We start from the raw sequence: 144,179 nt of genomic DNA, 5'->3' as shown, positions 1-144,179 counted from the left end.
AGTGAAACAGAATTCATGGGCTCTCTTAAAAAAAAATGAAATTCTGAATCTAAATTTATAATCCAAAATTTACTGGCCTGGGTTTCTTCAAAATATACACTTTCTAAATTTGTATTTAAATATGTATGCAGTGGCACATATTCCTATTATAGATGATATATGTAATATATTTATTTTTCAAGGCAGTAATATTTTCCCACTCAACTTTGACTTTGTTGAAATATGCAGATAAGGAGAAGTGTTATCTCAAAGCTGTTGTCACTTGTTTCTATGTACGTATCTAGATAGTTCAAGCTCCTATTTTAAGAGGCAGAATTTTTTAGTTCTGTGCTCCAGCCAGCCAGATTATGTTGATGATTTATTGTTACTCTGTTTTTTTCCCCTTTAGTTTGGGGGTAGCTTCAAATATTTTTCTGGGTACCCCAACTGTATTTACGTCACTTCAGCTGGTGGGGAACAGTTTGTCCTCGATTTTCCTGGTAAATAATGCTTTTCCTTCTAAAAATACAGGGCCACATTTTCATTTACACTAAGTTCACTTTGTGCCATTCTGTCATTGTAAAGTGGCCTTGAAGTTTGTGTAAATGTACTTTATATCCACTTTACAGAATATTGTATAAGGGACTTAGCCCAACTGAGACTCTAGCCCACAGCTTCAGTTTTAGGACTACCCGATTATTTTAAAGACGTCGTCAGAAGACCTGACACCAAATCCTTAACTGGTCCAAGTGGACATAGCTCCATTGAATTCAGCACAGCTACAACTGTTTACACCTGCTGAATCTGGGCCCAAAGTCCCCTCCCTTGTCACTCAGTGGGTTTTTCATTCCTGTGTTTTGAATTCATGTTGAATTTTCTTTTTACCAGATACAATCACTAGGTGACATATGGTGACATTTGTTTTCACTTTATCTGTTTAGAGCTACAGGGAGCCTGGATAATTTATCTTTCATCCCAGGTCAGTCTTGCTTTTTCATTCCCTGCCTCGCTCTCACCCAACGGTACAGTAAAAGAGGGTGCCAGTGGAGTATTTCCCTCTCTGGGATACCAGTGGAATAGGCTTCTTTTGTGTTCCTCACTTTCTTAGTCAATAAATTCTGAAGACAAAATGTTATCTGTGTGACTCTCCCTTCCTTTTTTCCACACAGAACAGCGGTAGGGGAATTAACCTGGCTACCAGAGTGCTTCTTGTGTAGCCTTTTTAAGTGAAAAGGAAGAGGTCTATGAAAGCTGTTCTACATTGGGACCTTTTAGTGGAAAGACCATCATCAATTACAAAAGAGAAATGTGACTTCTAAACAGATTCTTGGCCTTATCATCCCAATAGCAGAGAGCTTATGTGGCCTAATTTTCACAGGTGCTGGATTTCCAGAGGTAGCTTCCATTGGTTTTCACTGAAATCTGGTGTGTTCAACACCTCTGAAAATCAGGCCCCAAATTGTCCTTGATGTAGAGAATCCCCAAACATGGCTGAATATCAGGATGTGTGTCCCTTACAATGCCATCTCCTGGTTCCATTGACCATATATTGAATTCTTTATCCAGGAGCTGCTCTGTGATGAGACTCTTTTCCATCACCTCTCCTAAAAGGAGAATATCTCATACATTGACTTTGTAACAGGAGCATTACTCTGTCAATACAATTGCCCTTGGGATGCCAACGGGAAGAATTAAAAAAAAAAAATCTGAAGGAGCTGTTACAATGTCAAGAGAAGACCATAATGCAGTTGCTCTGACATCATCTATGCTTTGAATGAGCCATCACAATGTCAATCAAGTGTCTAATACCAAGAAAGTTTACAGTGTCAATGCAAGTGGTGTGCGAAAGTCAATGGAAGAGTTTCTATTAGTGTTTGGAATTTCTCTTTTCTTAGATCCTTAAAGCTATTTTCACTTTTTTTTTTTTTGAATATTCAGTAATGCCCATAAGAAATAGTGCTGCTGTTTGGTAATCTTCCTGTTTTCTGCATTAGAAGTGGAGTGAAAGTGAACGACTTTTATAAATCTGCTTGCTGGTTCCTTTGGAAATAAGGACATTGTGAAGAGATCTCTGATCAGCTCTGTGCAGTTACACTACGGCCCCTTTACACCACTCCGGCCATGTAAAGTGTGTGGAAATGCCCCCCTGAGAATACACTCAGTGCAGGTCCCCTCACTCCCGCCGGCAAAGGGTTCTGTGCCAGCACTGCTCCCTCACATAGGGATAAGACTACATGCAGTGCACTATTCCCTGTTTTCCTGGACCCACAGGAAGCCAGTGTGTAAGTTAAAGCACCCCAAGGCTGCTCCAATTTGCAATGAAGACTGGGCAGGCATTGGAATGGTGTCAGATTGAAGTCACATTGGATCCACCTTTGTTCCCCAGTGTATTCCAGCACCAATCACATGGAAAGAATAACTGAGAATCAGACTCTAGGTCTCTCTTTTTTTCTTAAGGAGATACAATTCATATTGCTGTGTTTCTGAGCCTCTCTTAGCAGGCTGCACCCAGTGCATAAACGTATTAGTGTGGAACTACCCAACTTCCCCTGCAATTTTGTAAACTACAGGAGGACTTGTCAACAGATTTAAACCATCATCCACTGCTCCATTAAATCCCTCTACAGTTGAGTTATAATCCAGGGAACAAGATGTGGCAAGCATGGACTATCATTCCTCTCCCCGGTATAGCCACCTACTGTACCGAAAGAGAAGGAGGCAAAGCAAGATCGGGTTTTTGAAGATAATGCCAGCACATCAGGGCTAGGCAATAATGGAGACTGTATTCCTCATTCTTCTTCTCTTTAAGACGGCCTTAGGTGATACATCTTTTGGCACTGTCAGCCTAATCTAGGTCATTCCTATTGTCAGGCTCCTCAAATAGTACCTGTCCACTGTTAAAATTTATGTCGGAAAAGCATTAATGTAAGCTTTTAATAAGATGAAGAATTTAACAGTATGCTGTGATCTGGAGATGATATATTTTATACACAGCAGACATATTTAATTAGCTTTGCAATAGTCAAATTGGCTTGTGCGGTAGCTGAGACAGCCTGCCCCCCTTTCGTTTCCTCTCTCGTAATTATACACTGCAAATGGAGAGCACATATTAACTTTTCAGGGAGCTGAGCTGCCTTGCACAGACCTGTGTATACATTACTGCTCAAATATAATTTAGCTTCTAGAAATCATGCTTGTTAAGTAAATAAAAGAGGGCTTGTGCTTTCCTAAAGTTTTTCTGTTGTTAAGTAACAATACATTGAGAAAGAGAGGGTCATGTATACTCACGTCCTTTTGCACAGCAGGGTGGGGAGAAGGAAGAGTCTAATTGTACACAGGGAGGGCTGTGAAGAGAGAAAGTGCCCGGCATGTCGTCTTGTGCCTTGCAGTCACCCATGGCTATTACATTGGAGTTGAGCTCTGCATAGCAAAGGGGTTGTACTAGAGGAGTAGCCACAGGATCCGCCTAATACTGTAGGAGCAATTTGGTTACTCCGCCTAACCTTGCATGGTAAGTAGCTCTCACTTTGAATACCGCTAACTCCTCCTTTGCAGCTTGTCCATACCATGGAGGGGTATGGACGTGAGCCAAGTAGGAGGGGGACAGACAGTGGCAGCATTGCTTATGGAGGTAAGCCAAGGACAGCAATGAGGGATGTCCCTGTGGAGCTTGAGGTTCAAAAGGCTTTCTCTGGGCTCTGTCCTGTACCCTTTGTATGCACAAAACTTTCACTAGTATCAATGGGAGTTTTGGGTGTGGAAGAAGTCCAGGGTCAGCCCACCTGTGTGATCTAAGCTATTCAGGAAGACCTGTCCATGTCTTTCTCCTGCTCAGCAGAGTGGCCAGCCAGTCTCCTGGCAACTATGGACAGACCAGTGGCCTTTCAAAAGCTTTCCCCTCCTGTTCATATGTATGTGGAAATGGGTAATTAAAGCAAAGAGGGACATGACACTTAAATACAGAACATACAATTCGGAGCCACCGTTCGTATTTACCTGATAGTATCTGTGATGCTGGCAGAGCAGGTGCCAGCTCATACCTAGGCCTCACTGGACACTGACAAATGCATAGCTGGAAGCCAGTCTGGCTCACCTGTTAGTATTGTTAAAACAGGTATTAGATTTATAAAAATGGGTTTAGATTTTATGAAACGCTTGTGAGTTGCTGACTGCATTAATCTCACTTATGATATCTGTATCCCAGGTTATAAGGCAATATTTAAGTATTTGCTCTGTAACTATGAAAGTGTTTGCTCCAAAACTGTATACACCCACAGTCAGGAGAGAAGCATTACCAAGTGTGAAATGCTAGTTGACCACAAAAGGTGTCATCTCCTCTCCATCAAAAGAAGGCCCAGAGACACCAGACAAGCCACTGTGGAACATCAGTGGCCAAAAGACTTTGTTGATTGGTCTCCCCACACCCATGAGATGAGAGGTGCACACAGAGGCATAGCGAGTGCCCTCCGTACCCTCCTACCGGAGAGGGCCCCGCAAGGAAGGGGGCCCCTAAAAGTGGCAAAATAAATACCGCATTCCAGTTTCTGCATTGTAAGGGGCCCCGCCCGGACATATGTTCGGAGGGGGCCACGTTCGGAGGGGGCCACGTTCTTTGTTGCTACGGCCCTGGGTGCACAAACACTCATCCCATCAGCTTGAGCTCTGGGGGAAGGGAATAAAAATCCATGTCAAGAAGAAATGTTATCTCTGTGCTGCTTGGACTTCAGAAATAGGACAAGACTTCTAAGCATACGCAAGGGGTCCCTGGCTGTTTAGCTTGGGTTAGCTCTAAAGGACATATAAAGCTTTCACATAAGCAGCTTCTATTACTTTTGGAAGCCTAAGACGGTAACTGCTTTAACCTTGTGAATAACTCATTCTTCTTTTTCCTTGTTCTTAAACCTTTAGTTAATTTATTATAAGATTGTCTACAAGTGTTGTCTGGTGAGAGATCAGGGTGCATTGACCTGGGGTCAATGACTGGTCCTTTGGGACTGAGAGTAACCTGAATATTGTTGTGATTTTTGGTATAAGGGACCATCTATCACACAGGCAAACTTGCCTAGGTGGTGAGATAGATCGGAGTATCCAAGGGGACTGTTAAGGCTGCTATAGTGCTTGAGGAGTTCACACTTGATACTTGGTTGGTGAAATCTAATTATAGAACACACAGCCAATTTGGGAGTTGTGTCCTGTTTCTTAACAGACTGCCCTGAGGTTGGCACTCACAGGCATGAGCCACGCCAGATATCTTGACACTATGTGCGCCATTTTAAAATCCTGCATTGACTGATCATCATTCTCCATCAACCTTCCTCTCGCTCTTTCTTTCTGTGACCAGAGTCTGTCACCACCACCCACATTAAGTACTTCCCTACTCCCCAAACACAGTGGGACCAAGGCCTTTATCCAGAAAAGCACTTAAGAACATGCTTAACTTAATTCAATGGGAGCATTCACATGCTTAAAGTTAAGCTTGTGCTTTAGTATTTTTCTTGAGTAAGTGCCAGCTGTAGACCAAATTGTAACTCAATATTAAGAGGATTGGGGTGGGAGCGTTAGACTCTGATGCTATAGTAGCTTCTGCAACCAGGTTATAACCCATTGTCTGTTTCTGCCTTAGAGAAACACCTTGCCAATACCAGCACACCTCCTTGTCTTAGTGGATTATACTTCAAAGACTTACAGTATTCTGTGGGGGTGGGGAGTGCATTTACCATTTTTTATATGCCAGCACTGTTTAACCACTAATAATAAATAGCGAGTGATATTTGTTATTGCCTAAAAATCAAACATCGGTAAAAAGAAATGACATGTAATTGCTTTAGTTCTCCCATAATATTGATATATCTGAGGTTAAATAGGTAAACCGGTTTTATAAATATAGCCTTTTGTGCCATTAATGATGCCTTTCCTGGCTAAAAAAATATAGGGAATCATCACAAACTAAGTTTAAATATCTTCTTTCCAAAAAACAATTCACTATTAAGAAGTGGTTGAACAACAGGCATTTAAAGAAAGACATAACTATGGTATTAAACTGATAAATGTAAAATACTCTGTGTGCATTTAGATATGAAGATTGCATTGGGGTAGAAAATTACAAAAATGTAAATACAGTAGGTATTAGTGTTGTTATGTAGGTAGTCTATAAAAAAACAGGCAATTTGGAATTCCTCTAATGACCATAAACCCTACATAGAGCTGCTAGTTCCTTTGATAACGACAGGTCTCTGGCTGAAGGTTTGATGTTTAAACCTCCCAAAGGTCTGAGCTTTCTTTTCTAAAGGATTATATAAGATAAAAACTTGCACTGTAACTCCCTATTTTAAGAAACAGAGTTGCTATGAAGTTGCTAATATGAAAGGCTAATTGAGCATGCAGCAAAAGTATCATTTCATTCACAAAACTAAGCGCTAACATTTTTATATGGATTGAACAATTTCAGCTCTGTAGCTACCTCCAGATATATTTCACCTAGAGACCTTCCTAGCATTCACCTCTAAATTGGGGTGGCCAATACTATTCTGGTTATTTTTCCAGGTACCTCCTACTACAATCATCTCTACAACTGATGTTTCAACTCTTAGCAATACGGATGGTCCAACGCTGTGACATTCTTAGCTGTACCACCTTTCAGCGATGATTCACATCTTCATATCCCTGGTGTAGTTGCCTATTTATTGTATTCACTATACTGCCTTCAATCGTGACATTTAAGGGTTTCAGTAACAAAAGTAACATCACTTGCAACAGGAGGCATCAATGAAACTAAAACTGCCACTGGTGGCAAGATTACTCTGAAGGGCAGGCTACCGAGCTGTTAGGAAGAAAACACGACTCAGACCATAACCAGAAACAAACAAACACAAAAAGCAAAACCAGCCAACTAAATGCTAAGCTAAACTTTAAAAAAAAAAAAAAAGAGCCAGACTGTGCTGGAGCTTGCCACTCTTTGGCCTAGTGGGACCTCCAAAGGGTGAGCTTTCCATGTGAAAGCTCTCCCATCAACCCTGGGAAGATCAGCCCCAGGAACACAAAACATCTCAGCCAATCTTAAGTGTCCCAGCAGGTCATCGATGATCTCTCAGATCGTTGCTTGCCAGACTGAGTTACCTTGGATTGTACCCGGAAGCCAGTGCCGAATCTTGAACTCAGATTAGCTGTGTTGTGCCCCAGCTAGAATTTCAAGGTGGATTTCAAGGCTAGCCCCAAGGAGATCGTCTTAGAGTACTCTAACCTAAAATGTGTATGGCCAGAAATATGAAGGGACACTGTCATCTGAGAGTGGAGGAGCAGTAATGGATCCAATGGGACCCTGAGACTGTGGGCATGCATCTTCAGTAGATGGTGAGAATGCAATCCTGCCAACAAGCTTCAGTGCCAATGAATCTGTGCTGAACTGCAGTTAGTTTGCTTTCGTTGAGATACTTGCCTCATTCAGACACTGGGGGGTCAAATCCACAGCTGGTATAAATTAGTGTCGCTCCACAGGCTTCAATAAATCTTTGCCAATTTACACCAGCTGAGGACTTGGCTTTGGGAGAGTGAAGAGAAGGTGGAATCTGAGATGGAGGAAAAAGAGAATGAGACTTGAGCATCATCTGAAAAATGATCATCTTACAGACTCTTCTAGCAGGAAGGGTGGCCAGCCGTCTTACCTGGATACTTTCATCCTCGTGGGATAATGGAAACACCCCAGTGGAATCCATATAGTAAATTCTTCTTATAAATGGAGTGCTGAGGGGTTTTTTTTTTAAATGTTTGTGTCACTGATATTTGTTTCCTGAGACTATTTTGTCTGTATCTTCAGGAACTTGCATAACAATTATGGTTAAGTTTCTGCTGTTGTATATCAGTGCAGCTTCATTGATATCCGTGACCCAGTGGCATCAATAGTACTACACCGCTACCTCACTATAACGCGGCCCGATATAACACGAATTCGGATATAACGCGGTAAAGCAGGGCTCCGGGGGGGGGGGGGGGGCTGCGCACTCCGGTGGATCAAAGCAAAGCCTTTCAATATAACGCGGTTTCACCTATAACGCGGTAAGATTTTTTGGCTCCCGAGGACAGCATTATATCGAGGTAGAGGTGTATTTTGATTTACACCGGCTGAGAATCTGGTCCTATAGCTCAAGCTTTGTTTTACTAAAACATATTTGAGCTGTAAAATGAAGTAGAGAATAAGGAGGTGATGGCAGAAGGGGATAGCCTGCTCTGAAGTACCCTGTTCACCAAGATTATAAATGATATGGAAATGCAGTTGATGTTTTGCCTTTAAAATATTAGTTAAATCATTCTGTCAACACATATTTTTAATACATATTCTTCCTGTCAGATTTCACACTTAATCTTGGAGTCTGTAGACAGCTCGAGCAATGCTTTCTGTGGATGCTTCTGCATCAATGTCTCCTTTTCTGTTACGTGCCGCTTGCATCCTTTTAACCACAAGACGCTTGATAAATGATAGTGTCAAGCTTAAAACATTCATAATCAGGACTCTGATTTTGAGACCGAGGAAACTACAGGCCAGGTGGTGGAGCACAAAAATCAAATGTTACCGTTTGTCATGCAAAACTCTGGTCCACTCTCCTAGAAATGGACTTTCCGGCACATTTGGTTGACCATCTCTCTCATAACAAAAAAGCACCAGCCAAAACAAGAGATGTCACAAAAGAAGTACAAAAAGGCTGCATTCCCACTCTGCAGCTGTTCAAGCTTTCAAAGCTGGGCATTGCCTTTTTATAGCTACAGTAGTGGATTTCATTCTGGAAGAAGCACATTTCAGGTGCTGTTAATCCTGTCATTATCTCTGGGTTTGAAGAATGACTTTGAGTTAGTAAGAGTCACTGAAACTATTGAGTTTGGAGAACAGGATCACGAACATACAATAGTCATGGTGCTTGGGTATCAACATATTCAAAGAACTAATTTCTTGGGAAACACATGACAGATCAAGAAAGAAAAGGTGGTCTGTCTCCTAGGTTCTGTGATGGTTAGTACAGAGGGGAGATGTGGCTGCTGTCTGAAAAAGACAAGACCCTGGCTATATTTATGGGAGTGAATTGAAAGGTGAGGGATACATCAAACAAAAGTAAGCATACTAGCTTTGGTTGAAGTCTTTGGTCTCACTTTGTATTTGTCAGTTTAATGGACTGCAGAATTTGGTTTACTGTATGTACTGTACATTCTCTACCTGATGGTTCTGAGATCATAGTTTAAAGAGTTTATATGAATCTCCCATAAATGCAAGACCCTAAGTTTCTCTGTGCTCATTAGTAATCTTAATATAAATATTCTGGGCTTGATTCACCACTACAATGCCCCATTGTAACTCCATGTTGGAGTAACTCCACTGAAACGTGATAGTGATACTTCAAGTTCCTTCAACAGCTATTTTCTCATTTACATGTACAAGTAGCGGGTCTGTTAATCCAGTTTTACAACTCTTGGAGCTACACCACTGTGAAGCAGGAGTAGTGCAGTGACAAATCAAGACCTCTATTGTTAAAGGCATGTGAGGAAATAGCCTTTGAAGGAACTTGGAGTATCAAATATGTTGCAAAAGCACCAAATTTAGAGTGCTGTTCCCAGTTATCAAAAGAGTAAATGATGCACTATTCAAGGCAGGTTTGTTTGTTAAACTCTGTAGACTGAAGAAAAAAATGTTTGCACAGTATATATGCTGATTTAGCAAAATAGGTTTTAATAGTAACACATCTCCATGTATATTTCACTTCGTGCTAGAAAAGAAAATGTCTGAACGCTCATAAAATACTGCATTTAACTGTGTACAATTATTTTTTATCAAGCGGTGACTGGAATGTAGATGGGATTTCAAAGTAGAACCAGGTAAAATTGTGATATTTATCCTGGGTCTGATTCCACCATCCTTACAATGGTTGAAATTCACTTCTGTGCAAATGGCCAGTATGAGACCTATGTACTGATAAATCCTATGTACATTTACCAGACAAATCTAATTTAAACCTTCAAAGATGGGGCCTAAGTGAGATGTAAGTGGTACACAGGACTAGGGCTTGCTCTCTGCACAAGGATCTATTTCACCCTGTATGAGCAGCCCCACTGAAATTAATGGAACTACTTGCATAGTCATGTCCTACTCAGTGTGAATAAGGACTGTAGAATTGGGCCCTGAATAAAAAATGTAGCGTGATTGATTTTGGTTCTTTGCTTTGATAAGAAGGGAAGACAATGTTTTTCCATAAAAAACGTTTTTGTTGGCGGTACACATTGACTATCCAGTAATCTTGCCGGAACAGGGCAATAAATTCAGAACTAGACTATTTTGGAAGTGTAGATTTAGACTCAAATGCATTTTATGGGGGCACAACACCAGGAGCCTGTTGTTGCTTTACAGAGCTTTGATTCGATAGGTTATTGATTTTGGCTCCAGGGTATAAAGTTCATGTTCAAAAAATATCATGCTCACACTGAATAAAATACAGTCCAAAGCTTTAAAAATAGTAGGGAGCCATTGCTTGTAGCTGTGGTACTTCAAATGGAGTGGGGAGATATGCCTTATTGCCTTAGACCTCTGAAAGCAGTTATGTGTATTAAATACTGGAATAACTTGATATTTTAAAAGCTTATATGCTGATCCAAGTAAAATGGTTTTAGAAGGCTTCTGGGAGTTTCATTATTTTATGACTAAATCAATACCCAGATTTATGCCTTTTGGACATAGAAACTTGAATTTAATTGAGAAAATGGATCTAATGAGGATGGACATATTTTGTGCAGAAATACTTTTTTTTTAATTTACCATTTGAAAAACGAACCAGTTAGTTTTGATAGTCAAATGGATTTAACTTTGGAAAAGAATGGCAAATGTGAAAGAAAGAAAGAAAGAAAGAAAGAAAGAAAGAAAGAAAGAGCTGTGGGTCCTGATGGGAGTCTGAGATCCTAGAGAATAGCTGTTGCGTTATTTTTATTCCTGAATCAAAGTTCCATTAATTATATAGAAAAGCATGTTATATTTCAATGTATACAGCTCAATCAATGGCATTAGTCGTGTTACAACTAGTAAGAACAGAAAGAAATGCTGATTCAAATACAGCTTTAGTACTTGCATGTATTATGAGGAATAGGAGGTATTGTGAGTTTGTTACAGTCTTCCTACAATGGGCAATTGGTTATATTGGTACAAAACAGACTCACAGGGCAACTATAAGAATTCATTTGAATAGATTTCTGTGGAATAAAAAAATATTAACTCCCAGTTCAGCAAAGCACTTAGGCATGTGCTTAAGTTTATGCATGTGCTTAAGGTCCCACGCTAAGCCTATAGGCAGAAACTCTTCATAATACATATGTCCTGTTCTTCTCCAGGCCCTTTTAGCATATTGAAAGGCAGAGGAGAGCTGGGAGGAAAAGCTAACAAGTGTAGGAATGTAGATGGAGGGAAGGTATTTACAGTTCATTTCTTTTAAAAACATATTTCTCCACTGGGGACATACACTTTTGCAGAATGAAGATAATGGATTTCGAGAAGGCAGACTTTAGCAAATTCAGAGAATCAGTAGGTAAGGCCTGGTCCACACTAACCCCCCACTTCGGACTAAGGTATGCCAATTCAGCTACGTTAACGTAGCTGAATTCGAAGTACCTTAGTCCGAACTTACCGCGGGTCCAGACGCGGCAGGCAGGCTCCCCTGTCAATGCCGCGTACTCCTCTCGCCGAGCTGGAGTACCGGCGTCGACGGCGAGCACTTCCGGGATCGATCCCAGAAGATCGATTGCCTGCCCTCGAACCAGGAAGTAAGTGTAGACGTACCCTAAGAGTCCATGGGAAGCAAGTCTAAGGGGAAAAAAGTTAAGGAGAGCGGGCAGTTTTCAAAGAGACATTATTAAGGGCACAAGATTAGACTAAACCAGTGCACAGGAAAGATCGGAAGTACAGTAAAAGACCACCCTGGCTTCACCAGGAGATCTTCAATGACCTGAAACTCAAAAAAGAGGCATGCACAAAGTGAAAACTAGTTAAAATTATGAAGGATGGATATAAAAAAAGCAACAAAAGCATGTAGGGACAAAATTAGAAAGGCCAAGGCCCAAATGTCCCAAATAGCTAGGGACATAAAGGACAAGAAGAAGACATTTTACAAATACATTAGAAGCAAAAGGAAGACCGGGGACACGGTAGGCCTATTACTCAATAAGAAGGGAAAGACAATAACTGAAAACGCAGCAATGGCCAAAGTGTTAAATAACCTTTTTGTTTCAGTTTTCCCCAAAAAGGTTAGCAGTGATCAGATGACTAACAGAATGTAAATGGGGTAGGACGTGAGGCTAAAATAGCAAAAGGACAAGTTAAGAATTACTTAGACAAGTTAGATGTCTTCAAGTCAGCAGGGGCTTATGAAATACATCCTGGAATACTTAGGGATCTGTCTGAAGGGAATCTCTGAGCCACTAGCAATTATCTTTGAAAACTTGTGAACAGGAGAAATCCCATAGGACTGGAAAAGGGCAAATATAATACCTATCTATAAAAAGGGGAATAAGGACAACCGGGGGTGGGGTTAGGAGGACAATCAGCTTAACTTCCATTAAGATAAAGGAGCAAATAATCAATCAAATCGATTTGTAAGCATTTAGATAATATAGTGATAAGTAACAAGTCACATGGATTTGTCAAATCAAATCTGTCAAACCAACCTAATATCCTTCTTTGATAGGGTAACAACCCTTGTGGATAGGGAGAAAGCAGTAGAGTGATAGATCTCAAATTTAGTCAGGCTTTTGATATAGTCTCACATGACCTTCTCATAAACAAACTAGGGAAATATAGCCTAGATGAACCTACAGTACTATAAGGTGGGTGCACAACTGTTTGGAAAACCGTACTCAGAGAGTAGTTATGAATGGTTCACACTCAAGCATATTGGGTGGAGGTCTCCCAGAGATCTGTTCTGGGTCTGGTTCTATTAGATATCTTCATAAATAATTTGGATAATGGCATAGAGAATACACATACAATTTGTGGACAATACCAAGCTGGGAGGGGTTGCAAGCACTTTGGAGGACAGAATTAGAATTCCAAATGATCTTGACAAACTAGAGAAAAGGTCTGAAATAAATAGGATGAAATTCAATAAGGACAAATGCCAAGTATTACACTTAGGATGGAATAATCAACTGTACAAATACAAAATGGGAAATAACTACCTAAGAAGGAGTACTGAAAAAAGGGGATATGGGGGTTATAGTGGATTACAAATTAAATATGAATCAACAATGTAATGCTGTTGCAAAAAAAAAGCAAACATCTTTTGGGATGTATTAGCAGGAGTAAGCAAGACATGAGAAGTAATTATTCCACTCGGCTCAGCACTGATAAGTAAGGCTAAGATTTAGTCACAGGTATTTTCAGTAAAAGTCATGGACAGGTTATTGGCAATAAACAAAAATTCATGGCCCATGATCTGTCCATGAGTTTTACTATAAATATCCCTGACTAAATCTTAGCTTGGGTTTTTCAAAAATTGGGTTTGTTTAATCTGGAGAAGACTGAGTGGGGACATGATAGTCTCCAAGAATGTAAAAAGTGGTTAAAAAGAGGAGTGTAATAAATTGTTCTCCTTAGCCATAGAAGACAGGACAAGAAGAAATGGGCTTAAACTGCAGCAAGGGAGATTTAGGTTAGATATTAGGAAAAACTTCCCAACTGTAAGGGTGGTTAAGCACTGGAAAGAAATTACCTAGGGAATTTGTGCATGGATGGCGGGTCGCATAGGCTGTGCCTCCCCAAACAGCCAGGCGTGGCCCCGTCCCCTGCCTACCACCGCTCCCTGTGTGCGGCTCCAGTCCTCCAGGCCCCAGTGCTCTGGCTGGGTCTGGGAAAGCTAGGGGTTGTTTTCCCAGAGCTCCAGGGCTGGGGCCATGCGCCGCCCCCCTTCCCGGTGCTCCAGGACTGTGGGGGCTGGGGCTGTGCACCCTCCCAGCACTCCTTTGGGGCTCGGGGGCTAGCCTGGTGTGGGACTGGGTCGGGGTGGGGGGGCCTCTGGGCCCTGGCTGGGGTGGTGGTGGAAGGGGCGGAGCCTTGGGCGAAAGGGGTGGGGCTGGGGGCTAACCTCCCCCAGCCAGCGGTTCACTCGCCTCCCATGAGTTTGTGGAATCTCTGTCATTGGAAGTTTTTAAGAACAAGTTAGCCAAACACCTTTGAGGGATAGTCTAGATAATATTTAATCCTGCCTCAGTGCAGGGGACTAGACTAGATGACCTATCGAGATCCCTTCCAAGCCTACACTTCTATGATTTAGTGAGAATTTTTCAGGCATATAGTTGTCAAGAAATTATCATGTACTGAGATATACTATAGAGAGAAAACATTATGACTGTATTTTACCCACTGATATCAATGGGAGTTGTGTGTGAGGAAAGAAGGTAGGAGCTGTCCCTTTAACTATTGCAGATGATAGCCATAAACAATAGTGATAGTCAATGATTTTTTATCTGTAGTTACACAGTGACAATAAACAATATCTGTGTCCTTATTGTTCTCTAGCCACAGTCAATAGATTTTTATTTTCTCCTATTACCTTGAGCAGGAAACTTCTGTAAATAAAACCTCACATACCCTCCTTATTAAATGTAATTTAAACGAGCATTTAGAAACACACGATGGCTTCTGTTACAGGAGGTAGGAAGGATGATCCCCTGGTTAAGGCACTGAGCTGGGAATCAGGAGATGTGGGTTTAATTTCTGGCTTTGCCACAGCCTCCCTGAGTAAGTCATTTGATTTCTCTGTGCTTCAGTTCCCCTTCTGTATAATAATACTGCCCTTCTTCATGAGGGTGTTGGGAGAGTAAATTCAACAATGCGTGTGAGGGGCTCAGAATGTTTTGTTGATGGGGCCATATAAGTTCCAGACATATACACTGCATGAGCCACTGAGCCAATGGTCTTACCCAGCTGTAACTGAAAACCAAATGTAGCCCATAGAACAGGGGTCGGCAACGTTCGGCACGCGGCTCGCCAGGGTAAGCACCCTAGCGGGCCGGGCCAGTTTTATTTACCTGCTGACGCGGCAGGTTCGGCTGATCACGGCCCCCACTGGCTGCGGTTCGCCGTCCCGGGCCAATGGGGGCGGCGAGAAGCGGCGCAGGCGAGCGATGTGCTGGCCGCGGCTTCTCGCCGCCCCCATTGGCCCAGGACGGCGAACTGCGGCCAGTGGGGGCCGTGATCGGCCGAACCTGTCACGTCAGCAGGTAAATAAAACTGGCCCGGCCCGCTAGGGTGCTTACCCTGGCGAGCCGCGTGCCGAACGTTGCCGACCCCTGCCATAGAATATAGAGAGACAATTCATAAATAGGAGTCGCATCGTTCCTCGGTAGATTCTCACTCACTATGAACTCTCATGCACACCAGTCAATTATTTCCCTTACAATGTGTGCCTGGAATGCTAATTAGCATTAATGGGATTTATGTATGTGCATCAAGACCCTATAATATTGGACAGTATGTGCTCCACCCCATATTAGCCCTGAGCTTGCATTCACTGTACACTCACATCTTCCGCTGAAGTAACTGGAAGCTTTAGATGCATAGGGAATGCACAGTCTTCCCATAACAATAACATGCAGTGCACAGACTGCAGCATGTAAAAATGAGGAGCACAACATGCCTGCACGTGTGTTCATGCTTGGGGAAACGTTGGGTAGGTTAAGCTGGCCCTAGAGAGAGCCCCAAATGTGCAGCTGCAGATACTTCTTTAAATACCGGTCAATAAAAATCAATCTTGGGAATGAATAACTTCAGGTTGTGCACTTTGTATCCATTGCCGCTTATCTGGGATGACAGAAATTCTGGAGCAAGTCCTGCTTGTTTTATTCACATAAGTGGTGTCCTATTGAAGTTAATGGGATGACCATTAGCTAAAGTGAGCAGAATTTCTGCATAATTTTGGCTGAAAAATTTGTATAGGAAGGGACCACTTTGTTTATCTAATCTGACCTCCTGCATAACACAGGCTACATAAATAAAAATTATAAATTAATGGAGATATCCTATCTCCTAGAACTGGAAGGGACCTTGAAAGGTCATCGAGTCCAGCCCCCTGCCTTCACTAGCAGGACCAAGTACTGATTTTGCCCCAGATCCCTAAGTGGCCCTCTCAAGGATTGAACTCACAACCCTGGGTTTAGCAGGCCAATGCTCAAGCCACTGAGCATCAAGCTTCACATCTGCTCCTGACTAATACCAGAAGTGTAGGGTGCTTTACTGGGGAGTTAGTTGTATTAGATAAATAGATTGTTTTCTGACAAATTATTGGTGCTTTTGTCCCACTAATCTTTGTAGTGTCTTGCTGTTCCTAATATTTCTTAAGATTCTGTTTCTTATAAACAAGGGCTATGATACAAATTGGTGGCTAATCTCTATGAAAATTGCCAAATGTCCACAAAGCAATTTGAAGTGCTGGAAATGGGAGCGTTTTTGCATGTTGTTGTGACTTCAAAATTGGTCTTATTTTTCTGGAATGTTTGCACTCAAATGTGCAGAGCAGGACAGACCAAAATAGAGCCTAGATGTGGACCTTCACACCACCTATGTATTGCAGAGTTTTGCTCTATAGGCACTCTATCCCTGGAAACACAGAGGAATGTTGTTGTAGGAAGGAGCAGGAATGTAGCCAGTAGATTTGCAATAACCCTCACATTAACATTTGTATACAGGACCTTTAGTTCAAAAGCCCAGGCTAAAGGAGCAATTCCATTAGGTGACAGTAGTAGCAGGCTGTTACCTTCTATTTTTGACTATCCATTAGAATGGAATGTGGCACACACTTCATAAGCTTGTTACCAGTACAGCCAACTCCAAGCATTCTCAAATCACGAGTCAAGCCCCTCCAGAAATCATGGGATTAATTTAAAAATCCGGAGATTTTAAATAATAGTAAATTTGGAGTTCTGGGTTTGGAGCCTTTAAGGTTTACATTTTTAAGCTTTTCTCTTCAACCTTGAGGGCTGGAAATATCTATTCTTTAAAAAAAAAAAATATGAAAGCTAACAGTCTCATGTAATAACATGACTCCAGGAGCTGAGGCTTTAGGAAAAACACCAAATACCACAATCATGAGTGTTGCCAACACTGCAATAGATGAGCAGAGTGGCCACAAATCAGCATGAGATCTGCAGAGAACAGCTCTAAAATGTCTATTCATTTGACCTTTCCTCAGAGATGCAATCACTTAGAGCTAAATCCTCCTTCTATCTAGACTCTATTTAAAAAAATACTGCACTTTTATGCCAGGGCAGTTTGAGTTAGACTTTTGCCAAATGAATTTTTGCAAGCATGTTTTTTTTTTCTCTTTATTTTGTATATGAATGGGGTCCAGGTAAAATATTTTTAAATTCACTTCAGGCTGGATTAGTTTTGGGGTGGAGGGGGGGGGGAAGCTATTTTATTCTCCTTGTTGCTACTTTATTTAATTAGTGTTCTGTTTTTAAAGTGGCAGGCTCAGCTTTGCCAAGTCTGGTTCTCTGACTCATGCTAGAACAGTTTTATGGTCCCACCTGCAAGTAGGGAAGTTTAAATAAAGCCAACTAGCCCCTCAAAGCTTTATTTTTAAGTCCATGGACATACATAGTCCATTCCATTAAATTAGTACAACTGCCAGATCCTACTGTTTATATACTTCTGTTCTATGAGGACCCTATTCAAAACGCATAGACGTCAGTAGGCTTTGGATCAGACTTCTGTAGAGGGGGGAAATGTTCACTGAAGCACTTGGCTTGTTCATAAATATGTGCTCTTCTCATCGGGGGCTTTTTATAGGAGCCATCTCTACTCATCCCTACTGCTAGAATGCCCTTTCTATGGAGCAGAGAGCTGTCAGCAAATAAGCAGCCAAACCCTGTTTTCCATAGTCACAACAGTTGGCCTGTTGAATTTAATGGGTTGAGTTCAGCTTCATCTCCAAGAGGGATACAACGTTTAACTCACCTTGTAATTCTGTGCCCTTTTTCTTTCCTCTTCCCCATTCATTACACCCCTGGGAGCAATCTGGGAGACTACTACTGCATCCTTGGTACACCTGACATGAACATTGACCTCCATGGAGGATTGGGCTCTAAGCGTGTGTACACACACACACACACACTTAGCCAACCACACAGCAAAGTGTGTGTGTATGAGCCTTTCAGAAATTTTCTTTCCTTTGTCCACATTGGCTTCCCCGTGGAGTGTTGCATCATCATATGATGTCATCACCGACAACAACGTACAGCCACCAGGATTGGTTAGCTCCCCCTTGTATTTTTATCTGCATTAACCGCTCCTGGCTGGCTGGACCCTTCCTGTACGTGCATAAACATGAGCAGATAACTGAAAATCATGGAGCCTGCCCTACTACTGTGCAACATGAAACTGAGTAGAGGGCTTAGCTCCTGGAACACACATGTGCCCCACAATCTATGCAGAATGCTTGGGGGATTCATGGAGGCATCAAGTTGTGGCTTGGAGACCCTGGGACTCTATGCTGCCTGCCTTTGCAGATACCTCACAGTTCACAGGACTTCCCCTGCCAACAGTTGCCCCTCAAGTCTTCTTGTAAACGGGATTAGGGGGTTCTGCCTGTGCCAAGCATCTCCCTGTGAACAGTCAGTATAGCCCTTGTAAGCTCCCTTGTAAGCTCCCCATTGGTTTTTTTGGGAAGGGTAATGGAGGAATTATTATTATTTAATCTTTTATATGGTTACTGGAGACCCCAATCTTGATTGTTCTACGTGCTCTGCAAACACTGAGGATGACATGGCCCCTGCCTCAAAGTGCTTGTTAGAAATGGAGACCATGCTCCCCGTCCTCCTTCCTGTGCATGGGTCCCCAGCCCTAGATAGGACTCTCTGGAGCACCAAGGAACGAGGAGGATGGTGCCATGAAGGCAGCTGACCCCCTCAACCCCCACTTTTCCGTGTAGTCCCAGGCAACCTGTACATGGCGGCTGGGAAAGAAGCTAGTCCCTTCTCTGCTTTGGGATGACACGGCTGTCCTCACTCACTTTTTTTCTCTCATTTTGGTTATATCTGACCATGGGTGGGTTTTTAAATACAAATGTGTAACAAAACATTAATAGTAATCTTGCATAGCTCCAATGCCCCTGATAGGGACCCAGTCCTGTTCTTATCTCCGTCGGTAGTCAAATCTCCCTTTGGCTTTGGACAGAGTGGGCCTTTATGTGTTGATTTTCCTGTAAACTGGTTACTTGGACATCACGGTGTCAAATGTTACCAAATGCCCTTTTTGTTTGTAATTTAATTCTGGGCACAAAATGCTGGGTTCAGCAACCAAAGGTTTCTAGAGAATATATCATTAGTCAATTCAATCAGCTTGTAGTTATGCTTCCTGGTACCAGATGGCTTTGATTATGATGCCACCAAGGACGCTACATTTAGGAAGGGACCATGAAGGAACTTGGGCCCTCCAAGGCAGGGTGGCTGACTCAAGGCAGGTTGGTGCATCACCTTTTCTCATCATACTCTGGGATCAGGAAAGTAGTTTCTCCTAAACAGGCTGGGATGGGTGGTTCCCTTATGAAATTCTCCATCTGAGATGACAAATAAAGCTAGGGTTTGCCCTGCTTCTTGGAACTGTCTTACTGCATGAGCAAATCAGCATTTCTTCAGCTGTAACTTCATTCCTGGAAATATTGTTACATGATGTGCCCTGGCTGCCTGTCTCAGGGAGAATGAGAACACAGTCACCCTCATGTTTTCCATTGTTGAAATACTAGCATAAATCTTTCACTAATGCACTGCTGTCTTTTATTATAACAGTCACTGCAGCATAGAAAAATACGTCAAATCCCTCCTTGGTGGTACAGTCACTTGTTGGCACAGCGCTGACATGTTGTTTCTTTCCTTAAAATGGCTTTGTAAAGGGACAAAAAATGAATTACTAATCCTCTGGCAGCACCAATCATGTTTTGACAAATCTGAGTCTTAACTGTTGTACATAGGAAGGTTTAAAACAGTGGGACGAACAAAGTCCTATTGACAGGTTTTGACAAAATTCAGTCCACTAACAATCTCAGATCACACTACTGGGGCAAATTCTGTTCTCACTTCTGCCTGTGCTACACCACAGAGGTTGCACAGGCAGAAGTGAGCGATGTTGTACAGGAAGGAGTGAGGGAAGACAGAATTTGGACTGGTGGAAGTAAGCTCTCTTCAACCTGCACTGGTAACTCTGCCTGCCTTGAGACGCCACTGACCCTGTGACTCTTGTCAAATCTATCTTTTGTGTAGGAGCAAGGTACTTATTGGTCAATGCTTCTCTCACCCTGGCACAGTGCCTCATGCCCAAGGAGCTTTCACAAGGTGGCATACATTAGAGGAGTCCGGAGGTTGTTCTAACTTGCGTATGGAGCCAAAGCAATCCCCAGCACTTGGGTAAGCACAAAGAGCCAGGTCCTCAACTGATGTAAATCAGCACAGCTCCACTGATTTCAGTGAAGTTGTGCCAATTTGCCCCCAGTGAGGATCTGGCCCGCTGTGTTCAAATCAAAATTGGATGTCTTTCTAAAAGACATACTCTAGCTGAAACCTGAGTCCTTGGGCTTGATGCAAGAAACACTGGGTGATATTCTATGGCCTGTGTCATGTAGGTCAGACTAGACCAGAGGTTCTCGAACTGTGGTCCGTGGACCACCAGTGGTCCACAAGCTCCATTCAGGTGGTCTGTAGATAGTTCCTTCTAAGGTGCGCACCTGGGCAGCCGCACGTGAGAGAATGAACAGGTGTGGCTCCACTAATTAGGTGCCTAGCCCCTGAGAAGATGCACATGTAAGATGAGGTGGTGGCTTTGGGAGAATACGGGGTAGGTGGGAGGGGGAAGGGGGGTGAGAAGAAGGGGTGGGGGGAATTTGGGACATGCAGGGCTACAGCGGCCAGAGAAAGAGATGACTTCCCCCAGCTCCAGGGTTGCAGCTGCCATGGAGAGATCCCCCTCCTTCCCAGCCCCAGCTCGGGGGCTGCCGCAGCAGGGGAGAGAGGGAGAGACCCCCCCCCTTCTTCCCAGCCCCAGAACAACCTACAGAGAGAGGAAAACTGCAAATAAAACACACACACATGACGGCCAAAGAGCTGCTGAGTTAAAATGTTCCTTTTTCTTTACAAAACCTTCCATGTCAGGACAGGGTACATCTGTTTTTAGACCCTTAGCAATAGCTGTGATCACAGCGAAGGCGACCACCCAAACCTTCAGCCTCTTGTTTCTTCCACATTCAAGCTGCTTGCCCTCACCTTTCTACACACCTCAGACTGGATCTTAGCTGGTTACCGTCTCTTTCTTATGTGCTGTGCGTGTCACTCCTCTAGTCTTCTTCTCCCAGTTATGACACCAGCCTTTTTATCATGCTGCCATCAGTGCCTAAAGCTGCCTTGTTCACCCCTCTTCTCACTCGCCTCCTTTAAATCTCTTTAAACTTGCTCCTTCCAGTGAGCTTTGCATGTAAAGACGGGGCACCCTTGATGGCCATGCCCCAGCTGCTGACGTTACCTATCACTGTGCAGAAGTCTGGAGAGCAGGACGGTTGCTCCGAGGCGTCCTGGTCTGAATTTCTCATCAGCCCTTTGCTTGTCTGGGGAGCAAAGATGAGCTGTCCCCCAACCATCATCTGTGCTTCCTCTTACCTGGCTTCTGTTGTTCTCTGGCTCTGCACAGGAGTCCCAGGAAAAGACTCCGTTCTAGACACAAAGTGAGAAACAGCAGCCGTTCTGCGACTGTAGCTGCAACAAAACCTTGTGGTAGGCCTGGGGAAGAGCTTGCACCTGAGCTCCCTGCAGAGCTGTGTATAAAGGTGATGTCATCACACCACTGCGAGATATAGGAAGTGCCAATAACCAGCATCAAAACAGCAACACTGACTCTTCACAAAGTGCTGCCCGAAGTACAGAGCAAACAAACTAAAACACCAGCCATTTTTAATCCCTACTACCTGCTTTCTAGTCACAGGCCCTGTAGCAGTTAGGGTTGCAACAACAGAAGAGATGACTATTTCAGAGAGAAGTGGGGTTTTTTTTTTAAGTTGATTATGTTCCTTTAATTAATCCTCAGGACAGTTTTGCAAAGTAGGTATTAGTGCTATTTGCCAGATAGGGAAAATGAGGCAGGGCTGTTAAGTGACTCGTCCTAGGCCGCAGATGGATTTGACGTCATAGCCAGGATGAGGACCCTGGAGTCCCTGTTTCTTAGACTGCCAGAGAGACTAAAACTTTAACTGAGCTTCAACCTGCCAAAGTTGTATGCATGTAACCCAGAATTAACCAAGTCGTAGGAAGAGGGCAGCTCTGTTTTGGTCCTGTCTTGTAGAGAGCTGACATTGGAGAATGTGATAGTTGGCCATCTGGGAAACACTTTGACTTCCAGGGTATATGCAGGGTAACATTCTGGTGCCCCCTGAAAGAGGTTGCCAATCGTTTGGCATGGGTGCAAATAAGCACAAAATGTCTGGCAGAGCTCTCAGGCAATTTTTTCCCTTTCCCCCCCCCCTCTGCACCAAACGTTTTACAGTCTTTGTGAGACTATATAGATCCTGGGGTCTGGCAAGTGAGGCTGCAGACTGTAACAGCAGCTGGCCTTTAAACTCTGTTTTATAGACGGGAAACTCTCTGGTTCCATAAGGGGTGGGGGTATGATCCTTTGGCGCTCGATGGAACTAGAACAGGTTTGGTGTGGTGGGAGGGGAAGAATTCCAAGGCCATACTGGTCTATTAATTGTTTTCCAAATGCAAGTTAAGTCTGAAAGTTTTTGGCTGAATCACCTGGTTTTTCACAAGGTAATTTGTGAGGAGAGCCCAAGATACAGATGCAGGGCAATCTAGTTCAACCTAAAAAATAAAGTTAACATCAATCTGAAGTGTATTGTAGCACAGAGAGCCGTAAATTTTGTTCTCAGCTATGTAGCTATTTCTTATTAAGGCTGCAGATGGATTTGGTGTTAGAACCAGGATTACAGGGGTCCCTGTTTCTTAGCCTATCCTAGGCTGCTGGGGCTTGACTCCAGACTTAACTGAAGTCCATATTGAATAACGCCTGTGTATCTAACCCTGCCCTAAGAAGCAAATGGCTCAGGTCTGCAGAATGCAGGGGGCAAGGTCTAAAAACGTATCATATATCAAAAAGAATTAGAACCAAGATCCCTTTTGAATTATTGCAAGGATGTTTTAAAATGATTTGTGTCTCCTGCTGTTCCTTCTCTCTCCTTTCTATAGACATGTCCATCCTGAATTGTGCCATGTCTTGCAATTAAGGCCCTGGGCTGGGACTCAGGAGCTTGGGGCTCAGTTCCTGGCTCATCCCAGATTCCAGGCAAGTACCTTAGGGTGGAGTTCTCAATCTCTCTGAGTGTGTCTACACTGACTGGGGATCGATGCTGCGGCGATCGATGCACCTGGGGTTGATTTAGCGGGTCTAGTGAAGACCCGCTAAATTGACCCCAGATCACTCTCCCATCGACTCCACCGGAAAAAGAAGCATAAGGGAAGTTGATGGGAGACACCCCCAACGTGGTGCAGACACCGCAGTAAGTCGACCTAAGTTACGTCGACTCCAGCTACGTTATTCACGTAACTTTAGGTTGATTTAACCCCGTAGTGTAGACAAGGCCTTAGTCTCAGATTTTCAGCTGTAATAATAATACATCCTTTGTCTATTTAAATGGTAAGTTCTTCAGGGCAGGGACAGTCTCTTCCAAGGTGTATATACACTGCTAGCACAATAGGGCCCTGATCTGAGTCACAGCCTCCGGATGCTACTGCACTACCAATAATTAATAATAATAAAGCAGCTTCTTAAGGTTATCAAATGACACTGATCTTGGCTCTGCCTGATTTCAACAGTTTCCTCATGCATAACCTTTATATGTGCCTTGGCCTCCAATCATTTCTTACTAGATTGACCCACTCAAAAGGAAAAATATGTAGCTCTTTAGTAAGAAAATAAATTTTTCTGGCCCGACTAGGCAATCAAGGTGAAGCATCAAAGGTTAATTTATTTCCACCTGGAATATGTAAGGAGCAAGTTATATTTGACTTTACTGTGCCATGATAAACTTTGTGTAGTATAACTTTTATAAAGGTAAAACTCATTTTCCATGACTTAAACCTTTGTGGAGCGGTGCTATGCTATGGGCAATTAGATTTAACATCTCTGGAAGCTCTAAAGGCATTTTAAAGGACTCGGTCTTTTGTTCCAACTCTAGCTCTCAAAGAGACTGAGACATTTTTGGAATGAGTTTTGATGGACTTATATGAAAATTTATATAACTAAGAATTGGATTTGTTCCTCTGGAATATTATGGATTATTTTTTATGTTGGAATTACACAAGTGTGCAGAGCTGCATACAATTGGCTTAATGTAACTAAAAATATACCTTGTGCTTTCCAACTGGATGTTTCCAGTTTTCCCTCTCATATAATGACTTTATGGGTATGTATGGGTTATAGGCTATACGAAACTCTGAATTTTATATTAAAAGTGAGGGTTTGGAAATGGATTAATTGTTGGTTATTATATTTTTGAAAAGACGAATCTTGATGTGTGTCCCTGTTTTTAAGCTCTACTGAAATTAAATATTTAGAAAACTTCTTTTAAAAACCGTAGCTACATGTAAACTCGGAAATGATTGAGCAGGTCATAAAATAAGATAGTGAGAGAAGAAAGTGAAAACTACAGGGGTTAGTGAATAGTACATATCCACAGAATAAGACGTGGCTTTGCAAATTCTTCTCCAGCATATAGCATTGCACATTTGCCTCCAATATAGCAGAAAAGAGTGGAGGTTATACCAGCAAGAGAAAATTCCAGGAAAATTAAAGATCACTTGCCATTTTTGTTACTGGCTAATATCTATCTATCTATCTATCTATCTATCTATCTATCTATCTATCTATCTATCTATCTATCTATCTATCTATCTATCTATCTCTAATCTGTGTTTGTGTATATTTAATAGAGCTGGCCAAAACTTCTTTAACATTTTTTTTTGGTCGAAATGTGGTGTTTTGGCAAAGGCAACATATTCTGCAGAGGCATTTTGATTTTGACAACGTTCCTGAGGTTCAGGGTGGACTGTCCAGTCCCTTCCAGAGAGAGGGAGACCCAAAGAGAAAACCTGACCTTTTTAATCTGAAAAACAGATATCCTGATACAATTCCATTTTGTGAAAACATTGGAAAGGTTTTGTTTTCATTCCAGTGCAGAAATAAAATGTCGGAGAAAAACCACAGTTCTCACTCTTTTCAAAACCTGTAATTGTCATTCTCCAGCCAGCTATAATATTTAGAGAGAGTGTGTGTGTGTGTGTGTGTGTAATTACTTTATCTACTGATAAAGAATACTAAAACTTTGGGGAGATGGATGATACACATTTACTGGAATAAAGACGAACCAAGGATGTTCCTGTAACTTAGCTGTGCACTTATTACATAGCGACAGCAGGTACAGTATAAAATAGAAGCATTAACAGGATGTTCAAGCCAGGGAGTTGTAAATACTGTACAAGACGAAACATACATTTGAACACTATAAAACTAAATTCTCAGCTGTCTTCTTACTCCTTTCTCTGTGCTCTGTCTTTTCTAAACAGGACATGTCACTTCAGTTGTATAATTTTCTCATATTTATATTAGACTTAAATCTTGTCCTTTCTCAACTGTGCTGTGCTAATGGAAGCCATTCATGCTTTTTATACAGTTGATCTAATAAAATCTCCCTCTCTTCTTTGCTGTTATTTTTATTTCATAGAAAAACATGGCAAAGCTGGCAATATACATTGTGTATACAGTTTAATGACATTGATGATCATTTTCTTGTGCACTCATATGATTCTTTTTCCTTTTGTGCCATGTTCATTTTAGTATAATGTTGTCCGGGGATGAACATAACTATGTTTCAGTTGCAAGATTGTCTAAGACAGAAGCATAGTTTTTCAATATTATTTTGTCGTTTAACCCATTCTGTTCTGGCATGCCTTCCCTAGAATGTCTGTGAACAGCTTTTTTTTCCTTTCAATTTTATAAGGAGGCAGCATGATCCACTGGGTAGTGAACTGGCCTCGAAGTCAAAAGAACTGGGTTCTATTCCCAGGCCTGGTGCCTGTGCAAATCACAATGACACTGGTGCCTCAGTTTCCCCATCTGTAAAATTGGGATAGTAATGGATGCTCAAGCATTTTGAGATCTAGATTAATTCTGATGCATAAGTCCTAAATTATGTCCCCATTTGCCCCCCAATCTATCCCATTGAGTTTAGAGGGGAGGCCGAATTTGATCCCTAGATTTTGGAATTATATTATTACACCAACTGATGTTTCTGGAGATCAAAGCCCTTTATTAAGGGAGCTGACGCACCACAGGCAATGCTCTTTACATTGCGCCTTGACCCAGGGCATGGAGGAGCTACTGTAAGGGCCAGGAAGGGCTCTGTGTACACTCAATCCTTGGCATCTTTGCTCAGGGTGCCTATTATATTGGTGGTGCTTATGATGTAGGCACATGCCCATTAGGAGTTGGCCTGGGTCCACCAACTCATTTTATATAGGCCACGGAACACAGATCAGATGCCAATGTTTCTTACTCACATGCAATATTTAGAAAATCCAGGTCATTATGTGGGGTTCATTATTTTGCCTGTACTTGTTAGGCTGTACAATTTATATGCTGTACGATGAAATAATGAGCAATTTCTCAATAGAAACCTTATTTTAAAAAACAACACAGGAATGATATAATAATAATTAATAGTAATTTATCTATATTACAGCAGTGCCTAAGGATCCTAATCAGAGTCATGCCACCACTGCCAGCTTGAAAGACATTGGTCATCCTGGTTAAGCTGAGATTGTGTCAGAAGGTAAAATCAGCCCCGGAGCTCTCAGAAGCTGGAGGATATTGAAGGGGGCCAATGCAGCCTGCTCTCCTCTCTATACCTGGCCATCTTCTTGGGTTGAGGACATGGGTCCTGGGTTCCTCTCCTGCACATCTTGAGGGATTCAGATTGCCATGGAGAATCAGACGCCAGGCCTGTGGTCTGTGGGAACAGAACTGAGTTTCAGTGCAAAGCCTGGATTTCCATGATTATTTATTTTGTTGTTTAACATTTATATTGCAGCAGCAGTGAGAGACCAATCATGTCAGGGCCACCCTGTGCTAGGAGCTGTAAAAACATATAGTGAATGGCAATCTCTGCCTTTAAAGTGATTACAGCCTAATCCATGTTGTGCCCCATGCGCCTTCTGTGAAGTGCAAGGCCATTTTCTCCAGGGTGGGGTGGGGGAGAGGAGGATGCAGAGGAATCTTCATGAGGAGACTCTCAGAAAGTTTGCAGTGGACGTTATCCTTTTCTGTAGGAGGGGAACAAGTGGCTCGTTGTGATTGGCTCTCTCCTCCACCCAATCTGTCAGTGTTTTATGGATTAAAAATAAAGTTGCTGAAGAAAGGCAGAGTATCAGGGAGATGTTCCCATTTACAAAATGGTGATATTTTATTCCTTGTCTTAAAGAGTTGAGGTTTCACACATTGCAGAGCTGACATTCACTTTGGCAGCACAGCTGATTCTGACAGCATGGACCAATGATGCCACCCAAATGCCTCCCACTTGGGTGAGTAGGCCTTTCTCTAAGGGAAACAAAAAACACAGCTCTGAATTGCTTCTAGTACCTGTGCTTAACCTGTCTGTACAATGTCTGTCTAAGTCTGAATCTGATGAATGGTTTTTGTCTGACTTGTGAAAGTCAGGTATGTGTGGGAATAAGATGGATCTCTAAATAGAAAAGCTAATTTCTGGAATATTTCAGGGGGGGAATTATTCTAGCCCACTTGTTCTGCTGTCTGATCTCAATGTGCTAAATAGTTCCTCTGTGTCATGAACATGCAGTATGCTGTATTTTACAATTAACCATTTTATGAGGGAAGACATGAACTGTTAGTCCTTTTGGTGATTAAGGTAACATAAGGATGAAGAACATTTTCCAGGGTTTCTTAGTTTATGCTGTAGAGCACAAAAATATCCATCTGCATTATAAAACAAGAAACCAAATAGCATGCCCCCATAACCATTAAGTGAGGAGACACTTCTGTACTATTTAAAAGACCATCATTGATTGCTGCAGTGGTTCTCAACTTTTTCTATGTGCTGACCGCATGTCACAGCAGAAAAAAGTGTTGGGAGACCTGACCCATCTAGCCATTGTTGTGGTTGTGACTCTCCTGGTCCTGTTCTCACCATTTCTCCACTCCCCTACCCACAGGTTGAGAACCCATGTTTTCCAATATGAAGAAAAGCTGGCTTTGAAAGGTAATAGGAAATATGGGCCCAATTCTACAAAGGCTTAGTCAAATAAACCCCGATCCTGCTAGGCGATGCACGTGGACAGACCTCTTTGCTCCTGATGAATCTGACTGAGGCCAACTGGGCAAAGGTCCTCCAGAATGCATCACATTGCAGTGTCAGGGTCATGAGTAATCTTCCTTATCTTTTCACATACGTGCATTGAAATCAATGAAACTATTTGCATAAATAAGGAAAGGAGAACTAATGTGAATAAAGGTTTGAAGGATGCAGACCTCTGTGTCCAGTTCTCCACACTGAAAATTTACTCCCCAGTAGGACATCTGGCACAGGATAGACAATTTGGAAACACACATTTTAATCCTTAAACTGGCTGAAGTTGAGAAAAGCTTGACATTGTATGGTACGTAATACAACAAAATGTAAACAGACCTATTCTACTCCACCCCCCCAGCTCAACAAGAGGCACAGAAATCAGGTACAGTTGAGTCTACTGCGCCTTTTGCCAGATGCAATATATATTTTTATTATAATAAAAAGTGTTGAATATGCAAAGGAGACTAAAAGGCCTTAAAATATTTATAAGAAGAGTATTCAAATCTAACATTTTTACTGTATGGTCTTTTTTTAAGAAAAGAAATACACGAATAGTTGTTGCATCTTTTTAAATCTCTTGTAAATTTCAGGGTTGATGCTCACATGGTATAAATCAGGGTATGTCTATATTGTAATCCCAGGTGGTATCTGTACTGCCATGGGTTGTGATTGCAGCTCGAGTCGACCTACCCAAATTAGCTTTTACTGGAGTGGAACCCTGGGTAATTATTTGTGGAGCTAACCTGCACCGGTCCGAAGCATGTGCTACCAGAGCGTCACTGCTCTGGGATCTGAGCTCGCTAGATTAAAGCTAGTTAGGAGATGTCTACTTGAGTTGCAATCACAATCCCTGTAGTACAGACGTACTGTGCATTATAGCTGCACTGCTTTCAATGGAACTATATTGATTTGTACCCGATGAGGATCTGATCTTGTACATTTTCCACAAGGATGCCTGTTTTGGACCCTATAGGCACTATATTTCTTCCGTACTGAAATCAGTGGGCTTGCTTGGAAATCTGTGAGTGCACATAGAAAGCAAATGCTGCCACAGAGCAGGCCAGCTTCAGTATGTAAACCTCCCACATGAACGAGCAACTTACTGTATTTTCCTTTTTGCTCAATATGCAGGTTCTCCGCCCCTTGGTAGCTGAATTTCCATCCTTTTGTTGTCACACGTGTAATGTACAATGTTCATTTCATTTTTATTAATCAGACCCATTATCAGAAAAGAAAAATACAGAGAGTGTTACAGACTGTAGTAAGTGCCTCCAAGTTGGATACTGTCATTTTTTATCTTTTGTGCATTTTTTTTATCTTTTGTGCACTCATGTCTGTTTTCCAACACTGTTATTGCTTACAATATTCTGCTCTTTACAAAAAAAATCACACAAACAAAAATTGGGAAAAAGCGTTACTGGCTATCCATAGGGAAATTCTCCTCTAGAAGTGTGCATTCAATTTCTATTAATGCTAATTAGAATGAAGGAGCTCTTTCCTAAACTAATGAACAATAGGCATAACCTGATATTACATAATGATAGGCACACACATTAATACACTGTTGAATTGCAGTACCCTATTAAAATGCATCCTCTTCAAAATTCACTGGAGATTTTGTAGAGACCTTTATTGTAATTACATCTAGCATGGTTTCTAATTCACTTAATTTTCTTTTCTACCTAAACTGAGCATATAAGTGTGTTTTAAGAGATTGTATAAATACATTTTTAATTATAAAATGATGTTATAGCATACATTATTAATAATACCCCACAATATGTAATACATGTTTATATATGAATCCATTAGGAAGATGACTTAATATATATTATTCCTAAAAGGATATTCTAATGTGTCTTATGTTTGTGGATGGAGGGAAATCCATGTTGAATGCAATAGAGAGATTTTTAAAAGCATGAGACTGACCCTGGGCAAAGCAATTAGCACAGCTGGTATTTAGGAATTTTGTTTTCATCTGTGGCAAGGTAGGAAACAGGTTTTCATTCTTTATTGGCTTCAGTGGCTTGTGAAATCATACAAACAGAATTTTCTTTGGTAATGCTATACAGTTCTTCCAAAGGGACATCAGAGAATAAACACAGCCCTGGTTAGCAAACACTCCAATTATTTAAAAAATCTTATATCCTTTTTACTCTGTCAGTTTCCATTCAGACAGTTTGTGGGAATTCTGTCAATTGTTTCCTATTAGCGATAACAGACTTCAGAAATCTCCAAGGCAAGTTCCAGACATTCACTGGTTTCGTGACAGGATTCAAAAATGCTGCAATCAATGTCACAGTCACAGTTACAGTCATTGTTGGAGTGGTTTTCACTGGAGGTATGGTGATATCTATAGGATGGACAGCACATATTTATCAACCAATTTTCACAGGTATTAGGCAGCATTATAAGAAAGTCCCAAAATTGGCAGAACAAGCAGGCCAGGATAAGAGATGCACATTCATCTAAGAAAAAAGAAAAAGAGTGAGATACAGGAAAGAAAGAGGGCTTGATTCACTACCATAGTACTCCAAATTTAGGCAGATGTAACTACATTTAAATGAGACCCAGAAGTCAGAGATCCCTGCAGACTACAAACTAAGCTTAAAATATAATTTTGAAAAATTACAGCCGTAAAACATATTCCATAAAATGATGTCCTGTGTTGTTTGGTCTGGAAAGAAAAAAACCCACCATCTTTTGGATGAAAGTATTCCATATGAGTGAAACTCACCTTTGTACAGAGGGATTTAAGTAGGGCTGATGCCCTGGGCTGGCCCTCTGCACAGGCGTGAATTTCACTCAATGAGGATACTCTCCATTGTACTACATTATTACAAAAAAGCACAATCATATCTCTAGCGTGATGCCAGTAATTCCACTCATACACAGCATCTGCCATAGGCTACAGCAGGGGTCGGCAACCTTTCAGCAGTGGTGTGCCGAATCTTCATTTATACACTCTAATTTAAGGCTTCACGTGCTGGTAATACGTTTTAACGCTTTTTAGAAGGTCTCTCTATAAGTCTATAATATATAACCAAACTACTGTTATATGTAAAGGGTGGCCTGCTGGGACTCCGGGCCCGAAAGCAGGATGAGCAAGGGCTGGAAACCAAGATTGGCAGCTGAGGTGAGTGGAGTAGGTGGCTGGTAGGCCTGAGCAGGGCTGGAGGCCTGGACCCTGTCTGCAAGAGAGCATCCAACCGGAAGCAAGGTGAGTGGAGCTGCACGGTAGAGACCCCTGCTGGCGAGGGGCCAGCAGCCAGAACCCCAGAGCAGCGACTGGCTCGGCCTGCTGCCACTCTGGGGTTTCTGCCCCGAGCTCCTGCCAGCTGAGGTCTCAGCCCGCTGCCAGCCTGGGGTTCCTTCACCCCCAGGCCAGCAGCGGGTGCTGAGTTGGACCTGCGGGGACCCGGCTGGCAGGAGCCGGCAGCGGGAACTCCAGAGCGGGGAAGGCTGAGCGGCTCAGCCCGCCGCGGCTCTGGGGTTTTCACCGGCGGCTCCTGCCAGCCGGGGTCTCAGCCCGCTGCCAGCCTGGGGTTCCTTCCCCCCCAGGCCAGCAGCAGGTGCTGAGTTGGACCCGCGGCGGGTCCCGCAGGAGACGGCAGCTGGCAGCGGGAACTCCAGAGTGGCGGCGGGGCTGAGCGGCTCAGCCCACGCCGCATGCCAGGAAAAATCGGCTCGCATGCCAACTTTGGCATAATTAACCATTGGAACAACTTACCAAAGGTTGTACTGGTGTCTGCATCACTGACAATTGTTAAATCAAAACTGAGTGCCGTAGGTTGCTGACCCCTGGGCTACAGAATAGATTTTAATTTTTTCAGATAGGAATTTTTAATTCAATGTAGAAATCCTCAGTCCCAATCTTGTACCCCTTCTGCAGGCAAAACTTCCAGTGGGGATTTTGCCTGCATGTAAAGATTTCAGGATTGGGCCCTTGGTTTTGAAATAATATTTTTCTGGGCTGTCAGCCCATCAAAGCATTTTAGGGCCTGACCTAATGCTCACTAAAGCCAACAGAAAGAGTTCCACTGGCTTCAGTGAGAATTGGATCAGGCCCTTAAAGTCTGCTAAAAGCTTAGTTATTAGTTGTTCAGATGGAAAGGGTCAGTTAGGATGCATATGATGCTGTATAGCTGAATCACAGAATTATGGCAGATGGATGAGGATTTAGATGAATTTATGGGTGAGAGCAGAACTCACTTGTGGAGTGGTGTAAAACAGCACAGATTAATCACATGCTTCTAGTCTGATTTTTATAAGGAGTCTGATTTAATAGATTCACAGATTCTAAGACCAGAAGGAACCATTGTGATCTTCTAGTCTGACCTCCTGTATAAAACAGGCCATAGAACTTCCCCAGAATAACTCCTAGAGCAGATCTTTTGGAAAAACATCCAGTTTTGATTTAACAATTGTCAGTGATACAGACACCAGTACAACCTTTGGTAAGTTGTTCCAATGGTTAATTACGCTTACTGTTAACAAATTATGCCTTTATTTCCAGTCTGAATTTGACTAGCTTCAATTTTCAGTGAAGTTCAGTGAATGCTAGTTTGCCACACTTACCAAAAAGGGGGCGGAAAAGGAAGAGTACAGAGTAGAGTTAACACATTGCAGTTTGGTATTCTATGCTCTGCCCGGGGTCACAGTTCACCCTCTCTCTTAAATAGGCTTTTCATCTTCTAATTCACATGCTCGTTAATTTTTAAAAGGGAAAAAAATGTAGAAAAAGAGTATCAACTAGGAAAGATACATTTTAAAGGGAAGTCGTTTTCTTTCCAGCATTGTGTAAGGGAGTAACTCTTACATATCAGCAAGCATCAGCCCCAGAAGAACTAGCTCATGACTAGAGTAATTGTCCTGTAATAAGAACAGGAGTACAGACTAACACGGCTGTTACTTTGAAACCTGTCCTGTAATGTTGCAGGTGCTTTGGCAGCCACTTCATACTTACAATATATATAACATGCCCCAGAAGGTTGCCTTAATGTGCTCACCCAGGCTCTGATTTCCCCGTGCTCGGCCCCTAGAATTGGAGCCAGATTTTCCAAACAGCTCAGCTCCCATTTGTTAGCTGAAGCAAGATAAGGTGTTCAGAGGCAAATCTGAACTATTTGGAAATTGGCAGAGACGCAGTTTGAAGTGTGGTGGATTCTGCCAATGATTTGCACTTCCAGTGCATTCACTTATTTCAGAAACCCTAACATGACCTTTTCCCTTGCTCATTCAGCTTTTTGTTTCTCTTTCTCTGTTGGTTGTTATTCTTCAGCTATACTTGTGGTGATACCATATCAGAAGCCACACTTGACTGCACCTTGCAATGCCTATCAACAAAGGTTTTTGTCTTCCCCCCCCCCCCCCCTCCTGAAGGATCAACGCAAGTAATTATCAGGGCCCAAATCTTTTCAACTGTTTTTTTTTTCTTTATTTTTTTAAGGAAAATATTTCTCAGTAGTGAGAATTGTTTCCACTGGTACTTTCAGGAAAAAATATTGGATGTTATCAAATTGCTCGCTCTGGTATGACAAACTGTCATATCTTACTCAGCTGCATTTGTTCTGTTGTGGCATGATATATATCATGTAACATAATGCAACATGACCAGTGAAGTTAACTGAGAAGTTCACCAGAAAGTTTCCAGAAGAATTTTTTTTAAAGCTTCCTTGATAAAAAAAAATCAAATAAAAAAAATCACTCCAACTTCTTTATTTGTTTAAAAAAAATCTATTCAGCAGGTAGAATAAAGCATAAATAGCATGTGATTGAAATTCTTTCCGTAAGTAGCATATCATTGGCAATGTTATCAATTTTAATACTTATTTCAATATGTCAAGATCTATTTAAGTTCAGACAAGCACAACTAACTTCCCAGTCAGTTCTGTAGAATGAGAATGACTAGATTTTGGTGATACTTAGTAAATTCATGCTTATATTTTTTTCTGAACAAATGAACTGAAATAATTAGAAAATTGAAACATTTTATAAGGTGACACTGCTGCATTTAATTGTATGAAATTTACAGTGTAGAAAATGTAATCATTTTATCCAGTAGTCCATGGTGTAATTAAGACTATTCTTTTTAGGTATCTTATATTTATGAAATTTCCCCCTTGCACCTTGATAAGATATATCAAATTCAAAATAATACAGCAATTAGGGATCTTTTCAGCTTTTTCTAAAATAAAAAAATAAGATTTGTTTTCTAATAACACAGATTTTCCTGAATTTATTAACCTTACTGGTGCTCACATAATCTTCTGAGAATAGATATAGTTCTTAAGGGTCTACCCAGGAAAGGGACCACAGAAAAAGCACAAGACTTTAATAATAAAGTAATGTTTCAGCACAAAGTCTGTGATGTGCAGTAAAGATGCTTTTAAATTCCCATCAGAGCACACACCATGAACTGTGCTAATGGATGTAACACATCTTGCAAAATCTGCATGTGTGAGGCTTTTTTGTTCTGTTTTAAGTGGAGTAATGTATATAAATAATAGATATTAGCAATTAAGCATCCATTCCTATGCATTCATTTATATATTTGAAAATAAATTAGCCACAAACGGCACAAAAGAAGATGCAATCTCCTGTTTTCTCTTCTGTTTTCCCTGCTGCTTGTGAAAGGCATTATTGCATTTATCTCAGTGAGAACAATGACCTCAGCTCTCAATTTCTACATTATTAGATTAATTACCACAAAAGAACTATTTTTAATAGTGTTCCGGGTCTGCCTTTGCTCTACATTTTCTTGCTCTTCGTGGCTTGTGGATGTCAATCCATCCTTAATTCATACTGCTGAGTCTCGGTATGGGCCTGATCCAAATCTCATTGAAGTCATGGGCATCTTCTCCATTGACATCAGTGGACTATGGATCAGACCCTCCTAGAGCAGTTTCTGCAAAGTGAGCCAAATTCTTCTCTCAGTCATAGCCAGGTAACACTGCTGGCTTCAGTGGGGTTCACTGGCTTTAGGGTTTTTCCAGGGCTGTATCAGAGAATAGGAATTGGCCATATGTGTGCCTAATAATCAGCTACAATAACTAGTCAGAATAGATTGAATGAAGTGTTCAGTGACAAACACAAATCTTGAGTTTCCTTGGCTTTCTTGGCTTAGGTCCAGTTCTTAACATTCTTAATTGAGCACAGATTGTTTTCGTTAATTTCCTTTGCTTTTCGTTTTTTAACTGTGTGAAATCTGTTATTTACTTCACATATGTACCACTCCTGTGTACCAGTAACAATTTACGAGACCAATCCTGTAATCACTACACAGGTAAAACACCCATTTGTGTTGGAACTGCTGGATCAGTCCCCCTTAATGGAATAACTACTTCACCTCTTTAAAGAAGATTGAATGCACTCTGATATCGCTAGAAGTATATGAAGCACTACAATTATTACAGAATCAGTGATACAATATATCATAATGGTTCCTTTGGAGCATTGTGGTTTATTGTGTTGATCTGTACTTAGTAGTTCTTAATGCAAGGATCATTAACATGATATAGCTGACACGTTTCAGCTTTATTATAAAATGCCCACATAAGGAACTTTAGTCTATGGAACAAGAGCATCACAGATATGTCTATGAGCATATTTAGGACTAGAACCTCAGCTGCTGTAAATCAGCGTAACTTCATTGACTTCAGTGTCGTTATGCTGGTTTACACAAGATGTAGTCTGTACTAAGTCTACAGAACCTGGGTGTTCTGCTTTGGTGCATGGATATATGATGGTTAGTGAAATTCTTATGAAAGCCAATGATTGTGTTGGCACATTAATGACTTGTGTAATAATGAAAGAGAAAGAAATAACTTGTTTTGTTCATATAAAAGAAAAACAACCCCAAATAATAGCCACATGCAAATTTTGGACTAGCAGCCAAATACATTTCCTTTTAGAAAATGCGAACATTTCTTTGGGTTAGAGGTGCACTCGCAAAGTATGCAAAAGCCATGCAAGTTCTGTATTTTAACAGCCTTATATAGCATTTTGCTTTCAAGTTGGGAGAAAACAGGTTTTTAAAAACCCAGTCATGTGACGTACTGAGATAAACATTAGTATTTTGCATATATGGGGTCATATTGGCTAGCAAAGGCAGGCCAGAATCAAAAGCCTTAAGGCCATGCTTCACCTAGGTTCAGTAGCACATGCCTATATTTTAGCACATTGAAGTCAGTGGTGCTATTACCAGGCTTAAAGTTAGGCAAATACCTTGTCGAATCAGGGCTTAAAAGCAGCATAAACTGGAGGCTGGATTCTGCATAAGTAGGGGCAGAATACGAAAAGGCCTCTTCACTGAGATCCTCTGTGAGTCTTTGCAGCAGGCTCACAGCGGCAGAATTGGGACTGGGTGAGGGGAAGGGAAGGGGGAAGGAATGGACCCACAACTATATGGATCCAGCAGGCAAGCCACTGTGCCTAAGGGGTGTTCCATGCTCTTAGGCGCAGCTGCGGTAGCAATAACAATGCTATTCTGCTGCCTGGGGAGAAGGAGTCTGTCCCTCCAATGCCTACTGAGCATCCTTATGCAAAGACTATTTCCTAAGACCCATGCACAGGCACAGACATGTCCCCACTGGACTTAAATTCTCGTATTGTGGCCCGGCAATAGGAACCCTCATGTCATGGGCACTTTAAAGCAATCTTCCTTAGATTCCCAAGTCTAGAGTAAACAATCTCTAGGACATCTCACAATTGCTTAGTTTCGATTCTTTAACTTCCTGTCCAATGTTTAAGCAGGTGTTTCAGGGCACTCTTTAAACGGATATTATCTAGAAATCTGCTTACACTTAATCTGTTTTACAAAACATACCATCACTGTCTCTCTGATGAACTGATGCATCATTTTCGATGTAGGTGAATTGTGTCCTGCACTTCTCAAGGGAAGATAATGATGATGTACTAGAGTCTGACAATTTCTTCTCATTTTTGGTGTCCTTGGATGGAGCGTCTGTGATGCTGAATTCCGACACTGAACTCATAATACCTTTCATAGGTTTCTTGTCTTTATGTTTTTCACTTGTAAGCTGGTTATCTGGGGGAAGGGAATAAAAGGTCTACATGTAGTACTAAGCCAATGGACCAAAGGAATGACATTTTCAGATTTTCCCAACCTGTGGACCCAATCCTATAAGCCCTTACTCCCCAGCCTTGGCCTTACTCATCATAGTTGTCCCAATGACTTCAATGGGAATATTTGCCTGGGAAAAGTGTATTCAAAAAGTAAGGGTTTGCAGGCTTACAGTTTAAGGTATTCTCCTACACCCAGAGAATTCAGTGGAAAAACTACCATCGACTTCAATGGGGCGTGATCAAACTAGGCTATACAGACTTTTATTCAAATGGAATCGAATTGGAGTGGCATGCTAGCCGTTGCAACTATAATTCTTGGTAGTCAACTAGGAGGCAAAAAAGTTATCTTACTACTTTTCAATTGCATCACTGTTTTCTTTAGACTGGCAGCCAGCTACATGATGTACAACTGCATGTAGGTGGTACCTGTGTGCAGTTGGGACAGCACGGATTTTTTTTATTTTTTTTTTGCCATGGTTCATAATTTTCTTGCAAAGAGAGCCAAGTGGTTTCTGATTAGAACCCTTACGCCGTGTTTCAGGACTTCATTTTCATTTGTGCCTTGGATGTCCTAGTTCTGGGGACTAAAAGATGGGCTATAGTAATGTGAGAGATGCAGCTTAAAAACCAGGGGGAAAATTATGACTTTCCAAATAGGTCTTAATTTTAAGGACCAATTAGGGAATGGTTTAAGATAATTTCGAGCTCAGTCTTGCCTTGAGGAATGTCTCAGGCACTAGTAAACTTGCTCTGATATCTGCTTTCTACCTACTCTCCAAAGTGACTGAGAGGCCAAGAAACATAACTGATAGTCAGTCTCACTGGTACTGGGATGATATAACCTCATCAACTCTTATCTCCAGTTGATTAATGCTGGCACCTCACATCACACAAAGCCTTACTTTTTATCTAACCTAAATCTCATGATATGCTTCCTCTTAAGCTATATACAGAAAATCAATCTCTACAAACAGCTCAGTTTTGCAAACATTTAATTCTAAGAAGAGCCATAAAGGTTTTCAAGAAGCTGGGCTGCCTTCTGCGGCAAGGATCCAGAAAGAGATCCTGCATATCATTTTCCCCCTCCCCCCCACATACTTTTGCTCCGTACTGTATAATAAGGAGCAGCTAAGGAAAAGGTTGATAGCTAGAGAAACCTTGATGATTATAGAGATTGCAGTAGCTATTTACTTACAGAATTAATTAACAATCAGTTTAAATTATCACACATAGTCAGCCTGCATGTAATTTAAATTGCCTGTACACGAAGTAATTCACAGAGACCAAAAAGTTGGCTAGAGGTTAGTGAAGTATAAGAACATGGGGAGAATATAAAGTTGAAGTACGGGGCTGTATATTTTACTTTTTAACTTTGAGCCCTTTTTTAAAGAGTTTTTTTTTTAAAAGAAGACAAGGTACGCTACAAAGGAACTCTGGAGTGAAAATCCCTCCTTTGTCCACATAGGCTTCTAAGGGAGCAGAGCTGTTGTTGGTAAAACTATTTTTATTATTACTAAGGGGTGCACACTCCATAGCTTCTGTAGCTCCTTGCCTCCCTTCATTCCCTCCACCAAATTTCCAGTATGCACCCTCCCATCCCCCTCCATTTCAGGAACTTCCTGCAACTCTCCTCCCATCCTCTCTGCCAGAGGTTCCGTGTGCCCCTCATTGCCCCCTCCTGACATACCCAGGGTCCCCCATTTCCCCCCCATACCAGCTGCTCTGTGTATACCCCATTCCCACTTCCCTCCATGGCAGGGGCTGTGTGCCCCCATGCCATGGGCTCTGTGTGCCCCCCTTTCCCCATACCATGTCCCCCCCAATCTCCCTCCCCCCAGAGGTTCTTTGTTCCCCTCAGTCTCTCCTCCACCCATTCCCGGGACCCAATTTCCCCCCATGACTTCATGTTAACCCCATTCCCCTCTTTCCTGCTGTGCACCCCATTCCATCATGCTAGGCACTGTAGAAACACAGAACAAAAAGACGGTCTCTGCTCCAAAGGGCTTACAATTCAAGCAAAAAACAAGAGACAACTGGTGAATACAGGCAGACAAAGGAGCACAAGGAAACAATAAGGCAGTATTGATCAGCATACTAGACAGTGCTTGCAGCACACCCAAGCTTGGCTGTTGTCAAGTTTTTTGCGGGCATCAGGGCAAAAGAAAACGTTAAGGAGGGATTTGAGGAAGGACAATGAGGGAGCTTTGCAGGTGTTTAGGGGGAGCTCCTCCCGAAGTGTGAGGGGCAGCACAGGGGAGGGCTTGTTTGAAAGTGGGATTTTGCTAGTTTAATAATATACCCTTCCTGAAGATAACCATCTCTTTCACATCAACTGCATAAAATCGAACATATATTGATTCATTGTCCAGCCTGGTCAGTCCAGAATGCAGTAAAATTGACTATCTTGGAGTGTATTTACAAGTGCACGAACTGGCATTTTCCACCTTACATAGATGAGGGACTAATCAAAAATGTTTCTGCCATTTTTATTTGATGACACTGTACTATGTAGTATCTCCAAGTAGGAGAGGCTTAAAAAAAAAGAGGATGCACAAATAGAGGTATCAGATCTCTGGAGGAAGCAATTTACTTCTAACATATCAGTAAGCTTTTCTCTGACCTGGGTTTTATTGCATAGTCCACACTATAGTTATCTGACAAAGCAAATAAAAGACGTGCGCCTGAATATTCGTTGATAAGTACTGTGATAAGTACTCTCTGGTATCCAGTGTGTTGACTTAAACTGGAGTTGCACAGGTGTATCTGAGCAGAATTTAGTTTTCTGTGGGTTACAGAAATGTTCTGAAATGTTAGAACATGTTCAGGAAAGTGAAAGTGTTACAGGCAAATATGGAAGTTTCTACACCGGCAACCTGATTGTGCTTCGATAAAAGTTAAAGGCAATGCTCCCATTGATTTCAATCAAACTTAGAATCAGTGACTTTTTCCCTCAGGTCATATTTTGTTTCAACTGATATGTTAATCCCAGTTACAAGTATTTCAAGAAGCAGGTTGGTTTACTACCATATACATCTTGTTCAAACTATAATATAGGTGTACAGATATAGATATAGATACAGATATAGATATGAAAATGTGGATGTGGGTACATATGCGGGTGAATCTATTTTTATGAGTTGCTGATGATAGACCCACCTACAATTGAACAAATATTGGCTCTCTTACATTAAAGTACATTTTGTTTCATTTGAATTCTAAAACAAATTCTCACTTGAAAGCCCGGTTTTCAAAAAAGGCCAGTAATTTTTTTTTTTAAATGAAGATATCCCATCTCCTAGAACTGGAAGGAACCTTGAAAGGTCATTGAGTCCAGCCCCCTGCTTTCACTAACAGGACCAAGTACTGATTTTGCCCCAGATCCCTAAGTGGCCCCCTCAAGGATTGAACTCACAACCCTGGGTTTAGGAGGCTAGTGCTCAAACCACTGAACTATCCCTCCCCTCCATCAGACACCATCAATGTTTCCCCCTCAGTTGATGGTCATGACCAATTGCAGGCACAAGGGATAGAATTTTGACAACTACCTGATTTGTGGGTGCAAAAGACATTCACTCTCACAGGTCACTCAGGTCCCAATCTTGCAAACAGATCCATATGGGCAGACCCCTCCGTACCCACTCTGAGACCCACTGATTTCAGAATGTGCAGATCCAGGAGTCCATCCTATGCAGAGCTGCTTGCAAGATGGAGCCTAGTTAGAATTTGATTTCTATCATTTGCACCAGCATTTGTTGGTGATCACAAACTAGTGTTTGACTGCAAATATAGAGGCCAGGTTGAGAATTGGACCCTTTCAAAATTTGCCCCTAACATCTGAGCAGGATTTTACTTTTAATAAGAAAACAAATATGTCAAGTGCTCACTTTGCCCTGTTAAGTAACAATGCACTCGCCCTCACAATACACTTATTCCTTCAATGGAACTAGACTGAAAAATCAGATGGAAATAGTCAATAAGTGCCAGTCTAACATTTACTGCATCCACAGACGGCTAGTATTCGTGCTTCAAGTCAAGTTTTATCCTTGAAGTGTGTTTGAGGAGAAATCAAAACTAGAAATATAAATGCATAGACACAACCTGAATTTCTCAGTACAGCACCGTCAAACAAAAGAGTAACAAAAGATGCCACTCAAGGACTTCTCTGTTTTTTGAAGAATACGACATCTTTGAAAATACAACAGAGAGTCCTGTGGCACCTTTAAGATTAACAGATGTATTGGAGCATAAGCTTTCGTGGGTGAATGCCCACTTCGTCGGATGCAACCGATGAAGTGGGCATTCACCCACGAAAGCTTATGCTCCAATACATCTGTTAGTCTTAAAGGTGCCACAGGACTCTCTGTTGCTTTTTACAGATCCAGACTAACACGGCTACCCCTCTGATATTTGAAAATACAGTACATTTTTGGTGTCAGACTCTCCCCCTAAGTAATGTTATACTTGCCTTGTACAGCTAGATCGAGTCATGATGCAGTCACCATAGCAAGCAACTTGCTATGACCAGCAGGATCCTTGCTTCCAGAAAACAATGCAATAGGGGAGAATGCAGTGTACCGTTATAGATCTCCATTTCATTTTTATGTAATTACCTTAAGTTCAGCTGTGGGTCTATCTGCATTATGTCTTTTATCAATTTAATGTTTGCACAAAGTGTCTAAAGAAATAAAGATTATGCTAGACCAGCATAAAAAAGTGGGTAGCATTTTTTTAATAGTTTGATACTATAATGGTCAGTAATCGGTTTAGTGCTTGGAAAAATAAATGAAGCCAAATAATCTTTAAAATATATTATGTACAGTTGATATTATTTATCATCAATTTGAAATGTGAATATAAAAAATAACTTACAATTAGAGATTGGCAGGAGGTCAAACCCCATTGCTACCTTCTAACTATGTGTGTAGCATAGCTATCATATACCCATATATGCCGTGATTTTAACAGTCAAATCAACTTCAACAAACTATCCACTGAAGCAAATCAAGAGGGTGTGGGGAAAGAAATGCACCCTGATGAAGAAGTCTTTGTCTACTCATATACCTCCTCAGGTCCGTCTGTGCAGCCATAGACTGTACCAGAAACTTCAGAGGAAAGTGTTAACTGCCCCCACCACCAATGTGCAATCTTGCAATAACATCCCTATGGAGCAAGTTTCTTCTTAAGCCCAGGAAGTTAGTGGTTGGCCTAAGTCCTGAAGCATAAGGGTTGAAATCTCTCATACATTTTTAATATTAAAGCCGATATTGTTTTTAATATCCCTATGAATGTCCAATCCTTTTTAGAATCAGACTAAGATCTTTGCCTTAATATCATGTGGCAAAGAGTTCCACTGGTTAATTATGTATTATGTGAAAATTTCCCATCAATTTTAAATATTTTGCTTTTTAATTTTATCGAGAGTCACCATGTTCTTGTATCAGGAGAAAAGGTTAAAAAGGGAATGCCTGGCTGATCTTCTTTATCCCATTATTTCATTATTTCATATATCTCTGTCATTCTGTCTATCTAATTTATCATGCACCCATCACTGTAATAGCTATGTGCCATGTCCATTCAATCCCTAGATGAAGTAGGCAGGACTACATTGGACCTGAAGGAAAATAACTCTTGTATTTTTAATGTTTTGAATTGAGCTCACTTGGCTTGAATAGAGTCACAGCAAAAGTAAAACCAAAAGCCAAGGTTTGTGTTGCCATGTGAAAAGGTGGAACTTTCTAGCTCTTTTAACTGACTTCAGTTTGGTCTGTTTTCCCACCAGCCACTGCCTTACGGAGGTACAGGGAATTTGAAGGCTGGGAAAGGAGTGGAGTCCGCGGAATTACAATGAGAATATGGGAAGGTTATGGAGTCTTACCAAGAATCTAAACATACACGTCCTCAGTACCAAACACCAGGTGAACTTCACTTGAGGTTCTGAAATGTTCAGCAAAGAAACCTTTCAGGGGAGATGGGGGAGGTCCTGCAATTCTGCCACCAAGCCCCCTGCCTCCATATCTTACCTGCTGTGGCAGGTCTTCTGGGGGACTAGAGGAGCAGGCCCATTATCTCTGATGTCTTCCAGGGGCCAGTCACTGCAGGGGCAGCTGTATGGAACTCCTCCCCCTCTGTGCTGGATGGGCATCATCTCCCCCCAGCGCAGTGTAAAGGCTGGCTAGTGAGCATACTCCTCCCAGAGCAACAAGACCTTAGGTGAGGAGGTCCTGCTGTTATGGTCCTTTAAATCTCACTGTATTTTGGTGCATTAAGAACTCTGAAATTCCATATCTTGCACAAGATCATTCCCTGTTTACTCATTGCCACTGTGAATACTTTGAGGGAACACACCTTAATAGAACTGTTCTGATTAATTTCAAAGAAAGAGAGAGCGAGAGAGCGAGAGAGCTGCAACTATTCTAAACCCAACTGTTAAAGAAGAGCATATTCATGGCCATTTTTACTGTCTCAGGCCGACCATATTTTACTGGGCGCAGGCTTTAGGATACAAGGGATTTACATGCTTATTTTTGCAGCATGGAAGCAAGGCTGTAAATACATGTTGGGCTTATCATGACATTGTGAGAGCTCCTCTCTTCTGATTTATGATGATGGATTAGTAATGCACAGAAGCTTTGGGTTTACTGGGTTTTGCTGTTGGAAGGGTAAAGCTAATGATGTGATCTCTGTAGGGGGGATTTTTGACCCCATCACATAAATTCTTAGTTCATGAATCAGTGACCCAATAGACTGTAAAGTCTTCTATTGACTCATTATAAGTCTATCACCGGGCTGGCCAAACATTTTGGCCCAGATCCTAAAGTCTGACAGGAATGTGTTGATTAACCCCATCCCATCCAGTTCCATTAATACTTCTTACAAATTATACAGATATTCTAAAAAATAATTAAGCCAATATATGTATATAACTTTAACTGGTTTTGAAATAAGAAACACCCAACGCCCCCCCCCCCCCATTTTTCCACCTTCAACATTTTTTATTCATTTTTAATTTTAATGTGATGAATGAAATTGAGGTTTTGGGGTTTTTTTAAATATTGAAATCTGTTCAATGAATGGTTTAATTTACTTCCCTTTACTAACCTAGATTCAGGAAGTGAGAACAGCTGGGCACAGAAACAGGCGGGAGGCAAATGCAGAATGCAAAAAATGTGTGAGGAATAGATGGATATAGGAGGGAAAATAAAGAGGAAAGTCAATTGGGTTAGTACCAAAGCCTTCCCACCTAGTGACATAAAAATACTTGTGCACCATGGGTCAGATGGATCGCTCTTTATAATATATCCTTTCCCCCTCTCCCTGGCCCTTATCTTGCAGAGGCTTATTATGCATGTGCTTAACTTTATGCAGTGTGATTTGATTTGATGACAAGGTCTTTGCAGGATCAGGCCTACCCCACCACCCCGCTGCAAGGCAGGAGGTCCTGAGCTTCTCCCCTGTCTGGTAGGTGGAGAATGGGGGTCGGGGAAAGGTTCTGTGAGCTGCACTTTAATGGTAAAAGAGCCGAATATGGCTTGCAAGCCACAGTTTGGCCACCCCTGTCAAGGCTATCCACACTATATGAATATTTATACTGCCATCCTTACAGCGAGTAGTGCCTCTCTTCTGGAGTAATCCCCACTGAAGTCAATGGGACTAATCAAGGAATAAAGTACAACTCTCAGTGAGTAAAGGTGGCAGAAGCTGGTCCAAAGAGTGAAATTCATGCCAAGAAGGAGTCACAATGAGAGCTACGATACAACAGGGGACTACTGCACTGTACTCCACGCTAGCTCTGCCTATGCTGGCACGGTGGCATGTCCAGTTCCAGTGGGCAGAAGGAGCCAGTTAATAGCGGTTTGGCAGGGCTCCCAAGCCAGTCCAGAGATTGGAACTAATAGCCACGAAGGGGCTTCCCTGCACCTTATTCTTGTATTGGGAATAGATTCTATGGCCAAGATTTTCAAAGTGGTTAGTGATTCTGAGTGCCCAAAATGAAACATAGAAGGGGTCTGATTTTCAGAAAGTGCTGCACACCCACCCTCTGAGATTTCTCAAGTTGGGCACCCAAAATCACTAGTCACTTTGAAAATCCTGTTCTATGTCCCTAACTCCTTTAAATTGCCTGCATTTAGCGTATTTACTCTGGCTCTGTGCAGGCTTAAAGGTGGAAGAGGTGAAGGTCAAATTCTGGTCATGTGCGCAACTCCCTTTGAAGTAAATGGGAGCCATGTGCATATATCTAAGCATAAACTTAGGCCCAAACTATAATTTTACAGCTGGCTCCCAGCTTCATGAATGCCAAGACAGTAAAAGGCTCCATCCGAGTGATCTGATCAACGCTATATTTTTATTCTTAATTTAAGGCACACATGCAGTGGGAGCAGACTTTGTTTTCCTCACTCTCAAAATCACCCTCCTCCCCGGAGTTGATAACATCAGTATAAAATGTTGCTCTCATCCCACAAACGAGAGAGACAGCTGAAAATATATGTCAAATAAAATACACAACCTTATGTCTTTCTGACTCTTCAGCGGCTGTTTTTAAAAATAGATTTGTTAATTTTGACTGACTAAAAGGTTCCTTTTAGGGATTTCAGTAGGTGACATGAAAAATGTTAATGCAAGTGATCAAGACAATGGAGGTTAAAACTGTTTTGAAAATATGTTTCTTTTATAGATCTCAGCTGTTGGAAGAGTTACAGAATAAATATATGGTAGAGCTGACATTCAGTGCTGTTTCATCTTAGCAAAAGAGTTTTTTCATAAAGCAATTTCTTTTCAAGGAACATATTTTGCAGCCAGTCTTAAAAAAGAAAAAAAAGAGAGAGTGCCCCCCCTCCTAGTTTAATAAAATTAAAGTAATTTATGTCATATTGATATGTCGATATGTTTTTCAATAAACTTTTTCACAGAGTTTTTTTAATTCTCTTCACTTTAAAAATTATAATTATACGTCTTCCTCCCACTTTGAAAATGGCATAAGGTGCTCATTTGCAGAGTTCTACTGTTCAAATCTTCACTGAGAATAGAAATGTCATGACTCAGTTAACAATGCTTTATTATTCACATTGATCTTTTTTTGTAGTGTTCTTTATCTCAAAAACATTGTAAATTAGATATCTTCCTCCCACTCTTTTGTTCATTTGCAAATTTTTATTATTCTAGTTTAAGAAAGCAATGGAGTGTCAAGAGTCAGTGTATATTGTTTATGTTCTTTTTTGCTTTAAAATTACTTTTAACTATAAAAAGTAAGGCTGTACAGCCTGCAAAAAAAATAGCTGAATTTAAAGATGCTTCGAACCATGCTTGGAAGGAACAGTGTGTTTCTATTTTGTTTTCTTACACAAAAGATAACTGTAGTTGTAACGGACCTTGAAAGAAGGTTGACCAAGCATTTTATAGAATATTTTTGGAAGTGTTAATCCAAAAACACCCCTATTACATTACCTATCTTATCCACTTCAGTTCTTAGGTATAATTTGTCCTCAGAATATAGATCTCGGCAAAACAGTCAAATGCATTTACAGTGTGTGAATCTGTCTACATGCATGTGTGTATTCAGAGGGCCACGTTTTGAAATGCTCTGCACTCACAATATGGGTCAGATTTTCAAAGTATTTAGTTCCCCGGCTGACACCAAAATAAGTGGCCAGCTATTCATGCAATCAGGGAAATGGCTCATGCAGACAATCATTCAATGGTGTTTGCCAATTTGAGGTGGGGTGGGGGTTGAAAATACATCAATGGTGATCATGTTTGAAAAGTTGGTCCTTTGAGTCCAGCATTATGTACTTCACGTGTACTTGGGCCTGAGCCGCCGAGTTTTGTTTCTGGCTCAGAACCTCTACACTGTTTGGAGGTTCTAGTCTAGAATTCTGGTTCCGGCCCATCTCTAATTCCTACCAGATTTCTTTCTGGTTTGCATTGTACATTTTGGTGGTTGTGGTGGTGGCCTGAGGTTTCTGACTATAAACTCTTCCTCATAATAATGAATCTGGCCACCTCAAGACCCCCTTTGACCCCCTATTTTTTTACTCTGAATTCTGTTTGGTTCAGCTGGTGGCAAGAAAATCAGTGTGAACTTTTCTACTTGCTAAGTCTTGAGAAGCAGATAAGCTCTTTGGGGCAGGGATGGTCTTTCTATTCCATGTTTGCACAGGGCCTAACAAAATGGAGTCCTGGTCCTTGATTGGGGCTCCAGGTGCTACCATAGTACACAATAATAATAATAATAAATAATAAATAATGAATTAAAACTATCTTGCTTGGTCTTTTGGGTAGGGATATTGTTCTCCAATTTGTCTATTAAGCAACATCTACGTTTCTTTCACTTTAAAAAATAAGCAAATAATTCTAATGTGGGGCTGGTGCAGAGAGCAGCAGGTCTTTGTGGCATTTCACCTTTGTGGTAGCTAATCTTTTTTCCCTGTTTTTAATTAATTCCCTCATGTCTGTGGCCAAGGCACACTGGCATCATGCCATGACTCTTTCTGCATTTGAGAAGGTGAGAGTCCCCTCTCGGAGACTCCTAGAAGGTATGTCTCTGTTTCTGAGCCTGAAGTTAAGCTCCAGGTTGGATCACCTAAATGGCATAGCTGGTATGTTCTGGAAGGCAGCCCCACAGGGCTTTTGTAAAGAAGCTGTCCTGTTATTAGTTGTGGTTAGTGTTTTTTTTACACTGCTCTTTTCTGATCTTTTTGCCACTAGGGATGCTTGAACCAGTTCAGATCAACCCGAGCCTTTGCCTGAAACCACAACACCATCCTCCCTCTTCTGAACAGAGAACTGAGGTTTTGTATTTATATTTATTCTTATTAATGGAGCATGTTGTGGCCTGTCCTGGGCACCAGTGCAGGGGAGAAAGAGGGCTTGAAGCAGTCCTCACACTCCTGACCTGGCTACTCATATTGTGGGCAGCAGCATGGTCAGAACCACTATTACCCCTGTACGTAAGTGGGTTGGGGAGTGGGCTAGTAGGCACTGCCCCATAAATCTACCAGACAGCACAGCTACACCAGTATGCCAGCGGACATACACTGCACTGAATATAGGGCTGAGGCCAGGTAGGTCTCCTTTTTGGAGCGGGGAAAACCAAGAGGTGAATTCAGTCACAGTATGCTTCCCTGGCTACTCCTGCAGTAATGCAGCTATGTGCTGTCCCACACATGGGGCTTGTGGCAAAGCCACCAGTGAGTATTATTATTTATTACAGTTAAAGAATAATTGGAAATGTCTTATCCACAGTATTCTTCACTGCAGATTGTGAAGCTTAAGAGTACGATGCATCTTTCTACCTGTATTGCTCAGCTTGTTTGGTTTTAAAAAATCCCTTGACATTCTAGCTTTTGCTATGTTAATTCAGTCTTCCCGCATTGCTCTCAGGGTTCATTGTTCACCCCAAGTGAGATGATCTACCAATATGATCAAGTTTCCAAAACAAAATTTCTGATCAGACGAGAGGAGCCAAAAATGGACATTGTTTTATTAATACATTGACACTATTACTAAGGGTAAGTCTCCATCAGATACACATAATCATAGAAATATCGGGTTGGAAGGGATCTCGAGATGTCATCAAGTCCAGCCTCTCCAACTGCAGTAGGACCAAGTAAACCTAGACCATCCTGCGCAGGTCTTTGTCCAACCTGTTCTTAAAAACCTCGAATGATGAGGATTCCACAATCTTCCTCTGAAGCCTATTCTACATGTTAGATACCTGTACAGTTAGAATTTTTTTCCTAATATCTAACGCAGGGATGGGCAAACTACAGCACAGGGACCGCATCCGGCCCTTCAGATGTTTTAATCTGGCCCTCGAACTCCTGCCTGGGAGCAGGGTCGGGGGCTTGCCCTGCTCTGGTGCTCCAGCCAGGGAGCGGGGTCAAGGACTTGCCCCGCTCCACGTGTGCCGTGGCTCCCGGAAGCAGCAGCATGTCCCCCCTCCGGCTTCCACGGGTAGGGGCAGCCAGGGGGCTCTGCACGTTGCCCCTGCCCTAACTGCGGCCCCCGCAGCTCCCATTGGCCATGTTCCTGGCCAATGGGAGCTTCAGGGGTGGCGCCTGTGGACGGGGCAGTGTGCAGAGCCGTATGGCCGCGCCTCCACGTAGGAGCCGGAGGGGGGACATGCTGCTGCTTCTGGGAGCTGCTTGAAGTAAGCACTGCCTGGAGCCTGCACCTCCGACCCCCTCCTGTGCTCCAACTCCCTGCCCCAGCCCTGACCCCCCCTGCCCTCCAAACCCCTTGATCCCAGCCCGGAGCACCGTCCTGCACCCCCAGCCCCTCATTCCCAGCCCCAGCCCAGAGCCCCCTCCCGCACCCCGAACTCCTCATTTCTGGCCCCACCGCCCACACCCCATCTGGAGCCCTCACCCCCTCCCACACCCTAATCCCCAATTTCATGAGCATTCATAGCCCGCCATACAATTTCCATACCCAGATGTGGCCCTCAGGCCAAAAAGTTTGCCCACCCCTGATCTAACCTAAATCTCCCTTGCTGCAGATTAAGCCCATTACTTTTTGTCCTACCTTCAATGGACATGAAGAAAAATTGATCACAGTCCTCTTATTTGAAGACTGTTAGTAGGTCTCCCCTGATTTGTCAAGGTAGTTTTGAATTCTAATCCTGTCCTCAAGAGTGTTTACAAACCTCCCCTCCTCCACCCGGGCTTGGTGTCATCTGTAAATTTATAAGCATACTCTCCAGTCCATTATCCAAGTCATTAATTAAAATATTAAATAGTACCAGATCCAGGACTGATCCCTAGGAGCGGGACCCCACTTGATATGCCCTCCCAGTTTGACAGCAAACCATAGGTAACAACTCTTTGAATATAATCCTTCAACCAGTTGTGCACCCACCATACAGTAATTTCATCTAGACCACATTTGCCTAGTTGGTTTATGAGAATGTCATCTGTGACTGTCAAAAGCCTTACTAAAATCAAGATATATTACATCTACTGCTTCCCTCCATCCATAAGGCCAGTAACCCTGTCAAAGGAGGAAATTAGGTTGGTTTGACATAATTTGTTCTTGACAAATGCATGATGGCTAGTCCTTATAACCAGATCATCCTCTAGGTGCTTACAAATTGACGGTTTAATAATTTGTTCCAGTATATTTCCAGGTATCAAAGTTAGGCTGAATGGTCCATAACTCCCCAGATCCTCTTTCTTCCCCCTTTTAAAGGTTTTATGTTTGCCCTTCTCCAGCCCTCCAGGACCTCACCAGTCCTACATGAGTTCCCAATAATAATTGCTAATAGTTTTGAGATTAATTTAAATTGTTTTGCTCTGTTTAGTCTGCTAGAATATTTTTAAAAAATTAAAAAAGGGGGGAAAGACTAATGCTGAGTATATTAGGAGGGAAATGTTTACAAAAGTCATTTAATGAAACCTTATGAACCACTTAAAGCTTTAAGTTTAATTTTTGTACAGTGCTATCTATTGAAAAAATGAAACATTTGCATGGATCAGAGGCCAGAATTTGGGGATTTTCCAGAAGAAAATTAGCACAGCTCCCCCTTCCTGTTCCTTATTCTTTGGCAGTGGTTTACTTTCTGAATGACAAAGTATCCAAACCTTTTGAATATGCAAAAATTGAGCTGGAAATCACAGGAGAATCAGCTTTTCTCAAAATAATTTAGCCTTGGAGGTTCCAAGTTGTAGGTTGAAAAAAGAAGTGATTTAAAAGAAAAAAAATCCAAATCTCTTACTAATTAAAAAGCTTTGGTTTACATTTGATCCTAGAAATGGATGAAGATTCTGTGGTGTCTTGTTCCTTCTGCACCGCCCAGTCCTAACCACTATTCTTATTTTTGCATTCTCAACTTCATACACTACTTGAACATATTCTATATGTGGGAGATAGGAGGAGGAAATTACTTTATTTTGAATTCTGAAGCATATGACAGTATCACCTGAACCAAAGCCCATTGAAGCCAATGGAAAGACTCCCATTAATTTCAATGGGCTTTGGATCAGGCTCCAAAACAACTTTTGCCATTGTTCTCTCCAACTGATGTTCTCATTCAGTCATAGTTCTTGTTATCAAGGGGCTTAACAATTTTTTTATGGAACAGACAAGGATGAACCATGTTATCGAACTTTTTCCAAAACTCTCTTGTATTCTAGGGTGCCCTTACAAGCAGAAGTTCTATCATTGGGGCATTCTAAATCCATTTAATGCACTCATCTATAGTGTTTTCTTAATAAATGCATTATTACACAGTCAATCCATGTCTGCACTGATCAAGGAAAGCATCACAACACCCTGCAAGATCTCTGGTTAAGAAAGCTTCTGGCTAATGTGGTTCAAATACTATACGACAGTGTAAGGGTGTGGGTTTAACGACCTCCATTTTATCACAGTTCTAGAGGAGAGTAGGGGGGGGGGCAAAGGAATGCAAGTTTAAGTGGGATTTCATGATGTATTAAAAAAAACTCCATCAGGCTAAAAGAATGAACTAGGGAGCCATGAATCCCTGGTATCGGATGCAAGCTTCTTTGATAACTACCTTGGAGGCTTCATCCAACTGTAGTTCATCCACGTGGAGTCATACAATATTTTGTTCTGATTAATTTGATATATCAAAGTGCCAAGAGTGTGTTTGGTGCTAGAGAAACAAACAAACAAAAAAGACAATCCCAACCGCAAGGAGGTTACAACTGAAATAAGAGCAATTCTTCCTCTTCCCATAATGCCTTTTGCTGCCCCTGTTCCTGCACGGTAATCACATCAAAAGTACTATTGGCTTGATTTGTTAGCTTTGTGGGCTTTGAAAGGTGCTTAAGAGAGTAAGGTTCCCAAAATCTGATTGATATTCAGTGGAATTTGGGTGCCTATCTCCCCTTAGGCAACTTTTGCAAATCTCATCTATAACTGCTGTGACGGTACCTCCCATAAGGTTTTATGGGAATATGACATAACTGGAATATATTTTGTGCTGCCTGTGCCATGTAACATATCTCTGTAAAGGTTATGGTCTACTATATCTATATGGTCTACTATATCACTTTGTACTTGAGGTTAAGAATATTGGCTGTATACTTGCTTGATTTCTAAGTAAGCTTTGTGAGGCATTCGGTCAGCTTCTTTAGGAAGGAATTCGCAAGGTTAAGTACCTGATCAGGAAGCACTTGGGGAACAATGAATTTTGGAATGCTCCAATCCACATAAGAAGTCTTCCTGGAGACATACAAGATACCATGTGGACAATGGCTTCTGCCTGTAAAGACTGTGAGTCATGCATGGCCATGTGACTTGCCCAGCTGACTCCAGAACTCCATCTTGGAGCTGGACTTTGCATAGGAGTGAGGAGGGGGGGTCTCCACCCACAAGAGAAAGTTTATTTAAACCCGTGGGAGACCCCTCCATTTTGTCTTCAGCTGGCTAAAGAGGAGCCTCTCCACCCCTCGGGATACTTGAAAAAAACTGGAACAAAGGACAGTAACTACAGGGGGTGTGAGTGATTGCTGGACCCAGGCTAAGAGGAGATTAGTCTGTAAAAGGGAGCATTCTGGAACTGGTGAGGATCTTATCTGTATTCAGTTTGATTAGACATAGATTTGCGCATTTCATTTTATTTTGCTTGGTGACTTTGTTCTGTCTGTTCCTACTTGGAACCACTTAAATCCTACTTTCTGTATTTAATAAAATCACTGTTTACTTATTAATTAACTCAGAGCATGTGTTAATACCTGGGGGAGCAAACAACTGTGCATATCTCTCTATCAGTGTTATAGAGGGCGAACAATTTATGAATTTGCCTTGCATAAGATTTATACAGGATAAAACGAATTTATTTGGGTTTAGACCCCATTGGGAGTTGGGCATCTGAGTGCTAAAGACAAGCACACTTCTGTGAGCTGCTTTCAGGTAAACCTGCAGCTTTGGGGCAAGTAATTCAGACCCTTGGTCTTTGTTGGAGCAGACGGGAGTGTCTGGCTCAGCAAGACAGGGTGCTGGAGTCCTGAGCTGGCAGGGAAAACAGGAGCAGAGGTAGTCTTGGCACATCAGTTGGCAGCTCCCAGGGGGGTTTCTGTGATCCAACCCGTCACAACTGCTATTTGTGCAAATTAAGAGCTTGATCCTGTAAATAATTGCACACGAGTAACTCTGCTAACATATATAAGAGTTTCTGTAATGACTACTGTTGGCCCTGGGGATTGAACTCAGGACCTCCATGGCCAAAAGCATGACCCACAGCCACTTTGGTGTCCATTAGCTGGTAGGTGTAGTAGACTAAATCTTGTATGGACCAGCCACTTCTGAGGGACATGTAACACACACAGAACAGACTCAGGCACACTCAAGTTTGTCAACGTGCATCCCAGTATCAGTATTCTTTATTCACTTATACTGATGCCACTCTTCCTCTGTCTTCCTTAGGACTTGTTCACCATTTTATGGATGTATTATAAGATTGTGTTTGAAAGATATAATACAATCTGGAACCTAACTGTAAACCTAACCATGAATCCATGATCCACATGAGTAATCGCACTGCAGTCACCATTGAAGACTCGTGTGAGTAACTCCTTCCCAGTGGGAGTAAGAAAGTCACAGCCTGGACCATGGAGATGAATTTAGACATCAACTAAATGAAAGAGGTACCACCACTTTTACACCAAAATCAGGCAAATATCCAGTGCTAAGTCTGGCATTAATCCTTTCAGAACAGGGCCCTTGGTTTATTCCTCTTTGAATCTATTCTGTATTCAAAGCAAGTACGTTTTTTCTGTCACTATACCGCTATTGTTAACAACTATAAATGTATTAAAAACACAAGGGCATTTCAGTATGTGTATTGTGCATGAGAAATATTGTTACATGACAAGCTCCAATTGGCAAGTGAAAAGAGGTTTTATTGAAGGAAATAGCAGAAGCAAACAGTGAACTATGCAGAATAATGGTAATTGTTCCTTTAACATTGGCAGCACACGTTCACTTAATATGACTGCTCCTCTGTCTCTGCCTCATCCAGACCCAAAGGACCTGTTAGACAAGCAGGCAGCCACCTCTCTCTGGGATCAAGCTGTCAATGCAAACTTGCTTTCTTTCTATTTCTCTGAGCTAAGCTATACCCCCAGAGCTCCAGAAGCTTTTCCTGAGTGAAAGCTTTAAAAAAGCTCTATTCTAAATTACATCACACGAGCTGTTCTCTTCAGACTGACAGAACAAAAGAGGGGGAAAAAATGCCAAAAGTGCAGTCTGAATTACTTCTTAGTTACACTGAACGATTTGCATCATCGTGGTTTAGCAGCACAGATTAATGTCGCCTTGACCTTGCCCAACTAACCCTCAATGAGCTTCCTGCTAATTAGTTTCTGATCAAAGCAAGCTCAATCAGTGGGGGTTGAGGGGAACAATACAAAAATGCAGCACAGAACTATTGTATTCAGCTCAGTTCAATGCAATAGCAGAACATTCTGAGACCTATTCCAATGGTTACTAGTATGATTTGTTTATTGAGTGCCAGAAGTGTGCCTGATACTTTACAAACATGTTAGATGCAAGCAGCCTATTATTATAAATCCCAAAATGTGCTTGGTGCACAATCTTATAAGCTCACAATCTAATGCAGAAACAGAAAGAAGGGCAGGTCAGGGGTGGGGTGGAGTGAGTCATGGCAGTGATCTTAACGGCCTCAATAGCCAGCTTTGTCTGAGGCATCTCATGCTAAAGGCTATTACAGAAGTAGAGGGATTGGACGGACATTTTCCAATCCTGCTGCTGCTGAATGGGGAGAGGATAAGCAGGCAGACATCCCACTCCTTTAAGGGGCCTTAAGTTGGATTAAAGAGGTAGAGAGTCCCCTAAAGCAGCAAGAAGTGGCCAGATGTGAGGGGAGTTCTTTTGTGATCCTTTCCACTCCAGCAGATAAATAAAGGTAGGGCAGAGGTGCGATCTTTTGGGATAAGAGTAAGTTAAATTCTGGTTTAAGCAAAAAAACAGCAAGATTCATTAGGCAGCCAGCGATAGTTGCCCGGAATTTTCAGCTTTGCATCAACCCAAAGTAAACCGCTGGGTTTGGGCAGCTGAAATTCTGCAAACTGAAACAAGCTGGTTTGATGCAGCTCACCTTCTGATCCTCGCGGCTATTTATCAAAAGATCTGTCATAAGGTGCTGTTGCAATATTCACAAGAGAAAGAGTGTTTAACCTAGGCATCCAAGCAAAGTGCCCAACTAAGGTAAAGTGGGTGAGATAATATCTTTTACTGGACCAACGGTCTAATAAAAGGTGTTACCTCACCCACCTTTTGTCTCTCATATCCTGGGACCAACACAGCTACAACAATATTGCAAACAGCTGACATAAATAAATACAAAGTGCAATTGAGCTCATTCTGATGGTATGACGGCCTACATACATTTCCTTCGTAGTTCTGAGTTGGATACATTATTTTACACATCTTAAACTGTTGCTGGTTCTAATAAATATGCACACACCTTCTAGAGATGGGCTGACTTGAATCAGATGACAGATCAATAAATAAAGCCAAATGATATGGAGACCAGGTTCCCTACACAATAGTAAATTATATATAATTAAATTCTTTCTTCTGCATGACAGATGCTATATAAATGGTTATAATTACCGTAACACCATTTAATATTCCTCACAGAAAGGGGTGGCTCAGACAGGTGGGGAAGCTTACCTGAGTCTCCAAGAGGCTGTAAGATAGGACTGGCCAATTCTGAAAAACAAGAATTAAACAAAAAGCATCATGAGGCTGGATTTTGTAGCAGCACTAGTATGGCCTGGATATCAGAAAACCAATATATGTATCCTAAAGCCCTACTATTTTAACTGAAGAGACAGAGTCCTCTCTTGTACCACTGGCATGCCATATGTGCAGAATTCCCATTGATCAGAATGAGTTCAATTGCACTTTGTAGGCTATGTCTATAGTAACTTTCACCCTGAATGGTCCCAGAGCACTTTACCTACAGAGGGATCATTTCGCCCACCAGTGGAAAACAAAGAGTTTTGCGGATGTGTTTAACCTCCACTCTACAACACTGTACAAAAATTTAGGACAGGTCATCAAGAGGAATATCTTTTGAGATGGAGTATAGCTAGGCAGAATGAAGTGATATGTGCCCAGGACACCTGCTCTAATACTCTGCGTGTGCATTGGGATCGCAGGCAGGGCCGGCTCCAGGCACCAGCAAACCAAGCAGGTGCTTGGGGCAGCACATTTTCAGGGGCCGCATTCCAGCCAGCCTCTTTTTTTTTTTTTTTTTTTTTTTGGTGCTTGGGCGGCAAAAGCCTAGAGCCGGCCCTGGCAGCAGCAGCGCGTCCGGCACTGGTGGCGCGCTGGGGCCGCTGCGGTTCGCGTCGGGGAGCAGTGCCCGCACCTTATGGCCGGGCAGGCTCCGAGCACGGGACACTCAGGCTGGGGGCCGCCACTCGGGGCACGTGGAGCCACCTGCAGGTGTTGCAGGGCGGCCGCCCCCCAGCACCACAGCCGGGGCTGGGCGAAGCAGCCAGAGCCGCCCAGGGACTGCGGCAGGGCCAGGGCCGGCTCCAGGCACCAGGCAACCAAGCACATGCTTGGGGCGGCACCTGGTAAGGGGCGGCGGGGGGAGCGCGGCGCGGCATTCCGCGGTGGGGGGCGCTCCGGTGGGGGGGGCGGCGCGGGCACGGCGCTGGGGGGGGGTGTCCGGCGGCGCTCAGCGGGGGGCGGGGGGCGGGCTCCGGCGGCGCGGCGCTCAGCGCAGGGGCGGCGCGGGGCTTGGGGCTCGGGGGGGGGTTCCGGCGGCGCTCGGCGGTGGGGGGGGGCGCGGCGCTCGGCGGGGGGCGGCGCTTTTTTTTTGCTGCTTGGGGCAGCAAAAAAGTTAGAGCCGGCCCTGGGCAGGGCGGCCAGGAGCAGGGCCATAGAGGGCGGGGCGCTGCTGTGCAGGGCCCGCGTCCCGCTCTCCAGGGCTCCGCTCCCTCTGGGGCTGCCCTGCCCCGGCTCCTTAGCCCCCTGCCGGGGCAGTCCCCTGGCTCTGTCCTCCCTGGTCCTGGCCGGTCCTGGAGGCGGGAGCCCCGGCTAGAGGGACCCTGGGCTGAGGCGCGGCCTGGGAGCCCCGCTGCTTACCCCGACCCTGCCAGCGCTGGACCGGCTGGAGGCGAGGGGGGAGCCCAGTGCTGGGGCGGCGGGTGGGGTGGGGGGGAAGAGCCCATGGTTGGGGCAGCAGGGGGTGCGGGTGAGGGGCAGCCAAAATTTTTTTTGCTTGGGGCAGCAAATAACCGAGAGCCGGCCCTGATCACAGGGACCTGGGGAGAGGAACCACCATGAGCAGCAGGTAAGGCATGAGTGTGAAAAGGTGGCTTCCCCTTTCCTTCCTCAGTGACTCTAAGATGGTACAAACAAGAGTGCCTCTAGCCAAGGATTACATAGTGAAGTCCATTTCCAAATGGATGCTGAGAGTCTTCTTAAAAGTGCAATTGAGAATTATGATGTCTTAAACTCTGACAGTTCCTCAGAGGTTAAATGAACATGGGCTATTTATTCAATTTCTTTGTGCCCCAATTTATCTTCTGTAAAACGGGGACAACTCCTGTCTATAAAGTGATGTTTTGGATATGCCAATTCAGCTGCAGAAAGTTTAATCTGTGGTGAATTATGTTGCACATAATTAAATTTCTGTAGCTATTCAGTTTATGGCCACTAGTTAGCTCCAATAGCTAGGATAAACTTGATAGGCTTGCAAATGTCTTTCCAGCCTGCAAGTTTCCTGTTTTTTTTCCCCCTCAGTCTCATTTCTACACTTGCCAATACTCCCCCTCTTGCTTCAGAGCATTAGTAATGCCAATAAAACTCAGTGTGCCCAGTATATTAGCTAAGTTGTTTCCATTTTAACCAGAGAAAAATCTATTTAATTTAGTATATTTGGCATGAGGGAGTTGTATTTGTATCTGGGTTGGGCCACGATAAGCCAATTGTCTGTCAGAGGTATAGTGCATTATGTTTAATTTTGCTTTCAGCAGTACATTTACTGGAATCTTCTGTTTGGAAAGTTGGTCTGAGCTTTGGTAATCTAATTTTGGTCTGGTGGGTGGCGATGGAAATATGAACTATGGGAAACAAAATGTTATTGCCACATGTGCTGGATTGTGGTTTGGTAGCAGGAGTTGCCTGTAATCGAGTGGTCATCAAAGCATTTCTCAGGGGATGCAATATATATATCTATCAGTTTTCAAAGAGTAAAGAAAGGTACAACGGTTATTGTGACATAGGTTTTCAGCATGTTTCTGATTATCCTTTTGGCTGGAGAGTTGGGATTTCTAATTGTAAGGTTAAGGAATCCTTTTTATCTATCTCTTGCCTCCTAATCCTACACTAGACAGTATTGTTTTCTGTGCCTTTTGTCTTCTGCCGAAGGAGACAATCTCTGGCTCATGCGAACATCTTGTTAAAGTCTGTTGAGGCTTAGGGGGTGTGACAGTTTTCTTTCTGAGCCTTTTTATTGGGGATTTTTATGCCTGATTTTCAGGGAGGTCTTTGAAATGTCTTTTATGTAGCAATCATTTCCCTGTTTCTTTGTTGTCCCAAGAAGTTGAGGTTGTATTTTTCTCATCTGTTCCTGTTTATATTTGGTTCTGGTTGGTTGTAACACTTTGGCTTGAAACTCTGTGCTATTCTATCATTCTACACCGTTCTGAATCTCAAAAATGTTGCTAACTGCCTTAGAACTGTAGCAGAGCTGATTTTTGTTTAGAGCAAATTGAGTTTTAAAATCCCTGTTGTCACTTTAAGAAAGGATTGAGTGAAAAGTCTGAAATGTTATGAAAGGATTCCCACAAAAGACTACTGAAGAGAAGAAATACAAAGAAACCAGACAGATTTTCAATAGCGATCTGGGTCTGATTTTCAAGTAGGCCAGGTTTGCAAAAGTGCTTCGCATCCAAAAGCTCGCATTGTAAGTGTGATGCTTATGACCAACTTATCAAAAGGCCTCAGTAAAAGGGTTGGTTGAAAAATTTCTAATTTGACATGTTTCTTTGAAAACTAGAAACAAGTTTTTCCTCACAAATTTTCATGACAAATTGAGCCCATTTTTTGACTAGCTGTAGAGATGGCCACAAAAATTTTCAATAAAAATGCATTTTTTGCTAAAATGTTCCCATCTTTTTTTTTTAAACCACATCCACTCAGCATGCACCACATTTTTGAAAATTGGCCAATTAGTTTGATCTGAAATGACAGCTGAGCCCTCCTGAAAAATCTGGATCTGAATGTGGGAGCTGATGTTGGGAAAATCTTGCCAATAGGGCACTTATTGCATAATCCCAGTTTGCAGTGGTGAGCACTTACTCATACTAGTAGTCCCAGAGCATTGATTACGGCTACAACCCCGCAAGCTACGAGGGATCCATGCAGACTCTGGGGTCCATCCATGCAGATTCAGGATCAGGGATTAAGTGCTCGCTGACATGAGCCAGAGCTGCATGCTCTAGTCGATAATGAAAATGAATACAATGCTTCTCTGGTTTTCATAATGGGAAAATGACTGCACCACTTCTGCCTCGCAAAAGAACTGGTGTAAAATCTTGACTCCATTTAAGTCAATGGCAAAACTCCCATTGATTTCACTGCGGTCAAGATTTCAGCTCAGATTTTTTTCTATATAACTTACTGCAAAACTCCCATTGATGTTAATAGGAGCAGGATCACATCCTTATTAATTGAAGAAGAAAGGGCCACCGTTTAGCCGCTTTCCTTTTGCTCTAGTAATTACCTGCACCTATTTTTGTCTCCCCTACAAGCAACTTGGCCCATGTAACACATTGTTTCCCTCCCCCCCCCCCATGTTTCAATTTCAGCTTCCCCAATTTTTTTCAAGGTGTTATGCCTTAAATAATCTTGTTTCATTCCCCACTGCCCTTAAAACACTCTGTTCCAGATCTGATTTCATCTTAATTTATATTACCAACTGTGTGTGTTTTGTTAATGGGTTTTATATGCAGCATAATACATATTGGTATAGCACTGATGTTTATAAAAATCAAGTTTCATACTGTACTTATTTCTCTTTCGGTCATATACAATGCTCAAACATGGCACTGTTGCAGATTAACAGTCATTTAAAAAATAGGCTTTATGTTTGTATTTTTTCTCACTCCCTTCATTACATCCACAAGTTAGTTACTTGGATTAGAGTAATGGAAATCTTGTGGGACCATCAAAAGGGCATTTATTTGCTATTGAAATATCAATTAAGATAACATGCAAACTAATATAGTAATCAAATAAACCTGATGGATAACATAAACTTTTTTAAAAGCTGCAGAGGCACGCTAACAAATCTATTTGATCAATATATGGGATGCAAAAAAAGGGAAGACAAGATTGACTGATGAATAAAATGAAACTGACACAAATAGGCTGACAGCCAGTTGTAAGTCTCTTTAGGGCAAATGCAATTAACTCAGAATAATAGACTCAAATTTGATGGTTAGAAATGCATTTTTATTAACAATCACAGCCTGAATCATTATGCACTCCTATGAATAAAATTGTACTTATATTGCGTATGTGTATGTATATATGTATGTACGTATATGTACAAAAATAGACCTCACTGGGTGAGAGCGTTGTTTTTGAGTGTCAAAGAGAATAACAGGATTTGATTTAAAATAGAAAAGCATAAACAACTGTAAATCTAAATATTTAAAACCATGACATAAAATCAAGCATACTACTTTTAAACATAAAGGCAATACGCACCCGTCTAAGGACTGCTGGTCCTTTTGGGATGTGAAATTGCAGTCAGGGATTTACAGATTTCTTTTTGAAGAAGAGAAGTCATTACTAGAAACATAAGCTCATTCTCTTTACTTTAATAGCTATTTTAAATCATTCATTTAGAAAATACATTAACAATTTATTGTATCAGCAATATGTTTCTATTGGCATTCAGTCTCCATGCTTTTTTATTTCAAATTATTTCATTAAAAGACTATTAGAATTAGCAAAATGATCCTACCAATTTCTGCAAATGCTACTCTTGAAAAGGATATTTTCCTGATTATTAACAGGTATGAAGTATTAACATTTTTAAGGGGAGGGAAGATACTCAATTGTTAATATGTCCTTTTTCTTTTGACCTTCATTACAGAGGTTGATTGCTATTTGTAAATTACTTTAAATATTATTAATCTAATTTAATTTCTGAATAAATATAATCTCTAGTTTTGCATGGGTCCCACAGGACACAGATATGAAAAGAGATGCCTTGCAGATATGCATATAATGGCAAAGTGTCCTTTTTGTCAGAAATGGGTACAATATACAGTACCATTCAATACATAGAATCTATAGATGATGTTAACAAGCATAGTGTAAAATGACTACACTACTGAGGAACCCACAGTGCTTGAGGGTTAAATCAATGTAAATATCATGACTGGATGACAACAAGGAGTGCTAATAGAAAAAATAGGCTCCACACTAAAATTACTTTAGGTCAAATGCTGTCCTCTGCTTTGTGGTGTGGACAGGAGCAATGGAACAATGAATGGCCAGGAAATCAACAGAAAGGGAAGTGACATATTCTCCACCCACCCACAGCCTGTGGAAACCCTTTTGTACAAATGCCATGCAGCTGGTCAGTGCAGTGCAGGTTTGTTGGGTTGGAGCCAGGGAACAGCTGCGCACAAGTTATGCTTCTTTAAAAGTGACTTTAACCCTCCCCATTCCCAGGAAGAAAGTGAGCAATGTACAGTTACACTGGGAACCTGGGCTACATGACCTCTGGTTGGAAGAGGCCAGTGAGAACCACAGAAAGCAGAGACCAGATTCCCTTGTAAATCCTTAGGTTCAGACAGGTTTTAAGGCTGCCATTTTACATGCCTCCTCCATATAGCCATAAACTTCTTTGCCCTGAGGGAAGAATTTCTCAGAAACTCCAAAAGGTTAATCCTCATGGATGGGTTTGTTTGTTTTTTCAAACACTTTTTCTCCTCCCATGATTTATGACAGGGCTATTATGGCTGTCTATCCCAGGGTTTCTTAAACCTTCTTCTGAAGCAGCTGATACTGGCTATTGTCAGAGACTGGATGCTAGATTAGATGAACCACTAATCTGATCCCGTCTTGCAGTTCATATGTGGCTATATCATCACCACATATCGTGTGCATATATATGTAGATAATGATAGTGTGGGGTGGTATAGCATAAAGTTGTTCTGTTCTGAAATGGAAGCTCTTAGAAGCTGTTGAGAGTTTGGAATATTAAGGAGTCCCTATGGAGATGGATTTGTGGGCACAGTTCAGGTGAAGTGGTCAAATTTGCACAATCCATGCAATTTATGATGTGGCTCTTCAACCTTACACACTTGATGATGATATCCATATATCTGTCACTGGATGATAGTGGAAAAAAATCTTACTTCTTGCCTGTGATGTCATCAGAAATGCTGTATTTTGTGATTATAGCATAACTACTGTCAAATCAGTCATTTTTAAATGAGGGAAATGCCCTAAAACAACTTACATGCAGGGCTTCAGGATGTAAACAAACTAAAGTTAAAGGGCCAGATCCTCAACTGGTGGAAATGGGTGCAGCTCCTATTGATCTCAGCAGAGTTGAACCCATTTACACCTGCTGAGAATCTGGCACTATAGGCTAGATCCTCCTTTCATTTCATTGATTTTATACCAGTGTGACTCCATTGATCTCCATGCAGTTATTCCTGATCTACAATGGAGTAAGTAAGAGGAGAATCAGGCCCTGCATGCTGATTCTTCACTGATATGATCATCCTCCCACAAAACAAGAATGATTCATTTTATCCATAAATGTCTCGAAGCTTGAGACGGGTCACATTTAAACTGGTTTCACACCAACCTCACCCCATTGATTTCAATGTCACTCCTGAATTACATGGATAATGTGAGAGGAAAACCAGGCTCTTAAAATCATATCTTAAATAATTTGTCTCTTACTAGTCTCTTAAAAATCATCTCTCTCCAAAAAATCAGCAAGCGAGAAGGAGGCTGTTTTTAAGTGCATGCTATTTTTCTTAACACAATTGTCAGTAACAGCAATATACATCTTCAATAAGTGAGCATTTTCCACAGTGTTTACATTTTCTGTTCCCCTCAGTCATTTTAAAACTGTATTTAAGCTCAGAGCTTTGCTGGGTACATTCTCAGATGCCCCGGAGAGTGTTTAAAAGGGGATTGCTGGTGTGTAGGAATGCCACGGCAACACCCTTTATGCCCCAGTTGTGTATAGATGGCACAGAAGTTTTTCTGTGCCATTGGAAGACAACTGTATGAAGGGGAAATCCTCACGTAGGATGACATAAAGACTGCACCAAATAACCAGATTGAATGGAGAATTTGGGCCAAGGACTGTAGAGTCTTCCTTTTAGATCATTTCAAGCACTTATTTCATTCCTCCTCCTCTCACCAGTGAGGTCCAGGAAGCAATGGCTAATTGTCCTGTGTTCAGAGCGATAAGGATTTATGCCAATAATCCACCTTCCCCATCAGTTATCCCACCTCTTTCTCTGATTAGCATGCCGTTCATGTGACTGTGAAGCAATAAACAGGCAAATTGGTCAAAAAGGCCATTTATAGTAGTAGCTTCTGTTTAAGAGGCGCATCACTAATCAGATTCACTGAGTCAGCATCAGCCCCTAGGCTGGCTTCTACTAGCCATCATGTTGACTTAGTGCTACAGGCGTGAACTGGATGAGCCTGGGTTTTGAATCCAAAGAACAATGCCAACAAGAATCACAGTGGATGGAGTTGGAAAAGACCCCATGGGTCAACTAGCTAAACCCCTTGCATGGAGTGAAATTTTCCTGTAGGCTAATACCTTAGGTGTTTTCTCTAACCTCTTCTTAAACACCTCTTAGTGACAGTGCCTCAACCTCTTCCTTAGGCAGCTCATTCCATTGCCTAATCATCTTTGCTCTTAAGACGTTGTTTTACCGTCCAAGCTAGATTTTTCCTTTTCCTAAATAAGCAGCATGGCAGGTGTCCTGCTGTGGAAACAGAAAAAAAACCTTAATGTAGTTTGGGGGGAAGAGTGGGGGAGGCAGAAGGGATTGTGAAGAAGTAAAGTGAAGCCTGCCCGTTCCTGGATTTACTTATTTATTTTAAAATATTAAAGGGCTGAATTCTGTTCTCTCTCTCACATCTACCTAAATCTGGAGTAATGCATCAAGACACAAAGGGAGTTACTCTGGTTTCACACTGATGTAAACAAGTTCTGAATTTGGCTCCAGGTTGCTAAGCTATGGTAGCTGTTTTATATATATTAGGTAATGCTGTGGTAATAAAATAAGATTGAAATTATTTGAGTTATTAGTGTAGCTCTAATAAGACAGTTCTCTAGGGTACTGAGTAGCTGGCACCCAAAAAACATCGAACATTCCCAGTATTATAGTACATAAATACCTCCAGCAATCACCTGATCTGTTTGATTTTCTAGTAAAACACAGTGACCCAGCATTTTATTAATAGTAGTATTAACAACAGTGGCTAGAGACCCCATGATTGGAGCTCCAGGTGCTCTACATACACATAGATGGAGGCAATCCGAAAGAGCTGACAATCTAAATAGACTATGGAAGTCTGAGGATTTTACACATGGGAACTGTAGCACAGAGAGATCATAGAAGATTAGGGTTGGAAGGGACCTCAGGAGGTCATCTAGTCCAATCCCCTGCTCAAAGCAGGACCAATCCCCAACTAAATCATCCCAGCCAGGGCTTTGTCAAGCTTGACCTTAAAAACCTCTAAGGAAGAAGATTCCACCACTTCCCTAGGTAACCCATTCCAGTGCTTCACCACCCTCCTAGTGAAAAAGTTTTTCCTAATATCCAAACCTCCCCCACTGCAACTTGAGACCATTACTCCTCGTTCTGTCATCTGGTACCACTGAGAACAGTCTAGATCCATCCTCTTTGGAACCCCCTTTCAGGTAGTTGAAAGCAGCTATCAAATCCCCCCTCATTCTTCTCTTCTGCAGACTAAACAATCCCAGTTCCCTCAGCATCTCCTCATAAGTCATGTGCTCCAGCCCCCCATATAATTTTTGTTGCCCTTTGCTGGACTTTTTCCAATTTTTCAACATCCTCCTTGTAGTGTGGGGCCCAAAACTGGACACAGTACTCCAGTTGGGCCTCACCAGTGCCGAATTGAGGGGAATGCTCACGTCCCTCGATCTGCTGGCAATGCTCCTACTTATACAGCCCAAAATGCCGTTAGCCTTCTTGGCAACAAGGACACACTGTTGACTCATATCCAGCTTCTCGTCCACTGTAACCCCTACGTCCTTTTCTGCAGAACTGTTGCCTAGACGTTCGGTCCCTAGTCTGTAGCAGTGCCTGGGATTCTTCCTTCCTATGTGCAGGACTCTGCACTTGTCCTTGTTAAACCTCATCAGATTTCTTTTGGCTCAATCCTCTAATTTGTCTAGGTCCCTCTGTATCCTATCCCTACCCTCCAGCGTATCTATCACTCCTCACAGTTTAGTGTCATCTGCAAACTTGCCGAGGGTGCAGTCCACGCCATCCTCCAGATCATTAATGAAGATACTGAACTAAACCAGACCCAGGACTGACCCTTGGGGCATCCGCTTGATACTGGCTGCCAGCTAGACATGGAGCCATTGATCACTACCCATTGAGCCCGACGATTTAGCCAGCTTTCTATCCACCTTATAGTCCATTCATCCAGCCTATACTTCTTTAACTTGCTGGCAAGAATACTGTGGGAGACCGTATCAAAAGTTTGCTAAAGTCAAAGAATAACACATCCACTGCTTTCCCCTCATCCACAGAGCCAGTTATCTCGTCATAGAAAGCAATTAGGTTAGTCAGGCATGACTTTTCCTTGGTGAATCCATGCTGACTGTTCCTGATCACTTTCCTCTCCTCTAAGTGCTTCAGAATTGATTCCTTGAGGACCTGCTCCATGATTTTTCCAGGGACTGAGGTGAGGCTGACTGGCCTGTAGTTTCCCAGATCCTCCTCCTTCCCTTTTTAAAAGATGGGCACTACATTAGCCTTTTTCCAGTCATCCAGGACCTCCACTGATCACCATGAGTTTTCAAAGATAATGGCCAATGGCTCTGCAATCACATCCGCCAACTCCTTTAGCACCCTTGGATGCAGCGCATCCAGCCCCATGGACTTGTGCTCGTCCAGCTTTTCTAAATAGTCCTGAACCACTTCTTTCTCCACAGAGGGCTGGTCACCTCCTCCCCATGCTGTGCTGCCCAGTGCAGTAATCTGGGAGCTGATCTTGTTCGTGAAGACAGAGGCAAAAAAAAAAATTGAGTACATGAGCTTTTTCCACCTCCTCTGTCACTAGGTTGCCTCCCTCATCAAATCATTTGTACAAGCTCACACAGGAAGTCAGTGGCAGAGCCATGAACTGAATGTTGCTCATCTGTCCCGTAGGCCAGTGCCTTAACCTCAAGCCATGATTCTCCAATTTTATATAGTCTTGAAAATTATCATCATCCTACACTGGGTTTCCTGAAGTTATCATTTCACTTTATTCCCTGATCAAAGAAAGGGCTACGGTTTTACATTTCCTATGTATGATTTATGTTTGAAAATGTTGGAAACTCATTTCACTATCCTCAGCAATAATACTAGCCTCTTCCAAGCTATGCTGTCTGCGGTGACTGTGCATTCATGGCTTACTGAAGACCCTCACGAATCACCTTATCTTTCATTTCAGCCCCTTTTTAGTTTAGTTTTTATTTTTGCAGGTAAATATTTGCCTAATTCCAGTGACACTCCTGAAATTGTACTGAGAGAAGGTGAATTTGTGACATTTCAAACTATACTGATCTTAAAACAAAATCCCAATGAAATCACCAGGAAGCAAAATTCCATTAAAATCAAAAGAAAATAAAGCTATAAAATACTATTTTCCTGTTTTTAAAAAAAAGGATAAAATTAGATAACTATTATTCTCTGGAAATTCACACTTGTCTGGCTAGCTTCATAGATTTGTAAGGCCGGAAGAGACCACTTGATCGTCTATCGTGGCACAACACAAGCCACAGAATTTCACCCAGAAATTCTTTCAGTGAAGAGAATTATTCTTCTTTACTACATAAGTGAACGCTGTCAAATCCAAACAGTAAGGTCAATTTAGGCCCCACATTTAGGGCTAGATCCTGCTCCCCTGGAAGTCAATAGTTTTGCCACTGATTTTGATGGGAGCAGGATCAAGTCTTTTATTTTCAACTTGAGGCATATAGGTTGGAATTATAAAGAATGATTATTTAAAATAGCAATGATGTAATATCAGTGTCAATTCCATTATTTTAACAGATGTAAATTTGCTCTGCTCTTGAACTCTGGTGAATTGTAATGGCAATATTAAAGAGATACTATTAAGACTACTTAAAAGAACTATTTGTAAAAATTGTCTCAGATAAAAAAACAGTATAAATTGCTTTTTTATTCAGTCTGTGCAATTATTTATTTGAATGGGTTTGTATATTATTACAAATTAATGGGAATAAGCCGCTAAAAGAGACATGTTAATAATACTAGTTGACATTGGATACAGGAGAGCGTACACTGCCTTGAGGATGAAGATGGCCTTCCTCCAAAGCAACTGCTAGAATAATCTTAGCTGCAGAGCAAACACAGTTATCGCAGTGCGCAGCATTATAGCTCGATGATGTAGAGAGATGCTGTAACTGAAAATCATCAGGTTAAGTATGTTTAACTGATGGAGCATATTTGTGTGCGTGTGCAGGGCAAATGTCCTTTCTGCAAACGCTACGGGGCCCTTTCACTGCCCTCTGTTTTCCCAGCATTCAAAGCATGGGTGCCGAGCTTCTTGCAGGATTAGGCTCTTATTTTATATAGTGTTTTTCATGGAACCTGTATACCAAAATATTCAAGAGTTAAAAAATAGAAAGAGAGAGAAACAAACACTGAGAGGAATTAGCAAGGAGGAGAATGTGTAGCTACAGCAGAGGTTGGAAATGGACTTTTCCTAACCTGTATACATCTCCTACCCAGAGAGGGCTGTATTTTCATCCAGTTCATGTTAAAATAACCAAACTTTCCTTCCTGAAAGCACTAAGGGCCTGATCCAAAGCCCATTGAAGTAAATAGGAGTCCTGACTGCAGTATGAGACCGAGAATCAGGAAACCTAGAATCTAATAATGCAGTACTGACACTAGGTCACTTTGAGCTCGATCCTGCTCCCATTGAAGCCAGTGGCAGTTTTAGCTCCTTGTACTGTTGGGCCAGTGATTTTGGGTGGCACAAGTTTTGGTTGACCAACTTAAAACACAGAGGGCCTAACTGTCAGAGCATTTACAACTCGAAATAAAGTCCATGAGAGTTGCATCTCTGAAAATAAGGTGCAAGATGGGCACTCTAAAATGAGGTAAACAAGATCAGTGGCCACTTTTAAATGTTTGCATTTCTGTGCTTCAGTCTCTCAACCTCTAAGATAAAGGTTATAGATAGGGTGAACCCAGTCTGCAAAGTTTTGATCTGAACTTCCTCAGGGTTCGAGAAGGTTCACCTGTAAGGTTTGACTTGGTTCATTACAGAAATAGGATCCAGCCACAAAGTTCAGATCTGGAGCAGAGTTTCACTCAAGTTTCCAAAGTTTTGGTTCAGGCCAACCTTCAAAGGTGTGAGGCTTAGCTCGTTAAAGTCAGCCAAGTACATTGACAGCATATAGTGGAAGGTGTAAAGCATTATTAGTGTCTTCTCACCTGTCTTATTGGAAAAGTCAATTGTTTAAAGCTCTCTATGCAGAGCTGTAAACTGTCCAGTCAGTAGAACTATGCAAAATTACTAGGTGTTCCCCCTCACTGAGTATTCATGGGCACACCCAGAGATTTTCTTTGTCACAATTACTCATGAATTTGATCAAAGCTGAAATGCGTCTATTTCCATTAGCAAAGGCTTCTCTTTTTTTCGGTGCAGATAAAGTGAAATATCGCAAAGGGCAAAATCCTGAATCCCTCCCCCCCTCCCCATTTGCCCCTCGGGGTATAAAGCAGCTTTTTTTCATGGTAAAATGGCAGTCTTTTACTTGTGTACAATTGCCTCTGGTTTTTGTAAAAGCCAGGAAAAACCCAAGGAAGCTAAAGGTATAGTTGAAAGCAGCAGATATAAAGCCTCTAGGAGTAGAACTCCACCTTGATTTAGTAAGTTGTCCATCCTGAATCCCATTAACAGTTTATCTATTAAACTGAAACACCAAATGCCCAATTGCTTCCGGTGCTTTTTTGTTTTTTAAGCGAATGGCCACAACTTCACCCTGATTTGAGCTGACTGACCCAGAGCAGAGTGCTCAGTGATCTCAGGCTCTCAGAGAGTCTCAGCCTCCTTGTAACACATGTGGCTGGAGCAATCGGAACTCAGTCAGCACAACGTTTTAAAGGGCAGCCAAACCAACCCTGATGGGCACAGAGCAGAGAGCTTGGAAGGGCTTATTTGCCAGAATCCAAGCTCCTGATCTGCAGTTTTGCTTGTGTCTTAATGGTACAGTCTACCCGGTGCTCTTGAGAATAATGAATGTATAATCCCATACGCCACAGTCCATTACCACACCGTATTTGAAAAAGTTCCCATTAACAAAACAAAATACACATAGGTAAAAATATCAATATGTCTCACTAAAGAGGAAAGATGGAAAATATGGCCAAGTCCTGGGCCACTAGGCAAAGCCACAATGGATTTACACAGGTGGAGTCAGGGGAGGACAGATTCGTACCTACCCCGTCAGAAAATCAAAGGGATGGTGCTAAGTAACATTGCACCAGGGCCACAGAGTGTATTACAGCCTATTGGCAGAAGTAATGCCCACAGCCTTCCTCATCTTCCTATCCTATTATGGCCAGATTCAGCAAAATACTTAAGCACGTGCCTAACTTTAAATGCACAAATCCCACTGAATTAAGTATCTTGCTGAATCGGAGCCTCTGTCATAAAACTCTGCTTAAAATCATATTCCATACTCATGTGGCCCTCCCACAACGCCTCTCTCAACACTCCTGCATCCAGTCACCGTGGACCACTGCCTTGTGGTGTGCAACAGGTAGTTGAAGCTCTTGTGCTGACTCTTTTTCCTGCCACTATAACAAAAATTCTGTATTTCCACTGCATTTGGGGCTTTGCATGTGGCAGTGGTGTGATGCAGCTTTGGTTCTAGGGATGAAATTCACCGTTGTGCCTAGCACAGAGTCTTCAAAACGGAGCCTAAAATGGGGCTTAAGTGTGCTTTGGAGTTGTGTTGGTCCTCTGCACTGGGATGAGTTTCACCCTAAAAGAGAGAATCATGAGTAATAGCTGAATACGAGCTAGTCACCTGATCAACGCGCACATCAAATTCATAAGATTAAATTCAAACTTCCCAAGCTCTCAAACCTTCACAGAGTTGGACTCTTCTCTTACCTCTTAACTTTGTAGTAACTTTTGAGATAGAGGAAGGGGTGATGAATCACTATTGGAGAGTGCTATTGAAAGTGACAGATAGCCAACACTGGTATTACCATCTTCACCAGGCAGCCTGTACTCCTCAGTCCTGAATTACTGTACCTCTGCTGGCCACCGAACAGCAGGTGTTCAGTCTGTGGGCAGCGTTTGTAATGTGAATAAATGGTTACTAGGTACACCGAGATATTTGCATGAACTCAGAGAGCATTAAAAAGGATCATACGCCTTACTGTTATTTGTGAGTCAGTAAACTCTGTTTTAGCACCTTCCCTCCTCACCATCTGCCTGTGAGGAGTCCTGCCTCCTTCCCTGAACCTGTTCCATTCCCTCTCCAACCCTGAAATAAAATGAAGTAAACATGGTGGTTTCAGCAGAGTTTCACTTTTTGTTTCTGGAGCTGTTTGAACTCAGGAGGCACAAATCCACAAAAAGTGATACTGGGCAGAAAACTACATCTTTCCCTCCAGACTCTACCAAGCTATACAGCTCTGCCAATGGGGCCTAGTCCTTCAAAGCCTGTATTAACAGCTCTGTACTAGCACATCTCCAAGAGTAAGAGGTATGTTGGCTTCTTTTAAACCAGACACCAGGATGTACTTGGGAGTGATGCACCCTGAATTTGCTGTGCCTCACACTGAGTAAGAATCTTTCCCATGTTACCTCCAGACCAAGCCATCCTGGGAAGTGTTTTTCCCTGGATTGCCCTGAATCCACAATGAGCACAATGAACTATTTTACCATCAGGCAAGCACCTGCCCTGGATCTTCTTACCACACAAGTCAGAGAAAGACTAAGTGAGATGGGGCAGCTAGATTGGTCTCCACTGTGATATTGTGTGTCAATAAGGGCCAATGTCAACTTCCCAGTGAATTTATGGGACGTGAAGTGTACTTGAGAACTTAGGCAGTTTGCATTTTTAACAATGACGGTAACTAGCCACTTTACAACCTCCTTTGTTAATCCGTTTAATTCTCTGTTTCTTGGAGTCTTTAAAATCGGATGGGATGTCTTTCTAAAATATATGCTGTAGTTCAACCTTCTTTTGTTAGCCAAGATGCAGGAATTTCTGGATGAAATCTATGGTCTATGTTCAGTCTATGTTCAGTCTAGACAAACATAATAGTCCCTTTAGGCCATGAAATCTGACTCTGTTTGAATGACGATGTTCAGAAGTGAAAAAATAAATGGATTAATCCTGGCTTCAGCTTGGTTCATTCTGCACAGACATCTGCATCTAAACTGTACTCAATATCTTTATCTGATTGAACACGAGAGATGTCCAAAGCCCCTGCCACTTGGGATCATTCAAGTGTTTACTGGGATAGCGGGGGACCCCAACCAGCACCTATGCAGCACCTATCAGTTTGGTATTTAAGTTGAAATTCACCTCCATGCAGAGGGCCTTCATGAGGAAAAACCCCACAAAACAAGAAGGGGAGCCTAGAGAGGAACCTGCAATGATGGCCCTGTCCAGCCAGGACCTCTGGCCTGGTAAGGGTGTTGCTATGGTAACATGGCCTAGACCCAGACCCTTCAGGCTGTGGGCTTGGCTGGGAGGCCTGTGCCTACGGACTTAACCCTCACCCAGCTTGGAGAGCTGAGGAGACACTCTAGGCTGCTCCTCTAGACAGGGTCTCTATGATTAGAGTCCTCAAGGACTTTAGACTCTAACCCCTCCTCCCACTGCAAAGGTTTTAGCCATAGAGTGGAACTATGGCTACAGTGACATGGATCAGCCATTTCTCCCTGACCCCAGGGGCCTGCTAGCTATAACTAGGAACAGTAGGCAGGACAGCTAGAGCCCCTAAGCGAGGGGTAACGAGCAGCCAGAGCTTCCCCGAGCTGATTTCAGGTGCCAGCCTACCCCTCCATGCCCCAGCCCAGGGCAAGCAGCAGCCCGAGCAACCCCACCACAGTTTTTTAGGACAAAGAGCAAGCAGGGCACCAGGCGAGTCAGCAGGAGCACAGCAATTCCTGTGTCCTTAAAGCTCGTTCCAGGCTGCAGCCTCATCCATCTTACATTCTGGTAAGTAGGACATTTGCTGCCATCTGTGTAAACAAGATGATGCATGTTAATCAACTAGGCAAATTAAGTCGTGTGAGTAAAATCTCCAGATTTCTGAAACGTCGGGCTTAACAACTGTGCACACCTAGCCTGGTTACACAGTGATACAATCGTGTTAAGAAGCTATGCTATGGTCCCACACTATGGTGGTCTGTAGAAGTGCAGTAGCATGGCTGTTTTCCTTGTCAAAACTGGTTAGGGAAATTGTGCTAGCAGTCATGCTAGCGACGGTTGTATTTGCAAGTCAGTTGCAAGCACAGAACAAGATAGGTACTGCACTTCGAGGTATAGTGTGGTCAGGGCTTCGAAGGCTAGAAATGACAAATGTAGATGGCTGAGACTGGGTCTGGTGGAGTTTCAATCAAATATGTAACAGCTTGTCTTATTCAGCGGCATAGGGCAGCATGAGAGAAAAAATCTCCCATCCCTTTGTTAGGCCTAATCAGCCCTGCTCTTGGGATACTCCTCTCTTATAGGCAAATTGATAGAAAGTGGCTGGAGAGTGGTTGGTAGTTGTTGGACCCTTGGTTCTTCTCTTCCTTCTTGCTGGGCAGCTTAACTGGGCAGGTGTAAGGGAGGAAATACACTACATTCTTTCAAGGGTTGCAGTAGCATACTTTCCCTCCTGGAGCAAGAAGAGAGCCGGGGAAGAGGGCCTCAGTGTCATGCTTGTGAGACAAAATGCCTCCTAGGGTTGTGCGCTACCCCTTGCTCAGGTTTGGGCCTAAAAGCACAATCTAGCCAGAAGCATTTTCCAGAGCTGATGAAGAATGTCACTATATCCAGCTAAACGCTTCATTGTTGTCCTAGCTAAGCATTTTTGGTTGGCTGAAAATTATACACAGATAAAAAATCTTGGGGAAATTGTGGCATTTTATGTATAAAACTGTCTTATTTAAAATCTAACTGAAATTATCGTAATGAGTTATGTTAGGTGAAATATTGGGTTTTCCTTTTTCTTTCTTTCTTTGCCCTGGCCTCACACAGGCATATTAATGATTATTTGTCAAAGTCACACTGTTTGCTTACAAGGTACGAAGGCTTTTTAGACACTATAATGACAGCTTTTGATTCACTTGATAATATTTAGAATAAGCCATAAAAGCCAAGCTCTGAACGAACAGACCGTTTTTATTGGCTTTTAGTGCTATTACTGCTATCATAAGTGGTAAATTGGCCTAATGCAAGTAATACTGCTGTGTCATACTGTAAAACCGCTGCTTAGTTTTATATTTTATTTATTTTACATGAAAACATTTTAAGGCATGGAGACTATACTATCCTTTCATGACTACTGGCGGTTCCCTGCAGGTCAGGGCTGGAACAATGTGGAGAAGCTTGCACTGCTGCTTATGTTCTATCTCTTTTGTGCATAAATTCTCCTCTGGGTGAGTGCAGATCACATTGCTCAAGGTAGAGCACATGAGAGCCAGGGACAAAGCGTTCTCATTTGAGGGGATCCAGCTGTGGAATGAACTTCCAGAGGAGATTAGACAAATCCAGAGTCTGAGCACCTTTAGGAAATGCCGCAGAGCTTTCCTATTTGATAAAACTTTATCACGATAAAGAGAGCGACATTCTCAACCACAACCAACTCACACTGGCCACTTAAAATCATCCCTACCCCAAGCAGATCTTTCTATAACCTGAAATAGAAAGACACAGACTCCCTGAACTCCCTAGGGGCTTCACTATTGCTAATCTATTTAATGCAGAAGATGCTCAGATAGTATTGATAATGGCTAGCAATACACAGCTCCTAAAATCTGATACAATCCTTTTAATTATGGTGTTATAGAAGAAGTCTCAAAATATAAGAATGGACTGCATAAACAATGAAAAAGTATTGGAGAGGATTGCAACTCAGCAAATGCTAGTCAGAATCCGATGAAAAGAAAGATTCAATTTGCAGGCGATACGTATGCAGTGTTGTTGAAGCCATGTTGGTCCCAGGATATTAGAGAGATAAGGTGGGTGAGGTAATATCTTTTATTGGACCAACTTCTGTTGGTGAGAGAGACAAGTTTTCAAGCTACACAGAGCTCTTCCTCAGGTCTGGGAAAGGTACTCCAAGAGTCACAGCAAAATGCAAGATGGAACAGAATGTTTAGTACAGGCAGTTAGCACATAGTCTATGGGACCATTCAAGGTGCTGTGGCCCATTAATAATAAAGTAGTGTAAGTTGTACCAGTTTGGCATTCAATGGGTATGCAAAATGAGTGTTAACTCACAAGGTGGAAGGGTGAAGGTGGTCTCAGGAAAAGCAACTACTGGGTGTATGTAGATAAATCAGGTTTGCCTTTGCATAATTGGAATAACATGAGAATGTATCCTAGGCTTTTATGCAGCACCTATCAGTTTGGTATTTAAGCCCTATGTAGCTGAAATTCATCTCCATGCAGAGGCAGGGCCGGCTCCAGGCACCAGCGAAGGAAGCAGGTGCTTGGGGCGGTCAATGGAAAGGGGCGGCACGTCCGGGACTTCAGCGGCAATTCGGCGGCGGGTCCCTCACTCCCTCTCGGAGGGAAGGACTCGCCGCCGAATTGCCACCGAAGAATGAAGCAGTGCAGTAGAGCTGCCGCCGATCGCGCTTTATCTTTTTTTTTTTTTCCCCGCTTCGCCGCTTGGGGCTGCAAAAAAGCTGGAGCCGGCCCTGTGCAGAGGGCCTTCACGAAGGCTTAAGTGGGAATTAATTGATGCATGGACTTTGTGCTGGCTCTGAGCACACAGAGGTAAATTTCATCAACTGGAATAATACTTGGAAAAACAGAAATGGGAAATACCAGTATAATTTTGCATTTGGCTTTGGAAAGTCTCATTGGGTATTTTTTTTTAGTTTGCAAAATAAGGGTGGTTGGAACCGGGGTTCTGTATCTGAATAACCAAAGGTTGGAAGATAAATGATTCTGCTTTGGGCCAAAGGGATATTCTGTTTTAAATTAAATGAAAATATGCAGGCCCCAAATCTCCCCCACGTTGCACAGAAAATTCATTTTTAAAAACCCTACTCATTAGTTGTAAAGACTGAATAGCAATTAACTGAAAAATATGCATGCAGCTAACACAGTGATTGTGTTTAATATAATTTACTTGTTTTATATATGCTACGGGAATAGGAAGGAGATTTGCAGATTCAAACTTTGGTTTTGGCATCCAAATGTCTGTGGGTTCCTGTAGGTTATGTGATCTCCTTTTTGCCCACACACATTGTCTGTTTTCCATCGGCATAAAGCTATTTTGTTTTTATTTTTTTCCTCTGTAACTGCTTTTCAATGTGTTGTTTGATCTAATACTTTTTATTTAGAAAATTGCCCTCTATAAATTACCAAATAGACAGGACCTTTCTCTCCTTAAATTTTATTCCTGATTGGTTTGCTTCAATGGGAAGAGATTAATAGGCCCTGTATTATTTTACTCTCTAGACCCTACTTACATGATCATATTGAAGCAGAGTACATATTTTCCTTTTCATTATGGATGCAGTGATACTGCTAAATTGTGTACCCATCACATCTATTTAATCTCTAAAAACTTTAGAGAACTTGGCACCTGCATCTTCTCCAAATGTTGGAACAATATTTCCTTTCCTTTCAAATTGCTTATGGGCATATTTCAGCAACGATGTAGGGAAGCTTAATTTGTGTTAGTAATCAGTTCAAAGATGCATCATCAGCACTGAAACCTTTTTATTTGGCTGGAGGAGCTCAACAGAGAAGAATTCATCTACTTTTCTATCTCTGGAGCTTGTCAATGTGTTCACACCGAGGTTTTTGTTACACAGATTTCTGGAGTGTGTCTATATAGAATGTGTGTGTAAGAATATATAACATTATCTTCTTAGACAGCGCAGTCATGGGTGCATTAAGAAGATAATAAACAATCTGTCTGAATTTATCATTTACCTAATTTTGCATGTTGTTTGAATGTGTTCATTGGGATTAAATCCAGAAACTAGAAGGGAAATGGAGAAACCTGAAGAGGCTGCTGCCTTAAGTAGGGTGAAAATCATCTTGTGGAGAGGGCCAGCCAAAGCTTGCCCACCACTTAAGTGGGAGACCTTTGACTCTCCATAAAAACTGATCAGTGCCTCAGCTCTAATTTATTTTTCATTTTGAGGAATTCAATCAGGTCTTGTTACTTCAACTGGCGCAGGGGCACTCCTCAGAATGACTGACACTGCCTGATTCATTCTTCTTATCAATACATAACCTGGAAAAGCTGAAAACAATTTTCTGAAAATTGTAGCTGTGCAAAGAGAAACTTTTGAACTATGACAAAAAATCTTAAATGGTAAAAATGTGCAGGTGTAGCACTGAAATACTTCCCTGCCAATGGATGAAAGTGGACTTCCATTGGAAAAGATGCATAGGTTACTTCGGAATGTACGCATCTGAAGCCTGTTTATTTGCAGAAGAACTATAAACTCATTCAGGAAATGGGGTCCATCACCAGGTATGGTAGTTTAGAGCAGGCTCCAGCTTGCTCTAACCTATGCTGGCGTGATTGCCACCAACTTATTTAGAACTCCCCTTCAGGCTGGGTGCAGCTGAGAATCTGGCCTATACAGCAGATGATTTCTGATGGGTTATCTCTTAAGTAATAAAAAAGATTTCTAAATGAATTTTAGGAAAACCTCAGTGAGACAGTGACAATTCTCACTAACAGGAGTGCAGACTGCTTTTTCACAGTAGTAAGCCTTCAGATACACACACAATATATGTGGCTTCATCAGGCCTTATCCTCCCCTGAGACCAGTATAAATCAAAAGCTACCCACTGAAGTCAGTACAATTATCCCAGAGCACAACTGGTGTCAGTTATTATTTGTTTTTTGAGCCTTCAAAAATGTTTCCATTGGTTAAGGAAAGTAACTGTATGCTCCCCTTTACCTTAGAAGAAAAGCAAACAGCTTACTGGAAACGATAGATGTACTAGAGCAGGGGCAGGCAAACTTTTTGGCCTTAGGGCTGCATCGGGTTTTGGAAATTGTATGGAGGGCTGGTTAGGGGAGGCTGTGCCACCCCAAACAGCCAGGTGTGGCCTGGCCCCTGCCCCCTATCCGACCCCCCCTGCTTCTCGCCCCCTGACAGCACCCACCCAGGACTCCTGCCCCATCCAACCCCCCCTGTTCCCTGATGGCCCCCCCATCCACCCCCTGCTCCCTGTCCCCTGACTGCCCCTGGAGCCCCTGCCCCTGACTTGCCCCCGCCACCCCATCCAAACCCCCCTCTCCTTCCTGCCCCCCCGGGACCCTTGCCCCATCAATCACCCCTTCTCCCTGTCCCATGACTACCCCCGGAACCCTGCCCCTGACTGCACCCCGCTGCCCCATCCAACCCCTCTCCTTCCTGACTGCCCCCCAGGACCCCTGCCCCCATTCAACCCCCCTGTTCCCCGCCCTCTGACCACCCTGACCCCTATCCACACCCCCGCCCCCTGATCACCCCCTGAACTCCCCTGCCCTCTATCCAGCTCCCCCACTCCCTGCCTCCTTACCGCGCTGCCTGGAGCACCAGTGGCTGGCGGCACTACAGCTGCTCTGCCCGGCTGAAGCCAGCCACGCACTGTGCAGCACAGAGCACCGGATCAGGCCGTGCTCTGCAGCTGCGCTGCCCCAGGATCTCGCAGCCCGCAGCCCAGAGCATTGCGCCAGTGGCAGAGCGAGCTGAGGCTGCGGGGGAGGGAGAACAGCAGGGGAGGGGCCGGGGGCTAGCCTCCCAGCCCAGGAGCTCAGGGGCCAGGGACAACGGTCCCGCGGGCCGTAGTTTGCCCACCACTGTACTAGAGTCAAATACCAACAAATTCTTGTTAGAGAGAGGATTTATATTCAGGATCTTTAACAATTCTATCATGAGTCTTCTGAAATACTCACCACTTTTATTGACAGTAAACGTTCTTTATAATCCAGCATAGTTATTGTGCTGATTCACATACGTGCATCTTTCTGGCTTCTACTGGAGTACAGCAGACCTGTTTCGCATTTAATAGGTCCTTAACCGAGGTGAGAGGGCTTATACTGAGACACCTTGTGAATGGAATGTTTGGCTCTCGCTGCCTCCTGAATGCCTGGCTGTCTCTGTCTGCAATGTACAGAGTCAAAGATGGTTTCTACTGGCTACTTTAAACATACTGGGGCAAATTTAGATCAGCTGTAAGCCAGAACAACTCCTTTGCTTCAGTAAAATCGGTGACTGCTTCAGTAAGATCTTGGTCTAGCAGCTTGTAAGCGCACTTGAACCAAATTCTGCAGTCTTTAATTGTTGACACCCAAGAGGACTAAGGAAATGTGAGTTGGAGTCTATTCTGGATTGCACATCACCAAGAAAATTGTGAATTAAATTGTAGCTCTGGCGCAAAATTCTGCCTGCCTGGTTATACCTGTGCAATCAAGGGCAAAATTTAAAGACCATAAAGTTGCACAGAGCGGAATTTGGCCTGCAGAATCTTTATTGATGCATGAGACAAAAAGAACATAGCCTATTTTCAGAGCTTGGCTTGTTTACCAAAATACTAGTTAGAACAACTAGTTTTTCCTGGCAACTGAGCAAATTTGAACTGAAAGGAAACAAGACTTAACAGACAGGGAACCATTTTTACAGTTGACTTTCAGAGTGGAAGTTTACTTTTCAATATCTTCCTATTGCTGGAGAACAGTGTGCCTTCTTGTTCAGATACTGTACATTCGTACTATATGACTGTAGTTGATTTTTTTTTTCATTTCCAAGGGGTCTGCAATGTAGAGGTCAAGGACTACTCAGTTTATAAAACTGCCATTAGGAGCAGTGAACTGGAATCATTCTACATTTCATATACTCCATTTCCATTGGAGGAGAGTCTTTAAATCTACTGTTTTACAACTTAAAGGAAGGGTTGTCTTAATTAATTCATTTGGTCATAGTCCTGAAGCTGACATGGCACCTTCCAGGAATTCCAACCCTCTGGGATCAGTAGCATCAGCAACATGTCTTCTTTTTCTTGTCATTCTTAGCTGGACAGTGTCAGCTAAGATTACAGCATTCATTGTGTATGTATTTGGCTATTTTATTTGTTGCTGTATGAATAGGCCTGAAAGATCCTACTTCACCAGCAGCCTTTTATAAAACTGTCCAAACCCATTACCAGAATTCATGCTGGAAAGAGAGACTGAAAGCTTCTGAACCAAATCCCTGCCTTCAGCTTAATTTGGGAAGCCAGTTTATGCGTGTGTGAGCAGATTTGGGTCCACTGATTTCTGAATCTTTAAGGGTCCTAATCTGCTTAATTAACCTCCTGAATTTAGGATATGTCTACACCTCAAACTAAGGTGTGATTGTAGTGTGGGTAGGCATACCTGCGCTAGCTTTAATCTAGCATGGGTAACAACGGTAGAGACGTAGTGCCCTAGTATAAGCTCACTGGGGGTGCACTCAGATTGCTATTTGCAGTGAAGTTCATGTCATGACATCTTGACTCATATTGTTACCTCTGTTAGCTAGATTAAAGCTCGTGTGGGTATGCCTACCCACACCACAATCACACCTTAGTTTGCAGTGTAGCATACCCTCCCATCGGGAGGTAAATTAAATAGGTTTGGACTCTTGTAAAGAATCAGAAGTGAGTGGACCCAATTTACACTGTAGACATACGCTTAGACCCCCTAAGTTATAGTGAGGGCTGCTAAAACCTCCAGGAGCAGTCCAGAAAGCCATCTTAGCCCTGCTCCAGGCTGAGAATTCTGTGTGGTGCCATTAAGAGATGCAGCACAGAACCTTACCCCATGGGACTACTTGAGGAGTAAGGTACTAGTTGGTGTGAATATCATGATTACAATCAGGTCCATAATAGAAGCAAGACTCACTTAATATGTACTGCCTTCTTTGGGAGGTTAAATTTACTCCTGTGCAGAAGTCTTTATCTACTACTTAAACCCTATTTTGTGGTTAAGTGCTGACATTGTTCTGACCCACTGCACAGGGCTCAATTTCACTGTAGGGTGAAGATCTATCGGTTAGAGCAGGGGATTAAAAGTCAGGACTAGAGATGTACACACTATTTGTAAGAAAATGAACCAAAAAAAGCTATTTTTTTGCCAAAATGTTACTAATATATAAGAACTTTAGAGTGGAAAGGAGCTATTTTGGGGAAAGGCTGGGGAGTCGCATTTTTTCACACGTTTGGTGGAGGAGCGAGGAAGCCAGTTCATTCAGTTTTCACAGAAGTTACATTTGGAGGGGGATACATGTGTGCAGAGCTGAGCGGACTGAAACAGTAGATCTTTGTGTGAAAATGTCATGGAACAAAATGTGAATTTTACACAAAGAAAATTGTTCTAGTGTCAGTTCCTGGGTCCTCGCTCTAATCACTTTGGGTGAAACCGACTGCTGTGCTTGGAGCCAGCAGGAGGCTTACGCACCTCTTACATCCCACAAGTCCCACTGAAGCCCTTGCAACAGGCACATAAGTGATGCATAGACCTGTTCTGGCCCCTGGCACAGGGGTCAGTTTCACCCTTTACTACTTTAAGCAAGTTTCGTAATCTCTCTCTGCCTTAGTTTATCCATACAGATATAATTAACTCATGTTGTGAGACTAAATTTAGTGTTTGTACAGAACTCCAAGGACTTCTTTTCAGTTGGAACTTTGAACCAGGTCTTCAGCTGGTGTAAATTGGTATAGGTTATTGACTCCCCTTTACCCCAGCTGAGGCTCTGACCACTACTGTGTTACCACTAGACCACTACAATGATGCAAGTGAGAGTTTGGGGGCCATTGATCGGTTAGTTTCCCCCCTGCATTCACATTTTCAGAAGTATCTTGGTGCTGCTTTAATATTGTCTTGATTCAATTTAAAAATTTAAAGAGTGTTCAATAGCCCTCAGTGTTGTTTCTTACCTGGGGTGTGATAGTCTGGTGGTTGCACATCTGGCTGGAGTGTGAAACCGGTGGGAACGATGGGTTACGACCGCTCAAAGGACATTTCTTTAACACTACCTGCAAGTTACATCAGTGTCTCTTTACTCATTCATATTTAGTACACTAATAAAATAGATGAAATGATGGGGATACTGATCCAAATTCTATGTTGGCATAACTGGGCAAAACTCCACTTAATTTAGTGGAGCTGTATCCATTTATGCTAGCAGAGAATTTGGCCTATTGTATTTTTTAGAGAGAAGTAGGTAAATGATTCTATACAGTAACATTCACTTGAGTTGAGATGTTACATATATGTTTTCAATGTTTCACTTTGTGCAGTTTCACAGGCCTCCAGTTTTATAATAGCACAAAATACCTGGTTTCATTGTGAAAGCTGTTTGTGCTTAGGATATAGGTCCACTTCTCCTTATTATCAGGCCTATTTCAGCAGAAAATGAGCCAGTGTTTGCTTCACAAAACTATTTGTGTACCTTAGCAAAATTTTTCAACCAAATGGAATGCAACATTTTCCTCACCGTGAAATGCAAAAATCCTTGAATTTTGAGTTGTTTTGCATTTAATTACCAATAGTTTATATACATAAAGCCCTGATCTTGCAATCAGATCAACATGGACCCATCGAGAGTCCCATTACCTTCAGTTTGCAGGAAATCCGATTTATTTCTAGATGCATTGACCAATCTCTGCAGTCCCAATCCAATTGGAATGAGTGAGCTAGCCAACTGGAATGAGTGACGGAGAGAGTAGTTCCAATTATGCCTGTTCTGAGACCAGTTGGCAGCCTCATCTGATGGGAAAAGCAATCAGAACAGCTCACTTGTGGGAATATGCGGGGCCAGATCCTTGGCACCCCATTCTAGCTGTTTGGCACTGCATTGGGAGCACAAAGCAGCTGGAAAGCAACTCTAAAAGAAAGAGGGGCATCATGAGATGGCAAAAAGCCTACATACCAAACTCTACACACCCACTTCCAGCTCTCCATTGAAGCAAATATATTGGGAGTGGGCTGCTGTCAGGAAGAGCTGTGGTTGAAGTCTCCAGTGATTCCTAACCGGTGGAATGAGGCCATTACTGCTGATTTAACTTACAGCAGCCCTTGCAGCAGTATTATGGTTCTAAACCTGTGGAGTCTTTCATCTGGTGATCCAGTTCCAGGTCTACAAGTTTGACCCAAGAGGTATATAAATGTGCTAGGACTCTTTAACAGGCTAACAAGACAGGGCCACTCATTTTCTAGTTTAATTTTCTATAATTATTCTATTTATTTAAATTACGATAGTGCCACAACATGCTAGATACTATACAGACATAGGAAGAGACAGTCGGTGCTTTGAAGACTGGCTTGTACAATAGCAACCACCAAAGCAGGAGGGAAAGGGTTAAAACGTATCAATACAGTCAAAGTTTTCACTGGTGAGCAAAGCTCTGCAGGTCTGCTGTGTTCATCAAATGAACATAATATATTTTTATAATGCCATTAAGACCCATTTGATGGCTCTCTTGCTTTTGTGGCCAGAGGTTTCACCCTCAGTATAGAGCTTTGACTCTTACCCAAGCCTCCTGTTAGCAGTGCCATACTTTGGAACTAATTTAACACTAAGGTCCTTTCAGCTAGTGCTGATGAAGTGGAAGTTCAATATCCCTTCCAAAAGAGTAGAGAATAAATAAAGAGTTGATATTCGTTTCTTCTGTCAGTTAAACAGGTTCTTATATTCAAGGCCGATGAGCACATGATGGGTCTTTCATTTGCATACAGAGTCACTGCACTACAATACATAAGTTATTACTTTATAGAGCACTTTGGGAAACCTAGAGTATGACAGACACTATATAAAATCAAATTCTGTACTATATTTCCTATGCATATTTCTGCTACTATGTGGTTCATGATTGTTTTTTCAGAAGGAACAAACAATCAATACAAAACCATGAATAAAAATAACTTGTCTTTAAAAGTGAATGCTAAAAGAACATACAGCTTTTACTCTGCCTAAAGAAAACTCATTGTTTATTGGGATGGCTGAAAGCTATGTTATTATTTTTAAAATGTTTAAACATAGAAGTCGAGCTACTGCTGCAGAATGTTTGGTTTGCTCCTAGCTTGAAAATCGGAAGCGATACACAAGTATTTAAAATGATGTTTGCACACACACACAAAATGTAAAAACTATTAATAAAACATACAAAATCAATAGAAATAACAGAAAAATAAAAATGTCTGTCTCTTCCAAGAAATGTCACAACCATTTATTAACTCAGCCACTGTGAAAAACTTTCAGGGCCCAATTCTACTCTCTGTTACCCTCCACAATAAATTGTCATTAGTGAGTAGAATTTGGCTCTTAGCCTCCAGAAGAGCCTGATAACCTGAGAAAAATATTATTAATGCTAATGAAACATAGGACCCTGGCTCTACCTATCATTTCATCAATCAGGCATCCCACAACACACTCCTCAAGAGAATGAAGTAGATACATAATGAAACAGATTCATAGTTTCCAAGGCCAGAAGGAACCATTGTAATCATCCAGTCTACCTATATAACACAGAACTTCCCCAAAATAATTCCTAAAGCATATCTTTTAGAAAAAGAGCCAATCTTGATTTAAAAGTTGCCAGTGATGGAGAATCCACGCCGACCCTTGGAAAATTGGTCCAATGGTTAACTAATGTATGCATTATTTCCAATCTGAATTTGTCTAGCTCCAGCTTCCAGCCATTGGATCTTGTTATAACTTTCTCTGCTAGATTGAAGAGCCTGTTCCCCATATAGATACGTATAGACTGTAATCAATCACCTCTTAACCACTTCGTTAAGCTAAGAAAATAGAGCTCCTTGAGTCTATCATAAGGCATGTTTTCTATTCCTTTAATCATTCTCATAGACTTTAAGGTCAGAAGGGACCATCATGATCATCTAGTCTGACTTCCTGCACATTGCAGACCCAAGAACCTCACCCACCCACTCCTAAAATAGACTCCTAACCTCTGACTAACTTACTGAAATCCTCAACGCATGGTTTAAAGACTTCAAGTTACAGAGAATTCACCATTTACACTAGTTTAAACCTGCATGTGACCTGTGCCCCATGCTGCAGAGGAAGGTGAAAAAAACCCAGGGTCTCTGCCAATCTGGCCCAGGGGAAAATTCCTTCCTGCCCCCATGGTGATCAATTAGATCCTGAGCATGTGGGCAAGACCACCAGGCAGATACCTGGGAAAGAATTTGCTGTAATCGTTCTTGTGGCTCTTCTCTGAACCCTCTCCAATTTATCAACATCCTTCTTGAATTGTAGACCCCAGAACTGGACACAGTATTTCAGCAGTGGTCACACCAGTTCCAAATACAGAAGTTCCAAATAGCCTATCTGCTCCTACTTGAGATTTCCCTGTTTATGCATCCAAACATCATAGTAGCCCTTTTGGCCTCAGCATTGCACTGGGACCTTATGGTCAGCTGATTATGCATCATGTCCCCCAAATCTTTTTCAGAGTAACGCTTCCCAGGACAGAGTCCATCACCCTGTAAGTATGACCTATATTCTTTGCTCCTAGATGTATACATTTACATTCACCATATTAAACACATATTGTTTGCTTGCACCCTGCTTGCCAAGCAGTCCAGATCACTGAATCTTTTTGACCTATCCTCTTCATTATTGAACTCCACCAATGTTTGTGTCATCTGCAAACTTTATCAATGATGACTTTGTTTTCTTCCAGGTCATTGATAAAAATGTTAAATAGCATAGGACCAAGAACCAATCCCTGTGGGACCCAACTAGAAATACACTTGCTCGATGATCTTTCCCTGTTTACAGTTGGAAGACCTATTGGTTAGCCAATTTTTAATCCATTTAATAACAATTATAAATAATATAAATAATAATTATAAAAATTATAAATAATAATAATAACTTTGTGCTACGTTAATTTTATATCATTCTAGTTTTTTAATCAAAATGTCATGTTACACCAACCAAGTCAAATGCCTTTGAAGGAAGTCCAAGAATATTATTTCAACACCTTTATCAGCCAAACTTGAAACTGCTTCAAAAAAGGGTACCAAGTTAGTTTGAAAAATACTGTTGATGAGAGTCATCAGCCTATAATGCAAGGATCTGCAGATCTAAGAGACACAAAAAAGCTATATCCTATTTGAGCCCATGCCGACAAATGGATATGATTAGGGTCAGGAGATCCAAACTCCCACCCACCCCCTGGGGTCTTTCTATGATGTTAGGCTAGTCTCTTAACTTCCCTGTGCTTTAGTCTCCTCATCAATAAAATGGTGATAATGATGCACCTTTTGCATCATGTCAAATTGTGTGTTATGCTGGAATGGATTTGGTCTCATTCAGTTGTAGTTTTGATGTTACAAGTGCTAGTGCAACATTGTCTTGTTGCATCAGAAACTTCTTTGGTTGTCTCTATCGGAACTATTGCCTTCTGTGACTCTCATCCTGCAAACCTTGCATACACAGAGTTCCCCCTGACACTGGATTTGTGTGCAGAAGGAAGGAAGTTGTTACTGTTCAACCAAAAAGAGAACCTCTGTTGCCCAATCAGTTTTGCCCAATGCTATGATTTTCATTCTTTGGAAGTGCCACCTCTACAATGATCCTATCAGCACAGGGAGTGAGAAACCAGAAAAAACTCAAATCTGTTCTGTTTAATTGCAGGGCCAATTACTCCCAATGACTAGACCTTAAAACTCAGTTAACATACAGTAGGAATAACATAAATATAATTTTCTAGATTATAATATAATAATTAATATAAATGAGCTCTTCTTTCTTGCAAACCTATGCATCTAGTATTTCAAAATAACAGATCACTTCTTTTTACCCCTTCTAAAAATTGTTAGAATTAAAAAGTCATTTTATATAATACAAGCCATAACGCACTCCTGAGCATGGGGTATGTGAGAAATGCATTTCATAAATCTTGTAATGTTTTGCCTTTAGAATCTCCATTCTTTGGTGCACATCGTTATCATATATACACTATATGAAGTATTGTGAAGTATCATACAGTGACTCCACTAGTCAAAGTCTTTGTGTCTGTTTATATCTTGTAATTTGTTATGCATTAACCTGGAAGATCAATTTTTAGAGTGTAAAATACTGAAGAAACTTCCATCTTTACAATTGTAGCTATGTGCAATTATGAAATAAATAACATAACCTTATATGTATTTTTCCTCTTAAATGCTTTTAAACAAATCTTATACTTGATAAAATCTGAATGCTTTTAATAATGATTAGCAGTCTCCTACTGTGGTACTTCTCTTCACTTTTCTTAACATTTGGTCATCTTCCTTATGCACAAAAAGAAAACAATGCTAACAGATGGATATTGGAAGTAGATTATAATATTGTCTTCCCCTAACATAGATAATATAGGGCCAAACTCCAAGGTACTTACTTGTTACCCATCTCTGTATAACCCGTACAAACTTTGATTCACTTCACTCGTAGTTTGAGTTAGTAAAACCTTGGAAAGGAGCTTTGGGTTTGGTCCATAATGCTTTGTGGACGTAGCAGGTTTATAATAATAAAATAATTATTATTGATCATTAATAAACAATGTAATAAATAAATAATAATAAAGCTTCCCCTATGATTGCAAGCTCAAACCATTGAGCAGCTCTAAATTCTGACTACTTAGGCCATCTGGAAGACTAAACAAAATCACTTGCACGTACTTCCAGCTAGAGGACTCTCAGGATGAAAGCTGGGCCCTATTGAAGTTAATGGGAGTATTCTTTTGTCTTTCTGCTGCAATAAGTTTTAATAAACCAAAAGAATTATATCTGAATATAAATAGAAATTTTAATAAATAACAATGCAACCTACCTTCATTCAACCAAGGGATATTTTGCTTGTCATTTTGAAAGCTTTCAGTTGCTCTGATTTTTACCTTGTCTGTCTTGTCTTCTGACATCTATTTGGGAGAAAAGAATTTGGGGATGTCAAAAGTTCCTCTTTAAACCAAGGTTCCAAAGAAGAAGTGTATTCTCTTCTTAGATGGCTGATATCATGCAATGAACTGTGAATACATATACTATTTTTTCCTGATCCCTGATATACTGTATAATCTCTCACACAATACACTCATATAGTGTTTCTAAATCAATATTAAATGATTGCTGATTGTAGATGCAGTCTTCAGTAATATTATTATAAATTATATTATGAAATGCATTAATAATAAATTCTTAACATGGTGGTAATACAAGTACATTATAACACATAGCATAGATACACTACGGCTAAAAATATCCACTCTGCCTATTTAATGCAGTTATAAAGAATGCTATCAAAGTAAGCGATAATTAAATAAATAACAATAAAGTATTTATAAAGGTAACTTTAGCAAAGTGTAACCAATAAAATCTTTACTATCACTTTCAGCAATTTATTTGCTCTAACGAGAATCATCCAACCCAAAGCATGCAAAGTTACAGTACCTGAGGGTATTATATATACAGTAACTATTAGACCATACATTGTAGTTTACTTCCATTGTTTGCTAGGAATAACAGGCTGTCCAGTCTTCTTCTAACTGCTTTTTTATTCACTAAGTCCAGTTATCTAAAGCATTTCAATATTTTTACCTGTATATTCCAACCAGAAGAGGTAAAAGTCGTGGGGTTTGGAAGCAATTCAGCAATTCTTCCTGCAGCCTCCTTTGTTGTCTGTTGATGTCCAGCATTCCCTTACACAGACAAAACTGAAAGGATGAGCAATGCGCTCTCTTCCTCCCTGACGTGTGGTGCTGGATTTGTCTTGCTGCCAGAATCAGCCAACTTACTGCTGGGTTGGTTTTGGGGGTTTTTTTTGTTTTTTTTTTCATGTACTATCAAACGTGGAGAGGTGGGGGATGGGGGAGAACAACATGCCATCCCTATCAGAGTTGCATAAAAACATCATCTTTACAAACCAAGAACTGTTTTGAAACACATTCGTGTTGCAGTTCATAACTCAGTGACTCTGTAAAAGAAGGGAAAAGAGCCGGGAAATTAATAGCGACAAATCAGATAAACGTACCAGCATGTTTTTGCTAAATGCAAGTTAAAATAATAATGGATGTGTGCAAACTAGTCCAGAAGTGCCCCTTTCGGAGAGATCTAACCTAATCCTGTGAAGTGCCGTGCTCTTTCAAACTCCCAGTGAGTTTAGTGGGCCATTGTAGTGAAGGGTGCCACAGGGAGCAGGCCTGGATTAAGTAGGATTTATTTATAATTATTAATTGTATTGCAGTAGTGCCTAAGGGCCTCAATCAGGGACAGTCTCTGTCCCAAAGAGCTTACAGTCAGTGCCTTATAGGTTCAGAGCTATTGTCTCTCTCTGGCCTGATCTTGTGAGGTGCTGTATGCTTTCATTAATGGGCTGTATAATGCTCTCATCAGAGTCATTGGCAAAACTCCCATTGACATTACTGGAAGCAGGATCAAGCCCAGTGCTAGTGGGATTTGAGGGTGCTCAGAAGCTCACAAGATCTTGTTTCCAAAAAGATGTGTAATATGCAGCAAGAAAGAAAAAGCCACTCATTTCCAGGGCTGAATTTTGAAAATATTAATTGTGGAATAAATTCAGAGTTACCCATTTATCTTACCTTTTTGCAATATTTACAAAATTTCAAGCAGTATTTGTAACTAGATACTGTAATCCAAGATCCCAGTGCTTAAGTGTGGCCAATAAATAATAACACATTCCCTTTGTTATGACAATATCTTCCTCTCCTCTCCCATCACGTCATTCTTTCTCACAGGGAAAAAATATTGTTTCTTTCTCTTTTTAAATCTCCGGTGCCAACATGACTGAGATTCTTCTACTATCCTTGGCTAATTGTGAAATGCATGTTAGGCTCTTATTATATATCACCATGATGCAAGAATGAGACTTGTATTGGTTTAAAAAACGTAATTTAAACAGGGTAATTTGGGAATGACTGCAATCACTGGTTGGGTGGCAGGGAGATATAAAGGCGTATGTCCACACTCGCATTTTAATATCCTGGGTGGAACTTCAGGAGTCAAGTGTTCTCACCCCCTGGCTTCCCCCTTCAACACACACATATCTTTTTCATGTGGTTACACCTGTGACTTTGGGTAAGGAAGAGAGGCAAGCGCTTGGAATCTACAAACAGCGATGCTGATACCACAATTGGATCCACATTGTTGCAAGCAGACTCCCGTGTCTGTGTAGAGTTCCACTGAAATCAATTGGACTCGCACAGGTCTGCCTACATAGATCTGATTGTAAGATCAGGGCCAGTGCTACTATACTATCAGGAAGTACCATGTCAAATGAAGAGATTGGTTGATTTAAAACATATTAGAAACAGACCCATTTAGATGTATCCATTCAGGCCCTGCTTTGTTCCAGGGATTTTCTCAAGGTCCCTAAAGCCAAAACAACCCCCAGAACTACCACACCTCAAAAGTGTTCCTGGAAGGCGTCATCTTCTGGAATCCAAAAAATATATGTAGTGTTGCCAGTCATCGACATTCCATTGGTAAATGTCTCCCTGCACACCTGTAAGGATTCTGTTTGTCAAAAAACCATTAAATAAATTGGGGCATGTACTCTATAACAGAAGAAAGAAAAGCTTCTCCTCTGATCTTCTAAATAAAGATGGCTATAGGATCCCTTTCAAAATAATAGAGCAATATATGTAGGACACGAAACTTATGTTATGGTTTAATATGAAGCAAAAGAAGGAACCTCCAAACTGGTTCAGAAGAAGGTAAGAAGAATTTCCTGATCAAAATGGTCTCCATTGCTGACTTTCAATGAATGGTCCTAGTATGTTTTCTATCCAGGAACATTAACTGAAAACTTTTATTATCTTGGTCAACTAGTTTTCAACTGAGACATGTTCCTGTGTGCTATTTTTGGCATCATTTAATTATTTTGGATGAATGCATCAATATTTTTATTTCCTAATCAGTCTTAAAATAGCTAGAGGAAAGGCCGGCTGTCATGCATTCTCGGCAATGTTAGGCTTTGAAGGGGAGAAAAAAATAACATTATGCAAGAAGGTAGTTAATATATTGAGTAAACTTGTTTCTATTAAAACGGTAATTGAATTTTTAAAGCCATGGCCCATTTTAAGCAACCGAACTTTAGTTTATGGGTTCATAATTCATTTCATTTTTATTTTATAGGTTTTATTTTATAGCTATTAAATGGCTATGGGCCATCACTTGTTCCTTTTCTTCCAGATTGTGAAATAGGGCATTTATATGGAGGATAAAAAAAAATCATCATGCCAAAATAGATGTGATATCAATCTGTTGCCAGATAAATGTACTGCATCAAATGCTTGTTGAAATTTAGGCGTATAAAAGAGTTTATTTTTCTGGTCTGTTCAACTAGGAATGCATTCAAGGACTTCATAGAAAAGGATCCTTTAACAGATTGTAATATCCATCAAATCCAGAGAAAAAATTCATCTAAATCCCAGCCCTAGCAAATCTCCAAACTGTCAGGTTTGCTTTGCATGCTTAGGGCATGTCTACACTTACCTCCGGAGCGATCCATCCAGCAAGGGTCGATTTATCACGTCAAGTGAAGATGAGCGAGAAGCGTAGGAGTTGACCTACCGCAGTGAAGACACCGCGGTGAGTAGATCTAGGGGTATGTCTACACTACCCGCCGGATCGGCGGGTAGTGATCGATCTATCAAGGATTGATTTATCGCATAGATGCGATAAATCGATCCCTGATCGCTCTGCCATCGACTCCTGTACTCCACCGCGGCGAGAGGCAGAAGCGGAGTCAATGGGGGAGTGGCGGCAGTTGACCCTGCGCCATGAAGACACGAGGTAAGTCGACCTATGATACGTCGACTTCAACTACGCTATTCTCGTAGCTGAAGTTACATATCTTAGGTTGATCCCCCCTGCCAGTGTAGACCAGGCCTAAGTACGTCGACTTCAGCTACGTTATTCACGTAGCTGAACTTGCGTAACTTAGATCGATCCTTCCTGCCCCCCGCCCCCAGTGTAGACCAAGCCTTAGTGTTAGGTCAGGAGTCCAGGACCATGTTCAGTCTCTGAATCTAAGTGAGGAATAAAGATCTAAGAGAGTCCTAGGTATATCCAGATGGCACAGAGGTCAACATTATATTTCTGTGTCTTAAGTGACTTTTATCTGAATATATGAAGTATATCCCTAGTGGTTTCATTTCCGAGAGAGGTCATGGTAAATGATGACATTTGCATCAACAACCACATGAAATGTCCAAAGCACAGCATTCGGTCCAGCAGTTATATTTCTCTTTTGCCTTATACTGACAGCATGTAGTCAGCTCAGTGTGTGCTGGCAAGGGGTGCTTTGTAGCTTTGGAAAATCTCACGCTACAGTAAATTTGCACAAGAAGCTCCATTCCTCTGCTTCTTTTTTTCCATGATCATTTCCAATAATAATGTATAATGTGATGTGTCCTGTCAGAGTTAAGGACTCTCTTCTTGATCACACTTCTGTAGGTAGAATATTAAATTGGGGGAATATAAAAATGTACGGCCAAATTATTCTGGTGACTTCATGTACCATGTGTGATCTTTTCAGCCACACCGTCCAGTCTTGTGAATGTTTCAAATGCAAAATAACTTGTTTATATGGACCTCCTCAAATTTGAGATATCAAACAAATGTTCTATATATTGCAACCACTCTGAGCAGTACAAAGAAAATAAGGACTTTGCAGAACTTCAGAAAGCTAATGAGTTTTGCAGAAACTCTATGTACCACACTGAGAGCTGTGGAACTTTGTTTTACTTTGTTACTCACTGGCACAGCAGACTTGTGATGTGTGGCACTGTGTTTAAAGAGTGGGAGATGGGGAAGAGACGATTATGGGGTTTGCAGTAGAAGTGTAGCCACAGGTAACTAATGTCATAGAGGAAGCAGTAGGAGAAAAATACTCCAAATACTCCCATATTCCCACTGTAAAATTAAAAAGAAAAATACCAATGGCTTGGCTACATGAACAGCTTGTTTACAGCAAGCTGGGATACAACTCTACCCTGCACTAGCCTGCTGCACACTGAGTGTCCTCGTGACACACACTAACAATTCCGTAGTGCGCTTTGATCTGTTCCCATTTGAAGGCAGGGGAGATCAAAGTGCACTACTAGAGAACTGTTAGTGCATGTCAGTAGGGTCCACGTGGACAGTTAGTGTGTAGCAAGTTAGTATGGGGTAGAGTCACACCCCAGCTTGACGCAAACTAAATGTTTGTGTCCCAAGAGGCAATGGCAACTGTGAGAGCAGAATGTCTTTTCAGGTGCTAAGCCTTGTTTTCTTTGCCGCCAAGTCCTTTTTTTCCTTTGTTACTTATCATTTGAACCACAGGCACCAACTGAGATCAGGGCCCAACTGTGCTGGGTGTTGTAGTTACACAAAGTAAGAGAGAGCTCCCTGTCCCAACCAGTGTGCAATCTATATAGATGACAGACAAAGGGTAGGAGGGAAAACAGAGGCTTAGAAATGTGAAACAATTTGCCCAAAGTTACACAGCAGATCAGTGGCCAAGATGGGAATGAAACTTAGGTGTCCTAACCCACAGTCCAGTGCCCTACCCACCTGCAAACTCTGCCTGCCCTTTCAGGTGTTAGTTCTTTCTTACTCTCTCTGTTATCTGGCCTTCTCATTCTTCCTCTCTCCTAACACAGTCTATTTCAGCTATATTTTCCAGCCATCTCCTTCCTGGCTAGTTTACCTCAATGGGCTTCTCTTTACTGCAATGTGAGCTGGAGGTGTAACACGAGTGTTGCCCCCAATCCGACTTCTGTCCAAACACAAAAATCTCCAGCTTGAGTTAGGTGGCACTTTAAACCCAAGCTAATTGGCCTATATAGGGGTATGGGTTGAAGCTGGAATATGGCTGTTCAAGTTAGCAATGCAGTGGGGACGCAGCTGTCTGTGATGCTAATCCAGTCAGTTTGAGTGTTGTTTTGCAGTGTGGCTGCTTTCACCCGAGCTAGGCTAAGAGGAATTAGCTGGAGTGTAGATAACTTGAAGTGAAGATATACCCTATGTCTTAGTTCCAATGAAAGCACTGTGATTTTAAACTGGAAGAAAACCAGACCTAAGCATTTTCCCTATCCCCTGTTTTTTTGCACTTCTATATAAACTACTTTCCACCAGTCATCCTTAAAGAAACATGGCTTGATTGCAGACAACACCAGCTGAAGTCAACAGGAGCTGTGGGAATTCAGCACTTCTGAAAATCAGGCCCAGTGTTTAAATGAAACTGAACTTCAAAAAGGGAAATAGTTTTCTGGTCCTTTTGGATCCCAGAATAGGTATTTATTCTAACATTTGATCAGCTATTCACAAATGATGCCTTTGCATCTTTAAAATAACTACAAACCAAATTTAAAACTGGAAGCTCTCATCTCTAATGTTATCTGCAGATAAGATAAAGCTTTGAAGCACTAACAGCGACTAATTGGAACAGAATACCAATACAACCCCAAATTAATGGAAAACACAAGAACTGTGTGGGGGTCTGTAGCTTTAAACTAGGACCATTTATTCTCAAATGCTATAGAATTTTTTTTTTTTAAAAGTTCAGCTCATTCTCTGGAGTGTAGATGAAAGACCAGAATTTTCTGATTCAATGTATGATGCTGCATACTTCAAAAACAACCATGAGACATAAAAATACAATTAATACAAAACAAAATAATTTTACATAACTATCAGCCTTTGTCAAAAAATAAAACCAACTAGAGCTGTATGGGAGAAAAAATGTGTGCTATAGGTGGCAATGGTACCAAATGTATATTTTTGTTAGTTTCTGTAAAGTGGCTCATTTTTTTAGGTTTTTGATGATTTTGGGAAAGGATTTCTTCCTTGAATATGAACCACAATTGTCCAAAGTTTCTGCAAAAAACAAAATTCAAGAGCTGTATAGAAAAAGCTTGCACCAAAGATGAAAATATTTGTTACCAACTCTAGGTCTTTGACTTCTATAGGTAGATAATGGAAGATGTCATCAGTTCTCAGAATGTTTCAGGGATATCAAGGAGACTAAACTCTTGCCTCATGGCTGCAGCCTAAAACTCCATGGTTTGGCCACTTCTGGTACCCCTGCCACAAGGGGTCTTCCAGGGGCAGGGAGCAGGTGTGTCAGGGCCAGGAAGGACTGGAACCAGAATATGATGCATTCTGGGGAGCCATTATACTTGATTAAAGTTGGAGTAGTCCTGAGGGTGCTCTAACCTCCACTGGGGGCTGTGTCAGCCAGTGGTCCTTCCTATGTGCATGCAAGCAGTTCACAAAGATGGGTGACCAATGTCCGCATTTCTAACCCCAAGTTGCATAAAGAACTGCTTTCTTCCTTTGGAAAAAGGTGTCATTTATAGCTACATGTAAATGTAGCTCTTTCCCTTTGCTTTCTCTCTAATTTAGACTATATTGTATAAAACAAAACCAAAAGAACATTTAGATTGCAAAGTCAAGCACTTGAAAGTAGGAAATGCCAAAATTAAGTTGCCCAAGCAACCTTATTTCTGCTCCCTGGTGCGTACGCATTATACTACAGTTTTTAAATTATATGAGCGCCTATAGTCTTTTCCACAGGACTCCTGCCATATGCTGGTCTCAAGTTGAGGGCCTGGTCTGATTCTATTCCCCCCACTTCCAGAAAGGCTATTTGCTCCCAGTGCAGCGTGTGCTGCTGATGCATTGATGGAGGCATGGGGCCAGCTCATTCGCGTGTTCATGTTGAGTTATTATTTTGACATGCTGCCGATATTTTGCTGACCATGAAAGTGACAGAAGGGAATTATCAAAAGTTTATATCTCTGTCAAACCTCCATGGAAACTAATGGAACAAAGGAAGGCATTTCTCTGGCCCAAAAGTTCTCTCTCTGACAAAGTTCAAAGGTGGTTGCAAACAATGGCGATGTTAGAACTTCTTTTAAAAGGTTGCTGGATCCACCTTACAACGTTTTTCTCTCTCCCACACACTATATTAGTTTGCACGCATTGAACATTATGCTGTATTTCAATATACTCAGTATATTTTTGAGTGTTTTTGCCTCTCTCCTTGGTTATGAGATTTTGTTTAAATGATACATGTGGTTTATCAGACTTTAAGAAGGAAAACGTGATGTATGGCAGGGGGAAACTTTTGTTAAATCAGTGACAGCAAATTGCTTTTCTATCAAAATTATGGCATGTAGCATCCAATCTATATGCATCTCCGCACAAACAAAATGTTTATATGGATTTAAAGATAGAACAGGGAACATGGTAACTTGCCATATGAAACATGGATTCATGTTCTGAATCAACACTGAAGTATTCAGAACACATACAGTCATATTAAAAAAAATTTGAAAGCACCCCACAGAACACACACACACAAGATACACAACCTTTTAAAGTATTGATTAGAACACATAGAAGTTTCAAGAAAGGAATATCTCAGTAGTAATCTACATAAGAAGTAGAAGTAAAAAGTATATGGAAGTAGCTATGGTGGACAACTTAGGCACGGAAAATGTACTCCTATGGGCTTGTCTATACTGCAAAGTTAACTCAAGTTATAACTTGAGTGTTGGGTCTAATTTGACTCCCATTCACATATAAAAACCTCTAGCTTGAGTGTGGTGATGTTTTAAATTTGAGCCGGTTGAACTGTCAGTGGGTCAAGGTTGAAACTGGAGTCCTTCTAATGCTCAAACTACTGCTAGCTGCCTAGATGCAGTTAGAGTCCATTTGTGTGCTGATAATCCCTTGACGCCTTCCCAAAACACCCCCTGAAGTCTTTGTTCTGTCTGTCTATCTACCTACTCACTGGTTCTGGACCAGAAATGACCTCCAGCCAGTATGAAAAGCCTGCTTCGGCCTGTGGCTCTCTATACCTGTAGAATTTTTTACAGCAGTTGTATTGCGCTTGTCAGATCAAAGGGCATCTAGGAGAATGTCCTCCCATCATACAGCTAGCAGGCCTGAGGCTGACACCAAAGTTCTGGCAGACCTGTGACATGAGGCCACCAAACCTACAACGTTGGGTTTAGGACCAGAAATCAAAAGCCTTGTGATGCTATGTCTGTGAAGCAACCTCAGGAAGGGATCTACTGGACAGGAGAAGAGCCTCAATAGGTGCCCTTCCAACAGTGAGTCATCACTCCAGGCATATGGCAACCACACAGCTGCACTGGCTTACCCTTCCCACAGAGCCTGCAGTGACTCAGCCTCCAGGCATGCAACACCAGCCTATCCCTAAGCAGAACCTGGGTCAGGCATTTCTCCAACTTCGCCAGAGCTGCAAATCAGCCTGTGCAGCAGCACTAACCTGCTGCCTTGCCGTGTATCAGACTCTCAAAACTCCCAGCCTGCTCTTGACCCTGTTCCTGTTCCTGCCCCAGTGTGGCCTGAGTCCTGTTCCAGTCTTATCTTTGCCCTACTCTGACCTTGTGCCAACCTTGTTGTTGACCTCAGACTCTGAGTAACTGGCTTTGACCTTTGGCCTTTATATGGACCCTGGCTACGATATTGACTTACTTTGCCCCTGGACCACTCGACTTTGACTCCAGCCTTGTGTCCAGATTCCAGCGATGGTATTGATTCTGGCTTGACTATAGACTCTGATTTCAGTTCCAATCGCAGACTGTCTCTGGATCTCGATTCCAGCACCACCCTTGGCCCAATCCCAGCCCAATGTCTAGCTTTGACCTCCACTCCAAACACTAGGCCTGACTACTAGGAGGCATTACTGACCATTGCCTTCTTCCCTGATCCCCAAAACTCCTCCTTCCCCAGGCCAGGGCAATGCGAGATTTTTTTAATACATTTTAAACATGCAAACATTGCTTTATTGCGGCACACACTGCTGCATGTGTGAAAACCAAGAATTATTAATACAAGCCTAGCATCCCTGAGAAGTCTGAAGCAGCTTTAGAACAGAGAAATGCAGAGATGGTGGAGAATGAATGCCAAGGAGATAAAAGTTGCAATTTTTCCTTTGGTGTGGTGCAGAAAATGGAAAGGAAGGAATATTATTTTTCTCTCCAGGGGTTGGGGAGAATAAGTATTTCATTGCTTTTCAGGGCCATCTGCCCCAGTGCAGGCCAGGCACCCACCTAGGAGATCACTGACAATCAGCACCAGGGTCCAGCACTTCCGAAGCAGAAGGAAGGGATGATGTGTTGATGGCAATGCACTGGGATTTCATCAGTAGGTCAGACTGCCTCTTTGATCTGCAGAAGGAGATGATGGCGCAAGACAGGCAAAATAAAGCTGCAGCTGAGAAGATGCTGGAGAGGGAGCAGAGAATAGTTGCAAACTGCATTGCCCATGAGGGAACAGGACCACCAGCAGCAGAGTGACCTGTTTTAGCACATGCTGAGGCTGATGTCCAGAAGTTCCAAGATCAATCCAGGTCCCGCCCCAGCGTAGGTTCCACCCAAGCCTCCTATCATGACATCCCCTCCACATTACCACATCCTGAAACCAATAACCTTGGGGTGGGACGTTAGCCAGTCCATGGATGGATTTGCACATGGTCAACTGTACCCTGTTCATCATTCCAACCCTGTGCAGTTGTGGTGGAGGGGCAACAGCTACTCTAATGATGTCCACTTCCAGTACTGTGGCATGGTACTGCACTGCTTGTGCACTTACTAGAATTGCTTGGGAATTCATTGACAACACGTTTTTCCCCCCTCAGAAATGCCAATTCATCACAACTAAAATTATTTGTAGGAAAGGGTCAGTTTTGATTAATTTTCCCATTCAAAATTTTTTTTGAAAAAAGTTTCAAAATTGTCAAAACTACCATTTTAACATTATTTAAATAAGTTTTTTTTCAGTTAGAAACAACTTTCATTTAAATTTTTAGTTAATTTATAATAGAAAAGTAAAAATAAATATAGAAAGGTAAAAATAGAAATGAAACATTTCAAAATTATAAAAATGAAAGGTTTGGTTGACCTGATCTAAACTGTTTTTCAGATTAGCAATTCATTAATATTTTTGAGATTTCGACTTTTCAGCCACAAGAACATGAATGGCATTATTCACGTTGCAGTCCAAACAGGTTTGTGGGGAGTGCCATTTTGCCAAAGACACAGTCCACCACTCTCCTGCACTTGCTCAGTGTATAATTAAACCTTTATCTTACAGGGCTTCATGAGCCAGGGAAGTGGCAATACAGGATGGCATCCTATGTCAGGGAAGGTATTCTAGTAACTCCAGTCTCATCATCAGGACCAAATGATGTCATCAAATGACAGGCTATATAAGTGAAGCAAATGACTTATCAATATCTACAAAACTCCATCTCCCAACTGGCCAGCTCTTGTCTTACCCATCTTCTCAGGACCTTCACTCTACTGTGGAGATTTTAATTCATGCCATTCCCATTGGAGCTACCCTGATGATGATGTGGATGGAGTAAGGCTAGAGGCATGGATGGCAATGGTGGACCTGCAGCTTCTATATGACCATTAGCAGCCACCCACTTTCCATAGCAAAGGATGGACCTCAGGTTCTTTTCCTGACCTGACCTCTTCTGCAGCTGAACAACACCCTCCCATGGTCATCAAGCGTAAAGTGCTTGATCTATTTCCTCAATCCCAGCATTGGTCATGCGTGATCACAACAGTCATGCAAATTCCAATTACAAGCAGCCTCCACAAACCTCATTGGAATTTCCAGAAAGCAAGGTGTGATCTGTTCCGATCTATGTTGGGAGTCTCTTGTGGATAAAGACTTGGAATCAGCTATTTGGAACAACATTAGTGCCATCCACCAAGCTTTCTGTGATAAAGTTCTGGCTCCTACAAAGAAATATATACCTTGGGGATTTCATCAACAATTCATTCCTGTATAGTCATTGATGCAACCAGACTATATCACAAATATAAATCTGCCAAGAACTAACAGGAGGTTTTTGACAAAATTAGAGACCTTTCTTAACCTTCCAGACCAAACCAAGTAAGAGTGATGGAAAGAAACTGTTTACAAACTGAACTTCATGTATTCCAGTCACAAAGCCTGTCAAACTATTAAGAAATTGATCTGAAATTCTAGTCTGGGCAAGAGAGAGACCCATTCACAGAAAACTCCATCACATCCCAGTTGGTGCCAACAGCAGAGCGCCTAACCCAGATTAAGTTTTCAACGATACAGTTAAAATGATGGTTGCTGAGAAACTGCAGGTTCCGAGTGTGGACACAAACCTGATGGCCCCTTTTACTAATCAAGAGCTCCATCTGGCTATACATCAGATTCAGCCTAACAAGGTTCCTGGTCTAGATAACATCCACAAGTGTGGCTCTCACTTTCGCCCAGACATTGAAAGCTAGCTGCTTCAGTTTCTGAATTGTTATACCTAGGATTGCAGTATCGCAAAAGTGTGGTGCAGAGCAAACGTCATAGGTGTTCCCAAGCCAGAAAAACCACCGACAGACCCTACCAATTTCTCCACAGTATGTTACCTATAAGCTCATAGACTAATCCTGTTGAGTTCTGGCTGGATTCAGGTGAGGACGATGCACCCAAGATCATGTACTGTGTCTGACTCAAGACCTAGAAAACACTTTTGAGTCAGGAAAGAAAGTTAGTGCAGTTCTTATTGATCTGATGGACGCCTGTGACACTGTGTGGCATATCAGGCTGTCTGCCAAGCTGCTGCAAGTTATTCCTTGTAGGCAGTTGGTGCTTTTCATCCAAGAAATTATTAGTAACTAACACTTCATCCTGCAAATTGGGGGAGGGAGGGTGAAATCAGTCACCTTAAACATCTCTGCAGTGGCCTTCCACAAGGGCCAGTTTTGGCTCCCCTTTTCTTCAGCATATACACATAGGACCTTCCTGACACGAAGGCTGAGATGTATGTGTATGCTGATGACATCTGTATTCCTGATGCAGGAAATGACTTCCATAGGATTGAAGGGAATCTCCGCCAAGACATGGATATTTTGACCTTTTACTTCCAGCAATGGAGACTAATTTTCAAAAAAACCTAAACAGTCGCAACTATTTTCCATTTAAACAATCATCCTGCCAATCAATGCATCTTCATCTATATACAAGAACAGCTACTGCCATTCCAATCAGTTGTCACATGCTTGGGAGTGAAACTCGACTATAGTCTCACATACTGGCCTCACCTGAAACACCTGAAAATAAAGATCTTTCCACACTGCCTTGATACGTAAATTAATCAGGAACCTTCCAACCCTTTGGTCCTTCGTGCATCTGCATTGGCCTTGATGTTTACTCCAGCTGAATACTGTTGTGCAGTTTGGAGTCTCAGCCACCATGCTCAGCTAAATTTGGCCATTCGTATTATTAGTTGCTGCTTGACCAACTTCCAGGCTGTATGTGCTAGCACACATAGTTCTGCCAGACCTTCAATGAGATGCCATTACAGTGACGTCTGCCTGGAGAGCTGTGACAGGTTAAACCAATTTATTACATCTCCAGTTAACTGAGGCCCCATTTTCAGACAGGAAACAACATGCAGTGCTAAATGAGTGGTTGATATTCAGGGAATGAATCCAACTCCTGCAGACTGGAATGTGGCACTACGGCTGATCTCTCAACATGCCTTTGCTATGGCACGCTACTGGCCCTTTAGCACGCATGGAGGATCAGCACCAACAGGGAACTGAAAACGTTCTTACAGAGAGGAAGCATCAGTGGGAAAGAGAGTCTAACACACTAAGTAAATTCTGTAGTTCATCACTGCACCTGCCTCTTTGTCCACTTCATCATAGATCCTGAGCCAGGCTCAAGAGGCAACTCTCTGTGAGGATTCATGGGCCTGGAACCTGGGTGTGCAGGGTGCTGGATGAGTAGCACTTCCATGCTGCCATCAGGCAACCTGGGCAAAGCTATGGTCAACACACCATACATCCTGGGATACCAGTCACTGTGGGAAGTGCTGCCCACAATAGAGATGACTGGCAGCTCCTCCTGTGACCTCTGATTGCCACAAATGTATTAGTTAAGCCTGGAAGGAGCACCAGGAAGTTGTCTTTACAATAAGACAGAGCGCTGACCTGCTGCTAAGACAGACCCTGCCTTGTTCCTGGTCCCTGCTTTCTCACCTTGTTGCTGGTCGTCTCAGGTCTGCATGACAATGCAGTCCCGCCATTCTGTGCTTGTGGTCTGATTCACAACCACTGATGTCTAAACCGCTGATCCACTCCTGTGATGTCTAAATGCACCTGTATGATCTCCTAGATCAGTAATACTCAGATTGAGGCTCGCAAGCCGCAAGTGTCTCTTTAATGTGACTCCTGCCGCTCTTTGCAGCACATGATGTCAAAAAGCTGTGTGATTTAATTATTAACCAATCTAAGTTATTAACCAGTCAGGATGCTTTTACTATGTTATTAACCAATTGTAGTTTATAAAATAACAATACTTGGCCAGTCTTCTGTTGTGAGAATAATATATATATTATTATAATGTTTATCAATTATAATATATATAAAATAGTAAATGGAACAATGTATTCACACTACTGTGGCTCCTTTGGATAATATTGATTGCTAATTAGGCTCCTAAACCACTGAGGGCTGAGTATCACTGTCCTAGATAAAACACATTGCCGTCTTCTGAGAGCAAGAAGTGACTGCCAAAAGGACCTCCTCTACGTCTCATGCCCTGTATCTGCCTCCTGTTCCCAAAATGAGAATTCCATTAATGCCAACATTTGGCACAGGTCATCATTCCGAGCGGAGTCTACGCCTTTGCACCAGAATGCAGGCTGCAAACACAAAATCGGAAGTAGTTGTACTATAATGATCTGCTGGTCTAACACCATTTCTCTCATGTGCCCAAAAAAGACAGAAAACTTTTCCTGCAGTACCCTCTGAAAGATTTGAAAGAACATCTCACACTCATGCAGTGCTAAAAAGCAAGGGATATGCCCCCCAGTAGGCTCAGCGCCTCGCTTTGTTCAGCATGTGAGGATGCAGTAACTAGAATATGGCGTGAGTTATCCTTTGCAGTGTGGATGCTCTCACTTGAGCTCGCCTAGCTTGAGTGGAGAAACCCAGCTGTAGAAACTCGAGTTAACTCTGCAGTGAAGACATACCCTTAATCCTGCATCTGGAAACTGCTTTCACTTTCACTGACCCTTAATCTGTATTATGTGTACCTTCCTTACTGATGAAGAGGTAGGACAAAGGAAAAATACGGCAACAAACAAAAATGCATTTCTAAGAGCCAGTATGATGTTTAATCTTATGCGCATGAGAGTCTCTGATGTAGGTTTACACTGCTTCATATTGTTTAATACAAGCAAATTTACAATCCTCTCCTTTTCTTAACTGATTCTGGTAGAAGTCATGTTTACTTACTTAGAACTCTGCAGAGCAAGAACATTATATATAACAATGTATAAATATATAACATTCTGAGTCCAATTTCTCCATTGAAGTCAATGGCAAAACACCCATTGACTTCAAAAGGAGTAGGATTGGGCCCATTAACATATAAACAGTTAGTTTTGATGTCCATACAGCCAAAAATATATATTGAGTTATTAAGACAAACTATTACAACCTAGCATAGTGAGGTTTTTTAAAAAAATAAACAAAGCCACTCCATAGCTGAGTTCAATTAGCTCAACTCTGATCCCATTGAGTGTCAGAGGGAGAATCACAGGTTTGCAGATTTCTTAATTCTGTTCAGCAAAGTAGCTACCCATCCTGCTGCCCAGAAATTGTTGTGATTATTCTTTGCCTTGATTATGACATTCAGCATATTACTCACTTTTATTCTCCTTTACCTTCTACACACTAGTTATTTCCAGCCTCTCTCTCTTACTTGCTGTGTGATTCCAGGCTGTTGTTATTCTTGTTCAACCTTTGCTGCAAACTGGTCAAATCTGATTTCACTGTATAGTAAATGAAGCTTTGAGATTATTGTATTATTGCATGTGTTCTACTAAAGCTTGCATAGACCTTAGCATATTATGAGAACCTGGTAAGGGAGCTAGTGTTTACTATACCTCTGTTATCAGACTTAATCAACCTCCCCGTTTAGTCCACACCAAGCAACCTCACCTTCCCAAAAATCTCATTTATTCAATCTTGCATTTAGGCATTCTTAGGTCCTGATCCTTAAATGAGCTCCATGCAGGCAGACTTCTTTGCAGGATTGAGGCCTAAATAACATTCTACTCTACCATGCAGTTAATTATTGCTGGTGCATATACTAACAAATTCAACAATAGAGGAAAACCCGAGTCAGTTTTGGAGTTTGAAAATATGCACTCAGTTTAAGTTTATATCTTACAGCCTCTATCCTGCAAACACATGCTTAACTTTACTACCACGACTAGTCCCATTGAAAACAACTCTCTACCACCAGCTGGTTGGTATTAGTAATTTCAGTGAATGGATAAAATGTAGCAATGTTTTGGTTCCTTCAGTGGTATCAAATAAATGAACCATCTACTTTCTTTTCTTAACATTATCGTAGTAAAAAATTCCAATTGTCTAAATTTGCAGAAAACTATCGCCTGCATAGACAACAGCACAATCTGTATTGATCAAGTCCTGGTAAATTATGGAATTTAAAAGAACAAACTATTACTTGTTCAAGATTTTAGAGTAAATCTCATGAAATCTGCTGCAGAGGCTTTGCAATTATTTTGTGTTGTGACAGACAGTACAATATGCTTATATATCACTTCATGGATCAAAAATCATGTGTGAGGTGAATGATTTAACTTATATATTGGCAAGTTGGCAGAGTTGTTGTTGTGTGTAAATTACCATAATTTAAATCTCTAAGGGGCTGAAGGCTGGGTCCAAAAAATATATTAGAGATTGTTATGGAGTTGCACTGTTAAAGCACAGAAGGGGTTAATACAGACCCAAAAGAGGCAGGAAGTAGACTGGTTAATTTCCTGTCAGCTCTGTGTCTGTTCTGGCCCTGGTCCTGTGCAGTAGCATTCTAATTTGCACAGCCCTAATAAGTAGTGGGAAAATGATGTATAAGTGGTACCTGTGGGCCTAAGGATACCCTCCACATTTGGAATACTTGAGACTCAATTTAACTAGTTCTTTCCTTAGAAAGATCTTCTCAATATTGACCTTATTTTCAAATATTATCAAAGTGGGAGAACATGAAGATTTGTAGATCTGTGGTTAGAGCCCCTTCAAGAGTGTAGTTTGAAAGAAAAACTTGGATTTACCATTTTTATTCTTATATACTTAATTTTCTTTTTTAAAAGCAAATAATTTCTCTTGTGTCCCAGTATTCTAAGGAGTAAATACAGTATCAGCAGCTTGTTGATTCATTGTCTATTGCTTTTTCTCTCTGAAAATGTGGAAGCTGGAATGTTGCAATTTTGTTAAGTGCTTGTTTTCCCTGATAAATATTCTGCACTGTTGCTATATTTCAGTTGTTAGGTTTCTCAGGGGGGGGAAAGCATAAAGAAAGAAAATGAATAAACAGCTCAAAGTCTTGAGTGTCCAAAATATTGTAGTATCTTGCTTTGAATAATAGAAAATTGAGAAGCTTTATTTGGGTACATTTCATCACATCTAAAGGTTTGTATACAAATCTATAGTCTGCCATTCTCTCTCTTTTCCCTCAAACATTTAGACAGCTGATCTTTATGGTTTTTTTCGTTTCTACCAAAAGAACAAGCTTAAGAGTTATTTAAAACTAAAGGAGGTCGCACCATGGACTAGGTTGAAAGATGGCCTGTAAAGGAAACAAAAAATGAGCTTTGGCCTTCTCCACCCCCTTTTTATAATGTACAAAACCTGTTTTTGTTTTTTTGTTTGTTTGTTTGTTTTTTGCTGCTTGTAATTTACCTGAGGAAAATCAGGAATGTCTAATTGGTGTTGCGTGGTTTTGCTGTAGCACTCTTTTGAAGTCTCATGGGTTGTGGAACTTTTCTCAGCCTTAACTGGAAGGGCTGGAAATGTTGAATCTAACAATAATAATACTAATAATCATAATAATTAATACAGAAACAGCTCTTCTCCCAATTTTTTATTGGGCAATTGGAATTACACAGGAGTTAAAACAATCAGGCCAAGCCAAACGGTTTTAAACAGTCTGACTAAATAGCTTCCTCTGTTACTTAGGACACAATCTGAAAAACATTGAGGTCAGTGGAAAGATTCCCATTGACTTTCATGGACACTGGATCAAGCTCTCAAGCTGGTTTCATTTGTATGGCATCTCTTGTGTCAGAATCCATTCAGTTCTTCACTTGTCCATAGAATCAGAAAAAAACAGGATCGACAAGACCTAATTTTCTAACATAAAAATCCAAGCTGGAAAAAAGCTTCAGTCTTGCCTTCCCATTCCCCCAAAACAAAAAAGCCAACCAATCCCTGCAGAATGTCTCCCTTCTCCTTCATTCCTCTCTCTCCCCTTCCTTTTCTCTTTTTTGGACCTGCTCTAAACACCACTGAAGACTATGGGAATTTTTCCATTGACATCAGTGAGATGTGGTTGGGACCTTTAAAGGCACTCATTGGGCCGCCTAACCTATCTTATAATGTTTATTTTTTTTAATAGGTGGACAATTTTTAGGTATGCATCCAAGAATATCAGCTTAGCTTGCCTAGAAATCCTTAATAATTAATGGAAATTCAGAGTTGAGACATATTGATGATTTACACTATCCACTCTCAAAGTTTTCCAGAGCAGCACTCTTAGTATCTAATTAACTTTCAAAGAATGAATACTGCTCCTTTCACTGGACTGATTGATCAAGGACTTAATTGCAAGCCATATTTTCCAAGTGAATCCCAAGTGTCCTGTTTGTTCTTATGAGTTTTGCTTAAAAAACAAAACAAAACAAAACCGGCCAGTACAAGAGTAACTCCTTCTAGCTTTTCACACCTTATGGTTGAAAAACCCAGCTGTTAATTTGCATACGATTTTACACAGGATATTTTTAGCAGAGGAATTTTCCATGTTCAGATATGCCATTATGTGGTTTAGCTTGTGTTTTTCTCAGGGAAAATAGAGCCAAAAGGACTCAACCATCGTTACCCGAACAACTTCCACCCCCCATAAAATTCAATTTTTCCAATAGTGGTTCCTCATGGAAAGTGTCTAGAATCATTGCTCCTTTTACCTCTTCTGGTTACAGAAATTTGGTGTTAAAGCTATATTGTTAATATAAATTACTGGAAAGGATTTTGAGCCAAGGAGTAGCAACTATATCTTAATGGTATTGTGTTTTTACAGAGTCATCTTTTTGCAATGCACAATAACCTCTATTCTATAACTATCTGATAAGCTAAAGGTATCCGTCCTCCTAAGTATATATTCAAATGCTTTCTTATATTCTAGTGAAGACAACTAGCAAATAAATACTAATATACAGCATTTTAAATGAGTATTTTCCTAGCATATGTCTAACAAGCTCTAAGGCCTAGCCCAGTTTCCATTGTCATCACTTACAAAATTTCCACTGACTTCAATAGTGCAGGATCAATCCTTTAATACTAACTGTAACCAAATTGTTTCTTCATATTGTATAACCACTCGGTTCTTCTTCAAGGACTTGTCTAGGTGTATATATATTCCACTGTTGGTGCGCATGTGCCCAGTGTACTTGGGCTCAGATTCTTTTGTCCAGCAGTGTCCATTGGGGGCCATGCCTGCACCCTGAGTGTCCTCATGTCTCCCCACGGAGAGAGACAACCTCAGCCACCCAGCAGTTCCTTCTCACCGCCCAGTCCTACGAGTTGGAACTTGCAGTGTCTTTGCTCACTGTTCACAGTGGTAGCCTTGTTAGTCGGTATCAGCAAATAGAACGAGGAGTACTTGTGGCACCTCAGAGACTAACAAATTTATTTGAGCATACACTTTCATGGGCTAAATCCCACTTCATCAGATGCATGCAGTGGAAAATACAATAGGAAGGTGTGTGTATATATATATATATACACACCTTCCTACTGTATTTTCCACTGCATGCATCTGATGAAGTGGGATTTAGCCCATGAAAGTGTATGCTCAAATAAATTTGTTAGTCTCTGAGGTGCCACAAGTACTCCTCGTTCTATTTGCTGATACAGACTAACAAGGCTACATATATATATATATACATACATATATATATATATACACACACCTTCCTACTGTATTTTCCACTGCATGCATCTGATGAAGTGGGATTTAGCCCATGAAAGTGTATGCTCAAATAAATTTGTTAGTCTCTGAGGTGCCACAAGTACTCCTCGTTCTATTTGCTGATACAGACTAACAAGGCTACATATATATATACACATACATATATATATATATACACACACCTTCCTAATGTATTTTCCACTGCATGCATCTGATGAAGTGGGATTTAGCCCATGAAAGTGTATGCTCAAATAAATTTGTTAGTCTCTGAGGTGCCACAAGTACTCCTCGTACTATTTGCTGATACAGACTAACAAGGCTACCACTGTATATATATATATATACAGAGAACATGAAAAAATGGGTGTTGCCATACCAACTCTAATGAGACTAATTGATTAAGGTGGGCTATTATCAGCAGGAGAAGAAAAAACTTTTGTAGTGATAATCAGGATGGCCCATTTCAAACAGTTGACAAGAAGGTGTGAGTAACAGTAGGGGAAAAATTAACATGGGGAAATAGTTTTTAGTTTGTGTAATGACTCATCCACTCCCAGTCTTTATTCAAGCCTAATTTAATGGTGTCCAGTTTGCAAATTAATTCTAGTTCTGCAGTTTCTCATTGGAGTCTGTTTTTGAAGTTTTTGTTGTTGAATAATTGTGACTTTTAGGTCTGTAATTGAGCGACCAGGGAGGTTGAAGTGTTCTCCGACTGGTTTTTGAATGTTATAATTATTGGCGTCTGATTTGTGTCCATTTATTCTTTTGCATAGAGACTTGGCCAGTGTACATGGCAGAGGGGCATTGCTGGCACATGATGGCATATATCACATTGGTAGATGTGCAGGTGAGCGAGCCGCTGATGGTGTGGCTGATGTGATTAGGTCCTATGATAGTGTCCCCTGAATAGATATGTGGACAGAGTTGGCAACGGACTTTGTTGCAAGGATTGGTTCCTGGGTTAGTGTTTTATTGTGTGGTGTGTGGTTTCTGGTGAGTATTTGCTTCAGGTTGGTGGGCTGTCTGTAAGCGAGGACTGGCCTGTTTCCCAAGACTCCAAGACTGCTCACTGTGCGGCCTATTCTTTGTCGGTAGGTAGGTAGTTAGCAGTTAGTCATTAGGTTTAGTAGAGATTTTTGGTAGCTTTTCCTTTCTTCATTTAGAAGGAAATGTGCTTGTTTATTTTCCCTGAGATTTAGCCCCAGTACCAGAATCAGTCATTATGAGTGAACATAAGTCTACAGGCTTTAAAATTGCCCTTCATGCAAGACTTTAATGCTTAATAATGATGGCCATCCCAGATGTGTGCTGCGTCTGGGTGAGGGGCACATTCCTGAGAGAAGTGCCATCTGTAAATCTTTATATTGGAGAACCTGGAGAGCTTGGGAGTCTGGGTTGAAAATGTTCCTTCTGGAGAAATCAATGCATCTCTCATTAGACTCTGGGATACCTGAGGCAGAAACGTCCGAGCACTTGTCATCTAAAAGTTCTCCTGCTTGCTCCTCTGTGCATGGAGATGAAGTTCCTGATCCTAAAGACCATCCTACTGAGTCACCAGAGGGAAGAGAACTAGGTCTTCTTTACCACATCCTTCCTCAAGGAGCCATAAATTCTGTAGAGCCTCAAATGAAAAGGGTAGCATAAAGCATAAGGATCCCCCTGGCACCCAGTCAGGCACCAGTCACTGTGTCTCTAGACCAGCTCCCTTGGTACTGCATGAATTCCGTAGTACTGGCCTCCCAGTACTCATGTCCCGGTATCGATGCCATTTACTCATCTGTCTTTGTCACTAATGTATTTGGTATCAGAGTCCTATCTGGCACTGAAAGACCTACTGGTTCTTTGGTATTGGACTCCCCACGATTAGCGGTAGTGAAGGTGCATTCTACAGTATTGACCGCTACCAAGCATATCTGTGGTACCAAAGAGAGCACAGTCTGAGGACACTCCCAGATTTCAGCTGGAACTGTGCTGGTCTACTGCCAGCTGAATAGATTGGTCATGGCTCTGATGAGGAGCCACAAACAGATCATCCTCTATTCTGGCTCACATATCATTATCATTATCTCCAGGTGAGGCTGTGGTTCCTGCATCATCTATCTAGAGCACAGAGGATACGAGATGTTCCAGGACTTGTTACATGAAATGGCTGACACACTGGAGACTCCAGTCAAGGTGATCCAAGAAAAATTACACAAGTTCCTAGACATCCTGCACACCTCCAGACCAGAATTTTTTGCAGTGCCCATCAACAACGGGCTTTTCGAGCTGGAAAAGTTGCTCTGGCAGATGCTTGCTTTTCTGGCACCAAACTCAAAAAGAGCAGACCATTGCTACCAAGTGCCTTCCAGGCTTCAAACAATTTTTATATGCATCCCACACTAAGGTCTTTAGTGGTTACTGAGGCGAATGAGAGGTCAAGACAGAGCCAACACAAAGCAACACCAAAAGACTAGGAACTCATAAAACTAGGTTGCCAGGAATTATGGGCTTGAGTTCCTCAGTGGGGCCTGGGGTTAGGAAGCTCAGCCCTCAGACCAGTTAATGAGCCCAGCAGGGCTGTGACAGAATCGTCTGATTGGCCGGCCTGCCCTATTGGCTGCAGGGTGACAACAGGTCCGCATTTAAGCTCATCTGCAGTGACAGGTCACCAGTTGCTCAACACTTATGCTTGCAGCTGAGATCTCCCCTTTGCCTGCCTTGTTCCCAGTCTTGTTCCTGTCCTGCTCCAGACCTGTTCATTTGCCTGGTTCCTGACTCTGAATCTGACCACTAAGTCAAACCACCCTGGTTCCTGACATAGATTTACTTGGATGAAAAAATTATTCTACATCAAGGCTCCAAATGAGAATCACCAGTTAACAGGCCCTATTGGCAAAATAGGATTATTTGAATTGCAACTCCCCAAGACAACAGGGAGGACTTTGAGTTGCTAATCACTGAATGTCAACTTGTGCATGCTGCATCAGGAGTTGCAATCACTTCTGAATTTCAGACCAGTGGAAGAAGTACCTCAAGATCATGAGGGAAAGGGGTTTTATTCATATTCTCTTATTCCCCAAAAGAAAGGGGGCTAGCCCCCTATTCTGGACGTGAGATCGCTGAACACCTTCATTCACAGGTGTAGGATGGTGACTCTGGCCTAGGTAATCCCAACCTTAGGTCCACATGATGGACACTCGGCTATAGTGATTCACCCCGCTCACAGAAGGTATCCAAGATTTCAAATGGGCAATTTCTGCTGTCTGTACAGGGTTCTTCTTCAGGGTGAATCTATAGAACAATAAGAACAGGAGTACTTGTGGCACCTTAGAGACTAACAAATTTATTAGAGCATAAGCTTTCGTGGGCTACAACCCACTTCTTCGGATGCATATAGAGTGAAACTTATGTTTCACTCTATATGCATCCGAAGAAGTGGGTTGTAGCCCACGAAAGCTTATGCTCTAATAAATTTGTTAGTCTCTAAGGTGCCACAAGTACTCCTGTTCTTTTTGCGGATACAGACTAACACGGCTGCTACTCTGAAACCTATAGAACAATGTATAGCTGAAAAGAGAACTCACTGCTACAGAATGTGAGAAAAGGGAAGGTTGTGGGGAGGCTGCTATCTGAGAAAAAGGGCAAGTGCTGAGTTTTAGATAAGGGAGTGAGAGTTGTAAGGGGAGGGTAGCAATGTCAAAAAGCAAAAGGTCAGAGTTTTTAAAAAAAGCAGGTAATTATTTTACATAGGATTGGTCTGATATATAATCACTATCTAATCCAAGACCATTTCATACTTGTGTTGAGAAAAGTAACCTCAACTTTGCAGACAACAGTGCTTTCCTTAGATAACAAGGATATGCAGAGAGGATGAGACACCATGAATAAATTAGCGTAGGACTCATTTTACGGGCTTTATTGATGCTTTTGGACATGAATATTGTGATGTATCTTGTAGGAGAAATTCACTGTTCTCACCCCCCTCCCCCGTATAATGTATTTTTGACCTGCACCTGCTTATTATGAAAATCCTGCTCCATGATGGGATGCAGAATCAAGGGGGCAAGAAGGATGGTCTGAGTTCAAACAATAGGGGAAGAAATGCATAATAGTGAGAAAAAAACTTACATTTTCCCATAAGCTGGGGCATGTAAGATACTGCAGCCTCAGCTCTGCTGTATCTTATGCACAAACAAATTATGCATGAGTTTGCTCAAGGGACTACTCAGCTACTCAACAATAATGGGTAATTGCCCTAGCAAACTTATCCTCATATCACTCATACACACCAACACTTATACGAAAAAGAAAAGATGGGAAGAACAAATTTCAATATAAAACACATTATTAGTATGAAAATGACACATTTTCATTTAACCCTTTGTTGATAAAAGAACTTGCTGCAAATCTCTATGTTTCCAGGAGTTGGGGGCTAGGAAATTTCAAACCTCAGTACCAGTATTTTCCCTTTGGAAGGCAAACTCAAGATTATTTTACTTGGCACATTCATTTGTAGCAAAGGCTTGTGGGTAGCTCATGACACACTGACAGAATGGCATAGAAATTTGGAACAAAGTCCCCATTTTCAATACAATCGAGCAGATTCACGCCATATGGAAATCCTGCTGTTTAATGCAATACCCGTAAAAGCCACATATTGCTAAATTCATCTTTCAAAGATTTTTGCAAAAGTTGCAGGAATAATATTATTTATGAATTTTTAACCTTTACTCAGACTCCAAGGCGCTCCGAGCCAAATACACATTTCATAACTGGAAATCAAACTGCTCCACACATTGTAGATGTTTTGATTTCTCCAAGGCATCTAGAAAATAATCTAGGTGTCTTACTCTTTTTTATTTTGGTTAAAAAAACATACAAAATAACAGTAGGATCAGTGATTGGGCAAGAGGTAAGCAGTGACTACAATTCATTACCCTAACATATGTTGGAATTACTGTTAATTTGTCCTCCACCTCTTTACTCTATGAGTTTGTTTCATCCACCTATTTTGTTCTGTTGTAACCTTCTTTTCTGTATTGTAAGCTCTTTAGGGCAGGCACTGTCTGTGTAATAAGTGTTTATACAGTGCCTATCATTGAACAATGATTGGAGCCTTTTGCCATTACTGTAATACAAAACAAAATAATAATAATATCCACCCAGAACATTATTTCCCCTACAATCACTTGGGGAAAGCCCAAAACAATAGATAGGCCTTGAAGCATGCTCTTATGGACGTGCTAAAACAGCAGACAACAAGGAGCTACTGGCAGCCATATAGCTGCTTAATCCTACAGTCAGATACATTCAGGCAGCCCCTTCCACCCATGTGGATCCCCATTGTCTTCATTGGACTGCACACGGATACAAGGATCTGCCTGATTGGAGGGTAAAGGCCAAAGACAGTCATAGAATTTAAGGCCAGAAGGGACCACCACATCTACATCTGACTGCATTTATACCATAGGCCACCAAAACGACCCAGCACCCTCACACTAAACCCAACAACTGAAATCAAACCAACATTGATACAGCCCACAGGAGATGAGACAATTATGTGCAACTGGGAGAAAATAGGAGAGACAAAGGTGCTCCAGTGCCTGAGGCTTCTACAATGGCAGAGAAGTGATTACGTGAGATATACCCAGATAATCCTGGCAAGTGATCCACATCTATGCACTGCAGAGGAAGGTGAAACCCCCCCAAGGTCAATGCCACTCTGACCCAAAGGAAATTCCTTCCCAACTCCATATGTGACAATCAGTTAGACCCTGAACATGTGAGCAAGAACCAGCCAGCCAAGCACCTGAGAGAATGCTCAGTGCCACCTCCGAACCCTGGCTCTCGCCATTCTGGGTCCTATCTCCAGCCATGGCCACCCCTGATGCTTCAGAGGAAAGAGATACAAAATAAATAAAATTCCAGAATATGTTGAGGGAGGAAAATCCCTTCCTGACCCCTGCAGGTGGCCAACTGGAACCCTGACACATCAGCAAGAGAGGATTGCAGAGGCAGAGAACCAAGCCTTCCACTGTAGTATTTGTAAAAAGCAACAGAGGGTCCTGTGGCACCTTTAAGACTAACAGAAGTATTGGGAGCATAAGCTTTCGTGGGTAAGAACCTCACTTCTTCAGATGCAAGTAATGGAAATCTCCAGAGGCAGGTATAAATCAGTATGGAGATAACGAGGTTAGTTCAATCAGGGAGGGTGAGGTGCTCTGCTAGCAGTTGAGGTGTGAACACCAAGGGAGGAGAAACTGCTTCTGTAGTTGGATAGCCATTCACAGTCTTTGTTTAATCCTGATCTGATGGTGTCAAATTTGCAAATGAACTGGAGCTCAGCAGTTTCTCTTTGGAGTCTGGTCCTGAAGTTTTTTTGCTGTAAGATGGCTACCTTTACATCTGCTATTGTGTGGCCAGGGAGGTTGAAGTGTTCTCCTACAGGTTTTTGTATATTGCCATTCCTGATATCTGACTTGTGTCCATTTATCCTCTTGCGTAGTGACTGTCCAGTTTGGCCAATGTACATAGCAGAGGGGCATTGCTGGCACATGATGGCATATATAACATTGGTGGACGTGCAGATGAATGAGCCGGTGATGTTGTAGCTGATCTGGTTAGGTCCTGTGATGGTGTTGCTGGTGTAGATATGTGGGCAGAGTTGGCATCGAGGTTTGTTGCATGGGTTGGTTCCTGAGTTAGAGTTGTTATGGTGCGGTGCGTGGTTGCTGGTGAGAATATGCTTAAGGTTGGCGGGTTGTCTGTGGGCGAGGACTGGCCTGCCTCCCAAGGTCTGTGAAAGTGAGGGATCATTGTCCAGGATGGGTTGTAGATCACTGATGATGCGTTGGAGAGGTTTAAGCTGAGGACCGTAGGTGATGGCCAGTGGAGTTCTGTTGGTTTCTTTTTTGGGCCTGTCTTGTAGCAGGAGGCTTCTGGGTACACATCTGGCTCTGTTGATTTGTTTCTTTATTTCCTTGTGTGGGTATCGTAGTTTTGAGAATGCTTGGTGAAGATCTTGTAGGTGTTGGTCTCTGTCTGAGGGGTTGGAGCAGATGCGATTGTACCTCAGTGCTTGGCTGTAGACGATGGATCGTGTGGTGTGTCCGGGGTGGAAGCTGGAGGCATGAAGGTAGGCGTAGCGGTCGGTGGGTTTTCGGTATAGGGTGGTGTTAACGTGGCCATCGCTTATTTGTACGGTGGTGTCTAGGAACTGGACCTCCCGTGTAGATTGGTCCAGGCTGAGGTTGATGGTGGGGTGGAAGCTGTTGAAATCATGGTGGAATTCTTCCAGGGTCTCCTTCCCATGGGTCCAGATGATGAAGATGTCATCAATGTAGCGTAGGTAGAGAAGGGGCGTGAGTGGACGAGAGCTGAGGAAGCGTTGTTCCAGGTCGGCCATAAAAATGTTGGCATATTGTGGGGCCATGCGGGTGCCCATAGCGGTGCCGCTGGTCTGGAGGTATATATTGTCACCAAATTTGAAATAATTGTGCGTGAGGATAAAGTCACAGAGCTCAGCAATAAGTTGTGCTGTGTCATCATCAAGGATACTGTTCCTGACAGCTTGTATTCCATCTGTGTGTGGGATGTTGGTGTAGCGAGCCTCTACATCCATGGTGGCTAGGATGGTATTTTCTGGGAGGTCATCAATGCATTGTAGTTTTCTCAGGAAATCTGTGGTGTCACAGAGATAGCTGGGAGTGCTGGTGGTGTAGGGTCTGAGTAGGGAGTCCACATATCCAGACAGTCCTTCAGTGAGAGTGCCAATGCCCGAGATGATGGGGCATCCAGGATTTCCAGGTTTGTGGATCTTGGGTAGTAGATAGAATAACCCCGGTCGGGGCTCTAAGGGTATGTTGATTTGTTCCTGTGTTAGTGTAGGGAGTGTCCTGAGTAGATGGTGCAGTTTCTTAGTGTATTCCTCAGTGGGATCTGAGGAAAGTGGCCTGTAGAATTTGGTATTGGAGAGTTGTCTGGCAGCCTCCTTCTGGTAGTCAGACCTGTTCATGATGACAACAGCACCTCCTTTATGCAAACGGATGGACATCATACCAAATGGACTGAAGGTGAAAAATCCATTGCTATCTACATACTGCACAGACCACAGTGAGAGATTATGCCATACACTATCAAAGAAACTGAGGAACCACCTGATCAGCATCCTATACAGCAAACAGAAAAACATCAAGAAAGAGCTCTCCAACCTGGAGACTTTCATAAATAACCAACCCTCCACACAAATGGACTTTACTAAAATAAGACAGGAGATCTACATTACACACTTCACCTCTCTACAAAGGAAAAAGGACCGTAAGCTGTCTAAAATCCTACCTGCCACATGGGGCCACAACAGGGGTACCCCTAACTCACCCAGCAATATCGTCAATTTATCCAGCTACACACTCAACCCAGCAGAAGAGTCTGTCCTATCTCGGGGACTCTCTTTTTGCCCCAGCACCCCCACGAACATGATACAGTTCTGCGGTGATCTGGAAGCCTACTTTCGCCGCCTCCGACTCAAAGAATACTTTCAAGAGAACACTGAACAGCGCACTGATACACAGATACCCTCCCACCAACAACACAGGAAGAAGAACTCCACATGGACTCCTCCTGAGGGTCGAAATGACAGTCTGGACCTATACATAGAATGCTTCCGCCGACGTGCACAGGCAGAAATTGTGGAAAAACAACATCGCTTGCCTCATAACCTAAGTCGTGCAGAACGCAATGCCATCCACAGCCTCAGAAACCACCCTGACATTATCATCAAAGAGGCTGATAAAGGAGGTGCTGTTGTCATCATGAACAGGTCTGACTACCAGAAGGAGGCTGCCAGACAACTCTCCAATACCAAATTCTACAGGCCACTTTCCTCAGATCCCACTGAGGAATACACTAAGAAACTGCACCATCTACTCAGGACACTCCCTACACTAACACAGGAACAAATCAACATACCCTTAGAGCCCCGACCGGGGTTATTCTATCTACTACCCAAGATCCACAAACCTGGAAATCCTGGATGCCCCATCATCTCGGGCATTGGCACTCTCACTGAAGGACTGTCTGGATATGTGGACTCCCTACTCAGACCCTACGCCACCAGCACTCCCAGCTATCTCCGTGACACCACAGATTTCCTGAGAAAACTACAATACATTGATGACCTCCCAGAAAATACCATCCTAGCCACCATGGATGTAGAGGCTCTCTACACAAACATCCCACACACAGATGGAATACAAGCTGTCAGGAACAGTATCCCTGATGATGACACAGCACAACTTATTGCTGAGCTCTGTGACTTTATCCTCACGCACAATTATTTCAAATTTGGTGACAATATATACCTCCAGACCAGCGGCACCGCTATGGGCACCCGCATGGCCCCACAATATGCCAACATTTTTATGGCCGACCTGGAACAACGCTTCCTCAGCTCTCGTCCACTCACGCCCCTTCTCTACCTACGCTACATTGATGACATCTTCATCATCTGGACCCATGGGAAGGAGACCCTGGAAGAATTCCACCATGATTTCAACAGCTTCCACCCCACCATCAACCTCAGCCTGGACCAATCTACACGGGAGGTCCAGTTCCTAGACACCACCATACAAATAAGCGATGGCCACGTTAACACCACCCTATACCGAAAACCCACCGACCGCTACGCCTACCTTCATGCCTCCAGCTTCCACCCCGGACACACCACACGATCCATCGTCTACAGCCAAGCACTGAGGTACAATCGCATCTGCTCCAACCCCTCAGACAGAGACCAACACCTACAAGATCTTCACCAAGCATTCTCAAAACTACGATACCCACACAAGGAAATAAAGAAACAAATCAACAGAGCCAGATGTGTACCCAGAAGCCTCCTGCTACAAGACAGGCCCAAAAAAGAAACCAACAGAACTCCACTGGCCATCACCTACAGTCCTCAGCTTAAACCTCTCCAACGCATCATCAGTGATCTACAACCCATCCTGGACAATGATCCCTCACTTTCACAGACCTTGGGAGGCAGGCCAATCCTCGCCCACAGACAACCCGCCAACCTTAAGCATATTCTCACCAGCAACCACGCACCGCACCATAACAACTCTAACTCAGGAACCAACCCATGCAACAAACCTCGATGCCAACTCTGCCCACATATCTACACCAGCAACACCATCACAGGACCTAACCAGATCAGCTACAACATCACCGGCTCATTCATCTGCACGTCCACCAATGTTATATATGCCATCATGTGCCAGCAATGCCCCTCTGCTATGTACATTGGCCAAACTGGACAGTCACTACGCAAGAGGATAAATGGACACAAGTCAGATATCAGGAATGGCAATATACAAAAACCTGTAGGAGAACACTTCAACCTCCCTGGCCACACAATAGCAGATGTAAAGGTAGCCATCTTACAGCAAAAAAACTTCAGGACCAGACTCCAAAGAGAAACTGCTGAGCTCCAGTTCATTTGCAAATTTGACACCATCAGATCAGGATTAAACAAAGACTGTGAATGGCTATCCAACTACAGAAGCAGTTTCTCCTCCCTTGGTGTTCACACCTCAACTGCTAGCAGAGCACCTCACCCTCCCTGATTGAACTAACCTCGTTATCTCCATACTGATTTATACCTGCCTCTGGAGATTTCCATTACTTGCATCTGAAGAAGTGAGGTTCTTACCCACGAAAGCTTATGCTCCCAATACTTCTGTTAGTCTTAAAGGTGCCACAGGACCCTCTGTTGCTTTTTACAGATTCAGACTAACACGGCTACCCCTCTGATACTGTAGTATTTGTTACCCTTGGAGTGATTGAAACAGCTTCAGGAACTTCCCCCATACATTTCAATGGAGCATTTACTCTAAAGTTTAATAATGGATATGTCAACATTAACTATTTTGCTTCAGAGAGAAATGAGTGCTGATGGGATCCCCTGCCACATTTCTAGTATATATATTAGCTGAGGCATCTGTACTTCCTGTTGATGTACTACATCCATTTTCACAGTATTTCCACCAGCTGGATACAGAGTCCCAGGAGAAGAGAGATTTCCATTGTAATTCAACCAAAAGAGTTCCTTCTGGTTTGAGTCAAGACTAAAACTAGTTAAAGTGATTCAGTAACAAGCAAAATTTCTCTGACTCAGCCAAATTTGATATGCATTCTAGCAGCTAGTTTCAACTTTCCCCTAATCTATTTTGCTTACCAGTGCAGGTGTTGTGAATGGCATAAGACTTGTGATATTTGTAATCTGTAATCATGATTCATGGACAAACTCTTGGATGCCTTCACACATCTGGCGTTGTGCTATTCCTCAGCAAAATACTGTACCCCTATGTGGTGTCGTTCACCTCACACTAAATTGGTTAACGTCAAATTGAACTCAACCATGTGTATCAGCACAGGCACCCTGCGCCCCACTGCTATCCCATGGCTACCAGTTCTGAGCAACATAGCCCCTCCATACATTCATTGCATAGAGTCTACAGCCAAACTGGTGGAAAAACTACTTGCCAATCCAGGTCTCCCATTGTACATGGACATTTTCAGTCACCTCAGAGCATGCGTTACCTTAAGGCATCCATTGTGGCCTCAACTGCCAGATAGGAATCTGTCAGCACCAACCCTATGATGCAGTGAGTGGTAGGCTGAAGATGTTTGGCATGGTTTCCTTGTCACTGATCCGACCATTCAACCGCCAGGATTTGACCTGCCACATCACTATTGGACTCTGCTGAACAGGTTCCAAACTGGCCAAGGAATATGCGCAGCCGACCTCTACGCATGGGGTCTGCGCGACGACCTACTTGTCAATGTGGCCTCCGTCAGTCAATGGCGCATGTTTTCGATGAGTGTTAACTGACTAGATTTCATAGGGCCCTTCATTCTGCTGATGAAGTAAAATCTCAGATACTTGCTTAAGTCAGTTGCTGGCAGCCTTCTAAAAACAATGGTTCAACTCCAGAGTTGCAGTGAGAAAATTAAGCTCTCTCACATTTTCAAAAAAAGCAAACTGGGTTTTACATCTCCTTAGGGAAATAAGCAGCATAACACCAAACAGCCAAATGAAGGGAGGGACAATCCTTCAAATAAGGTCATCACAGTCTGAGTAACAACTCGGATAAAAAACAAGCTTTGGATCCATAGGCTTTCTCAGTCTGCCTAACGCATTTCCAGCAAGCCACATGTGTCTTTGTAGAAGGAGCTAGTGAAACTTTGTTTGAGGGCTGTGATGACATTTGTGTGTCTCTGTTATATTTATTACAGTGCAGAGTACTCATGTGAATCTGTCACATATTTTTCCTTGTAGGTATGTAGAGATTTAAGCAGGTGAAAATGTGTCCACAAAGGACCATAAAAGAGAAAAGGAGTTATACGGTAATGCAACGAAGGTACTGATGCATGGTTATTGCAAGTAAAAATGGCTAGCATGGAGGCAGGAGGTATATAAATGACTGCGAGCCACTTTCAAATGCGTCTTTCTCTCTTGCTCTTAGCAATATCACTGAATATAATAAAATATTTTTACACTGTTTTGCCATTGTAACTCTTGCAAGTTAACAGCCATCTTAAAATAGGCTACAGGGTGCATGATAATTAATGTGCGTACCTTTGTATAAGCCTCAAACAACAGTAGGCCTTATCATTTTCCTTCATGGGACTTTTAGGGTGGGATTTTCCAAAGCTCTTATAATTGGCTTAATTTTCTTCCCACTGAAATGAGTGGTAAGATTTTCATGGGGTTCTGCGCAGGCACAGAGGTCCATTTGAATGAGTGAGCTTGTAGGAGTGAGGCCATTGTCTGAACAAGTAGTAGCACTGCGTGTGTGATGTTTCCCCATGTGTAAATCTAGGAATATTTCTAATTTATTATTTTAAGAACAACAAAGATGCATGATTTGAAAATTGTGAAATTCTGTGTGTACGTTCTCTCCGGCAGTCATATGCCTGTTTACTCACAGATTCCTCCAATGTGCATTTCCTTAGGCATTCATGTCTTCCAGACTCTCTCTACTTTTTCTCTCTCACGTATTTTTTAAACACAGTCCTGTGTGCTTTTCTTTACAGACCTGATTGAACGTTACCTTTCACTGGGCTTGGTTCCTTACTAGTATTCTCTCCCCAAGTGCCTGTTGCTTGGCTTTCTTCCTCCCATAGTTAGGAGAATTTCTGACATAAACAACAAAACATCTTTCTCCCCAGCAAATGCCTATTAGAGAGGTAGGAAATGGTTCTCCCTTTGTAGGAGAATTTTTAAGATATTGAAATGTTTTCCTGTCCCCAAAGTCAAAATCTGTTCAGCCCAAGTCCCCTACTGTGAATCTAGCCCCTACTCGCTCTGTCCTTCAGCTCCCCAGCCGTACCGGGGGATAATAACTGTTCCTTCCTCCCACCCTCTGTGTGTCTCTTCTAGTTAGAATATAGTCTCTTCAGAACAGGGACCATGTTTTTATACAGTGCTCAGTGCAGTGGGTTCCTGATCTCGGTTGGGGCTTCTAGATACTGTAATTAAAAAATATATCATCATAAACATCTCTAGTCCTCTGGAAGAAAAGATCTACCTACTAAATGTGAGTTAAAACAGCCTGTCCCCTCGTCTGGCATCATTGAATGGTCTCTGTCATTGAACTCCCCTTTCCCTCTCTGTACAGAAAGATTATGTTTTTAAAAAATAAATAAAACCAATGTGTGTGTGGGGGGGGGGGAGGTTGGTTTATCAAAGAGTTTGTAGTCCTGATTAGGAAATCTATTTAACCTGGTGTCAATTAGCCGCCTTGATGTGCAAATCTGTCTGAGTCCTGTGAGGGTGGGAAGGCAGCACCCCAGCTGAGCATTATACAGGAGCAGCTCTATTTAGAAAGAAGCATGGGGGAAAGCAAAGGCAAGCAGAACAGTCAAGAAGGGAATAGAAAGCCTCAGCAGAGGTTTAGAAAGAAAAACATACACAGGTTAGTGCTGGGGTTTTCTTGTAACCGTAGCATTCTGAGGCACAGCCATGGGAGCATAAAAAAAATAATAAAGGGGTTGAGACTAGAGGGAGAGTCCTTGGTGTTACTTCCACGGGGTTGCTGGGGCTGTTATTAAAGTCCTGCCAATGGTTTCAAGTGGAACAGCTAATGTTTCAAGTGTTCATAAATAATTGTTTAATGTTCCCAGCACTTCAGGAGCAGGTTTTAAAAACTAGCCTTGGACTGATAATTACCATTGCTATAAAAGCATCCTTTGTACAGTAGCTTTGTATGTTGTTTACAGGTTTCTATAAAAAGTTAATATAGAAGGATGGGCCTGAATCAAAACCGTGGGCCTCTTCATACAGTATAAAGCTAGGTTTCTGAGTAGCAGCCGTGTTAGTCTGTAGCCGCAAAAAGAACAGGAGTACTTGTGGCACCTTAGAGACTAACACATTTATTTGAGCATAAGCTTTCGTGGGCTACAGCCCACTTCTTCGGATGCAAAGCTAGTGGATCTCACCACCACAGAAGACCCTTGGCTTAGGGGGAGTCCCCACATGGTTTAGAACAGCTTTCTAACTCTATAATTCAATGTAGTTATTCTACAAAGTTTGATCTCTAAAGCAGAATTTAAGGTTAAGTCTTCCTGGGATAAGGAGGAGGCACTCATTTGTGCCATGAAGCAGAATTCACTTGGAGCCAAGAAACTTGTTTGGTAGAACAAAAAAGCTGCTCCTTCTCAAGGAGAAAGCTGATTGCTAGTCTAAGATAGCCATAAACCCAGACACCAGAAAAACTCATTCCCTTGGGGAGCTGTGAACAAATTCAATATCTGCGTTCCAGTGAAATTAAGAGTATACGCAGAACTGGTGGAAATACTGCGAGAATGGATGGGCAGGGGCCAGCCTGAATAAAGTTAAATATCAGGATGCTATTACAAGTCTGATTCTGATCTCACTTATGCTGATGTAAATTCCATCAAAGTCTGCTGGTGAGTGAGATTAGAATCGCATCCATGACCTCAGAGGTACGAAAAAATGTTCTGCACCGTTCACAAAACGGACAACCCATCTTCCCTCACCTGGTCTTTGCTATTGGTGAACAATTGCAAATCATGGTGAGGATACAGTCAATCATGCTGCTTGTAGAAATTACGTTGGTCATGAGTTCCAAAGGTAGCTAGTGATTTTGGTTGCTCAGCTTGAGACATTGTAAAAGAGGCCTGATAGTCAGAGGGTGGATGCTCAACATTTTATAAAAATCAGTCCGCTTTAATGTTTCATGCAAAGAAACCCATGTCGACAAATATCTGTTTAAAGTAAAGTCGACAAATATCTGTTTGGGAAGTGGGGAGCTATTGCAGAATGTCCAATGTAATGTCTATCCCACATAAGCTTAAAATTCACATTAGCTTCATTAAAGAGACCCTTCCAGTCTTATCACTATAATTTTCTGTTTTGGGGCTAAATTGGCTGAGTTTCTCTCGGTCTGCTCAAAGAGAAAATTAAAACAACAGATCATCTAAATATTACACACATTTCCCATACTGATGGGTAAAATTTAGCTCTTTATAATCCACTTTTATTTGCATTTTTAAAAATTATTTGGGACCCAATCCCTGCAGACACTTACACAAATAAGTAATATTAATAGGACAATTCACAGGAGTAAAGGTACTCATGTACAGTAGTGTTTGCAGGATTCGGGACTTAAATTCAAACAGGAGAAAAAGCATATTTAATTGGCAATTCTTTTCTTATTGCAAAAATTTTGGTGTAAGATTTTTTTAAATCTGGAGATAACTGCTAGATGGGTCAATTTGTTTCAATCTTTTATTTGAAGGTTTATTTATATAAAACCGATTTATATTGAGGAATAAAGAGGGCAGGAAGGTTATACAAACATCAGTTGTTAACACTGAATCTGTGACTCTAGTTCTTAATATAGAAATATTTTATAAATACCTTGTCTGTTATCTTGGAAATACAGTGACTCCTATTCAGATTTAGATAGTAAGCTGTGTGTGTAGTGAGCTGGACTGCCAAAGATACATTTGTCAAAAAAAGAGCATTAGGACATTAATTTGATTTGAAAAATATAAGGAAACAACATTATAGTTTCTAGGCTTAAGCAGAAGTGATTATTCTTGCTTGACTGCCCTCTGCTGGAATTGCTGAATTATGCACTTAGTTCAAAAAAAGACAAAGTGGGTATTCAAGGGCTAACTTAACGATTAATGTGGGCAAGCTTATTACAGAGTATAAATGTACAATAGACCAGGTATAAAACACAGGGTGTTAAAACTGAGCTAAATACATTTAAATACAGTGGAGAAATGTTGATTTAATTAACCATGAAAAATAGCCAGCATCTGTGTGAGTCAAAGACAACAATTATACATAATGGACGAACTGAAAACAATGGACTTTTACTGAATGAAAGGACTTCTCTAATTCATCCAAAAGATATACTCATTGCTAAATGAGGTGGAGGGAGGGAAAAAAGCTCCAGATTAGATTTATCTACTGGACATAATATAGCTGAAGCAAGGGGACAGTTTTTGACTCAACACAGTAGAATTTCTGTTTGTAACTATGATTGAAAAAATATAAGCATCATGATTTTCCTAATTTGCAAATGATACCAAAATATGTAGAAATAATAATGGGTCTATTGTGTGAAAGGGATACATGTTTTTCTACTTTTGTTTTTTTAACTGCCTCTGGTAAATGCACATTAGTCATATTTATCCCACTCATGAGAGAGCTTCTTCCTATAACTAACTGCAGATTAACCCCTTTGGGGTTTTCGTAAAGTGTCAGCACACTGTCTCTTTTAGGAGGATGGCAGTATCTAAACCTATCTTATTACTGACTACTATTTTCCCTTGATATTCGTAAGGTCCTGTGGAGTTAAAGAATAAATGTGCATTGAAAAAGGAGCAGCAAAATTATCCGCATGTCCCCATTTGTGTCTGATAGTTCTTATCTTGCACAGGGGACTGGGAAGAGGTAGAGAAGAGGATTAAGAAAGTGGTTATGAGAAAAATAAACAGGCATTAATGTCCCTTCACTTTTTTCCTTCTCCTATGTTCTCCCAACTCCTCCTCTCCTTTCATTCCATTTTCTCTTTTTTCCTCTTTTGTATTTCCCACCCCGATAAGTAAAGTGATGGAACTGTCTAACACTCGCACTGAAACTGAATGATCAGCATCCTTGGCCCTTAAAACTTCCTTCCTCTGTTACATTTACATTGGGAACATTATTAACTCCACAGAGGCCAAAGATGTAATCCAGAGTAACCTGAGAGCAGAATACATCCATGATATCAAAAAGGAAGATATTGTATAAAAAAAAAATCTACATGCTCTTAAGATGTCACACATCATCTATACTGTGTGTCTGTTCAGTGTCATAAGCACATTTACATAGGCTGTCATGAATTTCAAATTGCACCTCAAATCAGTGCCAGTTTAAAATTACCTTCCAGCACAATGCCGCTTTGCGTTAAGAGTTAATCTTATAGGCCATGCCACGTCTGAAAATAGCATTGACCTTCCTATGTCACTTCTGGGTCATTATTTATAAAGCATTTACATAAATTGCCCCCACATGTTTGTAGTTTTGTGGCACAAGCAGCAGGCAACTGTTGTCTAGTGGCTACCCCTTAACCATTTTCTTAATGACACCAAAGTGAACAAAGCTCTCGTGTGATAGATAGAAAAACACTGTTAGCGGCGAGGCTAATTGGAGTGCGGTGTGTAGATACTTGCTTATGGTTCTGTTCTGCCAGGCCATTCATGGGTTAATTGTCATAACAATCACATGGGGATTATACTCTAAGTGGTATAATGACTATAGAAATTTAAGCAGACTCCTTTCAACTGTGATATTGTATGCAATAGTGTTGTAGCTGTGTTGGTCCCAGGATATTAGAGAGACAAGGTGCGTGAGGTAATATCTTTTATTTGTATAAAAAAAGGTAAAAAAGACATTACCTCACCCACCTTGTCTCTCAACTGTATTATTGTTGAAGTTATCTAATTGCATGTGTCTTGACTATGGGAAACGACAGCTTGAGTTTGTCATTCTCAGGTTCAAGGCAAACATAAAAGGCCAAATTCTTCCTTGTTGCAACTCCATTTATTTCACTGGAGTTGCACAAGGGATAAACTTGGACCAAAGTGCTTAGGCCAAACAATTTCTTCTTGAACAGTTTTGGCATGATGGCTCATCTTGCTGTCTCTTGCATTTGATATTCAGTAACAGCAATAATCCTTGCAGTTGTATCTACTTGAGTTACTGGCGGTATCTATGGTTAAGAAAGGATGACACCAAAGAAACTCTGAGGAAACAACTTTTTAGAGCATGACTCCCAGAGACAGCATTAGCGGCTTAAAAACTACATATTAAAAGAGAATTAAACAGGCACTTGGGGTGGATGGGGGAGGAAGTGGTATGTTACAGGATACAAACATCAGAGACATAGATGCTGCATACCCTCTTTTCTTCCTATTGCCCTTTTCTTAGGGCCTATCTACAATCCAAAGAGTCAGGGAACCCAGTTGCAGCATGGTTACAATTTGTAGTGTAGACAGAATCTATGTGATGATCCTTAATTTACTAATATTTACTTGTTTTTATTACTGAAGTGCCTAGAGACTCCAACCAAAATCAGGACCCCATTGTGCTAGGTACTGTATCATAGAAGATTAGGGTTGGAAGAGACCTCAGGAGGTCATCTAGTCCAATCCCCTGCTCAAAGCAGGACCGACCCCAACTAAATCATCCCAGCCAGGGCTTTGTCAAGCCGGACCTTAAAAACCTCTAAGGATGGAGATTCCACCACCTCCCTAGGTAACCCATTCCAGTGCTTTGCCACCCTCCTAGTGAAATAATGTTTCCTAATATCCAACCTAGACCTCCCCCACTGCAACTTGAGACCATTGCTTCTTGTTCTGTCATCTGCCACTTAGAACAGCCTCGCTCCATCCTCTTTGGAACCCCCCTTCGGGGAGTTGAAGGCTGCTATCAAATCCCCCCTTCACTCTTCTCTTCTGTAGACTAAATAAGCCCAGTTCCCTCAGCCTCACCTCGTAAGGTATGTGCCCCAGCCCCCTAATCATTTTCGTTGCCCTCCGCTGGACTCTCTCCAATTTGTCCACATCCTTTCTGTAGTGGGGGCCCCAAAACTGGATGCAATACTGCCGAATAGAGGGGAATAATCACTTCCCTCAATCTGCTGGCAATGCTCCTACTAATGCAGCCCAATATGCCGTTAGCCTTCTTGGCAACAAGGACACACTGTTGACTCATATCCAGCTTCTCATCCACTGTAATCCCCAGGTCCTTTTTTGCAGAACTGCCGTTTAGCCAGTCGGTCCCCAGCCTGTAGCAGTGCATAGTATTCTTCCATCCTAAGTTCAGGACTCTGCACTTGTCCTTGTTGAACCTCATCAGATTTCTTTTGGCCCAATCCTCCAATTTGTCTAGGTCACTCTGGACCCTATCCCTACCTTCCAACATATCTACCTCTCCCCCCAGCTTAGTGTCATCCGTGAACTTGCCAAGGGTGCAGTCCCTGCCATCATCCAGATCATTAATTAAGATGTTGAACAAAATCAGCCCCAGGACCAACTCTTAGGGCACTCCGCTTGATACTGGCTGCCAACTAGACAGTTGATAGGAGCTGTTGATCACTACCTGTTGAGCCTGACGATCTAGTCAGCTTTCTATCCACCTTATAGTCCATTCATCCAATCCATACGTTTTTAACTTGCTGGCAAGAATACTGTGGGAGACCATATCAAAAGCTTTGCTAAAGTCAAGATGTATCATGTCCACCACTTTCCCCATACCCACAGAGCCAGTTATCTCATCATAGAAGGCAATCAGGTTGGTCAGGCATGACTTGCCCTTGGTGAATCCATGTTGACTGTTCTTGATCACCTTCCTCTCCTCCAAGTGCTTCAAAATGGATTCCTTGAGGATCTGTTACATAATTTTTCCAGGGACTGAGGTGAGGCTGACAGGTCCGTAGTTCCCCATAGTCAGCCCCGCCCCAGAGACTTTATGATCTACATCAACAAGACCTTCTAAGAATGGAGAAACAGAGGCATAGAGAACTCTAGCGATTTGCAACAGAAGTAGAGCCAGGAATGGAATCCAGGCCACCCGAGTCCCAGTCACTCCCCTACAAATGGACCATACTGTTTCTCCCAGTTACACATAGTTACATGTGTTGTAACTGGGCCCCTGACTTGCTTAGTGTTGGAGATGGACCCTAATTGCCAGGAGATGGACCCTAAGTTTCATAAAGTTTCACACATTGCAAAGCATCAGTTTCAGGTAATTTAAATCATAGTGTGAATGTGCCATGGGTAAAGAGCTATTTGCCTTGGGTCTCCATCTCTGTCTAGCCTCATTGACCTACTGCACAGACCTGTGTCATCAAGGATAGACTTCCAGAAAATATGGGAGATCTTCTAGGTCCGATGCCTGAATTTTTGCATGACCTGATGCATAAAGATGCTGGGATGCTTCAGACTGCAGAAAGTTTGAGAATTTCTGGATGGGAGGTGGGGGCGGGGAAGGAGCACAAGGGGCTATGACAATATGGTGATGAGGGCCATGTAAATACCTATGTAGATAGGAACTTTCCAAGCGGGAATAGGGGCCCGCAGGTATGTCCTGGATGCTAGTCAAGAATGGAGGGAGACACCTTGTTAAACTGTTGATGGATATTAGTTCAGAGAAGTGGGTTTCAGGCTCCTGTAGGCAGCCAACTATCAGGCATGTGCTCTGGCCATGATAGCAAGTAGTCCTGTAAAGGCTCTGATTGGAGGGAGAGAGCATATGTGGAAACACTACTTCTAACATCACAAAAGCTGGTGTTTGCATGCAGAAAGCAAATATTTTTGTGAGTTCTGGGAAGCAGGTGAAAGCTCCCTATCATCTGTCAGTGAATACAGGCTAGAGGCAAGCACATGACAGGAATCCCAGTATCTTGTGCAAGTGTGAAGGTCATGCAAATTTCTGTGAACATGCATGGACAAATTAGAATTGCATGAGTTGAGACACACAGGAATGTGCGTGGCATGTACCAACCTGCAACCTACCAAAAGCTATATCAGTAGTATGTGAATGAGTCAGCCTGGGAGCATGTGTGTGTGTGTGTCTGAATAAAAATCTCATGTATGAATGTGAAATGCCTTGTGTGAAGTGACATTATGGAAAAGATACACTCACACTTACCTCTAGGACAAGTTATTGTGGTGAAATTCAGCCCTTTGGGCACTACTCTCACTTCACATCAATTTGCTGCAGGTAGAAACATCTTTAAGAGAGTACACAACTCTGTCTTTCTATATAAAAAACGTATCCCTGGCCACTTACACTCATCCAACACCATATAGAAATTTTGACCAGCACAGAGGTGTGATGTCTTGGCTAAAACCTATCTTGAATATTGGCCTTTTGTATACTTAATTCCTTCACCTGAAATTACAGGGGAATATCTTTTCTTTTTTCTCCACCTCCCAAAAGCTGGTGTACAGAGATGAAAACAGAAAGGCTGTTCTGTTCCACCCCCGAGGTGGCTGCAATCGGTGGTGGGTGAAGTAAAGCCTATATATAGTCAGTGAAGCGCCTTGGGGTAGCTCTGGATAAAAAGTGCTGTATAAATGTAAGGTATTATTATTATTAAGGTATTATTATTGTAACTGTGCTGCAAGTTACAACAAGGCTGTCAAAATTACCTTGGAGCACCTAATACTGGCACGGCTGCAATCTAAAGTTCTCTGGTTAATCAGAAGTGCCAGGTAAAATTAACACAATATTGACAGACAAACTGATCTGGGATATGTTTACTCTCTTGATTTAGAATTCCTTAATGGGAAATGCACTAATGACTGAACCAAAGAAAGTTGCACCCCTCTGGCATCCTTTATAAAAATCAGCTTTATAAAAATCAGCTGTGGTCACACTGAGTCTTAAACACTGTTCGGTTGCCATCATGCTGATTTAATCAATCCTGCTCAGGTAACAAAAGGTAGAACTGGAGAATAATACGCCTGATAATATATTTTAATCAAATACATTTAATGGGAAACAAAAGTGATATGGAGGAGACCAAAACACATCCTTACAGCGTAAAAAAAGCGCCGAACATAACAAAATAAGTGTATGATTTCAAGCAATGATTTTAAATGTGAACACCCTTAAAATATGCTTCAAAGGGAAAGATGCTACTTGGAAGGAATGTGGAATCTCTGTGCAATACAGAGTGAAATTCTAGCTCTAGTCTGAGAAGTGATGGTAATAAGGGTACATATAAGGTGCAATTGAGACGTACACTTTAAGGTAGCAAGGCTGCAAAGGGAATTTAGCAAAAAGTTCTATTGATATGTGGCCAGAATAGCATCAATGCTGGTAGCCACCTAAAGAGATAATACTGTAGTGTTCACTGTACCTGGAGGTAATGCGACTGTATGTGACTATATGATTATTATTAAGACACTTACCTCTTTTGCAACCACTTATGCCTCTGTGTGCGACTCGTTGCTGCTGATGGCTCCAAAACTAGAGCTAGTGAAAAATTTTCAAAAAATTTAGAGGAAAAGATTATTCTAATGTTTTGCTTTTTTTAAAAAATGGTTCTACCAGCCATATGACTGTGTTAATCTCCCTCCCTCCCAGGACTACATGTTCTTCAATGCTAACATCAATAAAAAGTAATAATAATGAAAAACCCTATAAGCCAGATCCTTAGCTGGTGTAAATCTGCATACACTGGTTAAGTCAGCTGAGGATCTGCTCCATAGTTTTTCTGAGAACAGTAATAAAAATGTCTCTGAATCCGCAGAGGGAGCAGATCTTTTGAGTAGGAAGGTGCCATTTTTACACAGTCACTGTTCAGACCACAGTCACACTTTCAACCAAAAATAGAAAATATATTTTACAACCAAAAAATTCTCTAGTAGAACTTCACATTCTCTGACTTTTCAGACTCTCAGGTCTGCTATCCTGATTGCACATCTTCTAGTGGATGACATGTCATCAGCTAAAGATGGATTTTAAACACAAGTCTTGTCAAAAGTTTCATTTAACCTCTTCAATATAACAGGCTGCTGATGGTTTACATTTCTGACAGTAGAGGTAAATTAATCTCTGCCAGGTGCTTGGAGTAGGGAGAGAGAAGAATTGAGAAGAATGAAGATGAGGTAAAATGGTAACCAGTGAAGATACTGACATCTTTAGCTGAGTGTTGAGGGGTGGGTGGGAATGTGGGTGTGTTTAATATGTTTAATATAAAACATATCTACATATGTGTACACATTCTTTCTTTTTTATATACATATATAAGTGTTTTCCATTGTATTGTGCAAACTTGACATTTGATGAGGAATAATATTTCCAGATGGGCTGGATATTGGAGAATAGGGAGTAGGTTAGGATTTGTCTAATGAAATGTTAATTTTTTGGCAGACAGAGGAGTTTGGGGGTAAACCAGTTAAGCCCAGAGATGATTAAAAAGGGATCTGTGAAACTTCGGAGAAGTAATTATTATTAATTGAGGCCGTCACCAGTTTATATGATAAAGGTAGTGTGCACACAATCCAATTTGCTGGGTTCTATTTCCTCCTTTCAGGGGGATGTAATAAGTTAGGGAGGGAGATCTTGTTAGCAAGCAACCCCAAAAGGCATAATGCTGAAAAACATTGACACAGGGAACTTCAGCTATGAGACAGTTGATTTCTCAGTTGGGAGATGCTTTGGGAAGATATGGCATCTTGCCTTCTCAATGAGGACTTGGTAATAATTCTCACTATTCATGAACAGATGTCTTGGTTAGATTCCCTAGGTGTATTTGAATTCATTAAAGGATCTAGGGAATCAAGATATTAATTCTAAATCATTACATATTATAGATGTTTTCTCTGGAAGAAGGAGAACGTGGCTAGAGGGGGTTATAGCAGAGATGCTAAGTGATGTTCAGATAATCTGTCATGGCCTTTCTACTTTTAGGCTGTTCTGGATGTCCTTTTTGTGTTAGTTATTCTAAACAATTTAGTGAAAGAGTGAAATGTAAGTTCTATAGGTCTGTGGGCTCATTGACACATACAGCTCAGGGTGGGGGGAGAGAGATATTTCTGAATGATAATGGGCTAGATCTTCAACTGATATAAATGAGTGTAGTTCTACTGATTTCAGTGGAATCTGGCCCGTTATGTTGAAGCATACTATAATTGACAACCCAAGTTATATTGCAAATGGAAGTCATCAGACAGGAAATATTAGTAAATGGTGACCTAAATGGATTGTTGGAATTGGACTGGCACGATCTCACTCTAATTCTCAGTTGTTAGTATCTCCATATTTTAGCACTGGATGGTAGCTATAGTCTTCCCTGCATATGTAACTGGTGGTTCTTAAGTGATTCCTTCTTTGCTGGCTCAGGTTCTGATTGGCTTGGAGATCTTGATTAGCAGGTGTTTGGGGAGAGGATGGAATGGATATATGAAATCATGAATTACCAAAGGCATATCAGGTCCACGTGGCAAAACTCTGCTCCAATACTCTACTTCCTTAAAATGTGTGACTCTCCAATTCTTGTCAATGGAAGCTCAGGAGAAGAGTATTAATCACTGAATGTTTGTAAAATGCTTTGAATCCTCTGGAAGAATTGGACTGGGCTTTAGAAATTCTTTCTAATTTTATTACTGTTTTTTACTGAGATTAGGAGGGTTTCTTTCCCACTCTGTATGGATATATATTCATGAAAATGAGGGGAATAAGATTAGGGGGAAGGAAATACTTGAGGGAGGAGAAATCTGCTCATTTATCTTCTCCCTCCTAGTTCCTTTCCCCCTTTCCTTCTAATCTCATTCTCCACATTTCTTTCTCCCTCCCCTTCTACTCTACTTGCAGATTCTCCTTTGCTCATTGTTCATTTTATCCAAGGTTTAGTTACGGCTAACAAAGCCCCAGATGACTTCCTCTCAGGTCTCCTTGATGGACAATGTCTTTTGTCCACTCTTGAGTCCTTGATCTTCCTCCAGTTGGAAACAGTCTGAACCCATCATGGGGGCATCCAGCCCCAGTTGGCTCTGCATTGCACTCAGATGCAGTCCTGCATCCAGGTACCTTCTCAGTTCAGTGTCAGGATCCAAGGATACTGGTTTAACCCACTCACTAATCTTCTCCAGTTTATTTATATTCTCCTTTCCCTATCAGTTTTCTTTTTTCCTTAGGACCTTTTCTTCTTCTTCCTGTGAGCATTCTGTAATGGAATTAGTTTGTGAACGAATTCTTCCCACTGCCAATGCCATGGAAGCCATATGTGATGGGCAAGCAGGGAACATTAATCTCTGTGTTGGAATTTGTTCTATTTGCAGTGCATCTTGCAAGGTCCTGTTTAACCATCTCTTATAGCATATATTACCAACACTGAAGTGATTAATCTCTTCAAGAAAAGAGAATCTGCATTTCTTGAACTAAGCACCTGAAAAATTCCTCCAATCAGCCCAGATACTTTCTCACTTAATGTACCATGGCCCAGTGCAGTATTGGAATTTTTTTTTGCACCGTTTCCAGAATTACGGAGTTTTGTGACATATAAAAAGTGCTTGGGTGAGTAATTTTTCAAGTTGGTGCCTGGCTTTCCCCCCCTAATTGTAATGCAACATATGATTTAAGCTGGTTCTGATAATGTTTTTCAGTTACATTCATGTGTGATGTTTGCAGTGAGTTTCTTGGAGTAATTGTAATTCAGAAGTTGTCTGTAGCCCTGTGATATGTGCATAATTGTCTCTGTCCACTGTAACCAACAGCACCCCTTGTCAGCAGGATTGATGGTAATGTTTTGGTTCCTTTTTTAATAATTAATTGCTGTTCCTTCTAATAACAGGGGATTGGAGTGGAGCTTTTGTTGTTCTAAATTTGAAATCTTAGGTCTGTAGAGATGTTTCCAGAAGGTATTTTCTTAGGTTTAACATGCACTCTAACCACAGGTGTTGTATCATCAAAGAAATAACCGATATGCTAATTTCAAAATAACAGGCCTGTTTATTGTTACTGTGCATCATCATCAAAGAAAACAACAACCACCTGTCTTTTGCTGTATAATTAAATTGATGGGTGTTTATTCTGTGCTAAATGATATGGTAATATATGGATATGGGGAATAATAATAGAAATCATAGTTTTAAAAAATACTTTAGAGATTTTTTTAAAATGCTTTTAAAAACAGTCTTTAAAAGTGGAGAGTTTTTAAAAAATCCATCAATATTGATGTTCCCTTGTATATCAATGCTTGCTTTTTCCTCTTTCTACCCCATATCAGAATCTCACCTTTCAGTAGTTTTGAAAGGCTATGTGTTTTTGTATTCTTTCTCTGTGTGGTCTTCTGTGATCCTTTCTGTCACACCCCTCCCCCCCCCCCATATGCTCCCCTTCATTGCCACCCTCAAAGGCTCATATTTCATTAATTCTCCCTATGCCTCTCCAAGCAAAGGCTAATTAAGGGTGACTCAGAGAACTTTTTTCTTCTCTTCCTCTTTCCCATTCCACCTCAGGGGCTCCCTGTGCTGCCCGTGTAATTCTCCGAGGTCCAGTCAGCCTCGAAGAGTGAGGAGCTCTATGCAGAACCTTGCATAACACAAAACTAACAACAACACAGCATGTCTTCTCAAGCATCCAAACTTGCTCTCACTCTAAGAAAAATAACATGGGAGACTATGTGCAACAGCACCAGTGGATGATGCCTGCCATAACCATAGACTTTTAACTGAGAACCGAAAATAGGAAACAATCAGGACTTTGGGAACTCATGAACAGCAGGTTACATATATAACAAGTGTGTTTACTCCATGTTCTCTACATATCTACTAGACCAGGTAGATAAGTCTCATTTAAATCATCCTCTTGGATGTCTTGCTGACAAGTTCAATTTACCGTGGCCACAACTCAATTCCTTGTCTTCCCTCCCAAAACCTTCTCATTCCCCTTCTCTATCATTGTTAAGAACACAGTCATTCTCCCTCTTTCTCATGCCCATAACTTGGGTATTAGCTTCTTCCTCCCTCCCTCTCTTTAGCAGCACACATACAGGCTGTGTCTTCTTCCTCCAAGGCAAGATGCAGCCCTTTTTTTCAGTCCCTACTCCTATAGCTCTCATCCAGGCCTTGATCGCTTCCTATGTTGATCGATGATACCTTATCCTTTCTGGTCTTCCTGAAACCCCCTTTCCACTCTCAGATCCATTTAAAATGGTGTTGCTATAATTATCTTCCTAGATTTTGTTTTGACCATGTTAGCTACCACGGGGGGGAGGGATAGCTCAGTGGTTTGATCATTGGCCTCCTAAACACAGGGTTATGAGTTCAATCCTCAAGGGGGCCATTTAGAGATCTGGGGCAAAAAAAAAAAAAAGTTGGGGATTAGTCTTGCTTTGAGCAGGGTGTTGGACTAGATGATCTACTAAGGTCCCTTCCAACCCTGATATTCTATGTTTATTCTAAGTCCCTCCACTGGCTCCATCTTCTCCACTTCTCATATACTAGCTTCTTACCTTCACCTTCAAAGCCCTTTGCAACTCTGTCCCTCCATTCTTGTATCTTATCACATTGGCCCCCACCTCCACTTCTCCATCTATAATCTTCAGGCATTCTTCCCTTATGTATGGAACTCACTCTCCAGACTGATCCATAAAGCTACTACTCTGTTCTCCTTCAAATACCTCTTCAAGATCTTCTTCTACTGTGATGGCTATGGGAAACTAGCAGATAATGGCAAGGTAGTGATTTCGTATATTAAATAAATAAATATATTATGCAAAGTGTAAATGACTCAAAACCATCTAGATATGTTCACACTGGGTCTATATAATGACCTGTCACTGTTACCCTCTATCTCCTTACTTATTATCTCCAGTTGCGTAGCTGCTACACACCCTTGTTGCATCTAGTGTTAAATTAGATTGTAAACTCTTTGAGGTAAGGATTGTCTCTTACTATGTGTTTTCACGGCATCCAGCATAATGGGCCCCTGATACTGATTGGGGCCTCTGGGAACTACTGGAATACAAGTAATAATAACCTAAATCAGGCTGAAAGATTGCAAAAGCTGAGTTGTTATCCCAAGGACCTAAACCTTGCAAAACTTGATGGGTTTGGTTGATTGTGACCAGTCCAAACCCTGGATTTTCAACTAAATCTCCTATTGAAATTTTGGGTGTATTTGAATTTGGATTTCAAAGCAAAACTCAGAAGGAGCAAAGAGAAATAAAACAATTCTTTATGAGCTTCCTTTCAACTTACTTCTACCTCCAGGTTCTTGCCATGATGGCCAGAAATTTTTGACATAAACAACAATATGAAGCAAAAATGAAATTTTCACCATTATTTTCTCTCTGTTTTTGACCAGTTCTATTACAAACCAATATCTACGCTAAAATTTAATTTAAAAATAAAGGAGCACTTTTTGTTTTGCTACTCTAACAGTGGGAAGTGATAGTCTGGGATTCTAAACCCTACTCCACCCTGAATATTCAATATTGAAGCAGGATAGGAGGAGAGAAAAATAGTGTTTCCAGAGCAAACAGTCGGAGTTTGAGCCATAGAGCTCAGAAAAGTTGATGCCTCAGATATTGCTAATTTCACAGAGGAAGGATCTTCAGAACATGACAGAAGCAATACTGAATTGCACATACTGTCCATATTTTCTGGATAAACAGAGGACTTCAATCTCCAGAAATGGTTGCAGCATCTTGGAGTTTTCCCTCCAATAATAATGATGATAAAACTGAAAAATAATGCTCATTAAACTTCTTTCCAACTCAAGGTCTAACTCAAGAAAAATAAGTTAAAGGAACTGATGCCAACTTCTCCCCTGAAGTGCACATTTTGCACAGCATTTTCTTTTCAAGGCTAAATTGAGGCCCCTTTTGCAATTCACAAGACCAGTAAACATAGCAGTGGAGTTTTAGCCTGCAAGAGTGTGTTCATAGCAAGAAGAAATTACTCTTCACCTTCAATTCTTGTTTCTACAGTTTCATAATTTGGTGACTAATATCTTTTACTTAAGTGCAAATTAGATCACTCCCTCCTGATTATGGTCAATAACAGATCAATCGGCTTTTGTGGAAGATTTTGGCAATTGTTTTCTTTTTGTGAAATCAACAAAGTTAGATGAGAATTATAGATTTCCACTCAAGACCTTCTGGGTCTACTCTGTCCTTCTGCTCTTTTTAATTCTTCCTTGCTGTGTTTTTAAGTAGGGATTATACAGGCCAGCTCCTTTAGGCCCATTTGAAAATGGCAACCATAAAGAAGTTAGGAATATTGAGTTATCTGAAAGTCTCTCTTTCTCCCTACCTGCAAATACACAAGAGGGTATCCCTGCATTTCTGAAACATTTGCTTCCAGAATTCAGTGTCTTCTCATTTAGGCACCTTTTCATGTGTGCGCCTTTTTATTATCTCTGGTTCTTAAAGCAAGAAAAATGTGTCTGCCTGTAAGGGATGCTTTCTGGGTGACTGAATTCCTATGGGTAGTAGGTTGGTATCTTTGTAATGACAGTCATGGACTTATTATTCTGAGTGCAGTAGTTTGTTTTCAAGTTGCGTTGTTGAAGATTAATGAAGCATATGTTCTTTACTGTGCAGGTAGTTAAAAAGATACATTTTCTTCAATGGAGTTGTCTGAATGAATTAATGCCAACCAAGAGTACTTTCCAGGGATGTTTGTGGCTGTTCTATCTTTAGGCATTGTTTATGAAGTTGGCAGCGTGAAAGATAGAGTTGTTATATCCCATTAGTTAATGTGTTTTAAACTGAACAATAAAATTATATACTTGTGTGTACAGCAGGCAATATTGTGAATTGTCTTCTGTATAACATAGGTTTGGGGATAGTCTGCAGAAACTACATTAGTCATTACCTTTGAGTAATGAATGTTGCAGTAAACCTGACACCCCCTTTTCCACATGAACGTGGACCACAAATTAGTTCAATTACTCTGCATAGGTTTGTTTAATGTTTGATCATTGGTTTGAAATTGGTTTACACTGTAACAGATAACATTGTTGGTCAAAGTCTTTGGAATGTTGCAAGCATGGGTTTTTAGTTTGTTCTGCAATTTCACCTCCGGGGTACAGCCTATACTTGGTTGTATTGTCAATACAGTTTTGTAATCTTTTCAGTACTTTTTCTATGAAAGTATTTTCCATGGTCTTAATTTCAGTCACCCATAGGTAGGCAGGCTCACCAATTTTAGGTCTGTAATTGTGAAGCTGGGAAGCAGTATGACAGTACTCTCTAGCTGTTGAAACCACAGACATAGGAATCTGGAGTGAAATCCTGGTCCCGTTGATGTAAATGGCAAAACTCCCATTGATTTCAATGGGGCTAAGATTTCACCCTTGGCTACTATTTCAGGCTCTGCCAGAGACTTCCCATGTGACACTGGGTAAGTTATTCAACCCCCTATGCCTTGGTTTACCCATCTGTCAACTGCAGATAACAATAGCCACCTGTAAAGTGCTTTTTAGATCCTAGGACAAGACACTAATATGAGTGGAAAATATAATTTGTATCTATTTTGGAACATTGTATTTTCTCTATTTCCATTTGCAAGGCAACTTGTTCATTACTTTGCAGACACTGATTCTCTTTCAATCTCTCAATGACTCTATAGAAAGAGTAGGGTCAAGCCATTTTAATCAATTGTGTGATGAAAATGGTACTTAATTATCTTATGGTTAGAGACATTAAGACCAGCTCATTGGGACTGGTTGTGCTGGGCACATGTGTAAGTGTTTGCAGGATCATGACCTAGATTTCACTTCACAGTAGAGGTGAGCAAATATTCTACAACAAATAATTTATTTGACAATTTTTTTTCTCTTTTTCATCTTGTATTTATTAAAACTCATTGATTTTTTTTAAATCGTGGATATTTCTGCAAATTTAAAAGCATTTTTGTTCCATTATTTTTGGTAATTTTTTTCCTGAATTTCATGTGAGAAAAAATGTAAATGAAAATATTTATACTAGTCACTGGAAACATTCAAAACTGAAATTTTTAATTTTGAAAAAAATCTACCCTGGAACTAAGCGGACCAATCAAAATTGGCAATGCAACAGCCTGAAAAAATGAAAACCAAAACCATATCCTCCAAACTGCAGTTAACAGAACTAGCAATAGGCTAAATACTTTTCCTAATAATATAATTTTTTTTTAAAAAAAATTGAAGGATAATCTTGGAAAAATTCTTTTCCAAAAGGTCAAAATATTGAACCAAAAATATTTGTTTGAAAAGGTTCACTTGCTTTTATATTCAGTATTTAAAAATACTGACAAATGTTTAGGCATGCAGCTTGTGTGCAAACAGTTAATTGTAAATATTCATGATTCTTGTTATGTTGATTATTTACTTGTCACATAGCAATGTTTGTGTTCATTGAGAGCTGATTTATTAATGAAGCCCTTGATTCCAGAAAGACACATGGATGTTAGACATTGAAGTCAGTGGAACTACTCTGTGTGTAAACCTAAGCACCTGTGTAAGTCTTTGACATACCTTCCAAATGTCATGCATCTTGTGCGACGTTCACACATGCAGACCACCCCTTGTGCATTGCGGCAGCCCAGCCTGAAGGTTGTGTGTCCAGCTGGTTGTGTGTCCAGCCTGAAGGCTGTGTGTCCCAGAGGCTGTTTTGACAACTGCTGTGCAGGCACCCAAGTGACCTCTGTCTCACTACTCCTCCGACTGGATCCTAGTGGGTTGAAAGCACCTGGAAGAGCAAGCAAGCCGTGGTAGTGGAAGCAGTAGTAGCAGAAAAAGGGATGTGGCAGCAGAAACAGAACATGAGGGGCCCCAGGCTCCTCCACTCAATAACCAGCTCTTCCTCCCACCTTCACTCCGATTCACTGAGCACCCCCTCTTGAACAGGTTCCAGCTGCCCACAGCTTCCACCCAGTCCTCAGCCCCTCCCCCCATCTTCCTCTGTGGACCCCCCTGCAAATTCAGCTGACCCCAGCTCCACTTCCCTCAGCAGACTTCTACTCCATCTTTCCTCCCCTGGATACACCCCCAAACCCAGCTTCCCTTAGCTACCCCCAGCTTCTTCCTGCCACTTCCACTCATCCAGTGCCTCTGGCAGCCTCAGCTACTCCCACATTCCATACGGACACCCCACAAACAAATCTGCCCTGGCTTCCCACGTCTCCCCACACACCCTTTAACACCACAGTGGCCAAGTTTTGGGCCGCTCCATGTCCTTCCCCCACCATTCCTTGGGTATACTGACCTTAAATTTTATATGATCATTTTTATATGACCCTTTCTTTGGCAGTATGCAAATTATGTACTTGTCATATCTAGAAATTATTTGCAAAAAATGTCATACATGGAGCTGCACAAAACTCGGCAGCTATGGTTATTGCAGGTTATTGCACCATAAATTGCATATTTAAGTATACACAGGTGGGCAGAGGGAGTTCAAAACTCATAAGACACACCAAAATACCATGTAATTTTTTTTTAAAAACCTCATGATTTGGGGGCTGATCTCATGATTTCTTGGGGTCTGACTCATGATTTTTGAATTTTGGTGGTTAGCAATACAGATTTAACAATTTTTTTACCACTATCAAGTTGATAATTTGCTTTTTGTGAGTAGTTGTGCTAGTAAACCTGTGTGTTAGGATATTCCTAGAGAGTGAACAGAAAAGGCTTGTAACCATAGTCAAATCAAAATCTACTTTCAAATTTAAATGTATGTGGACAATTTTTCAATTTGTTTTGCTCACAGTAAACCGAGTTGCATGACTCCCGGCAAGAAAGGGAAGGAGGAAATGTATTATCGTTTATTAGTAGTACTGTAGGAGCATGTTGAGGCTTCAATCAGTGATTAAGTACTGTTCACACAGAATGAAAAAATGGTTCCTGCCCCAAAGGGCCTTGTTCCTGCAATTCACTGTGTATGGGGCAGTCGTGTCCCTGTGCACAGGGAACTGCAGGTTCAGGGTCTAATTATGCTGAGACACAACAGGAGAGTACAACAGACATTCAGGAGAAGTGCAAGAATACAGTGAGAAAATCAGGATTTGTCATGGCACATCAGATTCTTAACTATTGTCATGTGTTTTCAGGCATCACCACAGAAGTGAATTTAAGGAGAGATTTGAAGTCGAAACTGTCATTAATCCCAGTTCAGGGTTTGATCCAAAGGCCACTGAAGTCAGTTTTTTTTTACTGAAACTCTTACTTATTTATTTTTTCAGTGTTCAATATATTTCTCGCAACTCAGTGCATTTTGGAATGCACTGATATAACAGTGTGTGAAAATCGGGAACTATTTTTTAAGCAGAGCAGGAACTCTTGATAAGAGAATATTCTGTTACAAAAGCTAAAATCATTGCCAGGACCTTTCCCAATCCAGACACAGTAGAACTCTTATATTGCTAACATTGCATGTATTGTATATTTTCTTTGCACATGTATAAATAGCATATGGAAAGAGGGAAAATACTAATTAAAATTAACAATAGAAAATGAGAGAGCTTATGTTTCTAAAATTTGAGGCTGGTTATTCAATAATAAAATAGCTCTGTCATTATTAGTTTGCAATCCCTCCTTTCCATTGTCTGCCACACATGCAGTATTGTTACTCATGTCTCCTGTCTAAACGTGGTTTCACTCCAAAATTCTATATTGTTTGCTAGCCCCTTATTACAAAAGCTCCCCAGCTCTGGAGTTTATCTGGCAAAGGAAAATAAGAGGAAAGCTTCTCTCTACATAAAATGAGGTTTTGAAGGAATAAAATGTATTCTATATTGGGTGCACTTTCATGAACATCCTGCTAAATATTGTGTATTAGCATCTGATAATCCTAGAAAGCCAAAAGCTCAATCCAAACTTCTATTAATCATTAGTAAGTGGCATACGCTGTATTTGATGCATCAGTTAGGTGCGTATTTGGTTACCTTAAAGGGAAAAATTAGTTGCCGGACAGGTGCCAACCCTAGTCACTTTATCTAGACACATGGCACTATTTCTGTGACTAAGGCAAGAAGAGTTTGGGCCTATATTAGTAACTATAATAAATACTTGTTGCCAAGCTGGTGGCATAGCAACAACAGTGCATAGGCCCGGGCTTAGGAAAAGCATTGGGTCTTCTGCTTTCAAGACTGGTGGAGATCTCAGGTATATCATAGAGATCATATGGGTCTGATTTAGCTCCTTAGCATGCATAAGGGATAATGGGTGTGGACCCTCCAGTTTTGGGACATAAACTAATCTTGGCTGGTAGAGGTATTTCACCTGTGGGCAGGACAGGTGACTGCTGACTTCAGGATTTTTTGAATCTTCCTCTGGCCACTGTTGGAGAAAAGATATTGGACTCAGTGGACTATTGGTCTAATTCAGTTTGGCAGTTCCTGTGTTCCTAGGTATAATAGCTGCCCTCTTGTTTGTTTGTTTTTCTTTTAAACCCGCTCTGCACTTGATCTGCCCTTGATGCTTTCTGTGCCTTCTGTTACTCCTTTGCTCATCTAACACTCACCTCGTCTCTTCCTCTGAACACTGTTGATACAAGAGCCTTCTCCTCTGCAGCTGGAATATTCTTCTTGCATCTTTCCACCTCATCGTCTCGCCATTCTATTTCAAATCTGAGCTGCAAAAGTCGGGTCATATGAACTGTTAAGGACCCCAGAGCAAAGGTGGGATAGCACCTTTGAGACTCTCCCCTGACCTCCCAGCTGGTTTGCAGGCCGGTTGTGGTGCCATGCCTGCTCCCCACCAGCAGGGGCACATATCCCAAAGTTGCGAATGCAGGAACTTCAATTGTGAATTGCCCTTCCATAGGCAGGAGTTCTTAGCTTCCTTCCCTCACTGTTTGCCATATTAGGGGCCAGTCACAGTCTGGCCCATGCCTTTTAATATTTAAACATGAGGTCACCCCAGCTTTTTGTGCTGGGGTTGCCTCATGCTATTACTTGTCTTTGCATTGTTCATCACTGTAGAGTGGTTTGGAGCAGTTTGAAAGACAGTGAACAAAATCAAATGGGATTGTATTATCTTTGTTTCATTGCCATTACGGCCTGCAGCAGAAGTCCAACAATCCAACTCTATCAAACGAGAGAAGGGATGTGGAAGGTGTAGGAATCAAAGTGTGGGCACCAGGGATTGTAACAGGGGAAACAGAGAGAGGAAGAGAGCAAAATTCCCAGGGAAAAAAATGAAAAAAAGGACAAAGGAGGAACAGGAAAGAAAAGGCATGAGAAGCCATAAAAATCCAGTGCTGTCAGCTGAAAACTGGGGTGACCCCATTATATTAATGACAGGAAACTGTACCTCTATTGGCTTTCACTGACAAAGCTCCAAGCAGCTGCTGTGGAAGGAAGGTGACTGGAATGTGGGTGAAAATATCTAAGACACTGTGCATTTGTTTTGTAGAGAGAGAATTTAGGCGGGGAGTGAGGATTCATCTGTCATTATCATATCCTCTGTCAAATGTATGTTGCCCTTGGCAATGGGTGCACAGTTACTAATTTAATTTTTGTTGTTCAGCAGCTCTGTTTTCTTCCTTGGTTCACTTAGCTGCTGTGATTAAAAAATAACTAGATTAGAAAATAAAATTTAAAAATACCTTTTGATTCCTGGTAGCCCACATCAACTGGCACTTAAAATGTCAGGTGCAAACAGATTGCTTGTTACTTGCTATACAGTTACATAAAGGCAGTAGGGAGGGGACCTAGCTCACTGTCCCTGTTCCAGATAGAGCTATATATCTGTTTTTGACAAAAACCTGTGGGAATTGTGTGTCAGAGCAGCCTCTGCCCAGCAAGGTGAGCCATGCTCCAGGAATTGTGAATTTTTCTTTCCCCTCTGTATTTAAAACCGTATTGATCATTTAATATTCAAGATGAGGACACCAGACTTTCCTCCCCTGGAGTTATGTCTCACGTTCATTACAGTTGCTATTACTCCTGGCCTTGCCACCACTAGCTTTAAGTTTGGTTCTGTTTTTGCTTCAGCATAAATCACAAGCGAACCCAACAATAACAATTTTACCTTTAAAGGCTGGCATATGTTGAGTGGACGTCACTGATTTCATGAAAAATACTAGTTTTGCACTCAGCATGCCTTAGATCTGCTCTCGTTCACACCAGTGTAATTCTATTGACTTCAGTGTCATTAATCCTGTTTAAT

The 144,179-nt window shown here is 41.7% G+C and overlaps 1 protein-coding gene across 1 annotated transcript; it reads right to left on the bottom strand.

Moving 5' to 3' along the window:
* Positions 1 to 30,602: 30,602 nt before the first annotated feature.
* On the bottom strand, positions 30,603 to 135,631 carry MDFIC2 (MyoD family inhibitor domain containing 2). Its single transcript, XM_065408266.1, has 3 exons — positions 135,535 to 135,631; positions 37,222 to 37,443; positions 30,603 to 30,862 (listed from the first exon to the last, which is right to left on the bottom strand). Exons 1-3 carry the CDS (start codon positions 135,629 to 135,631, stop codon positions 30,603 to 30,605), a joined length of 579 nt encoding a protein of 192 aa, XP_065264338.1.
* Between the last annotated feature and the right edge of the window lie 8,548 nt (positions 135,632 to 144,179).

Source organism: Emys orbicularis, chromosome 7, assembly GCF_028017835.1.
Source record: "Emys orbicularis isolate rEmyOrb1 chromosome 7, rEmyOrb1.hap1, whole genome shotgun sequence".
NCBI lineage: Eukaryota > Metazoa > Chordata > Testudines > Emydidae > Emys > Emys orbicularis.
Note: the sequence above shows the minus strand (reverse complement) of the source record. Positions and strands in the feature narration are given on the sequence as shown.

Bases quoted from the DNA above. Each gene is read 5' to 3' on its own strand.
- MDFIC2 (XM_065408266.1), bottom strand. From the start codon at position 135,631: ATGCCTGAAGATTATAGATGGAGAAGTGGAGGTGGGGGCCAATGTGAT. The intron at 37,444-135,534 runs GTAAGAAGCTAG...CCCTTCCCCCAG, and splicing joins AAAGGGCTTTGAAGGTGAAG to ATAACCAGCTTACAAGTGAA. The intron at 30,863-37,221 runs GTATGTTTTGTA...CTTTTTTCTTAG, and splicing joins TCATCAGAGAGACAGTGATG to ATGAATGTGCATCTCTTATC.